Source organism: Astyanax mexicanus, chromosome 15 (assembly GCF_023375975.1).
Source record: "Astyanax mexicanus isolate ESR-SI-001 chromosome 15, AstMex3_surface, whole genome shotgun sequence".
Taxonomy (NCBI): domain Eukaryota; kingdom Metazoa; phylum Chordata; class Actinopteri; order Characiformes; family Acestrorhamphidae; genus Astyanax; species Astyanax mexicanus.
In genome coordinates this window covers 31,813,168-31,935,063 of record NC_064422.1, presented here as the reverse complement: position 1 = coordinate 31,935,063, position 121,896 = coordinate 31,813,168, and the positions used below count along the sequence as shown (strand labels likewise).

The 121,896-nt window shown below is 40.6% G+C and overlaps 1 protein-coding gene across 32 annotated transcripts; it reads left to right on the top strand.

The window, feature by feature from the left end:
- Positions 1-962: 962 nt before the first annotated feature.
- tcf7l2 (transcription factor 7 like 2) lies at positions 963-105,752 on the top strand. 32 transcript variants are annotated; one of them, XM_049464336.1, is made up of 16 exons: positions 965-1,774; positions 2,055-2,121; positions 2,325-2,449; positions 38,873-38,974; positions 47,394-47,453; positions 85,613-85,745; positions 88,902-89,004; positions 89,951-90,037; positions 94,470-94,610; positions 94,785-94,944; positions 95,299-95,407; positions 96,849-96,911; positions 97,733-97,783; positions 99,099-99,171; positions 100,957-100,981; positions 103,399-103,488. In XM_049464336.1, the coding sequence occupies exons 1-15, from the start codon at positions 1,586-1,588 to the stop codon at positions 100,961-100,963; spliced, it is 1,470 nt and encodes a 489-aa protein (XP_049320293.1). In that variant the 5' UTR covers positions 965-1,585; the 3' UTR covers positions 100,964-100,981; positions 103,399-103,488. The 32 variants fall into 32 exon arrangements, with proteins under 32 accessions (XP_049320295.1, XP_049320292.1, XP_049320293.1 ...); XM_049464334.1 differs by having other exon boundaries at positions 100,921-100,981; XM_049464338.1 differs by lacking the exon at positions 97,733-97,783 and having other exon boundaries at positions 963-1,774.
- The last annotated feature ends 16,144 nt before the right edge of the window (positions 105,753-121,896 follow it).

The window sequence follows — 121,896 nt, the reverse complement described above, 5'->3', positions numbered from 1 at the left end:
AAGCAAATGTTTATGTACTATGATTCCATGTAGCAGCTTATATATTTTAAGATGTACAATTTCCATTATCCTTTTTTGAAAATCACATTAATACAGTAATTCAATTAATCAAATTTGTTAGATATTCTATGGATATAGACATTCTATAGACATTCTATGGATATTTTCTACAGTATGTAACAGAGACAAATAAAGAAAAAAACAGAACAACTGCATTTATATATGATTTATATTTACATACTTTTTAAAACACATTTTTGGCAAGAAAAAAAGCAATTTTGCTGGGCACAGAGAATCCAGACCCTTATTCTTTTATTCATCCTGAATGCAGGTAGCCCTCATTAGTCTATCTGGACACTGCCGGCCCCTTCTCTTTCCACACGCTCAGTATAGAACAGGAGCACACACGCACTAGCCTCTATGCCTTTACCTGCATCACCCCTTCAGAAACCTGCTGTTTTTATACTTATAAAAAAAACATTTACATATAACAAAATAGGAATTCAATTTGAATGATCTAAATTAAAACGATTTTGTGGATATAAATTGTTAGAAACTAAAACTGTTTATTGAATCCTTTAATTGATTGAGCTTGATTTTGTTTTTTTGGTATTTTGTTTCATATATAAAAAAAATAAAAATATATTAGCTATAATGGTATCGTTTTAATTAAATAAATGAATATAACCGTGTGCAAATTCATTTCATTGTTTTGCATTATTAAAATCAGGAGTTCCCAGTTTTTTTTTTATTCCTAAAACGGAATAATAAAAAAACAAGGAAGCGAATTTAATTTAATTCCTTTGTATGAGGAGTCCGCCCGTGTGTGTGTGTGTGAGAGTAAGTAAGTGCGTGTGTGTGTGTTTTAGAAACTGGCTGAGTGTGTATTTATTATCTATCAGTCTTTTTCTTTCTCTCTCGCTCTCTCTTTTTCTGTGCAGCTTCCGCCTGCTCCGCCATTCCAGCACTAAAGCAAACAGGGCGACTCTCCTAAACTCTGCTGCTCTTCACCAAAGCTGCCTTTTCCTTCCCTGCTTTTCAAACTAAAGCCTCTCTCTCTTTCTCGCTCTCTCTCTCTCGACTGCTCGTTTCCTCAAGCCCTTTTTTTCTCTCTCGCTCTCTCCCTCTCTCTCCCACACTCTCTCTCTCTCTCTCTCTCTCTCTCCCTCCAATACTTTCCTGCCCCTCTCTATTTATGAAAACGTCACTTCAAGTCCCTCCCTGTTTGAATCTCATTAGTTTCTTGTGTGTTTCTCCCTGTCAATAATCCCGAATCCAGACTCTCTCTATTTCCATCCCTCTCTATCTGTCAATCAGCGCCGCCTTTGAACTGAAAACCACTCCGACCAACTTCAACTCACTCAATCCGAGCGCCTCGGCTCCATCTCCGGCTTCTTTTCCTGCCAAGATCCCCCCTCTTCTTCTTCTTTTTTTGAGTTTTTCTACTAGCCGCCAGAGCTCGGGAAACGCCAGGGCAGACCCCCTGAAAACTACTCCTTAAAAAAAGAGACTCTGGGATTCGGGATCGCGGAGATCAAGGCTTTAAAAACTTTGCGTTTTTCGCCCCCCAAAATTGCTCGGGAAAATGCCGCAGCTGAACGGCGGTGGAGGGGACGATCTGGGCGCGAACGATGAAATGATTTCGTTCAAAGACGAAGGAGAGCAGGAGGAAAAGATCTCGGAGAACTCTTCTGCAGAAAGGGATTTAGCAGACGTCAAGTCTTCTCTTGTGAACGAGTCGGAGACGAACCAGAACAGCTCCTCGGACTCGGAGGTAAGCGGGTAAAAAGTGGAGTAGTGGAGGATCCGAGCGGAGCTCCATATTTTTACTATTATTCCTCCACACACTTCTGCTAGTTCTGCTGCTAATGTTGTTGTTAATGTTAACTTAACTGTTAACCTAGCAACCGTTGTTGTGTGTGTTTTTGGTGGCGGCTAGCTAGTTAAAGCTAAGCCGCGTAGGTAACGTTAGTTAGCTAACTTTACTAACTAATAAAGTCGCTTTTCCCAGCGTGTTTCTAAAGCGCTGTCCCTGTGTTTGGTTGCATTTGAAGGCGGAAAGACGGCCTCCGCCTAGGTCGGAAACTTTCAGAGACAAAACACGAGAAAGTTTAGAGGAGGGTGAGTGAGTCTGCTCTTTTCTCCGCTCTAACTACACAAATAATACACCACACTTCTTTACTCTCTTTTAGCCTCTGTGTTTCATAACACGAGAACCTATCTCGTAGCCTTACTGTGAAAAGTACAAACACACAAAGAGAGACGGAAAGTTTATTTGAAGGTGCCTAAAAGAAAGTTTTCTTCTTTTCCCCCCGCCATGTTAGCTGCGAAAAGGCAAGATGGAGGGCTGTTCAAGAGCCCCCCGTACCCGGGCTATCCATTTATAATGATCCCCGATCTAACGAGCCCCTACCTCCCCAACGGATCACTCTCTCCGACGGCACGCACAGTAAGTGGCTTTATTTCTGTACCCCGTTTCTGTACACACACGTGGACACTCGCAGTCACAGTCACACACACTCGCTCCCACCCCGCACTACTGACACGCCGCGGGCCCGCGGTAAGGCGAGCCGGGCTGCTGGAGCTCAGAGCGGGAGGAGCGAGCCGGGCTGCTGGAGCAGCACAAGTTTGGGAAGTTGTCGCTGAGGTTAGCGGTGCTGCTCCCGCTGTAGGGCATGGCGCTGTACACACTCACTCACTCATCATACACACTCTTATACACACACACACACCGCCTGCTCCACAAACTACAAATAAAAATACAACAATCAGAAACACACACTTTTATTCCTGAACCGCTGCCCGACACGCTAAACACGCACGATGTAAATAATAATAATAAAAATAATAATAATAATAATAATAATAAAACAGAAATACTAGAAATAATAATAATAATAATAATAATAAAAATAATAAACAATAATATACAAATCGGTCACATTTAAATGTGATCATAATGTTGCTGATATTTAAATGATTGTTTTTTTACATTCTAAATTATTATTGTTTATATAAATGCAAAATAATAATTTGTATACATTCTTGCTACTTTTTTTTAAACAAAATGATTTATATGAAAAAAACACAAACATTTTTTTGTATGCATCTATATACAAATATATACATATACATAATGGCAACATGATGGTCAGCATGAGATGAGCACATTGAGCTGTTAAATGGTAATTAGGAGCCTTCAGCTCAGTGAATCTGAGACTGCATTACATTATATCCCCCAAACCGTAACATGTGAAATATTCAGTAGCACTTTTAAGGAACCGTTTACATATTTTTAAGCAAGTAAATATTTGCATAAAATATGCACGCCTCATAAAACATTAATGTTTGTATTGACAGCAATTTTGCAAGACATGATTGACCTTTTTATGATCAAAGAAACCTACTAATACACATGCATATTTAGAATGTGGCATACGTCTGCAAAAATGCACCTGTTTTATTTATTGATAATGTAACTATTTACTTATTTAGTTTATTTTACTTTGTTTTTGCTTTTTTATTTTTTTTTAAATATTAGCATCGTTAATATAATTATGCATGTCTACACTTTTTCCCAGTGCATTCCCCTGTTCCCAGAGGATATTAGTGGTGCTTTAACGGGGTAATTTTCTTAATACACTGCTGATATTTTTATTAATCACTTTAATGCCAAAGCAATGCTGTAAGACCTGTTCGTCTCTTGTTTCAAGCTTTAGACAAATTGCAGACGAAACAAAACTGGCTATATGCCTCATCACTGCACAGGAATATTTAATATCAAATAAAATTTTTAAACTGCATGCAGATATAATAATTAAAATAATTGCATAATTTACATGGGACTAAAAAAGTGTGTTGCTAGAATGTAGGTTAAAAACAGTGTAAATGCATGTTTGCATGTGTGGCAATTTAAAAGCAGTCTGTTGTGCGTAATAGTGAGACACAGGATCATTGATTCACTGCTGTGTGACTGCGCTGAATGTCTATCAGTGCATGGCCATTGCCAGCCTGCTTCTCCAAAAAAGATGCTTCTTTGTTAAATTCGACTTTCACATTACGCTGTACTCTAGCCACCATTCTTTGCTTTCTCTTACGCACGAAAGTCTTCTGGAGTGTAATACCACAACAATTACAGTAATACCCAGTCAATTGCAGATGACCGGGGCATACATACACTGTGGTGTATATAAATAAACACATGCATACACACACACCCTAATGATCGTAATGAATTTGCGCAGTCATTTAAAACCCAAAAATGTGTGTTATTGTATTTATCTGTGTTATCTGTTGCTGGTGTTTTTAGAGGCAGTGGTTAAATAGCTCTAGTTCAGAAAGTGAGGGATGTGGTTGAAGAGCGTGATCTAAAGGTTGCTCTCAGTTCACTGCTGAGCCTCAGCCTTTTTTTGCTTCAGCTAAACGGCTGGAAGTCTATTGAATATGGAATTTATTTATATGTATTCCACTCCCCATAGATAACATAAGGTTATTATGTAGTGTCATGATATTATCCATGTATAATCAGATCTGTTGTGTTGACATAGCCTCTCACCTAAATGTTTATTATAATACATGTCTCAGAGAGTCAGTTGTTTTATTGCTTGTTCTGTATAATTGTAAAATCTTGAGGTATTGGCTAATGACTTTATCCAGGCCCAAGTATTGTTATTACAGTACTGTATATTCAGTATATGAGCTTTCTCTCTCTCTCTCTCTCTCTCTCTCTCTCTCTCTCTCTCTCTCTCTCTCTCGCTCTCTCTCTTTTTTCTCTCTGTCTCTCTTTCTCTCTCTCTCTCTCTCTCTCTCTCTCTCTCTCTCTCTCTCTCTCTCTTTGTCTTGTTCTCCCTCTCTCCATGAGCTACCTGTGTGTTGCCTGGGCATCCTACCCACACGGCTTTGAAGTTGAAAGCCGTTGTATTCATAAACGCATTACTTAAGTCCAGTATAAATAATTCACCTGAGCATCGATTAGCTGTCTTTCTTTTTAACAAACGCACCAGGCTGGACCCTCGCTGCTGCTGGTGCTGATGCAGTTAAACCTTTATTACCCAACATTTTCCTCAGCGGTGCCGGTGCAGACATCGGCCGCATGTGTGTGTCTGCAGCACCCTCGTTTTTACACACACCTTCTCACACAATTTATTTTATTTTATTTCCCCATCGAATTACAATCTACAGGAATAGCAGCGTTTTGTTTACACTGAGACAAATTGGGCTGTTTATTGCACCTCTGCTTTAAGTTAAGTCGAGTCTCCAGATGCCGGAGGATGATGTAAAGTGTCTGCGAGAGCGAGCCGTGTGGTAGGCAGTGGCGTGGAGGTTGATGTCTGCAATGTGACAAAAATCTTTTGAATTTTCATAAGCCTTGTGTCAGCTGAATCCGTTCCTGAAACCCACTCGTGCAATAGTGATGAAATAAATGCCTGTGCCTGGGCCGGAGGCTGGAGGCTGAAGTGTGTGCCAGTGGGAAGGGGGGGTGGCGGGGTGGGATGGTGTTTGGTTGGGAGGAGGAGGACTGGAATTAGTCTGACCTCTGAGGGCCATAATAACGGGAAGTTTATTTTTCCAAGTAGCTCAGCCTTAAAAGGTTTATGACAATTTGGTGGCGTTCAGCAATTTGACATGAAGCTGCACGCAGCCGAAGCCGGTTCCCCCTTCTTTTCTCCTTGGCGGCCGGCCCCCTTCTCGCTCTCTGCACACAACAATAGCTGGCCAGCCCTCTTGGCTGGAGTGGGTCGGCGGCAGGAAGCGAGAGCGTGTGAGCGTGCGGCTGCGGCCGTGGACGGCCAGCGTGCATGGATGCGATGCGTGCAGTGTGTCACAAAGGCGTGTTGCGGACAGGAAAACTGGTTAAGCGGCTGGTTAAGGGGGCTGCTGGGGGAGACCCTCACACCTCAACAGGTCTAAGGCGGAGGCAGCGCGCAGGGCTGGCTGGCAGTGCACAGGCAGGGGGCTTTGTGGCTGTAAATCCTCCGGGTTTATTTACTACCTCTCCGACTTATGAATGTTAAGATATTTGACGCCACCCCTGGCCCCATAATTCCTCAGGCCTGCAGACTTTTGGCAGGGGTTTCAAGTTTCAATGTGTAATTATGCGGAGTTTTAAAAATAAGGAATAAAAAAGGAAGAAGAAAAAAAGCTGCAACATCGAGCAAGTGTCCCCTGCTCTGTTTTAGAGGAATGGGAAAGATGTTCCCTGAAATCTGTGGCAATTCCACAGCAAGCCTGGCATGCTGGATTTTGCTGTTGCACAATTGCTTTTTTTCTCTTTATTTTTTCCCCCCTGTTCCTTTCTTTTTTTTTGTCTTCTTTGTTTTAGTTTCTTTATGTAGAATTGTAATGTTCTGCTCCTGGTGACTTTTCTAAATATTAAAAACTATTTATGCATGTAGATTTTCTTTTTTCATTTTTGCATGTAGATTTTCTTTTGTCTTTTATTATGAGCTGTAAGCTGTTATAAATGAATTTATTCATTATGTTCAGAATGCGTGTGCGTGCACGCTTCTTTTTCTTTGCTTTTGTCCAGATCGGGATGAACATATTTTAATAGACCGCGGCAGTATCTTGCTAGCCATTTTGACTAATACCTAGACAACAATGGCATATCATATGGATTATGTGTGTTCTGGCGCTGCGCTGAATAGCTTGTCGCGCGAGGTGCAAAAGATAGTTTAATGCGGATTTAGGGGGATAGACTCATACCTTATCAAATTGGCTTTACATGTTAATGGCTCCTAATTGCTATCCACAGGGGGTTCACTGAGCTACGCGGCCATGTTTTCTGCTACTCTCCACAAAATACACTCCCAGTTTATTTAGAAGGTTGCCGTCCTTTTGTTTTGCAAATCACTTTTGTTGACAAAGATTGGCGGAAGTCTCTCTCTCTCTTTCTCTCTCTGCTCTCTTCTCTTTCTTTTTCTTGCCTTCTTCTTCTCTTCCTCCTCCTGGTCTCTCTTTCTCTCTCTCTCTCCCTCCCTCTCTCTCTCATCCCACGCAAGAAAAGAGAAACAGTCTCTATTTTGCTTAAGCTTGATAAACAGCCGTTTAAAAAAAAAACGAAAGAAAGAAGGAAAAAAAGAATAAGTGCAATCTGTTTTGGATTTGAGCGAGTTAAGTTGTGGAGCAAAGTTTGGCACCATTAAACTGAAATTGGGGCCTGCGAGACATTAGCGGCACACAGCACATTCTCAGGGCTTAATTAGTCCGAACTGTAATTGTTCATGGTCTGCCAATAGGAGTAATGCTCAGGAAAAGTGGAGTTGCACTAAATCGGCCCACGGTTTTTAAAACAATAAATCACTCGCATATTTGTGCCGTGATTCAGATGGAGTCTCGACCTCTCCCATCTCGACATGTGGTAAATTGTAAAGTCAATGAATCGCAGATGTAGGAGCAGAGAGAGAGAGAGAGTGAGTGTGTGTGTGTGTGTGTGTGTGTATATGTCAGGGACAGAGAGGGAGAGAGAGAGTACAGTAAGGTTTTGTTAGCGCCTGGTGAATGAATGGAAAAGATTTACGCTGTAAATATTTACTGAGATTTTTTTCTTTGCGTGCTGGCTTTAATTATCTTATGATGATGATGGTAATAATGAAGATAATGATGGCAAGCTTCATCCTTTAAAACTGTTTAGAATTCTTATTATTTTGTAAAATTATTATTATTTAAATATTTATAAATGTGCGCTAATCACATATTGACATGGATCTAATCTGTTTGAAGTATTTTATAATCCATTCCATTATAGACATATAATAGAAAGAAAAAAAATAACGTTTCACATGCATTCATTTTGATCTGAACAATGACAATGTTTTGTTTTATTGTGATAAATTGTCTTTTGTCGACATTATGCTTTTTTAAACACATAGAGAATATCGTCAGTGCTTTACAAACACTGACCCAACTGTACGTTTAATTATAGGCAGTATATTAGTGATGATTGGATATTTGGCTGATGTGCAGCAAGTTTTTTGTTAATCACTCTTTTATTTGAATAGCAGTTTTAAGATTAATTTTGTGTTTAAATATTGTGATATATTTATACCATGTTGCCCAGCTCTACATGAATTACCAGTCCAGTCTTTTCTTATAGAATTCAGACAGAAATATCAAATTTTGTCCTGCAAATTATGCGCCATATATAATCTCTTCCTTTCTGTGTCCAAAGTGTGTGTTTGTAGTTGTAGTGCGGAGTGAATGTGGTGCTGTCCCCTGGCTGATAAATGGAAGCTGTAAATTGTAGGTCTCTCTGAGCAGTGTTGGCTCAGCAGCTGTGTGCTAGTCACCCCACACCCCCCTTAACTCTTCATATAGCCCCCCCCCCACCACCCCCCCCCCCCCCCCACCACCCCCCCCCCCCAATTAATTTCCATAAAGTTCAACACAAAGATTGCACTGTACATCTGGAATGCAACTTTTGTCCTCTGGTAAATATAGTGCTGCTGGCCCACACTGAGGCTGCAAGAGGCTCCCAAAAACATGGAAATCATATTACAGGCTTGGTGTCCCACGTGTGTGCATGTGGACGGTCTTGTTCACACACTGTTCATGTGTTCATGTACTAAGGTGCTAGCTGTGTGTAACTGTGTGTGTTAAACCTTCTGTGGAACAATGGTAAATCATGTATTTATTGGATTCTTTCCCTAGACAAGAAAACACTTGTATAGTTATATAAATGTATAATAATGTAATAATAATAATAATAATAATAATAATAAATACTATTATATAAAAGAGTGTATTTGTATATATCTGAACAATTCCAATACCAGTATACCTAATAATTAAAAGTCAATGGCCCTTCAAAAGGGTTTAATTGTGTTTTTATGCTATTATATTGTTAATATATCTGTGGCAAAATGTGGTCTTAAAAAAGACCAATAACTTTCTTTATAACAATTATTTCTGGGACAATATATTATCTTAAAGAAAGTTTTTATTGTCACAGGCCTAATTATAAGGATATAAAATGTAGAATTATATTGATTTAAATAGTATACAGTGGTGGAAATCATGCTTAAGATTCGTTATAATTTACAACAGAATTGGAACAAGAATTAAATTACATCCATTTATAAAATTATTAGATATCCACCGATTTAGAATTTCAGGGCTAAAACCTATATCTGACATATTTTAATGCTGCCATAAATATTGAGGTAAATTAATTAGTATAAAATGTAGAAGTCTATGTTGATTTGTCTTACAGAGATTACATTTAACCTTTGATACAAATTAACTAAAATTAATAAAATATTGATATTGTAATCACAGTAAATCAGCTTCACATATGCATTTAACAGGGAACTATAGCAAAAAATATCAGTGTAAAAAGTGTTGCTTTTATTAAAATGAAGCATAGTTTGTATTTAAACAAGATTGTCCTTAAAATTTCTAATTGAAACAGTTCTATTTTCAGTCATGTTTAATATGTCTCCTTGCTGTAAGGTTACATAGGAGTGGAGGAATGTTGAGTTTTTGGCAGTTGTGAATTGTAGTTTTAGTAGTAGAAGGCAGTTGGCCGGTCTGGAGGGGGGCAGGGAGGTTAAGAAAAGCGGGAAAGGCAGGGGCCGGTGTGCCCGCTGTGGTGGGGCGGGGGGTAGGACACAGGGTGGATGGTAGGGAGGGAGGTGCACAAAGGGCGCCTGAATAGGGTGCATAATTGCTGCTAATGCTGGGGCAATGAGAGCGGCCACAGTTCCTGGTTAGATGTCCAAACAATAGAGCCCCAAGGCCTTGCATTTATCTTCTCCAAAAAAGAGAGGAAAAAAAACACAGCAGGGCCGAGAAAAGACAAGGGGGGAGGCGACAAGTTTATAGCTTCGCTTGATGGACAAGCCATGTGTGTGGCTTTTCTCCTCTTTTAATGAATCGGGCCGGTTCCTTAACTCATTAGCTCCTCCCGATTGACGCCACGTCACCAGAACGTCCCGGGGAGAAGCCCGGCCGCCGCTGGAATCCGGCTGCTGTGCTGAGCTTTTGTTTGGATTGGAACGTGCTTGGCTTGGGCCAAAGTGCACACACACTGACATGCTTTCTGTTGGGGAAGGAGTTGCCCCTTTAACCTTTTTATGACAAATGAGAGTAGGAGTGTTTGTACTTGAGTTTGTACTTTGCACGTGTGTGTGTGTGTGTGTGTTTGTGTGTGTGTGTATATATATATATATATATACGTACGTACGTACGTACATACATGAACACTGTCTTTGTAAATGTGTTTTATCAGACTATGGCAATTAATGCCTATGCAGTGTACAGAGTCCACCCTTAGGACAGGGAGTTTAAGTGTATGTGTGTGTGGGTGTGTGTGTGTGTCACTGCCAACAAAACAACAATATTTCAGTTTCAAAAATAGCATAAAAAATGACACTGCCACACACCATCGAAAGACAAAAAAAAGTAATATGGCCGTTTTCTACTTTCTATTTTCATAGCAATTTCTCTCTGTCCAACCAACGACAAATAAAGACCCATCAGTGTCTATTTTAACATGAAAAAAGGAGGAAGTTGCATATATTAAGCTCTTGTCATTATGTTATTAAGGACTGTATAAAAATATGCTTGTGTTTTTGTTGATTATTTAGGGCTGTAATTATTATTATTCCCAACTCTTCTGTGAAATGTTCCCCTTTGATAAGAAAGAGCTAATTTGAGACCACCCAGATGAGGCTGTGTGTTCAGAAGCTGATTGCAAATTGAGATTGCAGGACGTTTTATTGTGTAAGGTGAAATCCTGTTTACCCTGATAATCTGTATTTAATTTCTGTAGATCCTTCGGAAACATTGCATTGCATTTGGGAAAATAATAGGTGATAAAACTTGGCCCATGTATTTTTAATCTTCTAATTAAACTTTTAACTGCTGGCGGAAAGCTCAGAGCAAAGAATCTGTGTGTATTTGTTTGTGAACATGGGTTGTGTGTTGTGTGTGTGTGTGTGTGTATATATATGCATTTATATGGAAATGTGGTGGGTTTGTGTAGTTATGAGCTGTGATTATCTAGTTAAGAAACTAGATTTGTAATTGAGTGAAATCTTCTTTTTCGGGTGAAAAAAAAGACTTCATCAGTTAAATTCAGAATTAGAATCTGATAAGAAAATGTTATATAAGTATAAATATTTTATATTTTGTCATTTCCAAAAAGAAATGCACCAAAATCTGTTTACATTGACTTCCATTGAAAGTAGGGGTGGGTGATGTGGTAAAATGTTATACCACAATATTTAAAGACATTTTTTTTACAATATGCAATATTTAGTGTAATATTTTTTGAAACAAAGAACAATCTGCTATTTGAGTGCTCACCTATACCTATTACATTCGTTTTAATTCAAAGTTTGCACTAAATGAGCACTTACAATATGCTCATAAAACTCTTATTACAATATATTATTATTACAAATATAATATAATAATATTGTCCTACAACTCTAAATTAACATTACGAATGTTTTTTTCCTGCTCTCTGAAGTGTGTTAAAAACAAACAGACCTGTTTTTTGAAACATTTGGCCATTCCTAATCTAGAATCTGCTTTCACAGATAAAGCCATTTAGAAGTCCAGGTATTCGGGCCTGAATCGTAGGCATGAAATGGTGGCTAACCTGGAGGTTTGTAGATAGTGTCAGCACATCCAGGTAATTCCATCCTATTCCATCCTGGGCAGAATGACAGTCATAACAATGTAGATAACATTTTATGTGATTAGCACTTTTGTGGTCAGATGACTGCTGGCCACATTAGTGCTCGGTTTAAAATCTAAAACCGCAGACTCAGATCAATATAGCTCCCATTCAGAGAGTGAGGTGTTAACAGTGTTTGGTAAGCACATGCTGTAGGTAGGGAAGTGCAATGTGTGGCTGTCTGCATTCTCTGCCACTGATAAGCCAGGATCAACTGTCGCTCACTACATCTCATTAGAGAGCGGTGTGAAAAACCCAGCGCAGTCGATTCCAAAACGCAGGGAATTGACTTCCCATGCTGAGTGAATTGTCAATTACATACCAAGAGGGGGGTAAATTGAATGGAAGTGTATCTGTGGCTGACTGGCCCAGGGGTGAGCGGAATGTGGCTGACATTAGGTAGCGGCCAGTGATGTGGAGCCAGATTGTAATGATGTGCACTCATCTCAAGGGTGCGAGGCTCAGCACAATGACACAGGAGGTGTGTAATCCAGCGGCTCTTCGTGTTTAATGGAGATGATGAGCGCCTGTCACTGATAGTAAATAGTAATCTGTCTGTACTGGCTATCTGACAGAGGCAAAAGAGGGAGTGATGAGTTGGGAGTGATTTATAAGGAAAGAGGGCCTAATCCTGACCCGAGGCTGTTGGCTTTGGACAGCAGACAGTTTTAGCCACGCCACGCGCAGTCACATGACCGTGACAGTGTTCAGTCTGCCAGGGTGCCCTTTAGAACATACTTTTTCCTTTATCTTCAGCTTTACTGCTCGTCTATCTTTATGAGCCGTCCGCACTTTGCATTTTCCAAATATCGATGAAGATTAATTCCCTGCTTGGTCATAACAGGTAGCTCTGAATGGTGGAGTCGCAGGTCAGGGGCCAAATGTTCTTGGTTGTTTAAGCTGTTTGCTAAAAGTATTTTTAAGAAATGTTATTTCTGCCCCTTTTTTTCTTACCCCAATTTGTCTTCAGTGTACTGTATCCCGCCTCTGTTCTGAGCTCAGCCAGGTTTAGTACCACAGAGAGCAGATGTTTGGTAGTGAGCATGCTGTGGATTTCAGAGCTGTTTAAACAGTGGGCTGTCTCAGCACTGGCCTGAAGGACTGTAGGGAAGGAAGTCCTCAGTGTTTACATAGCCCAATTGTCCTGCGGGCCCGCAGTGTCTAATTCACTACTGTTCAAACACTCAAGTATGTAGCGATGACCCCTACTGCAGCCTTTACCACAAGCCCCGAGATGGTCCAATTGTGTATGTGTGTACGTCTGTTTGTTTGTGTACTGTTGCTTGTAGATATATATGTGTGTTGAAAGTTGTGGAGTCAGGATCCTTAGTTGCAGGCCCCATTTACTCCTTTGGGTGAGGGATATTGAAGTGTGGCTAAGCTCAATTCATCTCAGTAAGCAGGGCAATGGAGAGAGTGGGGAAAAAAAGACTGAGCAAGATGGAGAGAGTAGAGAAAAAGCGATAGAAATCCCCTTGCTCCACCAAGACTGTTTGTGCAAAATAGAGACATTGACATACGGTGAAATCAACTAATTGTTGTTTGAATTACCTGTTGTGATCCAATGACAAATTTTCCCCACTCCTGCCACTGAAGCGGAAACTGTAGCCCGGATTGGCATGATGTTAGCAAGTGTGTAAACCGCGCTTCAACAAGATGGATAAACGCAATTATTGGGCAGACCTGGAAAGGGAAAATCCATTTAAAGCCTGTAACGCTAAGCAGGGGCCGTGGTTAATTCATTTGGCCAATTTGCGGGTGATGTACGAGTGTCTGGGCACATTAGTCAAGGGCAGCGTGTATGTGTGTGCATGACCATGGATTGTGGGGGTGTCTGTTTGTTTGTGTCTAGCAGGGGGGAGTGTGTTTGGGTTGCTGGAGATAGCACTGTCTCTGATGGACCAGCTCCTACCCCCTTACACACCTCCTTGACTGGCTTATTCTGCCTTCATCCCTCCTCCTGCCATTTCAGTGGGATAATACAAATGGACTCAGAGCTCCAAAATGACAAAAAGATACACTGAGTGCAGGAGAGCGGCATAGTCGTGCAAATGAGGCAGGGAGAGCGGTGTGGCCCACTGAGCAGCCTCGGCAGCAGCAGCAGCATGTACGCCTCCAGAGTCTTCCATCAGCACCAGTCCGCTGCCTAAACCTTCACGCGCATGCTCATGCTGTGTGCACTCACCTTTGTGGACATCAGGAGCTCACTGTACTTGAAGGAGAGGCTGAGGAGGCTGGAGAAAGCAGTTGCAGCTTTTTTTTGTGGTCCACGCTGACCCAGTTTATCTCTTACACTTAGAGTGAACTCTCCACAGTTAACAATTAAATTACCATTACTGCATGGATGCTGTTATTTACTGCAGACACTCAAGCCTTAGGTTGTGGTCATGTGCAGCTTTGCAGAGACCAAAGGCACGAGCATTCTCTCCAGCTCCTCATGATTCTTTAACAAGGTCTTACAGCATAGCATAAGAAATTGAAACCATGTTTTTCTCACAGTGTTTGACTGAGTTCTTCGTTGTGGTGTAAACTATGAGATCTCACTCTTTTGTTATGGCCTATGTGTCCCCTCTTGTGCACACCAGTTTATCTATTGATTTGGAGTGGGTGAATTGAGCCTGTTCTGAGCCTTTAATGTCTTGTGGGTGAAAAACCACTTGACAGTTACGCAAGACGAGCAGTATGCAAACGAAGTGGTCACAGCGTGGGGAGAGTGAGGAGGAAAGAGGCGTCGGTTTACAGCTCACAGCCGCAGATTGAACCACGGATTTTTCAGATAGCACTATTGTGGCGCTGGTGGGAGGATAGTGGGGGGGAAGTTGGGTTTTGTTATCAACCAACACCACGACTAAAGCAGGTAAGTAAAAGAAGAGCTTTTGCTTTGTCCCACGGCCTGTATACCCAGGCAGATTATTCTTCATTGTCTATGAAGAGTTTGTCTCTGGTCACCTGATTGTGTGCCTCCCTGGTACTGAGGTCAGGAAACAAGAGCTGGCTCAGGCAGCTGGCCAAACGGCCTCCTCACAGCTGCTGTGTGGCCCGTGGCCTCGAACGCTCGCCTCTGGGGCCAGAGTCCAACAGGACAGGGAGATCAACACACTTTACGCTTGAGGGGAGCCACACGTGTTGCTCTTTGTGATTGATACTTCTTTACTGTGTATAGACCTGATACAAAAGACTTCTAAGTGCACATTCCTTATGGCTCTCCTGACAATAAAATAAGACTCTCCTAGAGACTTCCCTACAAACAGAAACTAAGCTCCTCAAAGATCATGGATCCCGTACTATTTTCAGAAACCTCTCATTCCAGTAGTCTGATGGATATGTGGGCAATTTCCGGTTTCCTCCCTGTGCTGTGCTATGCACAGGAAGTTGTCTTTTAATCCCAAGTGCATACACTAGGAACTTGCTCCTTTTACCCGGCCTCTCGAACCATTTTCCAGATCTACATCTTGAACTCTTCAGAACCATACCCATTCTTTCTCTAGACGGCCTGTATTTAGAGAGACATCCCTCCCTTCTATCTTCCATCTCTCACACACCCTGACACAAGAACAACTGCAGGCCACAGCCCGTAGGGCGATGGAATTCCTTGCCCAAAACACAGCTTGGACTTCTCTATATGCTCCTCAGATCGTTTTACATTGATAGATGTGGCTCCTGACGCAAGTGTTCCCATTCTGGGGGAGGCCAGCTAATCTTATTAGGACCAAGGGAGGGGACAAATGTTTTGACCAGCCATTTTATATGGATTCAAACATGAGACAGTCTTTAAATAATTTGACTTGTGGAGAAAGGGCAAAGCTATAGTCCCTGTGACCCCTTGCCCTCTATCCACTAGGGGACAATAACCTTGACTTGGGTCTGAAGAAACAAAGGCAGGACACGTCTTTTGCCTTGTTGTGTTTTTCTAAAAGGGAAAATGTTAGTGTAGTGCCGCATTGTGACATGTCCTCCAATGGTTAGAGCAGATTTATTGCGCTGGTGTGGAACTAAGGAGCTGCGCCCCTCAACGGCATGAAGCGCTTCCTCGCTGCATGGAACTCGATACCCAGGGGCCCAGCCAGGACATGCACCAATCAGAGATCCATTAACACCAAGCACCACGACAGGTGACCAATCAGACCCAGTTGTATGCCAGAGTAGACAGACTCCAAATATTTTTATTGGTGTTATTATTGGTGATGGCATTGGGCTTAGTGTCGACGTGTAACGATGCTGGATAAATGGTAGAGTCGCTGCTTTCGTCTCCAGTGAAAGCATTGTTTCAGTGCTGGCATCGGTGGTCCTTTCTCAGACGATGTCACTGACTATAATTTATGCTGAGGGCTTGATGGGGAGGTTGCATAGTTTAACGCTCGGGGAGCTGTGGTCTAAGACGCTGGAAGAAACGACCACTAATTGTTGACAGAAGCCAGTGGTGGAGTGAGTGGAGGAGGATGAATGGAGCTCTGGCAGCAAGGCCATGCACTGAAGCTCGCTGCTGGGTTTTCAGGAAAGAGTGGATTCCTGGGATGCTCCCCAAAGACAAACCGCGGTGCCGAGTAAAGCTCGTAAACCAAACTCGTTCCCTCTTTTAAGAAAAGAACACTTTCGTCACTTCTCAATTGCGCTTGTTATGTGGTTTACCACACTCAGTTGTTTCGAAAAGCCCAGTCCGACACAGGCTTGTGTGTGTTTTTTGTTTTGGGATAATAAAGGGTCTGCATTTGTTTTCACTGATTGTGTTATTAAAATGGAGCCAGTCCTCTTCTTCTGTTTCTTCACGCCTTCTTGATCACCGTCACAGATGCTGAGCAAAAGGCTGCATCTGCTTTCACTAGTCGGTCAAGCAAATCCTTCTCAGTGGAGTTGTTGTTGGCTGTAATTTGGCAAATAACATCAGTAATGATTCAATTGGGCATACTGTCATTGGGAGACGTGCCTGTTTGCCATCTGTCTGGTGGGATTACTGTTTCTGCGTAATTAAAAGTGTGACCCCGGGTGGAGATCTGACCAGGCACAAGGCTGAGTGCTGCGCTCTCTTCGAACCTGGGGGAGGAGGGAGGTAAGGGGTGAAAGGAAGTGCTTCGGTGCGGAGCTAAAGATAGCATGTGTAACGAAGTGAGACAGAAGTGGCAGGCTCCTTTACATGGATCTGTGTGTGCATCTGTGTGTGTTTAAAACTCACCAGCCTAGCTTATTTGGCATGGGGTTAGTTGGGCAGAGCAGACACCCAAAGTCCGAGTGATCCCTGTGTGCAGCCGGTGTGTCCAGGAGGGTGCATGTGGAGAGGATGAGGTGCTCCTGCTTTCTCTCTGATTTCACGTGCGCTCTTGTTTTGACTCCTGAGCCTCGGCTTCCCCTGGACACTTTCCAGAGACGACAAGCCTGTTTTTTTTCAGGGCTCCTTCTGAACCAAAGTGAAGGGCCCTGGTCAGGGCCTGGAATTGGATTTCAGATTTGATCTTGTTGCATGTAGTAAACAGAACATAAAAAAACAAGAGCATGGGGCCTAATGAGCAAGTGCGCCTGTGTGTGTTTGCAAGCGTTTTGTTTGAGTTATACACGCCTCCTTCACCCATGGCCGTTATACATGCCTCCCTCCAGCCTCTATCTCTATGTATTTTCTACTCCTGCTTTCTTTCTTTCTCTCTCTCTCTCTCTCTCTCTCTCTCTCTTACACACACACATATATATATATATACACAAACAGGATGTGGGCCTGAAAAAGACATTAGAATTGTAACCAGTAATGGTTGGATGGCGTTAACCGACACTTCCGCCCAGAGGAAAAGTGAGGGGAAAAAAACACAAACAAAAATAACTGTTTTAATTAGCATGGCTGACTGTGGTGTGGCCTTTGTGGTTGCCCGGGCATGACCGAGGTGGCACTATCCACGGGCACAGGGCCAAGCTCCTGGGAAATTACAGGCTGCCCAGGCAAGAAATAGAGCCCAAGGTCCCCACTTCCTCCCTTGTTCCTTTTCTGAGTCCTTCCCTTCTCTCCAAATCTCCATTATAGCTTTTAGCCTACCCTGCTCGACCCCAGGGCAGGAGCTATAGCCCCCCTCCAGGTCTTTCCCATACCAGCTCTTGTTTAAGACCCTGTCTTGCACCTACCCTCCCTCTCTCCCTCCATCTCTCTCTCTCACCCACACCAGGCTCCCTGATTACCTCTCCAAACTGGCAATAAGTTGATTGCTTTACAGAGATGATGTAAGCCCCTGCCCTAGGGTACATCAGGTTGGATTTCTTCTGCTTTATCTTGTAAAGCCTAAATTAACAGCTGGTTTGGTTTGAGTTCTTCTGGATCTGACTAAAGGATTAGGCTTCGTTCTCATGTGAGTCAATCTGGTTTGATTTATTGCAGGTCTATCAAAAAAGATCAATGGAGGCCCTTTTGAAAGTAAATCCTTAATCGGTCTTTGCACTTACATGTCATCATTGTGATTTTTTTTCCTACCGCTCACTCCCTCGTTCTCATTCTCTCCCTCCCCTCACTTTCTTTTTCTTCTCTCTCTTCTCCTCCCCCCTGTCTCATCTTGGCAACGCGGGGAGTTAGCGATCAGCGGTGTCAGTGGTATTTTGCTGTTGTACTGGATGGATTTTTCTTTCTCATTAGCTATCCATCACTACAGCTCAAATTGAAGCCCAGATTTAGCAGCGCAGTCCTGTCGACAGCTCAGTGCTTATTTTTATTTCAGGCCAAATCTACCTGTACGTGCTCTTGCTCCTCAAATTCACCTCTTTTATTCTTGGCTAACGGTCAATGAGCTGAACATGGGAATGGATGCTCAGTTCTGTGCTTAGATCACATTTGAAAAGTAAAAAAAAATATTATATAGTAAAAAGTTTTTATAGCTTTTCTTATGTTTGGTTGCTGCCATTTGTATGTACACACTACTGAGGTCTGGGTTGAGATAAATACAGTGCCACACCATATGGGCTCTTACTAGAGGATACCACTATGTGTTCAAATACCAGCTATTTTAGGTTGTTTTCCTTACAAGCATTGCTGACAGAGATGTACAGATGCACTCAGACCACCAGTCTAGTCCCTGTAGCAAGGAACTGCAAATATAATAGAACTAATTGAAGCCAATAAACATAAACCTATCGGCTCTGTGCCTCATGGCACAGGACATCGGCTAAAAGTGTATAAAGCCCTGAAATGTGGACAGTGGAGCTGTGTGTGTATGGAATGATGATGATCGATCCAATACTTGTGGGATGAGTTAGGAAATTGGGGACCAGGTAGGGTTCCTGGTGATCGTCAAACATCCTAAACTCACTAAAGCTCTTGTCATGATGTATGCCGGTGCAGTCCTCCTAACAAAAATGCTTCAAACTATGAAGCCTTACATGTAGAGAATGGTGTGGAACAGTGGTTTATTTTGTGCTGTGTTTAAACTTTGCCCACGAGAGATGTTGATCTCACATTTAACACTAAATACTTTTGGAGTTAACAGTAGATAACAGTGTTAATCTCAGAACGAATAATTGATAAATAATAGTGAATAAAAATATTGTTCTCCTAAAGTAGCTTTTTGTAAAAATCTCACAAAATATCTGTATAGTGATGTGTATCGGTCATTGCCAAAAGAGAGCCCTAGTATAAAGTCAGCCAGAACACACAAGGCTATTACCTCTGTGTCAGGAGAACAGTGTTGGTTGTGATTTCTTTCTAACTGACCCGGCGGAGTAATATGCAAACATGCCGAGTGGGACCGTGAGCCAGCAGCCCAGGATGGGCCTGGCAGGCAGGCTGAAATCGGATCCAGTCATGTTTTATATTCCTCCCCACTCATTCCCACTCTCTTTCTCTGGTTCTCGCTCTCCTCCGTCCCTCCAACAACAGGCCCATTATGTGTGCCCAGGTTTTTGCCTCCTCCCTCACGAGGCCGTGACTCTTGAAGAATCTGGCCCAGCAGCGCACACACCGGCACAGCCGGGCCGCCTGACCCACAGCCACACACACGCTGACCCACTAATGCCGCTAATAGCTGTGGCTAATGGACAGGACGTGTGGGGTGCGTACGTTGCGGCGAGACAGAGCGTGTTGGTGGGCCTTGTGGATATATCTGTTATGATGACAGATTTGATAATTAAGGTACACTGTGTGGACAACAGCATTGGGGCACCTGCTCATTCATTGTTTCTGTTCAAATCCAGGGTATATATGTATTGTCCTTGAAAGGCCTTCTACTAGATTTGCTGTGCAAAGTATTGCTGCAAGGATTTAATTGCATTCAGCCAAGACTTAATAAGAGTATTATTGAGATTTGAATATATGACCATCACCTTGAACACTCACCCCAGCCTCACCGCCCAACTCCCTGCTCTTCTCCACTTCTAGTCTGTGGTGCCTGGCATCTATTCTTTGTCATCTAGACCTGACATCTAGTCCTATTCTTTTGGGAGCACTCTCTCTCTCTCTCTCTCTGTCTCTTTGACAGACTTTCGCTTTGTCCTCCTCTCACACACGTGAATAGTGCAGCGTGTGATTTTCTTTTTGTGTGTGTGTATGTGAGGGAGCGAGAGGGAGAAGGGAAAAACCAGGACAGATCGATGTCAGGTTCAGGTGTGTGTCCTCCTAGCTGGCTGGCTGGCAGAGCAGGGCCGAGGGGCTGGGGTGGGGAGAGGCATCGGCAGGATACGTGGGAAGGAAGGGCTTGCTGTCAGCCAGCTGGACCACTTAATCCTATAGCCCTGGGGGAAAGGGTGTGTGTGTGTGTGTGTGTGTGTGTAAAAGAAAGAGTGTGTTTTTTTTTTTCTATGCGTGTGTGTATGTGTGCTTGTGCTGCATTTGTGTGTATGTCTTATGTCCATGCATGTGTTCCTAAATGTGTGTGTGCGCGTGTGCGTCAGAGCAGAACAGCACAGGTTGGTTTGTCAGTATGAGGAGTACACCTCTGCTCCCGTTGTGCCCACCATGAATGTTTTTTTGTTTGTGTGTGCATATGTGTTTGTTGTGTCTGAGTCAGTGTTTGAGTGAGTATGTTTATATACAGTGTGTGTGTGTGTGTGTGTGTGTGTTGTGTCTGTGTGTGTGACTCAGTGTCTGAGTGTATCAATGACTGTGTGTATGCTGTTAGTAAAGGACAGTGTGTGTTTCATCTGAAGTGTGTGTTTACTGTGGTCTGCACTTTAACAGCACACTATATATTTATGTGGCTATGAGTTGCCTCAGCTCTCATTGATGTTGGATGAGAGCAGGGGGTGGAGAGAGTAAGTAGTGTAGTGGTGCAGCAGGTGGGCGGAGTATTAGTATGAGGATAACACACACACACACACACACACACAAACACATAGTGTGTGCGCTCCTACAACCCCACTATAAAACATCAACATCAGTCGTGGTTGCATTGTTTTCAGTGGTCTACTGTAAAATATGCTGAAAGGAGTGATTGCATCACCCCTGGACTTCATTAGGGGTAAAGCACACTATTTAGCCACATTCCATGCAAGCTTTCTCTCTCTCCCTCTCTCTCTCTTTTTCTCTCTCTCTCTCTCTCTGGCGTAGACTTTTGCATATATCACGGGCTGGCAGGCTAAGAGCCTGGGACTTCCCCACGCCACACTCCAAGCCTTTGATCCTTTGCTTTGGAGGTAACATCAAAAGGAAAGGCATAGAAAGGCAGCTACTACTGTGAAGTTCAATGTTCAACTTGATGGCTTGGCTGAGGGCTTTTTTTCCCCTCCTCGCTGCTGTACTGCTTCCCTCTGCTGACAAAAACACACAGTTTGTAGCCAGGGCTCTTTTTTTGGAACATGTTAACCTTTATAGAACCCATCTGTAAAAAGAGAAATAAATAAACAAATAAACAAATATCCCCCACAACTCTTTATATAAATCAATATCTTGGCCATTCAAGGTTGGAAGTGGTGCCACATGTATGATGAATTTGGAATGGATGTGCTGAATGAGCTGGAGCTTTGTTAATAATAATGCTGCGACGGGTGACATGCAGCTGCTGTATTGCCCTGCATTGCATCAATGCTGCAACTCCTCTTTTAAATGGAGGTTTGAAGAAGGAAAAAGCACGCTAGTGAGATGTGGACAGAGGCTACATGCATGTTCAGATGCATTCAGCTGCCTTCTCTTCCCATCTAATGCCGAGCTGTCAGAACCTGTTATGGGCAAGAAAAAAAAAATATTCCACATCCAGCTAGTGTGGAGATCTAAGCAATGTGGTGTTGGCTGGTTGATTATTAGCACAAAAATGGTATTTTGGTCTGAGGAAACTGATTTAATCATGTGTTGTACGCATGTGAAAATCCTGACCAGTCACATAATCAATATATAAATTAATTTAGTAGAACACAATGCTAGGCTGTTCTTCTATGTCACATTATTGATCTGTTGATGTGGTTTAATACACTGAAAGTCCATTAGTATCATAGTATAAATGTAGTATGTATAGGAACTGCAACTTGCTCTGTGCCACTGGGTCTAATTCCAGAAAGAGGAGAGGGGAGTAGAGGGGCATAAAGCCCCCCAGGAGCGGAGGATATCCGTCCTCTTGAATGATGGTGCTCCATCTTACTTATCTTTTTTTTTGTAAGATAAGTTGAGTTGAAGATGAGGTTGGGTGGTGATCATCCAGCATCCTGACATCACCAGCGCTCTTGTCATTAATCCTCACATCATTGCTCCAAAGTCTAATAAGAAAGTCTTCACTGGACAGTAAAGACAGTTCAACTTCATTAAAACAAGGTCAACTCATTTTAATACCTATGATTTTAAGGGAAACAAAAATGAGTAGATGTATCAATCTTGTGTATGCATATAGGTTATATAGTTGTCTTGAGTTCAGTGGTGTTTATTAGATGGTCAAAAATTGTGATCTCAAACTATGATGATCGTAACCTACAATGATTTTTATTAGAAACATATCTATGAAAATCTGTAAGTATATCTATAAGCATATGAATATGTATCCCTTATGTTTGTTTTTTGAGTCAGTTCAAGCTGAGATGTGGCGATCAATGGGAAATCATCTTCAAATTAAACACATTAAACACAGTTCAAATTGTATTGCATTTCTTAGTGTAGAAATCCCACCCTAGGAATACAATGACCAGAAAATGTATTTCTTTTGGACTTCCCAGTGTTTTTTTCACTCATTTAGTTTTTTTTTATACACTAGGCCTGTGGGAGATTGCCCTGTGGTGGTGTGTGAGTCTCTGTTTGTGTATATTTGTGTGTGTGTGTGTGTGTGTGAGGGAGTGAGAGCGAGAGAGTGAATTGGAGAAAGGAGGCATTAAAGATTCAGTAGTAATTGGCTTGTGTGATGGTGTCTGTCACTGCTGTTTGTGGACGGAGGCTGGCGGTAATTAACAGAGAGTGGGTGGAGAGCTGGCCTGGGTGACCAGGAGGGACGCGAGGGGCCACAGGGCCAGGTCATTACCGCAGTTTATTTGGAGGTGAGGAGTACTCTTCGTGGGGTGCACGCCGGAAGAGAACGGGGTCACCCCAACAACCACACCACCACTCTGCCCACAGCGGCCACTCTGTGACCTTCCCTGCGTCTTGTTTTCGGCCACGCTTGCTCCATTCTAATGAGCTCTATTAACTCACGCAGTGTTATTATGAGTGTATGTATTCATTTATTTATTTCACAAAGCCAGCAAGAAAGACTCCATCTGATGGGCTGAAGTTTTAGGGATGTTGTGACATCATGATGGTGGTAGACAGTAGCTAGTAAGAACGTACATAGCGCATTAACAATTTATGTTGAGAATGTTGATTGGGAGTGTGTCCTATAGAGTGAGTGTGTTTAGGCTGTACAGACCAGCTGTGATAAAGTATGGTATGTACATGGTGTGCGTGGACGGTTTTGATCTCGCGCATGCCCTGAAAGTTGTTGGGATTTCTTTTGTGAGCTCGTTGCTGTAGGGTGTTCTGCGCAAACGCGTCCGCACTCTTGTCCTGAAACCATTTAGAATTTTGACTGAGATTCCTGATAATGGGCTTCTGTTGCACTCAGGGGTCAAACCTTATGAATATGGAGTTTGAACTGCTTCAAGGTGTGTGTGTGTGTGTGTGTGTGTGTGTATTTCTGTACCCTTGTGTGTGTGTGTGTGTGCTTCTGTGCATGCGTGTGTTTGATGCTTGTTTGAAGGCTGCTGTTGCTGCTGGAGGTGGGAACAGTCTTCATTTTGAACTTGGTAGTGTGTGCACTAGTGTGGTAATTACCCCTCACAGTGGCCAGGGGTGACCCCCCTCCTCACCGCCATTAGAATTGCAGTTTTTAGGCTGAGTTTGTGTGTGTGTGTACAAAGTCCACATACACACATACAAACTCCACAGCTAGCTCTTCTTAGGCACACCTAGTGCTGAGCTGCTGTAGTCAGGCCCAAGCGCACGTAGTTGTTAAGTAGGTCAGTGTGTGTGAGTTTCTACAGTGCAGGAATGAGGGCCCTCTCAGGCTGGATAGCCTGGACTCTGCTTAGGTGTGTGTGTGTGTGTGTGTTTGTGTGTGTGTGTGTGTGTGTGTGTGTGTGTGTGTGTGTGTGTTGATACTGTAGAGTTCAGATGCCTGTGTGTACCCCTGCTGTGGCAAACACTGGCACTAAAGACTTAGCTAGACTCGAAGGTCTATTTATAGAGGCTCTACGGATGCCATAATCACCCAGAGAGAGAGAGAGATAGAGATAAACAAAGGGAGAGACCCAGATAACAAAAATCATTTGGGCCATTTCTGGCACAAAGACCGCACCAAGAACCTGACCCTGACTCTGGTTTAAATCTAAGCCCAATTATGGCCCAGATGCCTGCTTCACGTTCTGGACCAATTCCTAAGAAAGGCCAGCACCCTGGTTGCCAAGTATATTATGGCGCTTGACCCGAGCCATATGTACTAAATCCCTAGTTACTGAGTATAATACGGCAGTCTGGCAATCAATCCGAGAAGAATGTACCAACAACACTGTTACTGATTTAGCAATCAGCACAAGACACATGCTTCAACATTCTGGTTATCGAGTAGAATATGAGAAGTGCTGCCATAAGTCAGCCAAACCCCGACTGATTCACGCTATCTGGGGAGCTATAAAGTTTATTAAGGTCTATAGGAGACTACTAGCAGCAACAGGGTGATGCTATCCCACCACAGACTGTTTATCTTAGCCTGAGAGCCAGTGTGGCAGTCTTTGTGGACTTTGACAGAGCTCTGCCTTATTGACCGTCTCCAGGAGAACCAGTGTGTTTGTGTGTTTTACAGCCTCGTCAGATGACGGCCTGTCTCTGTTAGCTTAGCTACGCTGCTACCAACTTCCCCCTCCATTCAGAGCGCAGGTCGAAAGTGTTGCCCAACTCTTGCTACAGCTTTCTGCAGGTGACTCAGTGGCTGTTTGACTAACGCCTGAGCCCACACCTGCTAGACAAACAGAGCATGGCGAGGACACACACACACACACACACACACACACACACCACACACACACACTTCATGGCCCAGTGTTTGGGAATGTAGTTCAGCATGCAGAAAGCCCTCAATAAGATAAGTATAGCCACAAACTATGGATAAGTGTAAAATAGGCTTTACTTTAAACTGACATGCCAAAAGTCATGCAGTATGGTAGCATTTATGTAAACTGATCATAAAGTGTTACCTGAGGTGATCACACTTGCATAAACTGTGAGGTGTTACCTTGTGAGTGAAGCAGAACACTGGCCAGCATGGTTGATAATGATCGTGACCAGTAGCTTCTGGCTAGAATTGTCCATGTGAACGAACATGTGACTGTTCTTTTTACTACCTTTTCTGTCTCTCAATTATGCTGTTACAGTTTCTTCTTCTCATTCCTTCTCTCATCCCTTTTATTAGGGTTCAAGCACCGAAGGTGCGTAGAACCCTATTGTTTTTGCTAAGATTTTTCTTCTTCTTCTTCTTATTATTAGGGTTCAAGCACCGAAGGTGCGTAGAACCCTATTGTTTTTGCTAAGATTTTTCTTCTTATTATTATTATTATTATTAGGGTTCAAGCACCGAAGGTGCGTAGAACCCTATTGTTTTTGCTAAGATTTTTCTTCTTATTATTATTATTATTATTATTATTATTATTCTTTTTCTCCTGTAAAAACAGTTGTGCAGCCTAAACCGTAAGTCATAGAGAAATGAAACTTGGTAGGTAGATGTAGGATCAGTGCATCTCGGTGGACAACAAAAATGGCACCGATTGGTCAAGTGGTGGCGCTATAAACAAGGAAATTCATTTTTCACAATTTTCTCAATAACTCAAAAACCATAAGACCTACATTCAAAATTCTTTTTTTGCTGGATTCCTTGGGTCAATACCAACAACTTTCCAATTTGGACCATGCACTTCCGTCTATATAGATTTTGTGCTAATTTGCATAATATGCAAAACCTACTTTTGCAAACTAGTCCTAGGATTTTTGACCAATCCTGGCATGTTTGGTATCAAAACACTCGTGAGAGCATGCGCTTCAATATTCATTAAGAAAAAGTTGAAATATGTAAACAATATGGCCGCCATATGCAAATTAGTCCTTCCGGATATATGCCCCATTCACTTCAAGAGGTAAATTTGGAGCACTGTTTCTCAGCAACCGTGCAACCTAGCAAGTTGAAACTTTGCATGCAGAATCTAACATACAGCCTCTAAAGGATGTTCAAAGGGCAACTTAATCAATCAACATGGCTGAACACCATCAGCCAATCAGCATTCAGCAGACATTTTGGCAGGCTGAACGTTGCCCAATCTGGATGATATTTGGCAGTTATGTTCAGGTGGAGACACTGTAGTGACCTGCAAAGTGCTGAAACAATCCGCCCACTGGGGGGCGCTGTTCCAAAAAAACGAGTATATGTCAATCATGCTGTACTATTTTGACATCTAATTGTTTTTGCCATATTTAGTACAGTGGCTCTGACAAATTTCTCAATACAACTATGTTTAAAAAGTGCTTTGTTCATTCATAATTGCTAATTGTTTGAAAATAGCTATATTGAAACTACTCTCTGGATATTTGGCCTATCACCTCCATTTCAGTCTTGCTGCACACTGTAGAGTCTCTAGGTAAATGTTCATTAAAAACATTTGTGAAAATTTCACATACAATACTCTCCAGGCATCAAGCAATCTGTGCGTCCTTGGAATTTCTAACCTAAATTGCTGTAACTCTGCAGTATTTGCTGTAATCTCACAATGTTAAAGACCTCTGTACAATATCACTCTGATGAAGCGCCATTTAATACAGAACTAGATTAAGAATAACTTGACATTACATGTCATATCAGAACATTCACTCCTTTGTGCCTCTTCTCAACATTAATAACAGGTGAAAGACTTTTGATCATTTCTAAATGTGACAGAATGTCTCCAATTGTGTTAGACCTTCTTACACATCACCATCCTATGCTCTAGTAGGCACCATTGTGCTAGTTGGTGCTTGATGAAGCGCCATTTAATTCAGAACTAGATTTATAATAACTTCGTAATTACATGTCATATCAGAACATTCACTCCTTTGTGTTAATTTAAACTTGTTTGGTCAAACATTTCAGCTTGTTCTGCAAAGGTTCAAAGGTCAATCTGAATACCACTTTGTGAACATTCTGGTTGAAGCCACCTGATCAATACCAATAACATGTAGACACCTTTTGACTAGTTCTAACTCACTTAATGAATATCCTACAAAGTTCACTAGATTTACATGTGAATTTAAGCACTGATCAGGTTGAAAGGCCTCTGCTCAACATTAATAACAGGTGAAAAACTTGATAATTTCTAAATGTGACAGGGCATCTCCAATCATATTAGACCTTCTTACACATCACCATTCAATGCTCCAGTAGGCACCATTGTGCAAGTTGGTGCTTGAACCCGATGATTGCCGCTTGCGGCTATATTTATTATTATTCTTTTTCTCCTGTAAAAACAGTTGTGCAGCCTAAACCGTAAGTCATAGAGAAATGAAACTTGGTAGGTAGATGTAGGATCAGTGCATCTCGGTGGACAACAAAAATGGCACCGATTGGTCAGGTGGTGGCGCTATAAACAAGGAAATTCATTTTTCACAATTTTCTCAATAACTCAAAAACCATAAGACCTACATTCAAAATTCTTTTTTTGATGGATTCCTTGGGTCAATACCAACAACTTTCCAATTTGGACCATGCACTTCCGTCTATATAGATTTGCTAATTTGCTAATTTGCATAATATGCAAAACCTACTTTTGCAAACTAGTCCTAGGAATTTTGACCAATCCTGGCATGTTTGGTATCAAAACACTCGTGAGAGCATGCGCTTCAATATTCATTAAGAAAAAGTTGAAATATGTAAACAATATGGCCGCCATATGCAAATTAGTCCTTCCGGATATATGCCCCATTCACTTCAAGAGGTAAATTTGGAGCACTGTTTCTCAGCAACCGTGCAACCTAGCAAGTTGAAACTTTGCATGCAGAATCTATCATACAGCCTCTAAAGGATGTTCAAAGGGCAACTTAATCAATCAACATGGCTGAACACCATCAGCCAATCAGCATTCAGCAGACATTTTGGCAGGCTGAATGTTGCCCAATCTGGATGATATTTGGCAGTTATGTTCAGGTGGAGACACTGTAGTGACCTGCAGAGTGCTGAAACAATCCGCCCACTGGGGGGCGCTGTTCCAAAAAAACGAGTATATGTCAATCATGCTGTACTATTTTGACATCTAATTGTTTTTGCCATATTTAGTACAGTGGCTCTGACAAATTTCTCAATACAACTATGTTTAAAAAGTGCTTTGTTCATTCATAATTGCTAATTGTTTGACAATAGCTATATTGAAACTACTCTCTGGATATTTGGCCTATCACCTCCATTTCAGTCTTGCTGCACACTGTAGAGTCTCTAGGTAAATGTTCATTAAAAACATTTGTGAAAATTTCACATACAATACTCTCCAGGCATCAAGCAATCTGTGCGTCCTTGGAATTTCTAACCTAAATTGCTGTAACTCTGCAGTATTTGCTGTAATCTCACAATGTTAAAGACCTCTGTACAATATCACTCTGATGAAGCGCCATTTAATACAGAACTAGATTAAGAATAACTTGACATTACATGTCATATCAGAACATTCACTCCTTTGTGCCTCTTCTCAACATTAATAACAGGTGAAAGACTTTTGATCATTTCTAAATGTGACAGAATGTCTCCAATTGTGTTAGACCTTCTTACACATCACCATCCTATGCTCTAGTAGGCACCATTGTGCTAGTTGGTGCTTGATGAAGCGCCATTTAATTCAGAACTAGATTTATAATAACTTCGTAATTACATGTCATATCAGAACATTCACTCCTTTGTGTTAATTTAAACTTGTTTGGTCAAACATTTCAGCTTGTTCTGCAAAGGTTCAAAGGTCAATCTGAATACCACTTTGTGAACATTCTGGTTGAAGCCACCTGATCAATACCAATAACATGTAGACACCTTTTGACTAGTTCTAACTCACTTAATGAATATCCTACAAAGTTCACTAGATTTACATGTGAATTTAAGCACTGATCAGGTTGAAAGGCCTCTGCTCAACATTAATAACAGGTGAAAAACTTGATAATTTCTAAATGTGACAGGGCATCTCCAATCATATTAGACCTTCTTACACATCACCATTCAATGCTCCAGTAGGCACCATTGTGCAAGTTGGTGCTTGAACCCGATGATTGCCGCTTGCGGCTATATTTCTCTTTAAATTTGTAATTTTTACTCTCTCTTCCACTCTCTTTTTTGCCATCTCTATATCTGTCACTCACTTCTCTCTTAATCTGATCTATCTATTTGTCTTTCTCTTTCTCTTTCACTTTTTTATCTTTCTTTTTGCTGTCTCTAAATATTTCTTTCTCTTCCTCTCTCGCACTCAGTATAATCTCTATTGCTGATTTTGCTCTTTTTGTCTTTTCTCTTATCCTCTCACATTTATTGCTCTCATTATTTCTATTATTTCTCTCTTTCTATCTCTCTCTCTCTCTCACACACTTTATTTCTGTGTCTCTTTCACTTTCTTACAAGTACATGGTTAAACACTACAGCGAGTTGTAAAAGGGGGCTGTCTCTCATATAGTTTAGAGGATTCGTTTGGAGGAAGAGTGGAGTAAACGAGAGGGAGGGAGGGAGAGGCGGAGTGAAAAAGAAAGTGTCAGAGGGAGTTTGAGTGAAAGGAGAGGAGGGAAGGTGAGAGGTGAGCGGATGGATGGGGTCTGCGGCCCCTGGCTGTCAGAGGGGCTGAGGAGCCCCTAGCGGCTCAGGCTTTGGAGTAAATGCACAGGCCCTGCGGACCCTCTCCTGCCCCGGGGCACACAAACCCCACGCCTGCCCACATTCCAGCTTTATTTTCCTGGTTGCAAACTGCCTCGGGCGATCTGAGCTGGTGGGGCGTACTTTTTCTCTTTTTTTCTTCGTCTTCTTCTTCTTCTTTATTTACTCATAAAATGTGTATTAGAAGAACTAAGCAAGTGTGAAGAAGCCCTCGTGTAGACTAACTTTTAGTTTCATCTAGTGTTGGGGCAACTCCTCCTCTTTCCTTTACCTGTTCTCTTTTCCTCTGCTCCCGTCTCCCATCATCCCTTCTGTTCATCTGAAATCAAGGGCATTTGAATGTCTGCCACACACACACACACACACTATCTTCCTCGCTCACTCCCTCTCCCTTAGCTCTCACATCTCACACACTGCCCTGTGTCTCTCAGAGAGCTGGAAAGATGGAGATGGGGTCGTACAGCTGAGGGAGTTTTCTCTCCCTTGGATCAGCGATTTTCAAAGAGGCCTGGCTAGATAATCATTTTGTCCTCTTCACAATCACACGAAATTGCTTCTTTTGTGTAAGTGAGTTTGTACTCGAGTGCAGTGAAATGCGTGTGCATTTACAAGTTCCTTTGCTGCTCTGCACCTGCAAACAAGACAATGAGGTGCAAAGGGCCTGAGAAATACAGACAGTGCTGTAACTATAGAGCTTCAAGAGTGTTGGAGTTTTTACCCTGTGTTTACACTGACTGGGGACAAGACTCTCACTGAGGCCACGTGTGTTGCCTCTTTTGGTGTCTTTCAGTGTGTGTGATACAGTTTGATAGTAAACAATATCTAAAGTCTAGAAATATAAAAGTTTTTGGTGTAGGTCCCGTTATCAGCCCAGTTCTTGTAACGTCTGGCCTTTGCAGGCAGGATCAAAGAGTCTCTGGGTGGAACTTTCAGTGGGCTTTCATTTTAGAAAGTGGAAGCTGGGACGTCTGCATCTAGAATTGATCTGCAATGTTGCTTTTTTTTCTTGTCACTTGTGGCTAAATCATGGTTACAAATCGCATGCTCTCATAGGAACTGACTAGTCGATTTTTTCTATGTTGCCTGCTAATTTGAACGCAGGGCTATTGGATCCTATTAAAGGTCTGCCTAACTCTAGATCTTTGCATTTAAACTTCACAGTGTCTGCCCCAGCCTCCGACAGCCACCCCTGTCTAATTCAGAGGTCTCAGGGTTTTTTAAATCAGCAGCTTCCGCACTTGTGCTTATAGCTTGGAAATTTCTCCTCCTACTCCAAATAAAGTTCTTTATTTCCTTTTCTGCCTTTTTATCGCTTCAAATCTGCAATCTGTCATCCCAATCCCAGCATCCTCTCCCTCTCTCCCTGCAGGGCAGGCGTGGACATGCCCATGGCTAGGTCAGTGGGTTGTGTGTGTCTGTGGAAGTGTGTGTGTGGTAGCTTTGTATGTGCCTGACCCCTGGGCACAGATGGGCTGGGATGTTTGGGGCCTGGCACAGCGTCCCTAGTGGAAGGCTGACTGGTCGGCCGTATGCTGAGTATGTAGCCTCCAGATCATGTCTCTCCCTCTCTCTATATCGCTCTTTCACACACTCTCTCTCTCCCTCCATTTGTATTGTTTACGTGGTTGGAATGCTTTCTGACAGAGCAGTTCATCCCTTGCCGGACCGTTGGGAATAGCTGCACGTTCCGAAGCCTCGCTGGCACATTAGGCGTCTGATTTGTCTGATTACAGCAAATGTCTCTGCTCTTAATCCAAACAAAATGGGCAAGCCGTTTATAGTACGACTCGCCTTTCATTTGATAATCACATCAGATGTGTTTGTGCCGATTTAGTTACTGTGCCGGATGCTCCCTGTAAAGCAGTGGCATTCAGCACCCTACGCAAGATCAGCCTCAGGCAGTTAATGATCTCAAGTGCTCTTTTTAGGTGGATATGAAGCATCTATATTCATGATGACTTTGTGGTTCTTCAAGAAGCGTTCATATCTTTAGATTCTTTAGATCTACAGGAGCAGGTTTAAAATTGTTCTGGTGTTTTTTTAGGACCTGAAAACTCAGGTAAAATTGTACACTGTCCTGTCAAGTCATGGGACAGGAACTAGTATGGTGTCCCATGACTTTTGTCCTGGAAAAGTTAAAGAATGCTGCACTAACCTGCAGGATATTAGTGTAAGGCCTACTGTACGAGTTTCTTGTCTCTTCGCATGGGCAATTCTATTCAGATGCCTCCAATTACAATAATTTCTACCTACTGTGCTGTCCACTGTTTTTGGTAATGCCTTATATAATGAAATCCTGGTACACACTTGGCACAGTGCATCTACTATTGGAACAAATTGCATTGTACTTTAGAGTACACTAGGCAATGTGTTCAACCTCACTCACAAAAGTTCAAAGTCAATGTAAAAAGACTTTATTCCTGGTCATTTTGGATCACATCTGTCTGTCAATTCGTAGTGAAATGGGTGCATTACCTGAGGTCATTAACTGCACAATGTGATGTTCTGGATGCTACAATAACATACAGCCTTTTATGTAAAAGGAATAACAGCAGACCTGTTGCTCTGATCTTACCAGAAAACTATTTTTAGCCTTAGTGTAGCCTACGTGTGGTTCATGTGTGGCTAAATATGGACAAATGGGCTAAATGTGAGCACATAATTATATTTAAACAAAAGCAGTACTGTTAAAAATAATTATAGTGATGTTCTTGACTACACTATTTTAAAAGTTTGCAAATACACACACAGCTTGTCTAGTCTCTGCGTCTCTGTGGATAAGTACTGCCAAAAGAAGCAGATAAACTTGAACCTCCTGGCACCAAGCCACCCAGTATTGAACTGTGGAGTAGTGGATATCTGTGGTCTGAAATCTTCTAGAAAGCCTAGCCTGGACAGTAGAGAAAGTTATTGCAACAAAAGCTAGGTTAAACTTTTTTAGTACCCTTGTTTTTGAAATAAACAATCAATGGACAAATGCCCTATTTTTTTATATATATAGTCCATATAGTGTGTTCCCCAACTTATAGTTAGCAATGTGGGGTGTATTTGTCTGCCTCTCTCTCTCTCTCTTTGGAAACTATGGAGAGAAAGAGAGCGAGAGTTCATCCCTCTGGGAGGATTTAGAGGACTCCCTTGTCTTTCACTTCATCAGAGAGACAATTGAATCATTCAGGCCCATTGTGGCTGTAGGGAGGCAGGAACGAGGAGGCGAGGCAAGCTCGGAGGGCTGCTAGAGGGTGGGGGACTGGCGGGGTAGCCAAAAAAGTGCAGACTGCTGGTGGAACTCACTCCTCCAGCAGCAGGGGGAAGGGTGCAGAGTTATCCTGGAACTCCAGAGCAATTTGTCACATTGGAACGGCACTTGAGTTACATGGGGGGGCCTCCTGTCAGGAGGGGAGTGTGGGGGAGGAGGAGCAGGCAGCAGGCGGAGGTCAGGGGCCGCGGCCTATTGCAGCCCAGCCGCTGCGTCCATCAACGGGCCAGAGAGCGACGGGGCGGTGCTGGGGAGAGGGGGCTGATGGAGCTTTGGCACCGACGAGGGCTCCGCTTTCCTTGGCATGCTTGTTAAACCTGCGGGAGGGATTAAGCCAAGGGAACATTTGCAGTAGTGGTCTAAATGGATACGCCTGTCAGAGCATGTGCACTCTTCTCTCAGCAACCACATTCATCCAAGGTGTCTCCTTTCATTCCCTAAAAACAAACCCTGAATCTCCACATCCCGGGACATCACCTGGCCTGCACCTACCCTTTGCAAGTTTACAGAAAACAAGGTGTTAAGAGAGACATTCATTAAACACCTCTGTTGCAAAGACAATCAGTGATGCAGTGTTCAAACACTGGAAAGTGTAGCAATCTTCTTTCTCAGGGGTTAAGTGGTTACGAGTTCTGGTCTTCAAGTACCCCTGCTTTGGAAATTGTTTTTTTTTCTATCATCTCCTGAGTTGCAGTAAGTGTAAGCAAGAAAAACCCTAAAAGGTACAGGACAAAAGTGCTCTTGGGCCAAGGTTGGTAAAAAAAAAAAAAAATAGTTCCACTAATGTGCCAACATTTAACTAGGCAATGCAGGGTTTTGGACATAGAGGGAAATGGTTCTGGTGGCTTTTCCACATTGTTCAGCACAGACCCTTACACGTTCTCATCACAGTTAACTTACCCTACTTGGGGCCTCAGAACTGTTTGGTGGGATGGATTAATAATGTAGGGATCTGTGGGTTGGCTTTACAGTTACATCAGTCTTTATATTTACAGTACAGAAAGTGTTGGAGACTATATCTTGGAAGTGCTAACGCTGTGGTAGCAATGTTGGACAAGGCCAGTAAAGATGTGGGATGAAGCCCATAGCTGACATGATAACACTGTGGTAAATATGTTGAAGGAGGCTGGTAGCCAGCGTAAAATCTCGTTTTTACTATTTAAGATTGCTTATTCTGTCAGAATGTAAATGTAAGACCGGACACACTATACCACAGCAACTTTCATATATCTATTACAGGACACTTTACACCTCATGGTCACAATTTAGTTACACCAAAAGTAAGAGGAAACAGTAACTGGTCTAATAGGTCCACAACCAGGAATGGTACAGCGCAGCCTTAGTAGCCACTTGATCCAGCATTAGAAAAGCAGCCAAAAGAACGAACATCAGTGTTTCTTCTGTGGTATCAGACTGAATACCCTTCTGGATACTATATTTTTGTATTAAAGTAAAGTATATCCTACTTCAAAATCTTTTCCTAGGATCTGGAATTTAGGTGCCATTTTTTCAAATGTGTTATTACTGCTGAGGTAGTAAAGCCCCACTCCAAAGTAAACAGTCAAATGCATAAACTAACAGAGAGGCAGTGGTAGGCAGTGGGAGTGTGGAGAGAGGGGAACAGTGGAGCTGAGGCCAGGCTGGGAGTCAATAAGTCCCTCCAGCACCAAGCACAGGACTGCACCCTGCAGTGATCCCACCCCTAATTACCACTGAAATCACACCAATTTCTTAGAGAGGGTCCCGGTGCAAACATACCCACACACACACAGTACTGATGCACACACACACACACATACACACAACCCATTTTTTTGTACAAGAACTGTAGAAGTCTATGTGCAGATAGATACCCACAGGCAATAACAGCCAACTCAAACCTGGGCTTTCTTCTCCTGTGCTGCTGCTCACTCCTTTGCCTTTATGAAAGCTGAGTTGTGAATGTCCTCATACAGCTCGTGAAATCTCAGAAGAGTCCTGGCAAGGTCATGCAGACGGAGAGTGATAGGCTGATTTCAAGAGAACCATGAAGCTCTCAGATTGGGTAGAGGAGGACAAAGAGAAGGAGCAGCAGGGAAGCCTGTGATTGGTTGGATCTGGCCAGAGACGAGGATGGAATGATAACATTTTCACTCTCTGCCTGGCCAAGTTTTTGGCTCGCCTCCGAGCCCACTGGTTGATGTCCCGTTGGCATAGCAGGCCAACCTACAAGGCCGACCAACTTGTCAGATGTTTCCTTCAGGGATCTGCTTTAGTATAGCGCTGGGCTTCATTTTTATGTTGATTTTACTCCAAATCCATTTTTCATGTTTTAACCTTTACCAAGGTTAAGAAATAGGCATGTAGCTCATGGGTCTGGCCGGCTTAACTCACCTTTACCCCGTACACACACTCTTTCTCTCGCTTCTCTCTTTTAGTCCTTCTCTCTGAACTTTTATTTCTTTATCTTCTTGTTGCCGTTCATGTCTGTGTTTTGGCTCTTTTTTGTAGCTGTTTTGCCTCAGTTGGGTTTAACCTCATTAGATGATCAAGCTCTGGATAAGCTTGCATGCAAATCTGCTGAACTCTCCTTTTAGTTCCATAGATTGTTTGAATACTTATTTGAATTTACTCTCGGGCAATGTACGAAACAGCTGTTTTAAAAGGTCACCCCCTCCCAGCACTACCCCTCCATTATCTGTGTTGCTGTTCAGGTCTCATGTAATAACAGCAATCAGGACCCTGTTAACCCCTGACCTGGCTAATTAGGATAATGCAGTGGGCACGTGTAGTATTGGAGACTGATGTAATGACCATGAAGTTGATTAATCTGACATCTCGAGAGCACACTCTTAAAAAATGAGATAAGTGGTACTTTAAATGATAGAAAAATTACTTTTAGTTCTAAAGAGAACCATGTTTGTATACAGTTTTAAGGGCAAAAGAAACATCACTTGTGGTATGATACATATCCTAGTCTAACATGGAGATTTAACAAATGAGCAGTTTATGCTGGATGTCTCTATAAGGGCTGGATATTGTTTTACATTTTACACCCAAACAATACTTTTTTTTAATGCTTTTCTAAATTGTAACCTAAAAAAACAAAAAGCCAACATGAGTAATCTAATTCTATCTCATACTATCACATTGAGAGGCTCTATCTTTTTGGATCTTGTTGGAACAAACAAACAGTGAGCATGTTTGTAGCGCTTTATTAAGAACAAAAACAACAGCATTATTGTGCCTTAATATTTTAAGAAATATCAGCTTTAGATTGGCAATTAGATTTTTAATGTTGGTAGTTCCCTGCATGTTTGAGAGGGGGGCAGTAATAATAGTGGTGTGTGGTTTAGGTCTGGCAGACTAGATCCATTTTACTGTTTATAATATCTCAGAGCAAAGAGGGGGGACGGGGAGGGACAGCATGAGTGATCAAGAGACAGCACGAGTGAGAGCGGGCGAGAGAGAGACAGCGCAAGTGTCTGAGAGATTTCAGCGTAGTGGCATTGTGTTGACAATTTGAATGATTCGCGTTTCTGTCTGTGCTCTCCGCTTGTGTGCGTCAGGGTGCCCCTTCCGGTACTAGGTAGTACAGAGACATTTTTTACAGTAACTCTATCAATCTCTCAAACATGATTCTACTTTTGCACCTCTCAGTAAACTGCAGGTCAGATAAAGCCACGGGTTGTTCTTCAGTATTGTGCTTTGCTATGTAGGTGTAGGTCAGAAGTTCACAGGTCAAGTCCACTGGCTGGGGGATTGATGATTGACTTTTCCAGGATACAGAATCACGCTATCACATTTATTGGTTTGAGGTACGGCTAATTAAAAGCATAGTTTTTTCTTGTTTAAAAATGGTCCTTACATGGACTCCTGCTTGGCCAGGAGGGTGGAAAGTGAGAGTTGGTCAGTATGCAGATCTACTGATATGTGAGTGTAGAGCTGAGCACATACTCACCCACACACACACCACACATGTAGCCTCTCAACCTGCTTCCATCAACTCGTCCCAGCATCACCACAGGGAAAATTGGAGGATGAGGCAAGAGGAAGGAGAGGACAGGAGGGATGAAGCACTCTTTTCCTGTGGTTGAGTGAGGCGGATAAGGCAGGGTTCAGAACTTCACCTACTGCCCCATAGTGGTGCACTTTTATTGTGGAGTAGGTCATAGTAGTGTCAAAACCAGTCAAAATCAGTAAGGATGCATTAATCCCAAATTTTCCATTGATTTCAATACTTGAGCACAAGGTAATGGATAGACTGTGTTCTTTTTTTTTATTGTTGCTGCTATTGTTAAAACGTTACCCTCACTGTACTGTTTAAAGTAATTATTTAAAACAATACATATTGTAGAAATATACTGAATAGTATGTGTAATTTGTTTCAGTTGTTAATGACATAAAACACTGACAGAAGTACTAGGCTTCTTCAGTATAAAGGATATAGTACTGAATCAAAACAAAAACACAAGTTAAAAGTGACCACGGCCCGAACCTCGGCCTGGTGAATTTTTCTCTAACTGGACCGTACTGAATTCTAATAAATACCACTGCACTACAACTAAATGTATCTTCAGACTATGAAGAGTAAATAAAGATTATAATGAAGTGTTGCCTCAGGGGACTGCTTGAAATTGCCCACACCTGTGTAAGTTTTGAGGTGTTATCTTGTGAGTGCTGATGGATAGGACTTTACTTTTCAGACGTTTTGCAGATATTTTAACATTTCCAAATCCACAGTGTCGCATATGTACCTGGATTATGTATTATGAAAAGCGATACCACCCACAGTGGGCAGTGTGTTTAGTGTGAAATAATGATTGTAACCAGGTAGAGTTGTTTCATGTGTACAGACAAGCGACTCACATCAGTAAAATCACATCCACATTCACCGCAGGAGACCTCACATACATGTACCCCAGGTCCAGGTGTGTGTGTGTGATTATATATGTGTATTAGCACTAAACAAAGTAAAGGTATGGGTCAATCATTCACTGGTGCTGTCGCTGAATTGACTCAAGTCCACACCCTTTTACAAGTACACGGAAAGGCAATAAAAATGCACCTGGCATTCCAGGGAACGTCTTAGAAAGAAAAAATGCATTTCATGATCATTACTGAAGCTATCTGTTGACCTGTCTCAATAACTTTTTTGGGGGTGATATATTTGTAATTTTAACAATATTATTGTCATTTTAAGAATATTTTATGCCACTGATATGAATAATAATAAATATGGACCACTTGTTTAGAGCACAATAAACTTTAATTATTAAGAATATCCTAAATAACTTAAACATAGTTAAAATAAAGCCACAAAGTTGTTGTAGTGATAATGAGGTCAGCGAAAATGATGGCGGTCATGTTTATATATTGTATGAAATATCGATGACATAATTGATGTAACAAGCCTAGCTGTAAGTAAATAATAGTAAAACAAAATGACAAAAACAGAGTGTTCTTTAACATTTATCTCCATGACACATATGGCCTATTCCCTTCCATGCATCATTCAACCCAGGATCTGTTTCAGCACACTGTTTATTTGCTTTTGCCCTTTTCCTTTTTGTTTTCTGAATCATATGGTCATTTTTAGGCTATTTTTACTCTTCTGTTTCTTCCTCCCTTTGCTTTCTGCATTGTTTAACATGTTTTTGTTTCTCCATTTTGTTTCTTTCTACCATTCAGTATCTACAGATGAAATGGCCACTGCTAGATGTTCAAGCAGGAAGTCTTCAAAGTAGACAAGCACTTAAAGATGCCAGGTCCCCTTCTCCGGCACACATCGTTGTAAGTAACACCCATTAGTCATTCCATTTACAGAGCTCTTTGTTTTTTACGACACAGAAAAAGGAAAGAAAAGCATCTCTTCCTGTACCCTGTATTGTCCACCTCTTTGGGACCTCACACTTCTGTCCTAAAACAAACTTGTTGAGTGAGTGCAAGTGACTAACGACTGCTTTTTATATTTACGTGACGTATGTGGCGGCTGTAATGTGTTGTAGGAATAAGAAGGTAGTAGGTTGAGGTTGAGGTGTTTCTGTAGAACAGGTGATAAGAGCTTTGTTCAGTTTAGCTATTAAATTGCTTTTCAGCCAATGAATACCTTTTATATTGTTTGATAGACTAGACATTTGTGTCTCTGATTACATAACATACATAAAAGATTATGTTAAAGCTGTAGTACCTAAGAATGTTTCTTTTAAATTGAAAGCATTCATTTTCCAGAGTTGGGAGTGCACAAAATATTCTAATTATTGGTGTCATTTTCTTGGCAAGACCATACCTGCAATGTCTAATATATAATAATTAAAAATACTGAGTGATTTGGTAGGTTTGTCAGATGTAATTGCTCTTATGACAGACTTTTCCTAAAGGAACAGATTAAACAAAATGATATTCACAAAAAAACTAAATTTTACACACACAAATTGATTTTCATTAACCTGCATTAAAAGTCCACATGTTCTGTTCAATAACATATTCTCACCAGAGTGGGCGCTAAATCCCCAAGTCCCCAAAACCTACAGACTGTCGCTTTAATGATCATAAATGAGGATTCAAAGAACTACTTCACAATCTTTCATGGCCCAAAGCAAAATAAACTCTGTGGCAAAAGCAGATAATTAGTGGTCAGACCACTGAGTGTAGAGGATAAATAAAGCACAATACGTGGAGTCGAGCTAAGTCAAGCCCTGCAGGATTATTTATTTATTGTCCAGCTTGTAAGAGAAGATACGTGGGTAGTTTTACATCCACACAGTTAACCCCAAACAAACGCATTCAACATCCACATACAGCAATACAATCATCCAACATCAAGGTTAGACATATCAGTGGACTGATGTAATATTGTAATCATAGAGCTTCATCATTGTCTTACCAGGAAAACTGTTGTGGTTGCTCTGCTGAATTTCAAGCCTTTAGTTGTGATTGCCCTTGCTGTAGTTCTCAGGTCAGTTGTAGGTGAGAAATCAAGAGGAACAGTCAATAAAACTAATGAATTTGAAGAAAAACTAGCATTAGTAAGTAAACACGCTGCCCTCGGCAGTTGGCGGTGCACTAGTAGTCGACCCTACATTTATTGTCTTTACTTTTTAATTGGTGTCAGGGGACCTGACTTTTACTTTCACTTAAAGTGCACTTTTGAGCTATTTTTTGAGTTTTCTTTTAAAAAGAAAGGAACAAAAAAACCCTTCCTGACACACAGGCCTCTCAGTTTGTTTGGGTGACTCAGGTGTATTACAAGAAAACTTCCATTACTTCCCAAAATCAGCTGCGGTTGCGAACAGCACATATACAGTAAAAACTCCCAGACTTCAGCCCATCTCGTCAGCGCAGAGTTAAGAATAGCTCCCTGTGCCACCCTGTGTTTATTTGAAACAGACCTGTCAAAAGTTAAGTTTAGCACCAAAGAGTTGGCGATGGCAGCGTTTTGATGAACTGAGGAGCCAGTGAGATCTTCACACTGTAAAGGTAGCTGAATATTTTTAGCACAAGATAGGCAGGTTTATAAGACAGTTTCTGCTTATTTTTGGATAGGGGAAATGGACACCCCTCTTTCTCAATCATCAAAATCAGTGATTCTCAAACTGTTGAATTCTAGAAAACGTATTGCATGCACAGAAATATTAAGGATTGGAATCTATAAAGTTTTAATATGCAATTTTCATTTTAGATGTGCTTGTGTTTAGTGCTTAACCCAAAAGACATTGTAAGTAAGCAGACATAGTTTTTTCTCTCACAATTACAGTCAACACACAGTTTCTGTATTATGTTTAATAGCAGAATAAATAACATGGATTTAATCGGATGCTGTGTAAATGCACTAGTTCACTACATTTTCTTGCACGTTCATTATTTTCCTCATCCTCTCGCTTACTAGGAGGCATACTCCATTAATTAGAAACAAGCTATAATTTGCCACTGATCTAAATCTGTAATCTTTTAGGAGGCGTTAAGGCTAGTTTCAGGTGAATATTGCGTTTAACTGAAATCTCTTTACTTATCAACACACTACATATCCACAGTGTTGTGTGTTTTATCAGAGTATTGCTTTAAAGACCTCACCTTGCCTCGCCTGAGAACAGGCCTTTCCTCTGCACATCCTGCCACTTTAATCACGGCCTATATTTGTTTGTTGCGATTGGTGTTGCGTTTTTGTGATCCGTTTGATCAAGACCCAGGTTAGTGAGTTCAGGCATGCATCGGCACAGGTCGTACCAGAGCAAATCAGATGAGCAGATGTATTACCTCGTATTGCCCGCTCTCTTCCCTCGTTTCTGTCCTTCTTTCTCTTCCTCTTCTCTGATGTGTGTGTTTAATTTGCTGTTTCCTTCGTTTGCATCATGCTGGTGGGGAAACCTTTAGTCACACTACCTGCAGTTGTCTGATACACACACACACACACACACGTAAAGTTAGTTGAACATTCCATGTCAAAATAAATACACTTAATGAAAATAATGTTTCAATCATTATTGTGACATTGTTGGCCATGTTAATTTTCCTGAATAATTCAATAGTGCAAGGAGCAGTCACTAACAGCTTTTGTATTGTATACTCTGGACATGTTAATTTATTATATATATTCACACATCAGCTATAAAACATCAATAGATAAATAAATAAGTTATATGATAATCCCATTTAACACAATATAAAACATCTGTCATATATTTATCATATCACACTTTTGACATTTGATTTGTGAGTAAAAACTCAATAAAACTCTGTGTATGTGTGTGTGTGTATAGCCACCATGCTTCAGCATGTGATTCTCTTATCTGTTTCTATAACCCATAAACAGTACAGAGTAGTTTCTTTCTGCTGTCAAATCGAAATAACACCTGCCCCCTTTGACCCGTGGCAGCCAGGTTGGGCTGTCTGCTGTGGGCCGATAAGAGGATGCTGATGGGTGGGAGATAAAGTAGCAGGAGCAAAAGTTCAAGAGACCCTCCAATCAGCTGGAGAGAGGCACAGGCACACACCGATACATGGACCTGGTAGAGGGGAAATAAGGGGTAGCGAGAGGTGGGGGGGAAAGGGCCAAGGAGGAGAGCAGTGCTCAGTGCATTGATTCAGAGTGTTAAACAGGTGTCCAATAGAAGAGAAATACATAATAGTGAGAAAAATTAAAAATCTTTTTTTTTTATTTTTTATTATTTTTTTTTTTATAGACTGACAGGTTAGGTTAGGTTAATTCTACTGAATGGCATGGTGACTTAATCAAGTTTGACCTACTGCACAACCAGTATGGCTTCTATAAGGCCTAATATCAACACAGCACATCACAGAGAACATCAGGCTACAGATGCATCTTTAATCTTAAATGTAAAAAATAGTTGATATTTAAGTGGTTCTTCAAATTCTAAAAAAGATGGTTATTTAAAATGCACTTGTAATGTAAGTTGGAATAACGCTTATAGAAAAAAAAAGAACTGACCTATAAAATGGCTAAATCTGCCATAGTTGGGCTAGCGTTAGGGATGTCCCAATCACATTTTTTACCCGAGTAATTTGCACATCCAATTTTTATTGCAAAATAAACACACGCTACATAGCCATATAAATGATTTTCATTTAAATTAACACCTTTTCTTAATTACACAAAAAAAAGTCACAAGTAGATTTATTGAGTGGGAAATAAAGAGAAGTTCTACCTCAGTCTCAAACCTGTCTAATTTTCCACCCGCTTGTGCTGCCTAAACAGTACACCACTCATAGAAGCCTTGTCGCTACTCGTTCACACTGAATATACGCCATATATTTAGTCATAGATTAGTGCTAGTCTTTTTATTTTTGTGCGGTCACACTCCACTTCTTTCAAATGTGTAGTGTTTACTGCATGGACGTATAGACAACTTAACATGAAACTATTGATAAATCAGTAATCCGAATCTTTTCCATCCAATCCAATCCATCCGATCCTTTTGTAAAATATGTGATCAGACCTGATTTCTGATCACATGATCGGAAGGTGTATTTGTGTGTAATTGTAATTCTAAGAACAAATTTATGTGTGAAGTGAAGTGAACTTACCCCAAAACATGCTTCCTTCAGATGCCAAACAAATCTCACACGTGGAATTTCCTCAAGATTGTGGAAAGAGTGTCCCTGGTGGATCTTCATTAAGCAGTTTAAGAGAATTCCACTTTCTGCATTCATAACTGTTCTGAAATGAGTATTATAAGCTCTGTAATTCTGATCAAAATCTGTCTAGTACTCATTTAATTATAAATATTTATGATTCAGCATTAGATTGCATCAGCAGATAATTTTTTTTTTTAATAAGACGTACTGTTATTTACAGAATACAGCAGTTGATGCACATACACACAGTAATAAGTAAAGTGTTGAATGTGCACTTTTAATGCACGTGTGCACACAAACACACACACTTGGACACATAACATTAGTGCTGTAGTTGGAGCTGTAAGGGGAAGCTGTTGGAAGAAGTTGGAGATGTGATATTTCTCCACAGCTGTGACAGATTGAGCATTCGTTCCAGGCTCAGTTTCCTGTGTCCTGTCTGCCTGTGTGCACAGCTGTCCACTGCTGCTCCAGCAGACGCAATTGTGTGCCACCAGCACATGACTGAGGCCTTTACGTTCATAACACAGGACGGAGCATAAAGAAGCCAGACTTATGACTGACCAGTCAGATACACATTTGAATGGATATACAGTGATGTGCATGCAGGTACCCTAGTGTGGGAATGACAATCGTAATTCTTTAGATTCCGCTTAGTTTTAAAACTCTTGTAATGTCTGAATATTTTGTATTGCTACTTTGTAGCTTTCCACCAGGAGCAAATTAGACCAAAACTTTTAGACCAAAGGCTTCTCAAGTACTAGGGCACAATATGTACCATTAGCTATTGAGCAAAGTCATTCAGTGGTTAGATATAAAATGCAATGTTACATATTATGTTTACCTGGTAAATTGTATGTTAATATTTCAGTTGTCCATCTAAACCGAGGGAAAAGTAAAAAAATATATATTATAAAGGTAATTTAGTTCCAAGGCTCCAAGGTTCTATTTTAGGGCCTAAGAAAAAGTAATGGATTTTCTAATAGTAGTGAACTGTAAGCCTGCCTACTGGGTTTAACAGGTTTAAGGGTTTAATAATTTTTGGGGGGGATTTTTTTGTTTTAGTTTCCGGTTAGGTCAGGATTAGGGCCTGATAGCTTATGGCTTTTTGATATTTCATATTTTAAAAAATAAAGAATTTGCTGAGAATTGCAAAAGTGATACAAATATTCACATAGACACACACGCAGCCTCCCTCTCTCTCTCTCTCTCTCACTCACACTCACACACACACGCACACGCACACTGCACACTGTCCCTTCACTCCTAGTCCTGTCGAGGCCGGACAATGTCTCCATTGTTTTCTGTGCTTTCACTGGCAGCAGGGGATGGCTGGAGTGTTAACTGTTTCTCCACCAGGCTCCACTGTAGTAAATACACAGAAGGTGTATGAGTGTGGTGCGTATATGAGTGAGTGTGTGTGTTGTGTGAGTGTGTGTATGAGGTTGTGTGTGTGAAACGCGGGAACCGGCAGGGAGCAGAGAAAGGGGAGAGGGAGTGAGGGGGTTGGAAGAGTTGTGTTTTGTGCCTGCTCCGAGTGTATGGTAATTAGTATTGAGGAAGTAATGGAATGTGAGCAGTTCATACAGCGCTAGACCTCCCACCTGAAGCCCCCCGCACTGGGAGCCAGTCAATGCTACGTGTTCTTAACACCAGTTCAACCAGAACTAACATCACCATGGCGACAGATCAAGATAGAATTACAGGTTTTCTTTAAGAGCGGCCATAAATATTGAATCATATAGGGTAGAATATTTCAAGAAAAAAAATCTCACATATTCCCAGCCTCCCACCGAGTGTGGGAGACGGAGCTGGCCGTGGCGGGCTGGTGTGGGGCCAGGAGTTTTGCCTGGTAATTTGCTCTTTTTTTCAACTGTGTGAATAGTGGTGCACCTGGACTGGCCGGACAATAGCACGGAGGGCCAGAGGCCTGCTGGGAAATCCCAGCCCCCTTGCTGATAATGAGCACCCCAGTGTCACAGCCTTCAGACTCAACTCCAATACACATACACTCTCTCACCTTCTGTATGTCTCTCTATCTTTCTCCCTCTCTCTTATGCTCTCTCTTGTGCTGTGTTCAATCTTCCTCTCTTCACGAAGTCTTGATTAGTCTTCTGTTCCAAGGCCTCTGCTGTCATTCACTGAATGGGATGTTTACCACTTAGTAATGGCAGTCCAGCAACAGTTAGAAGTGTGTCATGGTCACTGAAGTTAGGCCTACAGCTAGCTTTTATTTCTACAATTGACTGTTTATCCTGTATTAACTGTTTTTATTAATTGGATATTTAAAGCATTGTATGTTTTGGAGTGTTCTGTGATGGACAGGCACCTTTAACGTAACAATAATGTTAATAATGTTAAGAAATTAATAATTCCAGATATTCTCTGGACCAATCTTAATGAGGAAGTATCAGATAACTAGATGGATGGAGGCTTGATTAGTCCATTCACTCACAAAGTTAATCTGACAACAGAGACTATACTGGTGCATCAAAAGAAAATAGAACATCATTAAAAAGTTACTTTACTTCAGTTATTCAGTTCAAAATATTACACTCATATAGAGATGTGGATTTCTTTTTCCAGCAGGACTTGGCACACTGCCAAAAATAACAATTGGTCTTATGTAACACATTTTCTGAGACACTGAAATATTAAACTAAAGTAACTTTCAATGATATTAAATGTTTTTAAGATGCACTAGTATATATTTATATTGTATTTTACCCTCTAAAATATGAAGTCCTGTATGTGAATTTCTTACTTAAGTTCCTCTTCCTCAAACCACACACCTTACTTATTTTGTTTTATTATTTTCATTGCAACTAAAATAATGTAAATGTTTATATGGTACAATATGTAGTTACTAAATAATAAAGCTTAAAATAAGCCTAGAGGTCAAGGGGCTTAAAATGCTGATGAATGTAAATGGCCTCCGTTTCTGATTGTCTGCTCTGTATTGTGCCTTATTTAAAAGAACAGCAGGATTAAATAACTCCTGTATGTTAAATAGGCAGATATGTGTAAATGATTTTGTTTTGATTCACAAAACAGCCAAATCAACACTGTTTCTTTTTTGCAGCTTTTTTTATTTGTTTCATATACTGCAAGTTTTAAACTCGTATCACTCTCTTTTATTTTACAAAAATCATGTGGAGAGTTCAGTTTTTACTGATTCAGGTCTTTTATGGTGTACTGCAGCAATAAAAGCCATATTACTCCTAATACTTCCTGCACTTCCCCAATACTTCCTTTTTTCCATAATCCACTTTTACAAGACCTATTTTTTTCGACTCCACTCCATGTGAGCAAGACTTGATGCTCGGTACTCCACCCACCACTCTAAGGGTTTCTCTCCCAAACACAAGATGTAAACACACTCTTTTCTGAAAGTAAATACTGACAAGGTCATCAACCCATGTGATCCTAGGTTAGTTACTTAACTATGAACACCCAGGCCACCCACAACACTGTAAGAGGAACATGATGTAAATGCGTGTATTTATGTATGCATGTGTGTATATGTGCATTTGTGTCAATTACAAGATCAGCTAAAGGATTCTTCCCTATGGCACCCTATTAGAGTGTGCCTGCCTAGGGAAAGTTTGTGTATATATGTATGTATGTATGCATGTGTGTGTGCTAAGATTAGCATCACTCACTTTAATGAGGTGACGTGAATTTTTTATGTCCTTCCTTCTTTCTCTTCCTTTTCCTCCTCTTTCTTTACCAGCTTTCATGATAGGACAGGGAGCCCAGCTGAACTCCGCTGAAGGAAGGTGTTAGCATAGCTAAGCTAGCATGCAGATAGCGTATCCCTTTAGTTTACACTTCGTCACTGTCCAGAGACGTCCCCCAGACGTTAAGTTTACAACCTTACACTCAGGAAATGGCGTGGTATGTGTGTGTTTAGTGTAGTGTATGAGTAAAGTGATTGGGCACGCACCCAAGTGTGGCCTCAGATGCAGGAAACAGCTTGTAAATGGAAGCTAGCTGTGTAGAGGAAGGAGGCAGTGAAAGTGGGTGCTAGTGCTCTGTCTAAATTCATTCCCTTGTGTGAAAAGAGTGTGCCATGCAACAATTGTGTGACTCCGGCACGTCCGTCTTTGCCTTTCAGGGGCCCTTCTGCTTGGAATTCCCCGGACAGGCCGATCTGAGCCTTCACCAATTTCAGTTGGTGAGAATTTTGAATTCCAAGTATTTTGTAGCTGCTTTGTAAAGAGCTGTGTAAAAATTCTGAATGTAGCCATTTTAAAATAAATAATGTTAAATGTCATCATTAACCTTTAACCTGAAATGCTGTCTAAATGATCTGCTGTGTTCCTGCTCTGTACAGTGAGCCTGCATTTGGTAACAATTGTCACAGATCCACACTTACTCAGTGCTGTAGATGGAGTCCTGTCCAGAATGCTCTGGTGTGCTGCTGAAGAGTAGAGGTGCAGTGTGGGCCATCTTTCCGATATGACTGATTGCTGATTGACATGATTGACTATGTATTTATCACAGTACAAAAATGTAACATTACCCAGATATGGAGGTGTGATTATCAGCACCATTTAATTAACTGTGTCAGCTAATGTGTGTGTTAACATGTTAATAGTGAGCAAACTCCCAACTTATCCCACGCCAGCATGTTGGTATAGTGCCACACTCCCAATTTAACCATCCCCAGCATATTTGCATAGAGTTAACTACCAATTTAACCCACTCCAGCATGTTCTAATAGTCACACACTCAACTCAGACCAACACAGTTACAACAAAGTTAACCCACTCCAGCATTTTCCTGTTGTGCTTTATTCACAATTCAAGCCATTTAAATTTGTTCTGATAGTGTCATGCTCCCAATTTAACCCATTCTAGCATTCTGTGCCTGTAGTGTTGCATGCCCAGCATAACCCGTCAGGCATGTCCTTATAAGATCACATCGCCAATTTGACAAACCCCAGCATAATCTGCCACATTCACACTGTATCACATTACAACACGTTTTGCAGCCCCACATTTACAATTGGCCAATTTCATCATGTTCTTAAAGTGCCACATTCACAATTTCACCCACTCTGGCACATTCATATTGTGTCAGGCTTTCAATTTAACTTATTAATGCTATTAATAATTATACTAGCACCGCATTCTAACACTGGCTTGTTTTTTAGAGTGTCACACTTCCATTTTAACCCCTTCTGCTCTCACTCAATCACACTCCAAACTTAACCCCTCCAGCAAATACACATAGTGTCTTAGTTCCAATTAAACTACAGCATGTATTTTATTGCATCACACTCACAAACATTTATTATAATGTGATACTCCTAATTTAACCCCTCCTGGTCTTTAATATTGGTGCACACTCCCGACTTAACTTGCTGAAGCCTCACCTGTATGTTCCATTATTCTGTTTCTGCATTGCACTCAAATTATGAGCTGAGGCTGTAACAGTACAGCACTGGTGCCAGCACTGGTGCCAGCACTGGTGTCCTGCTTGATGTGTGTGTGTGTGTGTGTGTGTGTGCGTTAGCTTGCAGGGTTGTGGTGTTGGTCTGAAACATTTTGGTCCCTCAGGGCGCGTTCCTCGCGGCCCCAGCGCCTCCCTGAGCTTTACCTTTGTGAGTGCTCCACACTCGTGAGCCGCGTTCGTGTCGTGGTAATTATTTTTCTCTCATCTTCCGGAATGGCGCCAATTATTTCTTACTTTCTTTTTTTTTTCATTTTCTTTCTCCTGAAGCAGCTGGCATGAAGAGGGTGCTTTTCAGTTCTGGCATCTGGGGTTGAACGTATGCCAGCGAGGAGTTAGGAGGTGGAGTGGAGTGGGTTGTGTTTGCTCGCATGCGTGTGCAGTGGCATGTCATGCGGGTCGAGGTTAAGGATGTTTGTACGAGACAAGGCCGCAGTCTTGCTGTCTTAATTGTCCTCTTGTCCACTGGCACAGAAACGATCTATTAAGAGGAAGGCAGTGTATGTGGAGAATGAGAGAATGAGAAAGAGAGATAGAGGGAGACTTGTGTGGCGGTGTTGGCTGGGCACGGCGTGGCATGACGCTGAGGCCGCCGAGTGTTTCATTCACGCCTCGGCCCTCCTTGATGGACGCAAATAGTTGGGAGAGCTCAAAAGAGGGGCTCACAATGGGGTAGCCTTGGTCTGCCAGACGCGCTGCGGGCGCAGGGATCAGCGGGCTGAGAGATTGTTTAGCTCATCCTCATGCATTTAGCTCTGTGAAGGGAGCCGTGGCATTGTGGGAAGAGCGTGTCATGGAGACGGCAGGAGGATAACTCATTTTTTGGTCTCCTTTTGTTGTTCCTCTTTTGCACTTTGAATCGCTTGATCAATTGCTTATTGATTGGCACGTTTTGCACGGATGTAGACCATAATAAACACAGCACTTAACGAGATCTCAGCTTTATACTGTTATCATCTCATACAACACAATAATCACAGCCTTTAATTCACCCTCTCTCTTTCTTTCTTGCTCTCTTTCTCTCTCACTCTCCCACCTTCAATCAATCTTCTTGCTCCCTGTATTTTCCCTCCTCCTTTTGTCTCTCTTTTTTTCTCTTTTTATCTATCCCATTTTTACCCCTTCCTATAATATCTTGTTCTTTCTTTTCCCCCTCCCTCCTTCTCTTTCATTCTTCTCCCTCATTTTCCCCTTTTCTTCCTCTCTTTTCTCTATTTCTCTCTCTCCATCTCTCTCTTCCTCTCTCTTTTTTATCTCTATCTTACTTTCTCTTTCTTTCCCTTTCTTCATCTCTCCTCTCTTTCTCTCTCTCTCTCTCTCTCTCTCTCTCTTTCTCTCTATTTTCTTACTCTTTCTGAGGTTTCACAAAATGTTGCTGCCAGAACTTGTTTTACCAGGTGAGGGAGGAGCTCCTCAAGGTGTGTGTGTGTGTGTGTTCTACTGTCTATACTTTAGTTGCATGTTTGGGTACATGCTGTGTATACATGCTATGTGTGAGTTTGTGTAGGAGTGTGTGTATACTGTATATACACATGTTCAGCTGAATGGTGAGCTAAACTGGGTCCTGTACAGTAAGGCTGGGTCAGTTTTCCCTTTCGCTCTGTAATGATGTAGTCGTCGTAGCTGCAAGGCTCTGGGATTTGGGCTGAGGGGAGGTGGTGGGGGGACGGTTGAGTGGGGGGTAATTGAGGACTGTGAGTTCTGCTGAAAATGTTTGGGATTTTTGTAGGAAAAAAAACTTCCCCAAAGGACTTCCTGTGAGCCAGAAGAAAAGATAGCCCTCCCCTTCCCCCCCAACACACTCGCACTGTAGACTTCATCCTGATAGGAGAAGAGGTTTAACCCTTTAAAGGACCTGTATTGTACAAAAAAGTTTAATATCACTAATTTATTACAATAAAGTTTCACTTCACAGTCGACAGAGTCTATAGAAACTTGTAGACCACAAAAACCTTGTATCTCCAAACGGCAGTTTTACAAAATATAGAGATAAAAGATAGAAAATGTTATGTCAATGTAGTCGAATAACATTCTAAAACTGCAAAAAAAAAAACTATTTATGTATAAGGAACATATACACTATATGGACAAAAGTATTGGAACACTTACTCATTACCTGCAGGAGCTTTAAAATATCACAATTTAAATCCACCTGCATTTATATAGTTAATATATCAAGCTTGTAATTAATCTATTATTGTGTAAAGTCGTATTTATTAGCAACTACTAGAAATGTGTAAGTTATGTAGTTGTAAGCATCAGAACTTAAAGTGTGATCTCTTTAGAAGGCAAAGGGGATAACTTTTATGTCACTGCAAAGCCATTCACCGCTGGATTCAGCACTCTAATACCTCATGACTGAGACATGTCGTTCTAGCACATACAGACCTGAACCTACACACACACACACACACACACACACACACACACACACACCTTGTGCTGGTGTTGAAAGACACGGACTTAGCCAGTACAGTATTAGCACTTGAGGCTGTTTCACAGAGAAACTTGTTTTGACAGAACTCCAGGTGTCTCATTGTTGGCCTGCTATGGTTCAACAGATTTACCAATTAGTGTCGGGCTGTGGGCAGGCGAAGGGAGGGGGGGTGGAGCTGTTGGGCGGTGTTATGGAAGAACTGAATGGAGGAGAGAGGAAAGGAGGAGGAGGGCAAAACGGAGTGATGGAATGACATTGGGCTGAGTAGACTGGTGTGTGGGGGGGTGGTAGTTGGAGGAGTGGAGTGGGGGGGGGGGGGGGGTCATGTGGTTGGAAAGGGCCGTTCAGTAAGCTGATACGTGACCTCCTTTCACAGCCCTGTAATAGAGTAGCTTGGGAAAGTAGCTCTCAGCAGAAAGAGAGAGAGAAAGAACGAGAGAAGATGAGGAAGAGGAAGGGACATGATAAGGATGAGGGAAATGCCTGCCCCTCGTGCCCACAGTTTAGTGTTAGCTCACTGGATTGTGTAAGGTACACACTGATTTTACACCAATACTATATTGTATTGGCACTGATACACACAGTCACCCATATTTATCAAACTTCTCAGAGTAAGAATGCTGATCCAGGAACAGTTAAGGTTTACTAAATTCTATTAGACAGCTGACCGATCAGTACCTTTACTCTGAGGTGCTTGACCATTGAGGCCCAGTATCAGGTAGAGCAAGACAGATTGAGGTAGCATGAGGTAAATGAAGGCAAAGTGAGGTGAAGTGAGGTAGAGCAAGGCAAAGCGATGTAGAGTGAGGTACAGCAAGGTAGTGAACACACACCAAACTGCCTCCCAGCCTGCAGCCAATGCAAGATACAAAAAAAACCCATTTGAGCTGAAACTAATTAAGGATCTGTACTCCTAATGTTTTACGTCGAAATTGGGATATCACAAAGTCTAAATGCCTATCGCACTTTTTTGTCCATATCAAGTAGTAAAACCAGTGTTGGTATCGTATCAGAGTCAAGTAATGTCAGAAAGTTGTATTAGTGCATTGCTACCTATACTCAGTATTTAGCAGTGTTGAGTTGAGTTTTTACTACACTACAGCATCTGTAAAATCCGCAGGCTCTGGCAGGATCATCAGTAATGCTGCAGTGTTTTATAGCATTGGGAAATAAATATTTATCTTAGCTGTGTTATGATCACTATTATTACTTTTATTATTATTATTATTTTTATTATGAAGCACGTTGAGCGATTGCATTATATGTAAATGTAACACACAGAGGACATCCTGACTTCACTGACATGCTGAGCGTTTATTTTTGTTGCTGAGGCTCGGCCTGGCCTGCCGTTTTTTTCTTGCTTTTTGTGCTTTACATAATTGCTGTTGCTTTTTCTACTTAACTCTTTTTATTTGTGTTCGAGCATGGCCTGCTCTGGTTCCATGAAGTTTTAGATGAACTTTTGTGAGTGGAGGAGGGAAGGGGGGCTGGTGTAGCGGAGGGAGGGAGCGAGCTAGAAGTGATTTAGTCTGCTTCCCCCGGGTGGCCTGTAGAATGTGGAGCTGTTTTTGGCCCAGCTCCGGCTGTTTTAGTAAGCCTCTCGCTCGCCACCCTCCGTCACCTAAAGTCAGATATATTTAGGCCGTAATTTAATTGCTGGGAAATTTAATGGAGCTTTCTACCAAATCAGTGGTTGTGAGGTTTCATGTTAGAATGTTCATGTTAGGGAGTTAAAGGGGCAACTGCTTTATAGATGTATAGGTCAACACTCAAATGCCATGTCTGTATGCGTCTTAAGGCTGAGTGTGTGGAAGCAAGAAAGTACACGAGTGTGTTTGAGAAGAGTGAGAGGGGGTTGGAAGGGAGGGAGCTGAAGCTGACAATCGCAAAAGAACAATTTATTGTTGTAACTGAATGTGCTGTGACAGTTAAAGTTTAACACCTCCCTGCCTTCACCCCTCTTTTGCTCTTTTTATGTGTGTGTGTGTGTGTGTGTGTTGGCTGACGGAATGCTGCCTGCTTCCAGGGAGCACTTAAGCCAACCCGAATCAGGTTTACTTTGCGAGGCCTCTCGGCGAGAGCGCGAGAGGGATTATTTTGGAACACTTGGTATCTGATTTCGAAGAAGTTTAGCATTGTCCTTTCACATTCTCCCTCTTTAGATTGTTTTCACACGAGTGTGTGTAAGAGTGTGTGCATGCGTTTGTGTGTCAGCTCACCCTTTTCGAGTCTAACGCCCAATTTATTTGATTTTGTTCCTCTCAGCAGTTTCTGGTGCAGACATCTCTTTGCTTTGTATTTGTTTCTCTCTGGGTTTTTTTTTTTTTTTTTTGATGTTTGCTCCACTCCACAGTGCAGTGCGCTCAGGCAGTAGTATCTGAGTGCCGAGTCCTTCGTCTCCATTATATCTTAAAAAGAGAAAAGTGACGTGGGACTCTTTTCTTTTAGTCAGATCTCAGTCTTTGTATTTGATGTTTTTTGTTTATTTATTTGTTGTTTTTTTGCTCGTTTTTTGTTTGTATTTTAGTTTGAGTATTTTTTTTCTGAATGAAACGAAGGTAAACCATCATCACGCTTGCACTCACTCATGCTGCTGCAGGTGCGGGTGGGCTACCTTTGTCATTTGTTTAGCGTAAGAAAGCGCAACGCTTCTGTAGTGCAGTAGAGAGAGGAGAGAGTGCTGGAAACAGAAGCTCTATTCACTGTATTCACTGTAATTTGACAGTCAAGTATCGGGGGCCACTTCTTGCTGGTCTTGCGTGGCTCTTTTCCAAAATGGACAATAGAGTCTGTAGACAAAAGAAGCATATATAAATAATAATAAAAAAAAAACTCACCTCCTCATTTGAGCAGCAATAAGTAGGAGGGAGGGTGTGTGGGGGGGCTGTAGCTTCGTAAAGCCAGAGCTGCTTTATCTTTTTTTTTGCAGCAGCAGCAGCTGGATAGCTGTCAGCACGCTAGTTACTTTTCATGCATTATTAACGTTAACTAAACATGTTTATTTGCGCATTTATTCATTCATTTGTCTTGTTAACAGCCGTTCGGGAGCGGTAAACAGAGCGGGCTGTGCCTGCAAGGAGCTCTGACAGTGCAAGCGCGTGGATTTGAATAAGATGGCGGGGCCGTGATTGGAGCGAGACAGGCGTGGTGTCCGCCCGAGCCGGGGCTTTATGGGGAGGCTCATTAAGGACAGCGCGCCACGTTGGAGTAGAAGCCAGCCAGTCAGCCGGCGCTTCACTGGCCCTGCGTCTCTTTGAACACTGTCCCGCTCTCATCTGCGACATGCTCTGTTCCTCCGTAACAAGACGTTTTTCCTCACACGGCTGTTTTTTTTTTTCTTCCCTCTCTCCACTCTGCCCCCCCACCAAATGTGTGAGGGTGGAAAAAGAAACTGAATGGATGAGATGCCACACGCCACAATCTTTTGGATATCAAGATGATCCACATTTTTTTAACCTTTATTTTTCCTTCACACTTTTGGATAGGCCAGTGATTTTTTTGTCATAATTGTTTATTTGGCTTGTTGTTTTTATGAAACACTGTAAATATAGATATATAGCTAGACACTTTAATTGGAACTTTTGCCACTGTCTCCATCTTGTGTTGAAGTGGCACATAAGTGATAGCCGAGTTCGGAAGACTCCTGACAGGCCTTTATAACGCCATCACATGAAGGAACGCACGGTTTTCTGTGTGCTTGTTTATTCACACAAACAATGTCCTTTTCCAATTAATACAAAAATATGCCACTGTATCCACATTCAGCCACTGCTGTTTGGATTATTATGAGATGAGCTGATTTTGCGTACTTTTTTAACTTCAGTTTTTGTACTCTAACAAGACAGACCACTGTACTTCCATTAAAGCATCCACCACTAAGAAAGAAAGACTACTGACAGTATGAGGTTCCCTATTCAGCATGTGAAACTAAGATTTACTGCGTATGAATTTTGGTGGAGTAGTAGTAGATGTAGTGCTGTGTGTTATCCCAGGAGCTAGCTGAACCAAGCATAGAGCTCCTGGTGGATACATGCGATTTATTTGGTCTAATTTGTCGGTACTTGTTAACGATGTCAGGCCGAGAGTCATTTTGGACAGAATGTGCCTGAGCTTGTCCCTGTCTGGGTCTGGAGGGGAATGTGTTGAGCAGTCTTAAAGCCATCGTTCCTTTTACTGTCGGTGGTGTAATTATCTGGAGGTTTGCCATTAAAAGCCACTGGAGCAGCGAAAGGAATCATGCTGCACCTTGCATAACACCAGGGGTGTGACTTAGCCCTCAGCTGTGAGATACACACCAAAACACAGGCCTACTCACATAGATATCAGATCTGGATTAAACAGTGGGCTTTGTACATTGGGCAGTTGATCAAACCACCCTCCCAAACCCACCTATTTTTCATAAATTGTTCATTTCATTGCAGGTATAAAACTTCTAGGGACACAGAGTTTACATGCACTTTATAATCTGATTATTGTGGTACACAGAGTTTGTCAGTAATACAGTCAATATATGTTCATGAATGTGGGTAATCAGATATTGTAAAAATTGAAAGGTTGCATAAACCAGAAAATAATTGGATTTTTGCTTGGCAACGAGCCAATACACTCATCATTAACACATAAAGATGTGATATGAACATACAGCTAGAAGATGATGATCCAGGTCTGTTTTCATGCATTTACAGACTGAGAAATAGGAAAGTACTCTGGTTGAGAGTATACATGGACTGAAAAATCTGATTACTGAGAAAAATCCATCACTCATCATCTGATTTCTATATCTAACTCTGATCTAAGAAATCTGAGTATGCTATTTATATGAACATTGCACATGGATAGATAAATAATCAGAGAACCGTAGTAATCTGAATATGAACGGGTTATTGAGTGCATATAAACTTACTTACTGTAAAATAATAATTCAGGCATATACTGTCATTTTGACCTTCAACCCACCACAAAGTTTCTTACATGTCCTGTGATGACTTCCCCAGTCTAAAGATTTTAATCCTAATGTCATTTATGACTCAAACCATCCACACCCTCTATTATCCCATTTAAATCTTTTCCACTGTTGACGCTGGAGTTTTGGGCTCCCTCCTCTTTGTGCTCTTCTAATGGTCCTAATGCATCTCGAGTGGCTAGCAGGGCTCTTCTCTAACTCCTCGGCGATTAGCCTCCGTGTCTGCTGCAGGACCTCCTGTATGCTAATGCCAGCCCCGCACGAGCCGCCTGTCTGCCTGCTTCTTTTTCTTTTAATTGTTATATCTCCACACCATTAATATGAGCAAAAAGGGAGGCTTCTGCTGCGCCCGGCACTTCAAAGGCTACCTCCCCTAGTCTTACAAGTTGGCCGTCTCTTTGGAGGAGAGGCTCTGGAGATGTGTGCAGATTCCCGGCTGGAATGAGTTTGATGGTCTAATTGTAGCCCCCAGTGGACAGCGCAGCACATCACAGAGATCCCAAGCTTGCGCTCATCACACCATCACACACAGCGTACACTGCTGGAGCGCACAACTGGACTCGCTGTGGCGCTGTGGTCTGATACTGTACATGCTTTTATGTAGGAATGTCCCAATCTAATTGTAAAGATATATATATATATATATATATATATATATATATATATATATATATATATATATATATAATTGTATTGACTATTCATCTTATACAAATATAAAGCTTTACTTTTGTCAATATGGATCTAGAGATGGAATGTTAAAAATATTATATTGTTATGTTTAAAGACATTTTCATTATGCACAATATATTTTTTAAATATGTTGAAACATTTAATTACTATTTCATGCTTAGTACAATATTTGCACCGCACAAGGCAAAACTGCAATTTACATTGTTTATAATAAAAAGTGCAGTTGGTCAGTGTTCCTAAGTTCTTGTGATACCTACAATATCTTAACAGAAGGTTATTGTTTACAATTATTACAGTGTTGTCATATTGCCCACTTCTATGCAAATGTAACTTTTTAAATAAATAAACCAATAGAAATGCTTTAATATGACTATATTGGGAATGACTGGTAAATACTGGCAAGTATTATAGTCTTACTTTTCCTCAATATAGTCTGTATTTCTAATTTTAGAGTCCTGCAAAGGTATTGTAGGGCTATTCAGCATATTTCTAAATTATTTAAACAGAATTTTACATCACTATGTAGTAGAAATATATACAACAATTCTAAAATTAGAAATATTAAAAGGATGCGCTGTTTCCTCCATAAATATAAATATTAAATCAATGCTATCAACAAATACTAACTATAAAAGCACTCTGAGTTAGATCAGTAGTAAATAAAGGAAAAAGGCTGGATCAAGACATCCCTGCTGCTAAGCATCCATACTCTACCCCACTCTTTCTTCTGTCCATTTGCCATCAGGCCTTCACTTTTTCTCCTCCCACGTATGTAGACTTGCTTGGATCTTGCCTTTATTTCTCTCTCATTCTCTCTCTCACTCTCACTCTCTCTCTCTCCATCTCTCTCTCTATCTTTATCTCTGTCTCTCTGGTGTTTCTTTGCATGACCATAAGCGCTTACTCATGTCTGCAGCGCGGCGCAGACATACAGTAGGTGAATGTATTCCCTTTGTGCGCGGGCACTGTTGCACCATGGGAATGGACAGCTCTGCATTTGTGGGTGATTACCCCTCAGCATGTGTTAATGTCGTGGCGCATTAAAGCCGCCACTGACCACACGGCTGCAGCGGCGGCGCTCAGAACCAGACCGCGGCCAGAACAAAGGGATGCGCGCAAACGCTCTCTCTGTCTAGCAGCGCCGCTTCCATGACTACTACCACCACCGCTACTGTAGTGGTGATCAAAAAAGACCTTCTCAGCTTTGAACTCCGGCCCGTTTTTTTCGGCTATGCATCAAAAAGAAATCAATAGGCGAAACTTTGGAGCGCATGTATCAGTTTTTCTCTTTCTTTCTTCCCCTCCGCCTTCGCCGTTTGTACATTCCGCCACTGGAGTAAAAGTCAGTTAAAAGAGGACTGGCGGTAAAAGATGACACTGTTGCGGAAGCGGGTCCGCGTAGGGAAAGGCCTTGGCTGGGAGAAATCGATGGGGGGAGGGGAAGCGCCGCGCCCTCGCGGAGGAGGGGGGCCAGATACTGTTTTTAGAGCGAAATGATAGATAGGTTTGGCGTACCTAGAGACAACGCAATCCATTTGAGGATGCAGAGAAGAAAGGGAGTTCTTTGGTCAGGCATAGTTGCGCTGTTAGGATTTGTTTTATCCAACTGTGCGGAAGGGTGTGTAGCTGTCTCTCCCAGCTCTTTGAGTCAGGGAGCAAAAAGCACTTCTCCTGGCGTGTTGAGGCTCCTGGATGGCTTTGGCTTTCCTGAGACATGGAGAGGTTTGGGTCAGAGGGCTCTCCGATGACGCCTGTCAGTGGAAAGCGGACAAAGTTACACACTCCACTTTCTGATGCATCCCTGCCTTAAGCGATGCAGACTGAGCGCGAGAGCAGCCGTGCACGCCGCTTTGATGGGCAGCGAATATTACGTGGCTGCTGAGATTCGCAAGATGATGTCTTGGCACAACAGTTGGAGTGAAGGAAAAGATTATGTTAAAACAAGTATCACCATATGTTTTTTTTTTTCCCAATACTGTAGTGATTCTCGGACAAAGTAGGGATTTTTTTATTAATAGTATATGTTAAAATTGGTATCAGACAATGGTTCATTTTTTGTTGTATATAAACCTCTGACCACTAGAGAGCAGTGTTGTACTTTTGTCTTACCACTATTCTGAATGTATAAAAAGTTCTTTTACCATAATTTATACACTTTGTGAGTGTTTGGGCATGTGCGTTTTTTTTTTTTTTTATGTATATATGTCATATCACCAGGTTCTTGCCAATATACAGTCTTGTACAAGTTTGGGCCAGATTGTTAAAGTTGTTGTAATTTAGCCATGAAAAAATTGGCTTTCACTTTCAAGGACGTCACATGGCTTTTAGCTTAGTTTCTGTAAAAATGTACGTGTAATCTGTGATGGAGGTTCAGTGTGTGTGTGTGTGTGTGTGTGTGTGCGTGTGTGTGTGTTCGTATGATTGTGTGGATGGTGTGTTTATGCCAGAAACTGAGAAAAAAGAGAGAGGGAGAGACATGTGCTCTAAAATGAGAGGATGTCTTCTGTGAGCATTTTCACTTTTTACTTGTGCGATTGTTGTGCTTCCTGTTTTGAAAGCCATTAAGGAGTGGGATTCCTAACAGAAAAGACGAAGGGAAAAATGATGGGGAGAAAAAAAAGGAAAGATGCCTGCCTTTTTGAAACGTGTCCAAGCACAGTGTTGAGACGTCGGGGGGGGATAGCATGATGGCAATCAGTAAACAGCCCAATAACAGGAACACAAAGGAGGAAAGCGCTTCCCTCGTTGTGCGAGCGGCTGATTGATTTGGGGATGATTTGGTGATGCCTTGATGAATGCAGTAGGATGTGCTCCTGTTTTGTTCCGTCACAGCTGTAGCGCACTTTCACAATCCCAAGTATCCCCAGCAAGGGGTCACATGACGGAACCCCCCCCCCCCTTCAAAAAATGCTTTGTGACATCTGCCCCTGCCATTTTCATCAAAAGGCCGGGCCAGGCTTTTGATATTTTTGGGTGTTTTTCCTTCGGTTTCTTTTTCCTTCCCCTCCGTACAAATAACAGTGAAGTGCTATTGAACTGTCAGTCATGTGAGATCTTTGTTTTAAACACATCAGCACGGGCTGCTCGGTATCTGCTCCGCTCTGTTCACTCAGTGGCCCGTAGTGGCAGCCAGAGGGGGATTTCTGTACCGCTGGACAGAGAGTCAGTCGGGTAAAGTTCACTGTGCTGTGGCCTCTCTCACTCTCTAGCTCTTTCTCTCTCTCTCTCTATCTTTTTTTTTAATGTGCATCTGTCTCTCTTTCTCATTTTCCCCCACATTTGCTCTCACTCTCTTTTGGTTTTCCTGATTGTGATATCATTGGAGGTCACCTCAATACATGTTATATTTGGCTCTATAAAAGTGAGTGGATGCAAGTTTTTTTTTTTTTAGAACATTTTTTTTATATAAAATATGCACACTACAGAGAAAAAAGACATTTATGCTGAATTAAGTTTTTTGTGATATGTATTGCAATATAAAAACATTTTCACTAGTTTTCATCAGAAATGTATCATGATCCAACACGTCATTAAACTAGTAATATACTCTTTGTATCTAAGATTGGAGTAAATTAGATCATATTGGTCAGATATTTAGAACACTGCAAACTTTCTTTTACATCAAAAAGCAGCAAAATAATATATATTATTCTTAAATTAAATTTGCCTTCATGATATTGCATGTCCTGCATTTTAACTGTGCTGCCGAAAAGATATATAGTGCAGCCCTAATCTTCACTACACTGATGATGGATCCTTCTGTATGGAACCCAATGTGAATCTCCCATAGTATTTCTCCAAAAAAAAAAAAAAAAAAACTTTTTAAAACACCTTTATTTGTAAGTGTATGATATCTGTGATATAATATGAAATTTTGCAAATGTAGTGTAATATAGTTTGCATTATTGCATTATTATTGCAATAATTGCATTAATATAATACAATTTAATTTCGGGATGTCTTGTGTAAGTTTTATTATTTGATGAAGTGAGAATTTTAAATGCTTTTTTTTTGTCACACACACACACACACACACACACAGTCATACACAGTCACACACTGCTCACTGGCCCTGCAGCCTGGCCAGCTTGTAGCTCTTAATAAAAACCACAGCCTGTAATTGGACTTAATTGCACCCTTCGGGCGTCGTCAACTCAAGTGTTACTAAACAAACTGCAGGGTCTGGAGCCTAGCAAGCTGCGTCTGCCACTTTGTTCGGCCATCTTACTGTGTGTGTGTGTGTGTGTGTGTGTGTGTGTGTGTGTGTGTGTGTGTGTGTGTGTGTGTGGAGAGAGAGTGAGAGGGCAGAGAGCTGTATGAGTTGGGGCTTGCAGTGTGTGAGTACTGCAGGAACACTAGGCACACATTCCACTCTCACAGAGCGCCAGAACAACAAGAGAGCACAGGTCCCAGTGCTGCGTTCACTTACACTGCTCCCCTCAGCCAGCCCTCCTACTGAACACAGCCAACACTCAGCCTGCATCACATCAGGCCTGCCCAGCTGACTCTCACCATACTCCACTGTCTACACTACAACACTGTATAATGTTAGTGTATAGTAGTGCACTGGTGAATATTGTGTGCATTATAAAGCAGTAGGTATTTATTAGATCAGGAAAATATTGATATTAGAATAAATATAAATAAGAACTTACTGCCGGTTTAATGTACTGCAAAAACTGTGTATCTACTTTTTAGCTGACTTAATGTGACATAATGTGAATGTAGTTTCTCTTTGCGTTGTGTCAAATTTTGCAATAAATGGACCAATAGAAATGCTCCAGTATGGTTTGGAATTGTATATATTTACATTGACAATATTTTTTATTTATATTTTTTATATAAAAAGCATTTTATTTTTTTGTGTCACAGCTAGTATTATGCTCAGTATTTGAATCGGGGTATCACTGGCCAAAATCACTGTAAATATAATGCTATATGATTTATTATTTTACACAATCACATAAATACTAGAACCCTAGAATCCAAGCCTACATGGCTTCAGTTCCACATGCCATATGATACACACATCATAAGAGACAGCAGTGAGTGAGCTTGTTTAAAGAACAAAGCTGGTGTTTTGGTTCACATTTTTCTTGGAAATTTCTAACCAGCATGTGGATGTGTTCAATTCACCTGCTCAACTTATTTAACTTCTTTAACACTGATTTGCCAAACCAGGTGTTAATATGATTAACTATAAATAATATTAATACTATAAATAAGACTGAGAAGAGCTCTGCAGATGTGATGAAAATCTTTCTTTATATTAGATGTTTTTATTTATTCAAAAAAGTGTAAAATACTCAGAAGATAAACGCATACTTTCTTTTTTTTTTTTTTTTTTTTTTTTTTTTTTTTTTTAAACTTGCGCAGTGGTGTTCATACCACAGTGATTGTTCTCATAGTAACATGTGAGGCCTGACATCAGTATTGAATGTGTGTTCTGTGGCAGCTGTTGAAATAACTAATGCAGTTTATACAAGTGTATAGTCTCTTATTGCATAGATTTAGCAAGCATGACTTATTGTGAAGTGTGAATGTGCATATGAGTGTGTGTGTGTGTGTTTTGTGTGTGTTTGTGAGTCTGGTTATTATTTGTGTGTGTGTTGTCTTCCTGAGTGGTGCCAGCTGCCGGCCCCCTGGCGCGTGTGCTGGTGAGATGTGTGCAGACGCTCTTGGTGAGTGAGATGATGCTGGGTGTTCTTGCGGGGGGCTCTCAAGGGTCAGCGCACACAATCGATTGAGAGATCCAGACAAAATTCAATCATTGAAATGGCAAGGCCAGCCTCGATTCTGAAGCACCACTGACCCTGAAACCCGGAGCCAGAGGAGAGGAGAGGAGAGGGGAGGAGAGAGGGGCCGGAGGAGTCGGAGGAATAATCGCGGTACTGCGGCGAGCGCCTCTCCTCAACTGCTGCCGCACTCCGTTTAGCTGTGCGCCCACCCGCGCCGCTCCAGGCCTTCAGCAGTGGGCCTCTGCCGAAGGTTTAGCGCCTTTCTGCACACACAAAGGCCCCATCTGCCTCACCCAAGTGCACACTCACCTCACCAGTTTGAGATAATTAGAATTTGGGTATGCCAGTACAGTGGATACTGCCTGCCCTTCTGCAGCCGTGGCGGGGCAGAGCCAGGGCACGCTAGCGGTTAGTGCCGGCTGCTGGGTTCGGAGGAGTCTTGGCTTAAAGCGGATTTCTCCATGCCCTGATTGAGGTGTGTAATCTTTGACGCTGTCGGCAGATGCAGACCATGAAGTCTGCAAGGCCCTCATTTGCAGAGGCCTAGCGCAGCCTCACTGTAGAGGAAAAAACAGAACACATAATTAAGATATATGGCCCGGCTGGGTCTTTATATAGACACAGACTTAAAATATAGAGAAGCAGACGAGTCTCCGTTAATCAGCGGCCTGTGGTTAGCATTGGACAGAAGCATATACGGGAGTTCTCTCAGCACTTACGTGTCTCTCTATGTCTGTGTGTGTGTGTGTGTGTGTGTGTCTGTGTCTCCCCTCCATCTCTCAACAGTCTTAGCAGCATGCTGTAAAAGGGTGTTGGGCAGCAGTGTAGCCTCTCTGTGTGCAGGGGTCACGCTAAGCCAAGTGCTGTGCGCATTTATGAGTGTGTGTTGTGTATGTGTGTGTGTGCATGCTCTTTCCCCCCAGGCAGCACCTTGGTCAGTGACCCAGAACTCTGCCTCTGTTCTGTGTCTCAGTCCAGCTCCTGCGGTAATGTATGTGCAGGACAGCACTGTGTGTGTGTGTGTGTGTGTGTGTGTGTGTGTGTGTGTGTGTGTGTGTGCTTGCGCGGTGGCATCCTCTGGTGGCCTAGCATTAGCTTTGGGAATTATCACATTTCCCCCTCCATGCTTGACTTTGTCATCCACTAATGATAACTATCCATCAATCAGAGGGGGCGGGTCCAGGGAAATGAAGATAGATTGAATGAGTTTTTACTGAAATGCTCGGCCAATTGCACGAACCCGTAATTACTCTGTCAGGAGAAGTGAACCATCCCGCCGGAACACATTCACACTGCTGTTAATTACAAGGTCCCTTATACGGGCAGATTCACCTCATGTAGTTCCTAATCACAAGTAAATGTGTGGTCATTTAGTGGACTGGCTGTGGTAGGGAGCAGGTTTATAGGTGTTTTACAGGGGATTTTTTTATATACATTACTTATTTTTTGGTATGCAGTACTGGGCAGAAGTTTTAGGCACTTTTGAAAATTAGAGTAAAAAAAAAGTGTGAATGACTAAAATTAAAATAAATAAACAATAATAACAGAGTAACAGATATAATAAATAATTGAATTATTATTATTTTTTTATTTATCTAGTACATCTAATTAATAAAATGTTGAATACTTATAAGTAATAACTAATAAGATTTCCAGAGCTGGGTCTAAAAATGAGATTTTTTTTTTCTACAAATGTGCTCATCAATGTAATTATTTATACTGTTATACTGCTGTATTAATACTTAGTAATTATAAAATTCCTCCTTTTTTACCACAAGAACCTGCTTCTTTTATTATCTATGATGTAAGAAAAATTAGGTGTTTTTATGTCAGAAATAATTAAAATAATTTTTTGTTCACTATAAACAAATACAAGCTTCCAGTCCTAGTTTACTGCACTGTGGGAAATGAAAATTGGACTGAAGTGTTTTTAATTAAATGAGTCAGGGAAACTCCAGGAAATGGCTTAATTTCATATTGAGACACATGACTTTGGGATCTTAGCAAACCAATTAACCTCAGCTTAGCTCATTAAAAAGCTGCTTTCATGGCCAGGAGCAGACTTATCTGCCAACATAGGACATGAAAGAGCAAATTTGTAAATCCCAAACTCTAAAAGTAATTGGAAAGGTAGATGTGGAGGGGAGTGATAAAGTGACATGGCTGAACTAAAATTGACTGAAAATAATAATAATAAAAAGTGATTAGAAAAATAATGGCATACGCATTGATAGCTGTGTTAAGAACGGGATAGGTAAGGGCGTGATTTATGACTCATTAAATGAGGATAAGATGTTTGCACATTAAAGTGGGAATTAGACAGTTATAAAATGCATAACTTTTAATTGCTTTATTAGACTGAATTGATATTCTTTGTGTTGTAAATTGGAATACATTTGGCAATTTGGCTGCTAAACTGAGGTCTAAACTTATAAACATATTGGTTCATTTTACTGGTATGGTTTTCACAGTGTATTGTCTGTTGGTGTGAGTCTTAAGAATGGCCAGTGTGAGGGTCATCGCCCTGAGAGAGCCTGAGTCGTGTCCTCTGGAGTGACTGACTGAAACCTCATACAGGAGGAGCAGTGAAAGGCATTCCCCGATCGCCCAGGACCCCTCCTAGTTTCCCTACCTCATTGAAAGTCCATTAGTGTCGGGCTGGAGGACATTACTGTCACCATTTTGTTTATTTAGAGATAGGGTAATAATTGCTGGAGCTCAGACCTGGAGTTTGACCTAAATCAGACTGATGTTTCTGGCCCAACACACTTCTGCGGCTTTTATTAAAATCATTTAATGGGTTAATGGCATTTAGAGATATTAGAATGTGTGTGTGTGTGTGCTCCATGTTTTTCATCTCCAAGGTAGACAGTCTGTGTCAACTGCATCAAAATAATTACAGGGAGATAAACACAGCCATTTGACAATGTTCACAGTGATCTAATCTGAAGGACTCGGAGAGTGAATGCTGAGGATGATCAAATCTGGAAGTAATGGAAATGATCAGTGTTGGGTCTGTTCAGTTTTCATCTGCCTCCGGCATTATGAATGCATCTCTTCACGTTTCGTTCTGCTGCGTTTTTACCATCAGCGTGCTTCTTTCAGAGATCTGTTCTCGCACTTAGAAGATACTCTAGATGTTTAGCTCTAATTCGTCCCCATTGGTGATCAGTCATTTGATAAATCTAACCTTCTTATAGGAGCGAGTCCGGGGGGCACGGCAGACGGTGGACGTGGACGGGACGCGGGAAGTGTATTGGTTACATCGCTGCTGCTCCACGCCACCCGGCTCCCCTCCACTAGAAGGCAAATGGCATCCGAAATCTGATTAGCCCCCATTATAAAGAGTGATATTTTCATCCCGCCAATTCTCGGCACTGTGTCAGTGCTCTTCGCTGCTCCAGTGCCGGGAAGAACCCGCTCCTTTGACAGATAGTAGATATCCCGACCGTCGCTTGTTTGGACATGGCTGTCGTCCGTGACGTGGAAAAAACAGACAGCTGAGAAAATAAAAAGCAACTAAATAATGTCAAAAGATCAGAAATCAATAAGCCGGAGGAACGTGATCCGCGCCCCCCTCTCACATTTACTCCACCGCAGTGTCTTTCTATGGGCACTAAAGTTGCTTTTGTTCACTCCCGTGGAGATGTAACATAAGCACTAGGAAGCTGTGTTACAACGGTAGGCTATCAGCAAAAAATAGCCTTTTTACTTAAAGGTTACTATCAGAGCTTTACTGAGTTACATACAGGTCATTGCTCCAGGAAAGAAAAAGGCTGAAGCAGAGCGCAGCACCTTGACCTGATGCATTTTATATTTTAACATTTGTTTTCCACTGAAAAAAAAGGCACATAATTAGATAAACTTTTGCTTTAATATTACCATATTGCAATGATTTAAAAAGGAAAGCAAATTTCTGGAATATGTGTGTGTGTTTGTGTTTGATTTATCGGCTTGATTTAACATAATGAGAAAACTCATTAATCAATATGGCACATTTGAGTTTTCGGTCACAGTCCATTTTTTTATTTTTATTTACACTGATATTTCCCCCCAAAACATTTACACTATATTGTGCTCCTCCTGGTGCTGGGGATTGAGTGGGAAGCCGCAAGGTTGGCGTTGGAGGTTTCGACGTCTGCTGGAATTACGATCTGTTATTAAAACTACGGTAAAATGCGGCACCACTGTGCTTTTGTGTTTGCCCGCTGAGGCCGAGAGATAGACACAGGATTTAAAAAAGAGTGAAAGAAAGAATGAAGAAAAAAAGAAACAGTTTCTGGACATTTCTAGAAGATAAATTTAATTTCTTTGCTATTTGGAGGTCTTCTTTGAAACGGCAATTGTAATGAACACATTCAAAAACTGGAGAATAGATTTACCCTCAGCTTCAAATAAGTCAGCGTTATCGGACTCTGTCATTCGCTCCTTCCTATTTTCGAGCTGCTAATTGATGTTTTTGATGTTGGCAAGAAAATTGAAGAAAATGTCATGTGTGAACCAGCGCGGAAGTTAATAAGATTGGCTACGTTGACGGAATTTACAATGAGCGGAAGGAGAGGCGTATAATAAGGACTGCTGAAAATTCGCCCGTCCGTCTTCGGAGGGGATGAAATCGACACCCAGCATGCTATTGGTCCAAAATGCTTTATGCAAACCCCCCCAGAACATTGTGGATGGACCCCCTCCTTTATTGTGCTTATTTATTTTTTGTTTTGTGGAGCTTCTGATTGGTGCACAGAAGCAGCTGTGTATCCAGAGGGCTCCTGCTCGGGACCAGGCCTGACAATTCGAAGAAAAACCTCTCCCAGGGCCACCCTCCCGCTCCAGACAATGCTCGTTCTTAATGCTGTTTTGAGTCTGAAAAGCCGTTGAGCTTTAAAAAGGTTAGATTAAGATATGTCTAAGAGATGCACTGATATCAGTTAGGGTCATTGCATATGTTTGGGCGATGTGGAGCAGGGCTGAAGCTCAAATCCCCTTGAATAAAAGGATTGAAGCACCACCATGGTAGCTCCATCTTTAGCCATTTATCGAACGCTGGCCTAAATCCAAGACAGATCTGTGGTTCCCCGATATCACTCCCTATATTTAGGCGAAATCTTTTTAGTTTCGCTTTTTTCTTCGGCTCTTGTTTGTGGAACGGTTACGTTTTGCTGTTATTACACTGCATTCAATGGTGTATTTACTTTCGTAGAAAATACGTATTCGTCGATCGACAATATGGCTAGGTGTAATGGGGTTCTGTGTTTTTAATTAGGCCGCGGATTAGCCGAGTTCGGTTCAGTGCTTCTGATTATTTTTTCTCGGCCTTTAGGGGAATGAGCTAAAACCCTAATACGGCCAGTACCCCCAAGCGGTCTTCTTTTTGAAGACATCGAAAAAAGTGGACTCTGCTGGCGCTCGGCCCTCCGAGAATCCAGAGTAAGGGACATTATTCTCGGAATAGCCAATTAATTCCACTGGCAATGATCGGTTAGCGCTTCTTCTCCCCCCAAACACACCCCCCGTCCTCCGCTCGCCATTTGAAATGCTAACACAATGAAATATTTTTCTATTGGTTGGTGTCCCTCGGCTAAGCCACCGCCGCGGGCGGAGAATTTCATCGACTGATGAGACCAGAGGCAGGCCCGATAAAAAGGTTACCTGTACGTGACATGCACTGCTAATGGCTAGCGCTACCTTGAACTCGAAAGTTCTTTAACTTTTATTTGACTTCTAATCGTTTGTGCTGCAGCACTGTGGCTGTTGAGACTCGCAATGAAGGACATATGTACACACACGTCTGAGAAAAGAAATACGTGGAATTTTACGTGGATTTTGTGTAAACCGCTTTACTACCATTACACTTTGCGTTATTGTAAACATGTTCAGCACAGAAATTATTATGGGATGGGATGTGCTGAATTATTTGTAGCTAATGAACAGATATTCTTGATATATTTTTAACGCCATGGTTTAGTACAGGCTTAACAACAGTATTAGCTAGCTTTCTTCATTGTTCTAATCGCAGCACGTTTTCTTTGCAACTTAACTTAAAAAAAAAGAAACCTTTGTACAACATTTATTTTAGTCATCCACTTCTAATATTTCTGTCGATCTGTCTTTGATGTGAATTTGTTGGCAGGGAATTTGCTTTATTCAGAGGACTGTAGTATCGTGCACCTGTCACACATCAGCACCTGAGGGCTGAGGGAAAGGGGTGGCTCAGACTGGTGGGGAGGAGAAAAGGAAGCCTCGCCTCAAATTGTTAGTTAAAGATAGGGCACAGTGCATCCACAGTGCAGTACCCCCAAGTGCCCCATAACAGACCAGCCACATAAATATATACCTGCCTGCCTGCACCCCCACAATATACACTTACACATACGCTTTCCTCACTCTTACACACACACACACTCACACTCGCACATATTTTGCTGTCTACAAGGAACGAGGCAGGTGGCTCCCCATGGCTGCGGCTCCATGACAACATGCCATTAGAAATAGCAGGCCTGTTGATCAATCCAGCCGACATGACAGCTTCGCCGCAAGGCCTGGCTCTTTGAGCGCCGGCGCCGCGGCAGCTCCCTCTCCCGTTTCTCCTCACTAATTGGTGAAAGTTCTCTTATATATGCTTGTGGCACAGGCCTCTTCCACCCCCCCCCCCCCTCTTTTTTTCTTCTTATTCTTCTTCACCTTCTTTAGCTCTTGGTTCTTCTTCTTCTGCCATCAGCACACCTTATGGTGCGCTGATGTTTTTTTTTTATTTATTTCTTTCTCCCCCCTCCACATTGTCACAATGAAAGTGATAACTTTTAGTTAGATATTGCAAGTGGGTTAAATATGACGTGTGTGCCGTAGGCGCTGTTCGTACTGTGTGTCGCTTTCTCTCCCTCTCTTTCTCTCTCTCTCTCTTTCTCTATATCCTCTTTTACAGAAGGATATCTAAAAGTGTAATGTCAGGGACTGTTATTGATTCCTAGCAGGAGTGTGCTCATTTTACTGTGTGTGTTCAAATACAATTCATTACAACTAGCACTGGGAGGTTAATCAAATTAAGTTTAATTAGATTTTCAAAATAGGATAATCGAGATTGTTCATCTTCTCGTATAGAAGCTGTAAAACTGTCAGAATTTCAGTAGATAGGCTTGTGTTTCTGTCAGAAACCTGTAAAGAATTTTTTTTTTAATGTAGCAGTTATTTTAATATTTTTCACTGTTTCTTGAAAATGAAATATAAGGAGGCTATGTGTGCACCTTGTTCGATATAAAATGTACTAGTTGCCAGGTTGAAGGGAGCTTAGCTTAGTTGCTCGCTATAGTTAAATACATAGCACTATTTCACTAGTTTTTATGTTTGTTTCATACAAATCTTTTTTCACCTACATAAAAATAAATGAAGAAGAAATATTAGTTTGCATGTTTAATAGCTCTAAATTGTGATGTTGTCACTATTTTGGCACATCTGTCTATAAAAAGGTAAACATTAAAAAATCGAGAATCACTCTTATTTTTGAAGAAAATTTTAGTTTTTTAAAGTATTGTCCAGCCATAATTACAACTATATTAAGATCATTCTTCTGTTTATTTTTAATACTAGCCAATTAAAATATAATACAATGCATATTTTATACTAATAAGATAGTAGCATTTTTAAAACTCCTTCCTGTATTTAATGCATGCTTACCGAACGCATTTTGTGCACATTTCTGCATTTATCTGTCTCAGCATCGTATATTAGGAAAAAAAAAATAAAAGGTTGAACTGCAAGACGTGTCAAAACAATTGTCAGCATTTCCATTCTGCTGTATGCAGGCTGTCATGTTGCAGAGCCGTGTTTAAACACACTCTCGTCTCTCGTCTAAGTGCTTAACACCCCCCTCTTTGATTCCTCTCATAACTAAATAAATTAGTGTGAAGGAGGGAAGGAGAGAAACGCACAGTAAATGTTTAACTGTCTCCTGTTTGTCATCTGTTTAGGCTTCTTAATTACACAGACGCAGCTTTAGCGCTAACACCCGCTGCCAGTGCACACTCCTCTTGAGATTTGGAGCCCGAGCGTGGGCAGTGTCCTGCCAGTGATTTATTTAGCCGTTAATATTTAATATTTATTTTAGGAAGCCCCTGAAGGCTTGGTGAGGGTTTGTTTGTAAACCTGAGCTTTTTTACCTCTTCTGTTTACTAAAGTGCTTGTGAAAATCCATTTAGTATTAGGCATTGTGGAGAGGGGAGAGAGATGGCCAGACTAGAAATAGAAATAGTTGTTAAAATGGCGTTTTGTTTGTTTGTTTCTTCATGACATTTTTGTGGCTTTACTATAATATGTGAAATTTGAATTTGTGAAAGCTTTTGTTATATTAAAATCACAGGATATAAATTGTTGTTGTTATTGTCATTGTGGGCTTAAAAGTGTGTTTATTATATATTTTTATTAGCAGAATATTTTATATTATTAGAAATGTGTCTCCACCCAGTGGCACGGAGGAGTGTTAATGCAGATTGCAGATTGTGCAGTGATGGGGAGGTATAAAGGCTTTGCCCAGAGGAGGATATTTTATCCTAAATTTACTGTAACTTAGTTATGAATATAATTTTTCATTCTCTTCATGTTATTTTAATAGTTTGTGCATTTAGTTTTAATAGTTTTATAGGTTTTTGTGTGTATCTCACAAACAATATTTAAGCACAGAGATCCTTATCACATTTAATGTAGTTTTAATGCTGACATCTTCAGACTCGAGTGGATGATGTGCTATGAGCTGCATGTGTAATTTTTGGTGCTGCGCTGGAGCTGCGCGTACGGCAGAGCGTCTGTGATGCCGCGTCGCTGTGCTGTGTGTCTGCTTCAATTCCAGCAGGTGTAATTATACAGCTGGATGTCTTGCGGTTTTGGTGTAGGTTGTTCTGGCGGTTCTGGAGGTGCAGGAGGAGAAAAGCTAAAGACCGGGTCTGGTCGGGCTGAGAGAGCGCGAGCAAGCGAGCGACTGAATGAACGAAAAAGCAAAGGGAGAAATTGGGGGGGTTCTGGTGAAGCTCCCTCTCCAGCTCCAAAGTAAGGGGGGGATCAAAGCGGCTTGTTTTATGTGGCTTGTGTGAGACTTTGAAGTCGCCGAGTCACCTACAGCACTCACTTCATCAAGTTCACTAGTGTCTTAATAGCAGATCAATAAGTTTCAAAGTCGGAGAGTTAATTTGATACTAGTGCTGATGTGATCACGCTGGGCCGGCAGACGCTTACTCGCCGCTCTCTTTCTTTCTCTCTGTGATTCGACTCGCTCTTCTTCCCCGCGCACTCTCACACACACACACACACACTGCATATTTCTCCCTCTCTCAGTGCACATTAACACGCGACGCCTTTTCATCTCAGCTCGCACTTCCTCACTTGACATTGATTCATGCAAACACTGAATTTCCAAAGCTGTGTTTTTCAGCTGTAGCAGTGTCTTGCATATTCCAAATTTATATTTTATGTATCTCACATCTTTCAGCCACTGTATGAACCCGTGTAGCTTCCTCCTGGTGTTTTTAGTTTTTCTGCTCTTGTTGATTTATGATCTGTAGCAGGTTTGCTACAAACCAATTTGTTTAATGATTATGATTGAAATTACTTTATAAATATTTTAATGTATAAATAGTGGCAAAAATTCATAATTAACATTAATTAATATTTTTATATTGGCACATTTTAAGTTTAATATATATATATATATATATATATATATGTATATATATGTATATATATGTATGTGTATATATGTATATGTGTATATATATATATATATATATATATTTTTTTTTTACTGAATTTCTTTAGAATACTGCAAATATTATATTTAACATGTAAATTCTCTAACCGTAAATTAGATTTTCATTTTTTTCACACAAATTGCAGAAGTGTACATAGAAACAATTGCATTTTAGAAAAAATATATAAAAAAAAGAAATAAAACTGCCTGTGTTTTTTGTGTGAATGTAAAATAAAACGGCAAAGAAAAACTGAAAGCGAAAACTGAAAACTCTTAAGCGGCTTTTCTTATTTCGGTTCAGAGACGGTGGCCGTGCTGGTCACCTCGGGCCGGAGGGGTCGGATCGGCACCTCCAGAACAAAAGCCCAATTTAGAATGTTCATCTAAGGGTTGCTAATGGTATTAGGGGACCGGCAGGGTGGTCAGCAGGAGCCCGCCGCTCCAAGGTGAAGCCACAGCTTGACCCGGACCCGCACCGATTCACGGCTGAGACAGTATTAGGGGCTTCGCATCTGTCATTTCTCTGCCCCCCGTCAGCGCCTTTTTATTCCACTGTTTATTCCACTGTTTTTAGACTAAAGGACAAAAAGAAATGAGCCAAACTTTAGAAACAGCTCAGCCGCTGACGGCTCTTCTGATGATGTGTGCGAAAGCCGACCAGAGTCCCGGCCCAGCGGTGGTAGTCAGGAAAGATTCTTCCGCTGCTAGATTTCATTCGCTGATCTTAAATTTACTCAATCTCTGATGGTGGAATTGCAGTGTTTTTTTTTTAAATATTAGTGCATAGTTGTGAGTGTGTGTGTGTATTTTGGGCTGTATGGGATTTGATTGCAATGGACCGCATAGTGACAAGTGAGCTGGATTAAATGGCACATTACTCGGCCAATTTATGTAACAAACCCTAAAAGGTAAGATTCTTTGTAATGAAGCTGCTTTATTGTGGAGTGTTTAAAATTGTATTTATTTGATTATATATCTTGGGTTTTAAGTATTGAAATGTTTATATTGTGTTCTTTGCTGTAGTATTATCTTTAGCGGTATATCCGGCAGTTTGTGGTCAGAATTTGGGCTTGTGATTTACGACGGCATGTGTGTGTTTTTGGGTTTAACGCTGTGTGTGTGGTCCGGGATGAGCGCTTTGTGCCGACTCTGCCAGAAATGTGAAAAAGGAGTGTTGGAAGATGCTGTTTGAGATGAATGCTTCTCTTCAGATTTCTGTTGTAATTATTTATCAGGCGGTTCATAGTCTTGGGTTTCTTCCTTTTTCTAAGCAATTTCATTGCTATTTTTTTCTCTGTGGAATAATGAATAATGTCTAAAATTGTACTGGCTGTGAAATTAAATGGAAGACCTCTAGAGACAGGAATAAAGGTTACAATCAAAATCTGAACCTAGAAATTTGTTCAAATTGTGTTTTTGACCCTCTTATCAAAAACTGCTCAAAACGATAGGTCGGAATGATTTCTGTATTCTTTTTTTTTTCTTCCTTCCTATTATTCTTCTTCACACGCACAACGAAATCTTGCTTCATTAAAAGTGTATTAATCTGGATTTTTGTCTCCTGGGAGGCACCTTAAGATGATGTTGTGTCTTTTTCTTTAAATTGTTGAAAAAAAAATCTTGCAGATTTAGTCCCTGTCAGTCAGAAATAATTGTGTGCTTAATCTTGTCCCTGATGGATGACTCGGAGTTCAGCAACGGGCCAGCTCCAATGACAAATACAATATTAATATTCATTAACTGCTTTGACAATGCTAATTTTGATGCAGTAGTAAAGGGCCTTCCAAAGTTAGCGGCCAAAGCATCAGAGCTGCGCAAGGTGGCAAGATAATTTGTGCTGCTTTACTGAGCTGAAAGCTTTTAAAGTCTTAAGCGGGGGAAAAAAACAGAGAGAGGCTAGGTACCACAAACAAAATAAAAGAGAAAGGGAAAAAGTTCAGACGCATTGGAAGCCAGGGCTGCGGAAGTAATACGATCAAGAGACGGCTACAAAATCTGACACCTCCGATGCTGCATCTTTGAGCAAATATTTTTCCTTTTTTCCGAAACAAAAAGTTTCCACAAAAAAAGGATCGGAACATGGTAAGTCAGCACATTCTTGGTTTTGTTTAATCGTTTTGATCTTTTCAATTATCGCCATTTGAAGATCAATAGTGATTTTTTTTTTGCTATGGTTAAAAGGCTCACAGCGGTGGCATGGTGTACGGTCGGATCACGGCTTTAAGAGTGGGCTTCCTCACTTCAAGCCATCAGTTGGCCATGCTTAATTTTCCAATTGCTGGTCCTCCAGAAAGCGGAGCAGCTTGTTTTTAGTTTACAGTTCTTTATTATTTATGGCTGTTGATTTAGGCTCGTTTTTGACTGATTGACTTCAGAGTGTGGGTGCGTTTTCTTTTTTTTGTTGTTTTTTTTTCCTGGTGTCTTTAAAGATAACTGGGATTGTCTTGAAAGTTGGAAAAGCGTTAGTGTGCTTGCATGTGCAGAAGTCTTTTGTTGATAGAAATGTCAGTTTGTCTTTTTTATCCGTTTGCGATCGCCTCTGTCGCCACATCAAAATTGTGCGGCAAGTGGTGCGCGGGACCGCGGGGTGTTTGTGGCGAGGTGTCCGCAGCCAGGCTCGCTCCGGGTCGGATCGGATTACTCACTCTGAATTCCTGCACTTTCTTTCTTTCTTTTTTTTCTTCTATTTTGGTGTTTTATTTTTCCGGACGCTGTGAATGGAGCGTGGCGTTGCGGATTAATGACATGACGAGGGACACCCTGCTGCTCAAGTTTAGCCAAGTTAGGGCAACTCCTATAGAAGGGGCTCAAGTACCTTTATGCTTGGCAAGGCGCGGAAAGGAGAAGGAAAGCCCCTCTCGCTCTCTCCTACTTTTTTGTTGTTCTTTCAACTTTATAAAAGAAAGAGATGGACACAAAAGGATTTATAAAAGGGGATATGAAGATGAGCAACGGGGAGAGGGAGAGAGAGAAAGAAAGAAAAAGAAAGAAAGAAGAGGGAGAGTGCTCCTGTTCTCTCCCGCTAAGCGAGGGAGCGGGCTGAGTGCAGTGAATGAATGGGTGATTGAGGGGGAGCAGTGAGGCTGGGGCTCGGGCTGTTTGCGGCTGAAGCTGAGGCAGGCGGTCAGCGGCGGCCGTCTGAACGCTCTCCGGGCTCTGGGCTCCGGCGAGCGGCTCGGCTGCTGAGTCTGGGTGTCGTGTGTTATCGGCTGAAGCGATCAGGGCTGCAGGGCTGCTGTAGATGAGGTGCTGCCCTCCAGTGGATTAGTGGATGACATCGTGATGTGCATCTTGTTGTAGTCTAAGCACTACTGCGAGTGTCAGCATGCTTGTTTTAACCAGGAACCGAGCAGCATCAGGACCCCATCCCATATAGAGCTCTTTTAAATGGTAAGATCTGATGTTTTTATACTGTATTGCTGTGCTTATTTTGTGTGGTTTTGTTCATTTTGTCAGGTTTAGTTTGTGGGTTGCCAGGTATTTTTCTTATTTTTTCTGTGATTGATATTTAACAGTTTATACCACTTAAGTAGTTAAGTGACAGCTTGGCATGATTTGATAATGAAAGGCAGCTCTGTTTGATTGCATTGTCTGGCAGCTTCACAGCAGCGGCTTAAAAAGCCAAGAAATAGAGTGAAATATTTGAAGACATAATATCACTTTTATTCACAAAAATATTTTTTAACAATTTATTTCAGCATTAATTTGGAAGTAATAAATATTTTTTTCTATTGTAATACATGTATTTTTTTCTTAGTTATATAGATTAATTTTACCTTTTTGCATTTTTTTATTGTTAAAATATAATTCAATATTTCGTTTTTAATAATTATTTATAGTTTATAAATCAAATCATAATTTATTTAGAATGTACTGAAATGTGCATATATAGTTCAAACCTATTTAAGATTTATTTTAGTAGAAAAAGAAAATTATATGGCATCAAAATAATAGTAATAATAACCTTAAAGTAATAGTTATAATAGTATAGTTATTTATAGTTATTTTTAACTTATAAATAATAATATAATACTTAATATAATAATTAACTTATTAATAATATTTTGTATTAATACTGGTAGTAGTAATTATGCTATTATATACCATTGGGAATTTCTGTATTTGATTCTTAATTACACACATTAAATCAACAGATTTGTTATTTTTATTTGTATCTATTTCTACTGTAATCTTCTGTTTTTTTATATATATAATTTACAGATAGTGTTTAGTGTTTGTAAATGTGTGTGTAAGTGAGAAAGTTACTGCATTTGTGTGTGTATTGTGGGATGTTGTACTGTGTGCTGCCGGTCAGGAGCAGTTTACTGCAGAAGTTGCGCCCGGGCACGAGTGTGTGTGTGTAAGAGAGACAAAGGGGTTAGTGGTGGAGCGTGGCTGAATGGAGGGAAGGCAATTAGCTGCCGTGCTGCTGCCGCTCTTTTACTTGTCACGCTGCAGCCGGCTGCTTTTGTGCGAGCGGTGTAGAAGACAGTCGCAGGATTTAGTTTTGCCGTGAAGGGCCTCGGGCGTCTGCCAAAGGCTGGAGAAGAGCAGCAGACACACACTTTACTGCAGTGCTGAAACGTAAAAATGCTCCTAAATTATAGTGTATAAACGTTGTACTCTTTATACATTACTGTAAACTGTCATATATTTAGATTTTTTAAATTTTGTGTAAGAGAAATAATTTTAGCCAGGGGAAAAAAAAAAAGCGCAATGATTTTTGTGATAAAAATGACAAAGCCGATTAAAATATTTACAGCAACTGAGAGGGGGTGGTTGTTTTGACAATCTATAATTTAATTTAATAAAAAATATGAATATCTTTTTCAGCTATTCTTTAAAAACTGTTATTGTAAGCATATTTTTTAATCTAGTTCTTTTTTTGTTTAATTATATAATAATATTGCTGTCACAAAACATACTCATCTCCATTATGGTAACTTTACAATAAATTAAAAAAACTCCTTCATTTGTAATAGAAATCAATGTAAAATGCTCCATTTTAAACAACTATTCATAATGAAATGTTCATAATATATAATGTGTATGTCCAAAGTATAAGCAGGAAAAAGGAAAAAAATATCTCCGCTTTGAATTTGAATTTTTATAATATTCAATGTTTTGTTTCTAGAATTATGCTGTAAAAGCAGCAGATCCAATGAAAAAAATATATATTTACAATGAAAGTCAGTGTAAAAACATTTTATTACAAGTAAATTTTAAGCATTTATATTTATTTATTCAATGTTTAATTCTGATTACCATTTAGATTTTACTATAAGCCTAGAAAAAACGGTATTAAAATATTTAATTCTTAGTTATTTCTGAAGAATTTATGTATAGTAATACACGCCTACATAATCTTGTATAACCAAAACATTAGCCTTTCAGGAGCAATAAAATTTTTTGGACCATGTATCATTCATCATAAAATGTAAATAATAATAATAATAAATAAATAATAATAATATAACTTATTATTATTATTATTATTATTATTATTATTATTATTATTATTAAAATTGGGCTATATAATTTCTGTTGGATTATTAATCATTAATTTTTTAAAGAATGTAAAAAAAAAATGTAATTAATTCAAATTAAAATGTAGATACAAGATGTGACATAGTGGTGAACACACTGTCTCTTTCTTTTTTTTCTTCCCACTGATCAAGCAGCCCGATATGGAGGCAAATCGCACCACAGTTTTGGCATATTTAGAGGAATTTTGTGGAGCAAAGTGAAGTGTGTGTGTGTGTGTGTGTGTGGGGGGGGGGGGGGGTGGGCATTAAGTGAGAAAGTGTGGTAGGTGCAGTGCAGGCCAAGGCCTTGTGCAGTCAGCTTTTTGGCTGGGAAGGGTCTGCAGGTGTTAAGCACAAGCTCTCCTGTATTTACTGCTACTTCTCTGTTTTCTTCTTCTCTATAAAAAGAGTGCAAAAAAGACCATGTCCATGTCAAAGTGAAGACAAATACCCCCCCCCGGAACACCAGCTCCGAGTGGTGACTGTCAGAATGGCACTGTTAAGTGACTGCATGCCGCACTTTGCTGATCTTGCCCTCTCTTTGTGGATGCTGTTGTTGTGTCTTGTTCTTTTTTTTTCTCTCTCTCTCTCCCTCTCTCTGTTTCTCTCTTTGTCTCCTTCACTTGGATTGCTCGCTTTACCTTGTAGCCGAGGTTTTTCAAGCTGCTAGTTCTTCTTTGGGCATCCTGGAGGCACGGCAGAGCCCACACACACACACACACACACACACACACAATCACACTCCTACAAGCTCAGTTTTTCCTTTCTTGTTTTTCCTTACATTTTTTTTGTTTCTTGGTAAGTAGGAAGATTTGTCTGCAGTGGTGTGAAAGCCATCAGGCAGCCCGTTTCTTCTTGCTCTCACATTTCTATCTTTTTCCTTTTAAATTGTTTTTATCTTTACTTCACTCGTGGTTTAAAATTGCTGGTCAGCCACTGGATGGGACAGGGCTGAGGTCTGGGCTGAGGAGTGTGAGTGAAGATGGACAGCCTTGTGTGATCTCAGGGCGTGAGGTGCTGAGGAGGGAGAATGGCCCTGGCCGGACGTCCCGCGACAGCCCATCTGGCCTAGCACTGCTCAAGTTTAGCAAGTGTGTGAGGGACATATGTTCTCACTCCGACACAAAAGCAGCAAGAAAAAAGACAAGAAAGGAGGCGCTGCGTTAAATTCGGCGGCAGTAGTGAGGGAAGCGGAGTAACGGAGGAGAAGAGAGGGGAGGGGTTGGGGGTCATGTACCCACGGGACTGCCTGCTGCCGGAGCTGGACGACAAGTCAGGGAAAGGGGCAGCTCTGGCCTCCAGCCTCTCTCTGATACAACAGGTCAGCTGCTGGCCATTTACTCTCAATGCCTGGGTAAGTACTGGGCATTTGTAGGGCCACACACACATATCTATATTTTATTTTGCCCTTTGCTCTCAGTATTTTTAACATTATTTTTGTGATTGTGGAGTTTACAGTACATCACAGATCATGTTTGCTCATATTAAGCTTTCTCTTTGTGCCCCTGTGTCTCTGTCGCTCTCTTCTTGCATGAGAGGGAACTATGTGAGTGGACGTTTTATATATGAAGTTGTTTTGAAGCTGTGTGTGTGTTGAGGTCTGTGTAGGATTGCATTACTAGAGCCAAATATAAGGTCAGCACAAGCCATCATAATGCATTTATATACATAATTTATTAATATCTCCATTAACAAACTGTCTCATCAGCAATGATTATTAAAGCTGTAATGTGTTACATACATAGTACGTACTTATCTAGCTTGCATTCACAGCAGGTAGTAATTACTTATACATGATCTAATCCGTAATATTTACAACTGATTTAGTTAAATTAAATAATTAAATAAATAAATTTAGTTAAATTAAATAATTTCAGTTGCAGATTAAACACTCCTACAGGTCACATGGCATTTGCGACTAAAATGTAGTTGGAAAGAAAATTATCCTTTATTTACAAAAGTTTCCTATTTTATAAATCTAGACTTCTTCTGCACAAACTAAACTGCAAAAATTGTACATAAAAGTGTATGGAGATATTGAAAATGACATTCAGAAGTCTGTTTTAATTCTTGATAACATTTTAAATTAAATGACATGAAATAAAATTATTTGCTTTTCGTGAATAATTACCTTCTTTCCAAAAAATCTTATCAATATATAATTGGCTTTTGTATGATTTGTAAATAATATACAAGAATATACTGTAGTCTACAGATGAGTGTGTGAACCTAGCAGCTGCTCATAGTTTTACAGTAATAGTGGTATCAGCTCAGCGTGAGCATATTTCCCCATTTCTCTCCCTCACATAGGTCAGAATGTCCAGGCCTGCTCCTCAAACACATACATCTAGTACGTGTGCGTGAGTGTGTTTTCTACATTGTGTCCCAGTGTGTGCTTGGATGCGAGCCACTGGCACGTTCAGTGCTGGAGTTCAGGTCCCTGGCAGCTTTTCCTGCTAGCTCTGGAATTCGTAGGCCTGAGAGTGCACCTATCCATCACTGCGCTGTCAGATCACACCCCCCCCCTCCCCCAAACACACACACACACATAAAACCCCTCCCACCCCCAAACCCCAACTGCAACCTCACCACAGCTCATTAAGGCCCGCAGGCCGTACTGACAACTCATCATATCATGACATAAAACAGGAAGAAGCTCTCAGGCCCCTGGGGCCCACAAGGTCACCACCTTTACATTTAGGCCTTAAATTGCAAGGTGCCACTGAGCGGAAACGCAAGGCCAACAGCTTTTCTCAGCTATTCGGCTTTGTCCGAGTCTCTGTCTGTCCCTCTAAAATCTCAGTGGCAGTCCAATCAAACCCCTCTCCCACATACACCCCCCCCAGTACTTCCAACCACCTTAGACCTCCAGGCTGTGTCTAATCTGCCTCTGCTCAGCCAAGCCTTTCTTTAGCTTTAGCTGGATGTTGATATTGTGTTTTTTTGAGGGTACCAAAAAATTTAATATCCAAATTTTACAGGTCAGTTATTTGTTTACTTTGTCTTTTCTTTTCATAATAGATCTCTCTCCATTTTATGGCTGTAAGGGTTTGCACGCGAGAGAGTGAGGGACAGGGCTTGACAGATGCAGCAGTGAAGCCAGTGTGACAAACAGGCCTCTCCACACACACTCCATTATAGCAGCCAGGCCTTTTGTAAGACCACCACTAGGGGTCATGACCCCAAGCATAAACTGTCAATCGCATTGGTTTGGCAAGGCTCAGCAGAAAGGGGTCCAAGCACTCTCGCACATTCTTACACAAGTGTCAGATATGATTATTGACACACACATAGTAAAAAGTCAGTCTGGATTTTTTTTTCCTCTTTAAAAAAAATAGCTTTTTCTCACAGTTTTTTTTTTTGCATTTTTGTGCAATTTCTTCTTAATTTAAGATGTTTGTTACATATATAAATGGCTAAATGAATGTATGCCAGGATTTTTATTTTGAATTGCTTGATGCTAACTGTCAAAAACAGTTGTCTCATTTTGCTTGTATCTATTTAGTATGAACAGTAGGAGACATAATAGACACCTATGTATTTCCTTTCTTTTGTTATTTTGTGCATTGTGTCTATGTGTGAATGGCCCTGGTTGTGTGTGTGTGTTGCTGGATCTCTACAATGCCAGTGTGTTGTTTAGAAATAGGATTGTAGGAAGGCTGTGTTGTTTGTGTCCAGCAGTAGCCAGTGCTGCATGTGTAGGTGGTCTTCCTTACTCCCCCCTAACTCTAGAGACAATTAGCCATGTCTTGTGGAGCAGTCTGAAGCCATCATACAATGGCTAAGGGGTCAATAGTGGCATGTTTAAAGTGGGGATTTTCTGAAGACTCAGGCTTAATGGAGTTGAAAAGCACTTTGAGAAGAGAATGTTTAGAGGAAGTGATTGTATATTATGAGAGAAGCGATTATCCATTTGCTAAGTTATTTCTGTTTGTGTGAAAATGTTGAGAACAGATGCTGAATAAAACAAAAGAATTAGCACTGAAATAAACACTTGAATATTTACAATTTGATATATTTGTTTTAGGTTTATTTTTAGCTAAATTTCAAGCATATCCAAAGATAATGTAAATTAACCAATTAACCATAACCAATACTTTACATACAAGCTATATTCTGAATGAAACATTGATACACTTACACAACTGTAACTCTACTTAGGCCTCACCCAGAGTTTTCTTTTAAGTAAATGTAAGTGTAATTCCACCCCTTTTCCAGTTACTTCCATTCTGCTCATCTTTTCAGCATCTTGCTAATCTGTCCGGCACTGTCGAAGCGAGCGCTACTGTAGCGAGCGGTGCTCACATGCCGCGCTGCCCAGAAGGCAGATAAACGGAATGGCTGCTTATTATTTGCGCGGCTGTGGGGTGTTTGAAAGAGGGCCTGTTAGGCCCACAGTGACTGTGATGTAAATCATTTGGCTTGTCTCTGGGTGAATGTGGCCGCAGTGGACGGCCATTTGGAACTGTCCCTCAATGGAGAGGCTCTGGACAAAAGAACTCATTTAAATGGCTACTAAAGCCTTTCAGCGCAGAGAGAATTGACAACATTCTTTCACATCATTACGGAAGGGGGAGGTTATGGGGGCTAGCGTGTGGTACGGAGGGGGGGGTGGGGGGTGAGGGGGGGGGGGGGACTAAGGGTGGCTGGCGGGCGAACGGGGACATTGCTGCTGCCGCTGCCTCAATGGCAAACTCGTCAACTGTGTTTGGCAGCTGTCATCACCCCATCCCTTTTCCTGATTAGATTTTTTTCTTAACTAGCCCCCTTCCCCAATTCCAGCTTTAACGAGTTGCCTCTCCGTTCCCTGACTCTTTCTCTCTGGTTCTCTTTCTTCAACCTCTGCTTCACTTTTTCTTTCAACCACACCACCCCTTGTCCCGTCTCTCGTGCTAACTCTCTCTCCAGCCGTGGTTGTGTTCAGGGGCCCTGAATGAGTCCCCAGAGCCCTTTTCTTTCTCCCAGCAGCTCTGCTCAGTTCATTAATCTTTCATTGGGAATATGGCGGAGAGGAACCCCCCTGTGGCCCCTTTTTCTCTTGCGCTCACTCTCTCTCTCTCTCTTTCTGCACCCCCCATTCTTTTGCTCTCTCTTTCTGGCTGAGGGGTCCTGGGTGAATGCTTTAACCGCCCAGACCGAACCAGGCAGCAGTCAACCTTGGACATGCAGGGGCTCGTCTCTTCCACTTTAAACGTAGGGGGAGTGACTCAGATAGATTAGCCCTGACAAAAGGATGGCTTGTGTCTGCTTTCACAAAGCCTGTACAAATGTTCACCATCATTGTTTCGTGTGTGTGTTTTTTTTTTTTCCAAAGTACTTTGTGACAGCCCACTGTACCAGGCTTTACTATGTGTGTCATTGCGGCCTGCTTGATTGGGCATGTTGTAAAAAGAGAAACTGGCGGGTCTCTACTGGCTCTGGCAGTCTCCTTGAACCCTCTACAGCAGACACACTGCTGTCAATCAAACTTTTGAATGCCAAGAGTGACTAAGGGCAGGTCAGCAGAAGCGTACTTAGTGAATGTCCAAGTGTGTGCCAGCTTTTTAGACATGTAAAAGAACAGTGTGAAAGATCCTAATCACACTCTAAAAGCACTATTTTATCAAGCTTGAATTCTTCAGCTGTTAGCAGATTTGTTAATTCAGGGCGCAAACTAAAAGAACATGTTAAATATCTCACAGCTGTCTGTACTATATTTCAGCTAAATATACCCTTTAATTTTGCTTTGCTTTATGTGGGACATCTCTCTTTGGATATGTGTCTAAATGATTAAAAAAAATTACTGACTATCCTGTTTGCTACAAGTAAAAAGGTAATCACTCAAATTCAAGAGTGGTATGATGTTCATGATTTTTTTCTTAAACTTATTCATTAAGAATTCAAATTGATACATTTGATCCGGTCGGATCTGGTCTAAATGGCTAGTTTATATGAGACCCCAATGACCAGATTTCTTGTCTGACCTGGAGCTTTCCTCTTCTTCTCTTTGTATTGAAGACGTTTCTCTGCTTCTAATGTAAATAGTGTTTTTGCCTTTAAATAAGTAAGTAAACAGATAACCATAAAAAAGTTATGCTTTACATTTAGGAGAAGTCAGAAATTAGACTGTAATTTTATAAAGGGAATAAGAACCTAATTTGTTCTTTTGTTTTTGGGTAAAAACTACTTTAAAAACTCCTTAAACAGAAATCAGCTGCATGTTTACATGAATCTTTTGAATCAAGCATAATTTAATGGCCTCTGTTCCACTTTAAGGCTAAACAGTTTTGAGCAAGGAGAGTAATCATTCCAGTTGCTTTTCCACATGGATATGGTTTGACACAGAACACTAAGCTCAGTTTTCTTAGCATGTTTAGCTAACAATAGCATTATTTTTTTAATTCCACATTTGCATCATTTTTGTATTGCAAGGTCCGAGGTCTTTGAAACAATGGTGGAGAAAGTATTTTTAGAAGACAATGTGGCTCTTTTTGCTGTCTTGCTTCACATGCTAACTCTAATTATTATGAGACAAGTGTGGTCCTAACGTAGCAACACAGCAAACAGAAAAATAAACTGTGACCGGTGTAACAGGTACCTGAGGTGCACTTGAGAGAAACACAATGGCCATTTAGGCCTGTAATGGAAAAGAGGACAATATTTTATTGCTGGTGTACTAGCAGCATCCTAATGGTCCTCCTTGAATTCCACTAACACAGTTGGAAAAGTTGTAAATTGGCTGATTTCAGCCAATGGACGATTCATATCTTGGGGAATTCCAATCACGCATTCATACTTAAAACTGGGAAGGCAGACATTCTTAACAACTGTTTAACTAAATACAGAAATATATCACTTAACTGTGGACTAAACCAGAACACTGAATACCCCATACTGCCATACTGCTGCTGCAGGCATTCTCCTACTAGTCAGCTAGGCTTAGCTCCACCACACGTTATCTAAGGCATTCTGAATAAAAGGATTGTTGGTGAAATGGAGGCAGACTGTAATCCACGACCGGGGGCCACTGTGGGGCCTGTTCTAATCTACAGCAGGGCCATAATCTGGTTAGGTAGCGTGTGCTGGGAATCCACTAATGCCAGGCTATGCTTCAGCACCCCTCCGCTCAGCTGTAATCTTGGGTAATTGAAAACGGGGCCTGTGCCACTTAGGAGCACAAAGAGCAGATTACATAGCTAAAACCAATTTGGCCATGACGCAGAAATAGATTTTCTCAACCTCCCCTCCCCTGGTTTTATAATGCAAACCCACCCCAAAAACCAGGCCCAGGAGCAAGAGGAGAGGGTGTAAGGCATATAGGGAGGGTGAGAGGGAGGGAGAAAAGGGGGCAGAGAGATACACAGAAAAAGAGAAAGACTGAGAGGCAGGAGGCTGTGGGTTGCTGCTGCTGAAGTGTTTTTGGATTGCCTGCCATTTTGTTTATTAGGTGGTTTCTGTGATTGTGCTTGTGATGATAGCTTTGGGCCCAGTCAGGGGGTAAGAGGGGTGTATAGTGTAACCCGCAGCCGTGAGGGCTGTTCCTAGTATCAGATGACAGTTTCGATCTCTGTCCTGTGGCACGGCACCTCGGCGCAAGTGTTTTTAATTACAAACCACATCGTTCTGAGAGCAGGTCTGCGGTTGGAGGCGAAGAGTTTGATAATTTGATAGCACAGCGTTTTGTGGGATCTTGACAAATGTGTGGTTTAAGTGTAGGCACCTGGTGTCTGTTTCTTAACTATAATTAATATAGTTAATATATTAACTATATATTTTTTTCTTTCTCTCCTCTCTCACCCTCTCTCTGTCTCCAGTCTAATAAGGTCCCCGTGGTACAGCACCCTCACCATGTGCACCCGCTTACGCCTCTGATCACCTACAGCAATGAACACTTCACGCCTGGGAACCCCCCTCCACACCTACAGACAGACGTGGACCCCAAAACAGGTAGGAGACCCATCACAGCACTGTCCTGTGGGGTGTGTTGTGTATTAAAGTGGATGTAATTCTGCCAGTTGCTCAAACTCCAATAATTCAGATCACCTTGCCATTTGCATGTTGGCCAGTGTTCATCCTCAGGTGTGGTCATTCACAAGCCATCCCCTTAGGTAACACTTCATGATCAAATTATATACAGCTATCTCGTGATTCTTGCACTGATGTATTCATACATACTAACACTGTATGTAGGGTGGACAGAAAAAGTGGGCACACTTTACTCACACCTGTGCATTTTTAAGCTAATTCTGAATATAAATTAAAAGGTACAACAAATCTGTCGATTTGATCACATGGCTTTCACAAAAAAGCAATACAAGCCAACCATTTGTGTTCACAGTATGCTGGAGTTCATCACACACACACAGTTTATGCTGTTCTTCTTTCAGACTACAAAATATTATGTGGTGAGATCATTCGCTCCAAGTGCTCCAGCAGACTAAGGTGCTGCTACTATGATCAGGAGATCGGTTAACAAACAGCTAAGCTAAATCCAGAAATATATCACAATATATCACAGATTTGGTCAGCACAAGACATCTGTGAGCTGATGTATCGCTGTGCTTTCCTCCAAGCACATTAGTAGTGATAGGGGGAGTACAGCTGAGCAGGTGAGCTGGTGGGATAATCGGCATAGCTAAATTAGGAAAAAAAAATTGTTTGGGGCTGTTTTCCTGCCTCAGGGCTTGAACAACTTGCTGTAATAGATGAAACCAGGAATTTTGCTGTTTACCAGACAATCCTAAAGGAGAATGTCTGGCCATCTGTTCGTGACCTCAAGCTCAGCTGTACTTGGGTTCTGTAGCAGAACAATGATCCAATGCACACAAACAAGTCCACCTCTAAATGGCTTAAAAGAAAACCACAATGAATGTTTTGAAGTGACCTAGTCAAAGTCTGATTAAGATGCTGTGTCATGATTTAAGCAGGAAGTTCATGCTCAAAAACCCTTCAATGTGGCTGAATTACAACAATTCTGTAAAGAAGAGTGGAATAAAATTCCTACACAGAGATGTGAAAGCCTCATTAGCAGTTATCGGTAAAGCTTGATTGCAGTTGTTGCCGCCAAGGGTGGCACAACCAAGTTATACAGGGCTAGATTGGTTTGAATATTTTTTTTTGCTTTAATAAATAAAATTACCATTTAAAAGGTGTTATCTTTGTCAATATCAAATATCAGTATAACAAAAAAGCAAAAAAAGAAAATAAATCGTTTTTATGCCACTGTATGTACGCATTAAATCTCCAGCACAAAACGCTAACAGCATTTATTTCTGTTATGTGCTGCTGCACAAAGCTCAGTGTTTATGGAGCCGAACACAACTCTTTCCGCTATGTTTGGGATAACATTGCTCTTATGATGATCATCACAAAGGGCCAATAAGGATTCAGAGACTGCTTAATGTGGTGCTTAATGGGGCTGCTTAATTGAGTTTAGAATGTAATTAATTAATGAGCTATATTAAGACCTCTGCTTGTAGTGGCTGCGCTGTAGTGCTTCTGAAGTTTTTTCTCACTGCTTCGATTTAAAGCATGCACAAATCTGAGTGTTACTGATTTTAGGCTCAGATTTAAGAGATTTAACAGGTGAATTTAGGAGACATTTGTTATTTATTTATTTATTTATTATGAAAATTCAGCTTTTAGATCTTATCATAGGCCCTTCTGAAAGCTGAGTGGATTTCTTTTAAAGTAATGGAATTTTGGTGGGTTTATTGTCTATGTCAGGCAGAAGTTTGTGGTGCATGTCATAATTTTGTTATGAGATAGAAATAGGCCTTTGCAGGTTGGATTCACTCTGTGGTCACTTAGCTCAATAAGCAGGATGACTTTCTCCAGAAAGTAACATATATTTTAATTGATTTTGTATCATTTGGAAGTACTTGAGACGTTATGCAGTGAAAATAATGATTATCGTTATTTTAACACACTCCTAGCTGATGTGCAGCTAGACAGGTTTAACTAGAGGAAGTTAGCTGTTGTTCCAGCTGTTGTTCTGTGTGAAGGAAACATATGGCAGTGTACAACACTTGGGCCACATGTGTTGTTTAGGCTTACTATACATACACATGTAAATAACATGTTATTAGAAGGTATGGGCATCAGACAGATGCTTAGATTTGTAGAGTTTATATACATTGATCAGCCATACCATTAACACAACCTGCATAATACCGATCTTATCATTTGAGGCATAGTCCACTCAAGGCCTCTAAACTCATTCTATGGTATATGAAATAAAGACCAACACTGACCTTAAGATTAAGTTTTGAGGTAGGACCTCAATAATTCACCTCAATGAATCTCTGTCACAAGTAGTTCATTTCTTAGACCACTTTTGCTGCATACCATAAAACCTTCTCATGGCGTGCCCATCATAATTTGGCCCTTGTCAATGTCACTCAAATTCTTATGCTGTTCAATTGCTGCCAAATACTGTAAATCCCACCCACTGACAAATGCCACTGTAGATGAAGAAAATAAGTGTTTTTCATTGCATCTGTCAGTGGTCTTAATGTTATGGCTGATCGGTGTATGCATGAGCATGCTGCATTACTTATCGTAACTCTGAGTGTTTTGGAACATGGGGTGAACTTGCTGCTGTTTAAGGAGGATAACCTGAATTCATGGCCCAGTGACTAAAAACTCTTGAGCCCTGTCCAGCCTTTGGCCTGAATTCCAGTGCTAATCTTTAAGCGTCTCTCTCGCAGTACAGTGGAGAAGGTGGTGTTCATTTCTAAACCTCAATTATCACACAATTAACCCTGTGATTCAGCAGACGAATGTGACAGGGTACCGTTATCCCCCTCTTCCTCATCTGTGTGTGCTACTTTGTGGCTGGCTTCACAAGCTTTGATCAAAACGTGTTCTATAGCAGGCTACATGCGAGCACAGTCCGCCCCCCCGCCCCCCTCTCTCTTTCTCTCTGCCTACCTCTCTGTGATGTTGACTCTCCATTCAGTCGTACCTTGCACAAAGCAGGCTTTCAGCAGTCAAACTTCATAATGGGATTTTCTACTGGCAGGACAGAAGTGGACGAATTGTGTACGTTTTTTCCTTTACAAATGACCCTCTCTTTTTCTTTGAAATTCTCTGTGGTTGCAGGAATCCCGAGGCCTCCACATCCTCCAGATATATCTCCCTACTACCCTCTATCGCCTGGCACTGTTGGCCAGATCCCCCATCCGCTAGGATGGTTAGTACCACAGTAAGCACAACCATTTTTTCCTTCTTCTTTTGTCTTGTGTACATGTCTTATTAAATTGAATGTTTTTATTCGAAACAGCAGTATTGTAATATATTAGTAACATAAGACTTGGATATTACCTTGTTTTTTTCATAGTCAGAATATACAGTATATAAAGCTTTACAAACAATGAAAAGCTATTTCATAAATCAATATTTTTGTTGGTTAGGCTTGTTCTTGGCCACTGTAATCTAAAAAGCCAAGCTGTGCCACACTATGTAGTTTATACATTCAAGTAATGCACCTCTGGGGCCCACAGCAATGCACTGTGGCTTTTCTTCCTCCCCTAAACCCTAAGTTGCTTCTTTGTGGCAAATGCTATTTTGCATGTCTCTGTATTGTCCAATTAGAGTAATGAACTGTGATTGCCAGTATTTTACCCACAATTCCACATGGGGGCTCTCCCCTGGTAACTCTTGTCAACACTTGTTAATATGACAAAAGGCTACAAATTAAGCTCTGTTAATTTAATGTTTTCTCACCGCGATCTAAATACCGAGAGAGGCCCCGAGCACAGCCGCGGCCCTTTGATTCCCTGCACTTTATTTTGGTATAAATTTACATTCATTATTGTTTGTCTTTGGATGTGTAGACCTCAATTAGCGTGATGGCTCCATTAAAGGGCCCGGCGCTTCTTCTTTAATTATCACAACAAAACACCTAGTTCCAGCTCAGGGAGAGGGGGCTCCATCGACACCAAGCACGGGGTTATGAAATTTAATTAGCCATTCCTATCAGATTTGTGGCATTCAAATTGTTCGGAGTTTGCTTCCCTTTGATCGCCGCTCTGCAATCCCCTAGATTTTTGTTCTGATCAAATGAGAATAAAGCCGCCTGCATGGAGAGTGAGAGGTGCGTGTTTTATTTCATCCCTTCCTTTACCTCCATCCCTTTCTTCTTTTCCCAGGCAAGGTCAACCAGTTTACCCAATCACAACGGGAGGTTTTAGACACCCCTACCCGACTGCCCTCACTGTCAACGCATCCATGTCAAGGTGAGTTGCGCCTTGGGACAGTGCACATGGGGAGAATACTAGTGTGAGTAAGGGGGCACGTCAAAAACAGATACGGCACCATAAACTTTCCCTTAAGGAGAGACCGCTCATGCCTCAGCGTTCAAAAAGGCCGTCCCCAGTGCTCAGCTCTCTATTCAAATATTAATTATTGTTATCATTTTATAATGAGGCCCCTGATGAGCATTTACCACTGCTGAATGGGTGGAGTAGGATGAGATAGGACTGTACAGTGTCTTCTATTTTTTTTTAATATATATATATATTAAATATATATATATATATATATATATATATATATATATATATATATATATATATATATATATATATATATAATTTTTTTTGCTTTTTTGATAGTGCTGCACAATAAATAAGTAAATGAATCCATTGCTGAGCACTAAAGGCTGTGGGGCTGGTGTTTTTTTTTTGGACCCTGAGTGAGCTTTGTGGAGGCCTTTAGAGTCCAGCTAAAGTGGAGATCTGGACACAAATGCACCCAAGAGAGCATTTGTAGGACTATGTGTACATCTGTCTGAAACAGAGCGAAAGAAAAAGAGCATGTTTGTTTTTCCTGTCGCTGTGAATGCTCCCTGGGGGTTCGTAGCTGCTTGTGTTGTGTGAAGCAGGAGGGGTTAACTGTGGATGACAAATCTCCTTATGGTTTGTTGTTTTTAATGTCTTTCAAAAACAAAAGAGTTGCTGGAAAACGCAAAACATTCCATGTGGCGGCTCCCGCCACCCACTCCTCAGTCCTGCAGCATCTCACCCTCAGCTTAGCTCAGTGGTAGTGGTGGTGAAAAGAGAAATTTAAAAGCAGAGGGAGAAAGAGTCAGGCCTGGCCTTTAGTTTATAGAAGCACCACTCTAGACAGCCACAAACTTCTATTTAATTGCAATGTGATTGGAAAGGCAACTTAGGAGGGCTGGTCCTGCAGAGCCACAGGATATTAATGGATAAGTACGAGCAAGGGAGCAAAAGAAAGGAGTAGAGCGGGTCTATGTGTGATTGTGTTTAAAACTCACATAAAGCCTGACCCAAGGTTGCTGTGTATAAAATAACTATACTGAAATATCTTCCAACAGCTGACCAAAAACCCATTACCAGCTTTAACAGTACTGTCTTCCATGTTCTGCAACCTCTTTTTTTTGGCTACATACAGTGTGGGACGCAATAAAAAAATATAGATCCCACATGGGCAAGATAAAGTTGATTTAAAGATTCTGATTATGGGTTTTGATTAATTATCAAAAAGTCCCAGATCATCCTACCCCAAGTCTTAACCCAAATCCTAATCCAAACCCGAACTACAAATACAACTACAAAGCCTAGAGCCTAACCTTATGCTTAACTCAGAATCTAGAGCCTAACTTTAACTTAAAGCCTCAATCTTAACTTTAACCTCAACTAAAAGGTGAAAATATAATACTGACCTTATTGCTAACCATCGTACTAAACATTAGCCTAAATCTAAAGTTTAGGAGAAGGAAATCAGTGCTGCCATGTAAAAACCTTGTATATCTATTTTTGCTGTTTTGGCATAATTGGAATATGGCAATAGAAATGCTTTAAAATAACATAACAGCACTGAAATAGCAATACAGCATAACACTACAAAATATTACATAAAACAAAAACTGTGATGCCAGTACAGCTGCCCCTTACCAGTGGTACTCCACCTGGCATGTGTTACGTGTAGCAGCAGCAGGCGCATGGCTCCAGAGGCCTGCTGGGGCTGGCTAAGCTCTGCTAGCTCCACACCCAGGTGTCTGCTTGGGCCTGCAGACGCTGCTGCTGCTGCTTCTGCACCAGCCTCCAGTGGACCTGGGCTTAAGTGACAGCTAATTCCCCCCTAATGAGCCCTTTATATTGTGATCATCCTATTTCCAGTCCTGCCTAATTGAATCTGTTGAATGGGGGCTAGGGGGATTGGAGCTGGGCTGGAGAAAAGCTAATGTGTTTTGATAATCTGTAATTGAATTAGCATAGATTAATAGGTGGTGGTCTCCTGTCTGCATGCAGGGAAGGTGCTTTAGCATGTTTGTGTCAAAAACTGTAGCGTGTACGCACGCACACACATACACGCATCAGACCGCTGCACTGTCACCTGCCTCTTGGAAAAATAATGAACACTGGGAGAAGTCTTCATTAATTGTGTTTTTTTTTCCTCTGTGTCAGAAGGTTAGGAGAGAAAACGAGAGAAGGGGGAAGGAGAGAAAAGAGAGAGAAGGGGAAGGAAAACAGAAAAGCAATTAGAGAAAAAAGAAAGAAAAGGGACAGAGAAATTTAAAACGAAACGAAAGAAAAATACAATAGAGAATAGAGCTAGGGAAAGAAGGGCAAAAGAAAAATAAAAGAGAAAAAAGGAAGAAAGAAAAAACGAGACAGAAATGAAAGACAGAGTGCGTATTTATGATCTCTGTGTTCAGAATTAGCTCTTACCTCCTGGACGGTAGCCATCCAGCCGTTTGTGCCTGGGCTCCCCTGCCGTAAGCCGTAAGAACTGCATGTAAGCTGGGCTGTAGAGTTTAGTATGCAGGGCCTTAGCACGCAGGGCTCATGTAACACCCCTCTCTGCACCCAGACTCCAACCAGCGCACCACCTGAAATATACATTGGAGGAGGAGAGCAGAGTGGACTTGGATCCAGCAAATGAGCTACATTATTTTGATAATGGGGTGAAAGACGAGCGAGTCCATCACCCGTCCCGAGTGGCAAAGGAAAGAAGTGTAGGGCCCCTGCCCCCCTACCCGTGCCCGCCCTTTGATATGTTCCTCCATCTGCACCTACACTCCGAAGCCCTCTTTTTCTTAGGGGGGGGGGGGGGGGGACATGGTGGTGGGAGTAACACCAGCAGGGTCATTATACATTAAACAGGCATGGGGGCCACAGTTCCAATCGGCAATTAAATGGCACTCGCTGACACACGGCTGGTGCGGTAGAAGATTGAGACGTCTGCGCCTGCAGGGGCTCTCTCTCTCTCTAGGGCTAAATTGGTGGCAGTCTCTGTTCAGTGCTGATGAGCTGGATGATGCCCATTGCTTCAAAGAGATGGCCGTCTTGTTTAAACCATAACCTGGGCCTCGCTATGGTAGCGGCACAGGGAGGAAGAGAGGATGGGGGTTTAGTGGAGGGGGGTGGGGAGTGTAGGATCAGGGGCTGCTGGGACAGTCAGGAAGAGAGCGAGAGGGGGGAAAATTGGACAGTGGAACAGAGGAAAATTTAACAAGTATGCAAGGAAGGAGGGGTTTGGGGGGTAAAGGCAGGAAAGAGGGGGGGGGGGCTGCAGAGCTGGAGCTATTGCACAGGTCCCTTCAGTAGAGGCGGGTGGGCACATGACATGGCGCAAACACAAATGTGTCAGGGATGAAGGGAGGAGAGAGGAGTGGAGAGGAGAGACTGGGGGAAAAACACAGTCCCCAGAGAGTGCCTGCAACAGAAACTAGTTGTTCCTTGTGAGTTTATGCTCATCATTATATTCTGGCTCCAAGCCATGCAGCCAGACTCAGCAGGATAATGAGCTGTTTTTTTCCTCCTCTTTCTTTCTCTTTCTTTTTTTTGTTATATTCCTTCTCTTTTTTTCATCATGTTCCACTCCTATTTCTAGCTATGTGTATGCGAAAACACACATACGTGCGCACACAAATATTCAGCTGCATGCCACCCTATCAGAAATTTATCCAGGCTTTCTTCAGGCTAATTACTTTGTGTTGGGAGACAGTGTGATGTGTCTTTAAGATCTTATTAAAGATAATCTTCTCAATCAGTATAGCCATGGGAAATTGGTTTTATTAATTCAGTATGTAGCAGGAGATGGAGAGTAAGGAGAATGCCCACACCAGCTCTGAACCAAACATTATTCTGAATCAACAAGCAAAGAAATGGTAAATATCAGAGAAATGTAAAGTGATATTCAGAATGTCTGTTTCAAAATGGGAACGTTTGTCATCCACAGAGCCCTTTTTTCAAGTCAACTTGAAAATTTCTGCATAACCAACTAATGAAATGTTACCACAGTCTGCAAAAGCAGTTTGATGTAAAATGCTTCACTCTATAGAAATGTATTGTGCAGAATTGTTGATGTTAATTGTAATGGAAATCAGACTTCCAGACAAAAAAAATGATTGTTTATTTACTCTAATGACTACACTGTTGATAATGATATTTTTGCTTGAAATTGTTACAAGCATGCTGCAGTTTATGATAGTTGTAAAAAAAATAATCCTGTCACCCACCTTTCCAAAATGACATCCTAGATTTTAGAACACAGCTTAAATTATTTCACTTAAATTTTAAATTGTTCAGATTACTGGTGACATTTAATGTACCCTTAAAAATGTATTGTATTTTTGCGTGTATGTGTGATATGTTTCCACCCCCATTTCACCCGTGTCCACTCTGACGATTTACACAGTCTTCTCTCCTCCAGATTCCCTCCCCACATGGTGCCCCCTCACCACAGTTTGCACACCACGGGGATCCCTCACCCTGCCATCGTCACACCCAATGTCAAGCAGGAGTCCTCTCACAGTGACATTAGCACGCTCAACAGCTCGTGAGTCCATAGCTTTACTTTCTCTCTCTCTCTCTCTCTCTCTCTCTCTCTCTCTCTCTCTCTCTCTCTCTCTCTCTCTCTCTCACACACACACACACCTCAAACTGACTTGTTTCTCAGTCCAAGATGCGCTCACTTCAGTGACATGCTTCAATCTCCATTCCTCCCTAACAGAAAACATCAGGACCAGAAAAAGGAGGATGAGAAGAAGAAGCCACACATAAAGAAGCCCCTCAATGCATTCATGCTGTATATGAAAGAGATGAGGGCCAAAGTGGTGGCAGAATGCACGCTGAAAGAGAGCGCAGCTATCAATCAAATCCTAGGCCGAAGGGTGAGGTGCCGCGGGTTGCACAAACACATGCACATGCACACAAAGACTTAGCTATGTCTGAGACATGTTTAAATTAAAAACACAGCATGTGATATAGTGAAGTACTGAGAATTTACCATAGCTTAATTTTAGATCATAGCTCCCATAGAAATTCCTCCTTATATAATGCTCAGATGTAATGCTGCTCAGTGATGCCATCATGTGTAAGTGAGATGTCATTAAACTGGTAGTGAAAACAGCCTGTACTAAAAGCACTGAAGTCTTTGATAAATATACATAAACCCACTGTATTCATTTATTAACTGTACTTCTTTTTCCTTTTTTCCTGTTTGTATTGTGTGGTTTTTGATCCAGTGGCATGCATTGTCTCGAGAGGAGCAGGCTAAATACTACGAGCTGGCCAGGAAAGAACGACAGCTACACATGCAGCTCTACCCTGGCTGGTCAGCACGTGACAACTATGTAAGTTTTTAAGTTTTCAACATGTAACGCTCATTTCTCTCCTCAGGTTATCCTGCTGACTTTTCAGACAGATGTGTAAATGCACACACAGCTTGTCCACTTCCTGCTGTTGCCAATAGAATAGAAGAATATAGAGGGCTATAAAGCCCCCATCATTGACTTTTGTAGAAGTGGAACTGTGTTCTTTGGAATGTTGTTGCTCCATTTGGTACTTGTGGGATGAGCTAGAGAGTTGGAAGCTTGAGATGCGATGTTGGGTGACAAAAAAAAAAAAAGTAAATGAGCATGTGTCTTCTATTTCGTTCCTTTAGTGCATTGTTTTACATTTGCTTTGGCAATGTAGACTAAAGATGGCATGATACAAAGTTTTGTTTTATATATACGCTAATACTAAAGCTTTTTAAATCTAAGTAATAATCTAAAAACTACCCAGATTTGGGTAGATTCTGGTAGATTCGAAACCCACATTTACCTACTTCCCCACCCCCTTTTCAAAACACAGATTCACCTTCTCTTACAGCGAAGATGTAGGGCAGTGTGAGGGCAGGTGCTGGTGAGCGTCTCTCCGCAGCAGCAGTGTTTGGTCTGATCTGCTATCTATCTATACTCAGCCTTGTTCTGCAGTGAGGTTCTGAGCTGCTTTCATTAGTATTCCACTGCTTCACCTAAAAAAAGAAAGACAAGCTCAGATCAGAGTAATTAAATAACCGCAGGGCCTAAACGCCCCACAGCTCTGATGAAAGAGAACGTCTCTCTCCACCGCTGAGACACCCCCAATGGAGAATGACCACACCGTTTTGTGGCCTAGACAGATCCTCAAGCTCGCCCCGAACGCCATACAAATCGCCCTCCGCCCCAAACTGTCATTCCTACTGCTGTCTGCTGACTTCCAAGGCGAAAAGGAAAGACCAGTGAAAAAGAGCAGTTTTAGGTCAATTAATTTCAGCCTCAGAAGGATAATTCTATAATACATGTTCAGGAAGAGCAGCTTGACCTAGTCAGAGGTCATTAGTGTGTCCAGTAACAGAACTCAAGCCATAAGGAAAGCGATATGTAATACATTTATATATATATATATTCCTCGAGATACAAGACATGCTGAGAAGCAAGCATCCGAGAGTAGCATGCTCATCCTTTCTCAACTCTCCCTGCAGTAATCACACTCTTTCAAAGAAACCTCAAGAGCCTTAAATTGTTTCACAACAGAGGGGAAAACTAAGGAGCAGCTCGAAACAAAGGAATAAACAGAAAAACAGAGAGAAGAATAGCAAGAGAGAGAGAAAAGGGAAAGTTGAGCTCTGGCCTGCAGTGGCAGTTCAATCCTTCAGGCTCCAGCATGAATAAATAAATGAGTGAAAAACACGGGTCTCTCTTGTTCATTTCATGTCTCAGCCCTTTTCTGCAATATAATAACTAAGGTTCCTGTCTTTCTTTTTTTTTGGCGGCTAACCAACAGGGGAAAAAGAAGAAGAGAAAAAGGGAAAAGCAGCAAGCAGAGGGCAATGGTAAGTGAGCTGCAATTATGTCTCATATTAGAGCAGATCCATCATCTGTCACAAGGGTGACATCTCAAAGATAAAAGTCTGTCTTTTTTTTTCTCCTCTTCATCCCTTTTTTGTGCCTGCCTCATTTTGTATATAGTTATGCTACCCAATGCAATATTTACACGTTAGACTGCTTGTTATCCCCCACCCCAGCCCTATGTCGAGCACTAATAACATTGAATATGCATGACCTACCTCCTCCCTGCCCCTCCCAAATATCCCCAACACCCCAGCCGCTCCCCTCCCTCCTAGTCCCTCATGGTCCCTTCCGGGCCAGTACCCCCACAAACCTACCCCATCCCTCCAGCATTTAGCATACTGTGAGATGTGTGTTTTGAGAATGTGTGCGAGTTAATCATGCTGCTGACCGTGTTGCCATTGCCTGTGTCATGCCAGTGGAGTGTTTGTCTTGCTGTGTGGTGTTGTAACTTTGGGCTGTGCCTGCTGCATGCTTTTAGAATTAGATATCATTCCAACAACAAAAAAAAACTAATACTTAAAAAAAAAAACTAATACTTAAAAAAACCAAAAAAAAAAAACAATAATGATTGTTTGCAAATCACCCACATCTTCAAATTAAGGAGGTTTGCAGGTTCTTTTATTTCATGCATTTTGACATTCTTCTTTACACTGATCTTTACATAATATTCTATATATTATGAGTCTATCTATATTGTGAGATATTGTGAAGGAGAAATGCGCAGTAATGATTGTATTTACGATCTTTTTCCATCATGGAATCGCTTTTGAAGGCCTCTCTATCTGTTCTTTTTTTGTTTCAGAACACAGAGAATATTTTCCAAATCCTTGCCTTTCACTCCCTCCGATTACAGGTGCTAATGTCATTTTAAGTCTTAAATTACTAACTTGCTTTTTTCTTCCCCCTCTTTTTAGTTTATGCCACATTGATTTCCACATGTTTGTGCAGTACACAGTATACATGTAACATTTATTTCATCCATATATATTTATAATGCTATTTATAAGTTTTTTTTCTTATGTTAGTCTTTAATTTCACCTATATTAATTTGGCCTTTTTTCACAACAAAATTTTTAAGCATAATTATGATTTGCTCCTACTTTCACTTTATTTTGCTCCTAAAAGGAATGTGTATTCAGTTATTGTTATGTTTATTTTGGTTATTATTATATCATATCATATATATTGTGAAAGTTCTCTTAAAGATGCATTAAAGTGAAGAGTCCTATATTGGTAAAGCTCTCCCATTTGGCAAACACTAGTTTAGAATATTTGCAGAATATTTATAGCAAAGACTGTTCCAAAGTAAATCTTTGAAAAGTAAAAAAAATAAACCAGAGATGTTATCAGGGTAAACCTCCTTAATCTACTGGCTTCAGTAGCTGCTCACTCCCCAGCATGGGACCAGACTTAAAGCTTCGGGCCTGCCTTCAGCCCCCACTCACGACCTCTGCCACCAACCTCCCTGCCCCTTGACCTTCTCATGGACTGGCGTGAGAGGTGGATGAACGCAGGCCTAAGCAGATAAGTTTAACGCAGTCTCTGGCTTTATAACCATCTTTGTAATTATTTCACTAGCTGCAACTAATCAAGCACTTGCTTCTAAATCTGCTTTTGCTGCTTCCATTCCTCCCCTCCTGTAATGTAGAACTGCTACAAGAGCTAATGGCAGGCCTTATGCAGATAGCAGACTTGTAACTATATCTGCTGCTCTGCCTTTTAACAAGCAAGCATTCACTTTTATGCTTATTGTCCCTTATGTTTGCCTTGATTCTCAGATGTCTTTTACAATTACTTATTTTTGAATTTCTGCAAGACTTATTCAGAATTTTCTGCCTGTATGCGTGCTCTTCTTTTGGTTTGATTTCAATTCTACACCTGTTTGCTTGTGGTTTGGCCTTTTCTTTATTAGTATTAGTATTATTTATCTCTATTATTAATAATATTTTGGTGATAGTTTTTTTAACTAACAGTAAATGGCAGCCCTTACTGTAAAGCAATACTGCACAATTAAATGATGTAATTTGAGCCTGTCTGTGGGGGAAACAATTATGAAATGGCCTAATTCTGAGTGATGTTTAGATTCACTGGTTTCCTCTCTCTACACCTTTTTTTCTTCCCGTTTCTCTCCTTCCTTCCGCTGGCTTCCTCCTACTTCACCGGGTCAGACCTGAGTGCCCCTAAGAAGTGTCGTGCACGCTTTGGGCTCGATCAGCAGAATAACTGGTGTGGCCCGTGCAGGTGTGTATCTGGTGTGTGCTGGCAGGTACGCTAGAGCAGGTGACAGCTGGGGAACTTTTTACACTGGCACTTCCTCCCTTTGCTCTCTTCTTGCTCTTTCAACCTCTCTCTCCCCATGCCACCCCTTCCTCTACCAATCAGCTGCTTCTGCCACATAAGGAATGAATGCTTCATACAGCTGCAAGCAGATGTGCTGCAGTATGAGTGCGCTTTGTGTGTGTACGTCTGTCTGAGTGGGGAGAGTGCATGCAGTCAGTCGCAGGCATGACTCAGGAACGAATCTGAGACTGTATCAGGTTTTTCACAGACCAGACTGGATCTGGCCACAATCAGTTGTGTCACAGTGTGTGTGCGTGTGCACGTATGTGTGTGTGTTTCTCATGTTGGTATCTCTCAGTACGAAAAAAAAAAGTATTCAATTTGAAGGGGAAGTGGCTGAGAGAGGGTTGGGATTGGCATCCGCCGGTAAGTGTCAGGGAGGTAATGCCAGTGTCCACAGCTGTAACGGTCGCTCTAGTTACATGCCTTGTTTGTCCAAATGACATGTCCATTTTTGTCTTTCTCTTTTGTTTTCCTTTCCCTTCTTGTGTTTGTGTATCTACCTTTTTTGGCTAACAGATGCAAATACCCCTAAGAAGTGTCGTGCCTTGTTCGGGCTTGACCAACTGGTTTTATGGTGCAAACCCTGCAGGTATATTCCCAGTGCCACTCTTGGGAGGATATAGATCATAAACTAATTGGTTCAGTGAAGACGAAGATTAATTTCTTCCTCTTCTTGGCACTTTCACCACCAAATGTGTTTCCTTCTTTCAATCACATGAGCCTTTTTTAATTTACGTTTTTTTTTTTTTTACTTCACCTTGCCTGTCTGTTAAAAATGGTTGATTCCGTATCTTATCTGTCTTTCACTTACTGAAATATCTCATGCTGCAATAGAGAAGCAGTCTTAGGGCAGAAAATGGTTTAGTTACTGATTTACTGTGATTTTGATGAGGCCACTGATATCTGTGTATCTAGGCTGGAATTTGCAGCCTGTTCACTTAGTTTCTGACAAATTTTTCCCAGACTAAAAGCTTAGTTGCACATACGAATTGAGGGTGTGTTTATACTGGTTAGTTTTGTTTAGATTAAATATTGCTTTTAGCTTCATTAGAGTTAGTGTAAACACTGTCTTTTAAACTCATGTGGCACAAAACAAGTGGACCGAGGCCACCTGAACTCATGATGTGGTTTCTTTGCAATATGAACATAACAGTCCAAATGCATCTAAATAAATCAGTTGCTGGATGTAAGGTAATAAGATGGTTGCGCATAAAACAACTTCTGCCTGATGCTTTAGTTTAGCAGGGCTGTGTCTCAAACAAACCACCACACTACAGTGTCTCAAAACTCAAGCCCCTACAGGCAGCCTTCTATCTTTTGCTTTATACATAAACTTTTCCCCCTCATTTCGGTTCTATTGAAAATATGTCAGTATTAACATAAAACAAACCAGGACTAAAAAGTAAAATTGTATAGTTTTCCTGCTAGGTCTTGACCAAGTATACTACAAGTATAAACACACCCTAAATCTACTGTTTCAGTTACGTCCATTGACTTTCCTTAAATCATCCATTTTCTGCCCTTCAGTAAATATCTACTGTCAAACCAGTCTTGATTGGGCTTCTATGTGAACTTTGCTGAAATGTAGGCTCTTGCACTCACTTCTCACTTCCCCTCCCCCTCCCTTTCTGATAACCCTTTATTCAGCCCCAACCTCTTGTCTTTCTGTTCTAACACAAGCAGTCTTTGAATTGGGAATATGTTGATGGTAGGTATTTGTTTCTGCTAAGTAATACCCTTCTCTGTGTCACGCTTGTCAATCTCTCCACCTCCCTACCCTCATCACAGATGCCAAACATTGTCTTGTCCTGTTATGTTACACTTCTGTATGCTATGTCTAGCCCATTTCCCTTTCTTTAAAACCCACCTTGCTTACAATCCATTGGTTCAGAAGACACAAACCAGAGTCACTATCTGACTATGCTCTGCAATAAGCTGGATAGCCTAGACTGAATGTGTCCTTGCACAGTGCTCAATGAAGCTACACGGAAAATAGGAACAACCTGCATGTTTTCGGATGCACCAGGGAGAAGCAGTGGTAATTGTGCCCTTATTTAGGGAGCTGAGAGGTTAAAAGACCCCACTCGGCTCTGTTTCCTGAAAGATGCATCTGGTGTAATTCCCCTGGAGACACAAAAATCAATAAAGAACACGGGAAGATACTTAGAATCAATAGGGATCTTAAAACATGGATATTACCTTATTTGCTGCCTTTTGACAGGCAGTTAGCGCAGCACTAGCCAGAGATGTTCTATGGTGTGTGTGGGCTATGCACAGAGTGCTTCAGACCGCTACATAGTGGACCGGTTTTTTAATTGATTGAAAAACTCTTCAAAGCTCCACTACTACTATTGCTACTGTTGAGCTCCGCTATTGCCATATCCTGTATGTCCTTTTCTTTTGACTTGTCAGTTCATCCACATTTGATTATCATTGTTCTTCTTCACAACTCTGTAGCGCTTCATGAATGTCTTCAGTTCTGCATGCCCTTTGCCTACACAGGGTCTGTAGATGTGTTTTGACTAAGATGTCTGCCTCGTTCTTCAGCTCTGTCCATTTCTCTCTTACTCTTTCACCCCTGTGCCTGTTAAATGTCCCCCCCCTCCCCCCCACCTTCTCCAGACAGTCTCTGTATCTCTGTCCTTGTCCCTCTGCCTCTCTCTCTCTCTTGCACTTTTGTCTCAAACCTATATCTGCATAAGACCAGGCAGGGGTATAACTTAGGAAACAATCCTTACCTGGATTTGAATAGGATTTATTTTTGATCAAACCTTTCTTTTAAAAAAGGCTTACAGTTTTTTCCACTGAACTCCATCATTGCATCGCTCTATTTCCTCTTGTCTTTCGTCTTCCTCCTCTCTCTCTTATCAACTGTTTGTTTTTCCTCTAGCTGCTGAGTCCTGAATAGCTTAACTTAGCCTTTAGGCAAGATAGAGAGATTTTTTTTTTGTAATTTTATTTTATTTATTTATTTAGGGTGAATGGGTGTGTGTTTGGGGGGGGGGGGTGGTCAGGTCAGGCTAGGGCAAGGTACACTGAGGCTTTCGGTCTTCCCCCCCCCCATCCCTCTCTTTCTTTTTCTCCCCTCCCAATTCCAAACAGGGTATGTATCCAGTCACCTTGGAGACAGGAAAATCTCTCACTTTCTACTTCTCTCTGGCTCTCTCACTCTTTCACACTCACTCAATATCTCACTCTCCGTCTTGCGCTCCCTCTCCCGCCCCTCTCGGCGTACTGGCTTGGCGCTTGGTGAGCTTTTGCCCGTGTGGCTGGCTGGGATGGCTGGCCGTAGGCGTAGCAGACGAGGGAGGGTCCTGACCCGAGCAGAAATGCAAACATGGCGCGGCGACCTCTGTGCACAGCGCTCACACACATGTCTTAGGGGCAGGCTGAGAGTAGCGCATCTCCTCTAACCTCTTACCTCTCCATCTGAACTCCCCCCCAAGGAACATGCAGAAAAAAGCAAGGAAAGAGACATGAAAAAGGGAAGCAAAAGAGAGGAGTGTAATAATTCAAGCTGATGTGTAAACCGGATGGGTTCCCTTGCGGTTTGCCGCACCGAGGTGGAGTTCTTTTGTTTCGAGCTCGTTCTGTGTTCTCGCTAAGAGAAAACAAAAGGCAGATGTAGTGCTCACCTCTTTGGTTGTGTCCCTCTGAGCCTCAGAGGCGGTTCCCCTCACTCCCCTCTCGTCATTACTTTTCTCCTCATCTTCCTCTCGTAGTCTCCTCGTCTGGCATCTGTGTGTCTGTTCATCTCTCTGTCTCTCCGAATTGTCCTCCCCTTTCTCCTGTGCATGTACTGTAATGGAATGGAAGGTGAGAGGGAGTCAGTGGCAGCGAGCGAAAAGTGCTCAGGTGCTCTTGTATTGGCGTTCTCCGAAAGCAATAGCATCCAATTAGATGCACTAGCCTACCCAAGGTTACAAATCGATGTGTGTAAATGTTCAATTTTACACCCTGAATATTGCCAGTGGACACATACATATATGCAGAACTTGTGGTGGTGCTGGAAACGTGCATTTAAATGGGTGCTAAGGCTCTGGCAGAACAAGCCTAGCGGCAAGTTAGAAAACACACTGCTGAGATTATGTAGGAGTTTAAAACAAGGCTGCTCTCTGTTCGCAGGAGAAAAAAGAAGTGCATTCGCTACATTCAAGGTGAAGGCAGCTGTGCCAGTCCTCCTTCTTCAGATGGAAGCTTACTAGAGTCCCCCCCATCCTCCCCCTCCATGGTCTCCACCTCTCCGCCCTTGAAAGAGTCCAAACTACAGACTGAACAAATGCAACCTCTATCACTGACTATGAAACCGGCCCCCCTGGTCTCGTCCTCACACCACCCACACCAACACCTCACCATGCCGGTGCCCTTAGCTCAGCTGGACAACTCAGGGGCAGGCAAAACGCCCGGCTCCGCCCACAATGGCTCCTTGGACCCTTCAGACGTGTCGTCGTCATCTCGCCCCTCAGGCTCCGCCTCTTCTCGGCCTGCATCAGCGTGTCATTCCCATTCTCTGCTGCCCAGCTCTGCCCCCACACAACCACTTTCGCTCGTAACCAAGTCAATAGACTAGGCTAGACTAGCTTTGCTTTACCAGCTTTCAACTCCTCTTGTCTGTCTGCTGCCTTTGTATTTTGTTTTTTTTTTTTTTGGTTCTCTTTTTCCTATTTCTGTTTCTGTGCCATATGGCTTTGGAAATTAGTTAATTCTTTTATCAAAGTTCATTGGTCAATATTTGACCTGTCATTATCTAAAATTAAAGAAATTATTATAATTATAATATTGATAAAGTACAATGAGTTGTAGAGTATGGCTTTGTGAATCTGCCAAAATTTTTAAGATTTGTTTTTGTTGCTTTTTTATTTTAGTGTTCAACTGTACAACAGATAAATCCATAATTGTTTTGTAGTTCAACATAGACGTGTTAAAAAGACAGATATAAAAGTAGGTTAAGTGAGGATTCAGTGAGCCCTTTTCTTAAAAAGAGTTGGTTCTACTTCATTATTTGTATTAAATACGAGCTTGCGAACCAATCATTTTACACCTGTTCAAAACGGAGGGCACGAAGACCGTGGAGACACTTCTCCAACCGAGGAACAACTTTAATTGTGATGTTACTTGTTCTTGTTTAAATGTACAGAAATATTGGGGGGGGGGGGGTTACTGTGTTAATATGCATTGTTCCATTGCGTTGTCTATTTTATTTTTTATTTTTGTCGTTGTTTACCTTGGGAGTGGGGTTGAGGTGGGTTGGGTTGGCTAGACTCACTTGGAGGAACTGTTTTGAGATGGGGTGGGGGTCTGGGATTGGGGTATTCAATACAAAATGTCACAACGCTAGGACCAGTAGTATTTATTGCTTTAGAGATTGCTTGTTGTATCCTGTATGTCGTCCCTTTTTAAAATATTTTCTTTGTCTTAATACATTGTACAAATCTTTTTTTTATGTAAGCAACTTATATAAATATATATATAAATGATCCATTTTTACAAGGAGGTTTTGAAGTTAAAAATTGTTTTTTTTTTGTTTTCACATACGTTTGTTTTGCTAAAGACCAGAATTCCACCAAAACAGTGTAGATTCTCCAAAACAGATGTATGCACAACTTCATTTCTAGAAACATATCTATAAGCCATTTTACAATAGAAGAAAAGAAAACTTGAAACGGGGACAGTGGGTACCATGTCTTTAGTAGTTGGATCTCGTCTAAAGCCCGTCTTTTTTATTGCACAGTCTCATCTCCACCGGACTGTAGAATTGTGTACAGATTTTCCGTGCCAAAATTTGTGATAATTTTCACTCCCCCTCTTATTACGCTGTAGGTTTTTGTTGTCAATTGTTTGTTTTTTCTTTTTCAAACATACTTTGCTGTGACGTTACATAGATTGCTATGTATGTAGTATAAATGTTGCTATAACAAATGTGTTTGGTAGCAGATTGTCAAATATTAAAATTTAAACTTAATAAAAAGACGGACGTCATACTGTATAAACCCTCAAGGGCCAAATTATGTATATTAGGAGGTTCATAAAAAAAACTATTAAATAACAAAAAAATACACAAACTGCCACTTTTAAGTACACTACTACATATAGGTAGATAGAAAAAATAGGCATGTTGATGTTGCAAGAAGCTGTAAAAAAGCTACAAGAGAATCATCCATTCGGTGCCATTGTAGTTGACATGACGCGACTGTAAGCCGTCGATTTCTTCTCTGGTTTATTAAGATGCTAATGATGAATAGTTTGAATGTTTCCTTAACGGCTGTGATGTTCCTGTTCTGTTTTACGCTCTTAGATTTTTTTTTTTTTTTTTTTTTTTTTTTTTGCTTAATTTTATTTTATTTTTGCTTTATTTTTTTGTTTGTTTTCCATTATTTGAAATGGTTCCCAAACCATGTTTTTGTAATGAATAAATGTTTATGCTGTACAGTCTCTGTAGCATGCAGTTCTGTATTAATAAAAGCGACTTAGTATGTGCAGATTGGCTTGTGGTCTGGCTTTCTGTAGTGACCTGTATTTCCCTGTTTGGGGAAACTAAGTTTTACAGGCAGACACTCTACAGGTGCTTAGCTGTGTGTATGTCTACTCTTCCTCTGACTAACGTGTTAAACGTAAATAATGATGATTAATGATTCAGAAACTAGGTCAAATCCACCTGAAAACGGTTAGGCCCCTCTGGTGGAGTGACATAAATCTCCTCTCAGAGTGCTATCTGCATCTGGTTCCACTCGAGTGGGACTCGGCAGGAAATTCTCTTGGTAATATCTGCAGGGAACTCTCTTATTTGTTCACTGTATCACTCGGCCAGTTAAATCAACATAGTCTTTCTGATTCTTATATGGACATCTATTTTACAAAATATATTTTAATACTGACCTAGGCTGACTTTTAATGATCTTATGTGAGGCTATAGCTTGTGTATCAGCAAACAGTCTCTTGTGTGCCTTAAAATGACCTGAGCAGAATTGTTGGTTCATGTTGTCCATAACAAAATTCTACCTACTTTTTCAGTTGATTCTTACTCGAGGAATAAAGTACAATAATTCACTTCTGAATTTTGTCATTAGAAAATAACTATTGTACAGGTGCTTCTGCCACATAATTATATGGTAAGGAAACAGGAAAGTTCAGACGTTCAGTATGCTACAACTCTAGAGTTTGCTGATAGCATTTTGTTGGCTTGTGAACAATCCAATATATTCTATAGGCACAATAGTTGGCTGGACCTTCTTGAAGGCATTTTAAAACTTTTTAGTGTTCCTATATATTCTATAAGCACGATAGTTTGCTGGACCTTCCTAAAGGCATTAAGTAGACTTTTTAGCTATCCAATATATTCTACAGGCACAAATGTTAATCTGATTGCGTAGACGCAACTCATTAATTACATACTGTATTTTAAACACATTTGTTTTTCTTTTTATTCTTTTCCTATAAAGTTTCAAAATAAATAGGAAAAAGACCTGTGCAAAAGGTTGGGCACCCTGCATTGTCAGTCTTTGTTAAAACACCTCATTATAGTTTTTTTGTAGCTAAATTGAGTCATTCGGTTTTTGTTTTTGTATCCCTTGCAAAAAGTTCTACGAGTATATTGAACTGTCTTGCCTGAACCGCTTTGTAGGAGTTAATTCACAGATGTTCAGTGATTGTCAGTTTGGGGTCCATTAAGGATTTTGAGGCATGTTTATCACTAATAATAACTTTTTAATGCAGGCTAGTTGCACAATAGAAATGTGCACTACTAATTCAAAGTTTGCTAGATCCTCCTGAAGGATTTTTTTGCAATAGAATGAGCAACAGGCCCCTGTGAAAGCTTTTTTGTCTTCTAGAGCTCAACTTTACTACCATTGTTGGGACAATATTTGAGGATTCAGAATATTTGAAGTATTAGTTTTCCATGTCAGTCATCATCAATATCCGATTACATCACTCTATTGTCCGGAACTCATCACAACTACTGGAATATTTGTTGAATTGAAAACTTTCTACTAATCAATCAATGTCAAATACAGGAAGATGCAGCCCATGTAAGTGATAATGATAGCACATAGAAAACGTCTTTAGTCTGCTCACTGAACTGCCGTGTGAAACCAAAACTAACTGGACCGAATGTATACAATGTAACAAAACGCATGAACCTTGGTTAGGACTATAGGCCAGACTTTTTAGTGTAAAAACATTCTTGAGTGGTCTATTCAATTTCATTGCTTTTCTACGGAGATTACACAGAATCTGTATGTATAACCTTCTGTGCTCCCAAAGTCCCCAACAGTGTGTAAACTCCTTTAGATTAATTACACGGATACTTATATGGACCTATAAATTAAATAGTAATACTACACTTATACAGACAAATATTTTATAGGTGATTTACAGCTACACACTGACCTGTTTGAGTCACTGTTCAGATGTTTTCCTTGTGAGTGCTGAACTGCTACTGCCTCACAGGAACAAATCAATAAGGACACAGCTGTCTGTGAGTCCTGCTGCTGTCTTCTTTCTGAATAGAGGAGACAAATAAGTAAACAAACATCATGAATCAATTGATCCAGAGCATCACTGTTTTATAGTCTCAACGAAGCTTTCCCTTGGGGGAAAAACATTTTATTCACATCAAAAAAAAAAAAATCCTAAAGGTCTGCACATCAGTCTTAGTCTCTTTAAGCTGGCAGATGTGATGTGGCATGCTACAGGAATAAAGAGCGAGCGTGCAGGGGTAAAGAAGGAATCAGTGAGAGTGAGGCAACATTTCCCTGCATTTGAACACGCTAACGATGCACACAAATAAAGAAGACTTTTGTACAACGAGTGCAACATCCTAAATTCTGAAACTGTCAATAGCTCCTGTGCTGTGGAGGGTCAGGGACTTGACTCGATACTATGTGAAGGGCTCGTCCTGCTCTCTTTCACTGTGGGAACAAAGCTTTCTGTTTGGGCCTTCACCCTTCAAAAGCTTCTAATATGTGAAGTGAGACTTGTTCCTTTTTCTACTTTTGTCTCTTTTCCATGCTTCCATGTTTATATTTGTTTGCTCTTCGTAAATTTCCTCAACATGTATGATTGTTATGAATATGCTTGTTTTTAGACACCAAGATATTCTTTATCTTTGGAGTAAACAAAACAGATCAATCAAAAGCATTTGAGTTTCAGGCAATCAATTTTACATCCATTCAAATCTTCATTTCAGTGCTCTTATTTATTTTTGTAACACCCACACTTCCTTCTAGTTCATGAACAGTCAATAAATGCTCTCCACGGCAGATAAAGGTGAGCTTTGGAACATGTGCACGGGGTAGGTGTCTTTAAATTGTATTCATTTACTAAGGGGGATGTGCAGGGGGAGGGGGTGAAAGGGGGTGTCTATCTACCTATAAAGTAATTACAATCTCTTCTATATAACAACACCCAAACAAAACTTATTGTGCTCAATGGCTCTCCTTTCACTGAACCGCACAAACGATTAAGGTTCTCTCTTGACCTTGAGTGGACCATCAATTTCCTTTTTAATTTTATTATCATTTCAACAATCTCCTTTCATGGCTCTGTTCATCCTTATGGAGTGGTCTGCATCTACAGCAGCTTTTATTTAGGAATAAAAGCAGGCTTGCAGATCTGTAGAGCAGGATGTTAAGTCAGGGGAGCACAGAGCTGAGCAATGGTTTGTATCCCACGTTAAGCTTGCAGTTTTAGTGACTAGTTTATATATCATTTAATCATATTGATGATGGAGATAAGTTTTAAATCATTGTAGCTTAAAGATATAGATAGGCTATATAAGTATAAGCAGAGCTTCAGACAGTATGTTTTTATTTGAATTATTCGTTATACAACAAAAATATGTTTATGTTTTAGCCTTTGATCCCACCCACTGCAAATTCCCTTGTAAAATTAGCTAACCTTAGTTGTCACAACCACTGGTATGAATTGACATTTTAAGTCATTTTATCATTTGAGTGCATTCATAGGGGTCCAAACATTATATACAATATAATGGCAGCATTTGACCGCATTATTAGAACCATTTCCTAATGTTAAACGTGGAAATAATATACTATGCATTGAAACAGTGTGTAAAAAAGGCAAAAGTATATGGAAGAACTTCTGAAATAATCAAAAACGTACCTCAAATTCCACCATGAACACATGGCTTCAAAGCAGTAGATGAACTCCTAAAACAAAAACAGAAGAAACATCAGTCTAATGACCAAGCAAAAAAAAAAAAAAAAAATGCATACCAAATTTATGAGACATTTAATAAGTCATACTTTTTTCCTGAATATGTTAAACCAAAAGGAATGTGTACATATGTGACTAAAAGACAATTTTTAAGTGTATTTGTTATTTTACCCTCATGCACATATACAAATAAGTAACCCACAGAAATCAAACGATCTGAACAGAGAATGCTTCAACCCAAGCAATGTAATTTTATTACCTATACTTAACCTTCACTTCTTCTTAAACAAAAGCCCCAATATAAAGACTTATAAGCTTAAACTATGCACCGATATGGGAATTCTGGGCTGATGCAGACATATGATATTACACATGTAAATATCTGCCCATGCCATTTCATATTTATAACTTAAAAAGAGACTATATACCCTGTATAACTTTAGAAACAACTATAACATTTGCCCAACTGTATGGAAACAATAAAATTAAGGTTCTCTGAGCAATTGGTTTTTACATTGTTTTGGTTTTAAATTTATTAACTAACTGGTCCTTACATAGATTTGTCACAGCTACAAATCCTCTTAAAATATACATTTTATATAAATGCTTAAATGGATAGGTTTGAAAGTAGCCAGGCCAGCACTGTGTGGTCCTTTTTCAGCATACAATAAATATGTCAGCAAGTATCAATTTAACACCTCTAGATCTCGGCAAATTTTAGACAAAAAACACCTAATCTGCTAATACTGATATATTTGTGATTTCATCGTGCATCCCTACCCAACACTACATATAACCTACACGTCAAAATAACCCCAACCTAAAATTTAACTACATCAAACCCTGAACATAATCTAGTAAACCTCAACCTAAACTTGAGCACCCATCTAAACTTAACCTACACCTACAAATTAAATTTAAACTTGCACATGTATTGCACATGTGCACATGTAATTTTATGACTGGTTAAAATTCATCTTGCTGTAAATAGGTAGGAGAGTGAAAGGTTATTTAATCTCTAAAGGCAACTTCACAGGAAAAGAAAAAAACTTTAATCTGGAGCAATGCTGTTGGTTCATTCATCATTTTAACATCACTGCATCAAAAAGTGAAATGCTGCAAATTGGAGATACAAGGTTTTGTGTGAGCTATAGACATTTATTCTAATAATACAGCTTTTTTTACAGTTCAAAATACACACTGACAAAATACATGCTTTTATAAAGTTTGCTTTCGCAGGGTACTGTATATATCCAGCAAACAACGGACGCTATTGGGACCTGTTTTTATGAGCTGGGTATGTATTTTAAACACATTATTTACAAGACCTTTTTCTTTGGTAAGATGATGATCCAATTGGCACCCAGCGTTATAAACATGAATGGTCTGATAATGTGATGACAGAGAGGCATAGCCTTCAATGTAAACATTTTCAAAAGCTTTAGAAATCACAGTTTTATTGCCTCTTACATTTCAAGTAGCCTACTGTATGGATTCTGAATGGAAAGTAGTAATATGGATTGAGGAGGGATCTGCACACACATATATGGCCTTGCTCTTTGCACATTGCCTTTTTCACATGCTATGCATTATCCAACGCTTTGTGTTTCTAGTCAGAACATGGAGTGAGACCTACTGAGCATGTCTGAGCTGATGTGCTGCTGAGAGTGACACACGCTATTTGAGATAAAAGGTTAAAGTCTGTAGTTCACATTTGAACTAATACTGGTCATTACACTGTATAACTTTTTACACATCACATAAAACACAGCTTTTAAAAAAGTCCCAGCAACCTCCAGTTTGTCTAAAGGGCACACTGTGAGCATGCTGTTGTGTGAGTTTCTAAGGAAATATGTGATTTCCTTTGTAAAACCTAGTAGTTGCAGCCACTGGTTTAGTTTCGTGGGACTGGAAAAAAGGGGGAACCCAGTATAATGTTCAAAATAAACAGTGGTTTGTGTGTAATAAAAAATGAGACATAACAGCAAAATAAAACATGCAGTTTTTTTGTGATTTTTAACTGGGCAACTTCGAATGATCTAAATATGTATCTAAAAATGTTAAAGCTCTAAAGTTCTCACATATATGTCTGTTGTCCATGTTAACTTCCAAACTCTTCAGCAATAGCTGAAAGGAAAATACCATCACAGCTGCTGATGGGGGCTTGGGTAAGTTTTTAGGTAGTTTTGGGTTTATTTTCTGTGTACTATAAAAAAAATTTAACACATTTGAGCCTAAAAATATCGTGCCCCTAATTATCACTTCAAGGTACTATTTATTTATTCTTTTTTTTTTTTTTTTTTTTTTTACAGTTTTTAGCAAAAGAAAAATTCACACTGTTCTCATTTTCCATTTTATATCTACTAGAGACAAATTATATCTGTCCAGTATCATTTATTTTACTTTAATCTTGGATATATGGAGACATTTGAAATGCACTATTATTATCATGACATTCTGGATCATTGACTTCTATTACAAATCTGATCAAATTCTTGTATTTTTTTATATCTCAGGTAGTGGTGTGACATAAATTGAATGCAATAATAAAATAAAATTTTCATTTTGTTGCAGTAGTGTATTCTTGAAAAAGAAATCATTAATTTATATCGCCAAGAGTATCGTTATCGTGAAAATACCATTAAATAGCGTGATATTATTTTAGCGCCATATCGCCCACCCCAAGTATCAGTTTATTTTGTCACTTTAAAAACTGTTAAGAGACACAAGCTGTAGGGCTAGGATAGTAACATTTTATGTTTACAAAACACATCTGCATGTGCCAATGTGCAGAACCCACACCAGTGTGCAACAGGCTTTACATTACATTGCGAATGCTCCTTTTTACACTTCTAACTTAAGCTATTTTAATCTACCATTACTTCTTCTTTATTTTCCGCATCTTGTTTATTTCTCACTTTTGTTGTACTTTATGTACCGGTAACCCTCCTTTTAAATGACAAGTTTTATAAAGAAAAATTATATTTAAAAATTATATTATGCCGCTGCAAAATATATCGCAGAATCACTGCAATTTAGATTTATGCCTAACAAATACATTTTAATCTTGAAATGTATTAACTTTAATCATAAATACCACTGGTGACAGGAAAATATAGATATTAAACTCCAACATTTGTAGGCCTCAAGTGAAAGAAAGACAGAGAACTAGTTCATGCCTCCAATTTACATAACTGTCTTTCAGCATGAGCGGAGAGGCATTACCGTGGCATCAAAAAACAGGGCTCAAGTTGTGGTGTGGTCTGCAGCTATCAACTGTGGCAGGTATGACACTGGTGTAGCAGTTAATAAATCATGACCTGGTCAAGGGGGAAGTAGATCAAGAAGAGGAGGGAGTGAGGAAGAAAGGAAAAAGGGAAAAAAAGGGGAGAAGGAGAGAAAGAAGCCGGGGTGATCATAATGAGTGGCTTCCTACTGTCACTTCATCCAGTTATTGCCTCAAGCTGTCAGTACTTCCTGGGAGACTCAACACTTTTTAAGCTTTAAAAAAAAAGTTTATAGAGTCTACATGTGTATTTGAGAGCGGAGGCAGAGACAGGGCAGGAATTCCACAGAGACTCTGTGTACTTTGGTAATGAGATGAGTGATATTGTCGCTGGTGGCCCAAACCTCGTGCATGACAGGATGACTTTGAGTGGAGGAACAGATGAGAAATGGTCTGACAGCAGAATGGTAATTTTAAGCTGATGGCTTCTAATAGAGCTTCAGCTATTTCAGTGCTTATGGGGTCATAATTCATACTGCAGGTGCAGGTGATTGCACTACTCTTACAGTATTATTAGACTAATGAGAGTGATCCAACCTTTCACTGCTGAAAAAAAACCCTGCATTTCCCAAATTGCAGTATTTGAGCTTGCTAACCTTTTAATGTACATGAATGTAAGAAGAACTTATTAGAACCCAACTCTGACATTTTTAAACAATGGAATGGACAGCTAGTATTTTAAATGAAAAAAGGGAGATTAATTTTTCTTACAGTGACATTTCATTCATCATTTGTATAATAATCATAAATAAATAAAACATTTTATTTATTGAGATTATTATGCACTAAAACAATATCCTACATTCATCTTTCTTAAAGATTTGTGAGCATGAAAATCCTTTGGTGTAAAGTGTTTTTTATTTATTTAAAGGGGTCTATGTATGGCCTCACAAAAATAAACAGTTTGAACCAATTTTTATGACTAGGAATGTAACCCTGGCCATATTTATGGCCATATGTTCTATTATTCTGTCGTATCCTTCTTCAAAGAGGCAAATGTATTGCAACCTTGTAAACACAATAAAGCCGATGTGGATTTCTTTGATTACATTTTGAAAGATGTGCCTTTACCCAATCCCCACCCATCCAAAAATATAGTATTCCATCTAGACATTTTCAGTAGTAAAGTACATAATTTAACTACAGGAAAGGTTAAAAATGGTTTATAACCATTAAAAATAATACATGGCACTCCACGTTTAGCAGATGATATATCTTACTTGAAGGACAGCAATCAAAACTGATTTACTTAAAGAAATGAAACTGGGTGAAGTATGGAGATATTAGAAATTATTTTAAGCCATAACACCTTGACACATATATGAGACTAAATGGCTAAGTGAATGAATGAATGAGAGAGCAAAGTGAATGGAAGGGGATGTAGTGCTGGGGGAGGTGGAGGTTTCTCAGTTGCCTCCGAGGGTGTGTGACTGCAGTGTCCCATCCACAGCCCTAATGATGGCAGTGTGTTGTGAGCTAACTACCCTCACTGTGCTGAGAGCCCTCAGGCTAATGCCACATCTCTCCGTCAAGGCCTGCCTTCATCGCGATTTACTCAACCTTTCCAAAGACACACCGCAATGAGAAACTACAACACTGACAGGTCAGAAAGAGCCCTGAAGAAAACATGGATGTATAAATCAGCAACATATTCACAAGTTCTGATTGCAGGAAGTAGTTTAAAATGATTGATATATTGCTAAAAAAAAAAGCTGGGCATGTGGGATTGGAGGAGCTTTGATTAGACTCTGATTTTTAAATGGCCTTTACAGTATATTTATAGGTTCATGATGATTTAACTAAATCATATCCATTTTCACAGGTTAAATTAATGCTGCAGTCTATGCCTAATATTACTGCTAGGCAGTATTACAAGGTCACAATTTTTTTATGTCCAACAAATTGATTTGCATATTCTGTTCCACACAGCAATCAGATTTTAGTATACACAACTGAAGTTACATTTGACTACCAGGTGAAAATGCACAATCCGGAGCACAGTAAATTGTTTATGTTTTTGTTATTGTACATCTACAGCACATTTGAAATAAAATATTCATAAATACAAATGTAAAATTTACACTGACACATCATGACATGTCTAGGGGTGGCACAATACAGCTTTTTTCATATTTGGTACCAATATCAATACTGCAATACTAATAAGATACAATGTTTTTCCTCTTTTAAACTAAGTTGCCTATAATACATTTATTTGAGTGGACTAAATATTAATTAAAAATCAGCTCAAATTGTGTAACCCTTTTTACGTCTCTATGATGCCAAGAATACTGGCATGTACGCTTAAATACATGTGGGTATGGGTTTTCATGTCATGTTAAGCATTTATGTGGAAATGTAAATGGATAATAGTTATTCCAGCAAGATTATTATTCTTTTTCAGATGATTCTGCATTTGGCCAGTATCAGATCAGTGTCTCTTATTGTGCCTCATGACTTTTGTCATGTCCCATGTGGCTAAAGAACTACTTGTGGGATTTGTTTGTGGGGCCTCCTGCATTAAATTTGGATTTGATATCTGCTACAATCGCTTGTCTGATCTGGCCATGCGTCACTGCTCACGATCATTACCACCCACTGCATGGTCAACTGTGAACTTGGCGATCCCAGGCCGTCCCCTGAGGTAACACTTCATAATTAATTTACATACTAAAGTCCCGTGAATTGTGTTATTTCAGTGTATTTTGGGGGGATATGAATTCCTCTTAGTGGTTACTTTGCAAAGCTAAGTTAGAACTGCTAAAACTAACCACACTGAGGCTGTATTTTAGCCTGGCTACAGTAAGTCACTAGCTACAGTTTATATGATTAAAAATCAGTTCTTTATGGCACTTGTACTATTCATAGCATGTATGTCTGACACCAGGATTTACTGCTATATTTAAAAACAAAAAAAATAATATATATGAGATGAACATGCATGCATTACGGTGTACTTGATATGACTATGATGTGAGACAAAGACCTACGGCCAGATGTCATTCTGAGGTAATCTTTATTGTCTTAGGAATTAAGGTGAATTAAATTAAAACAATGATCTCAAAAGGGTGTATATAAGATCTATATTATTCATGCTAAGAATGTGCCAAGTTTAATGAGCTTGGTGACAATGGTTTACTTTACAATGTTAACAAAGCATTAGTACTGGCAAGTTCAAAGAAATCTACATGACTTTTTATTATGCTGAAGTATTGATTACATCTCTAACTGTAGCTCTCTCTCACCCACATGCACGGGTACACTCACAGTCAAATATCAGTATTTACATTTGAACCTCAGAATATTGCTGTAATTAATACAATTATTTTAAAGCCACCACTAATTACATTTTACCAATTACATGCAATATTTTATTTACATTTAAAAAGACGCACTATTAAAAGCTACATTTTAAGAAGAAAATGTTTAATTAATCGCAATTAATCACTGAATACTGTTGTGATTAATCTGACCAAACATTTAAATGACTGACACTACCTGTTATAAATAATATGCATCTTATGCAGTAGAATTTAACATTCTAAAGCCCATCATCCATCTACTGTAGCTTCTTTAAATCTTCAGCACTAAATTATCCAAGATTACTCTTCCATGTTTTAGCACACAAACGCAGATCCACAGCTAATACAAAGCGTGCCCCCTGCTCGCTGTCTGGGGAAAAGATTTGTTTGCCATAATGAAGACGCCGTCACGCTGGAATCTGGACGCACATATTGAGTTTGATCTCTCACTTAGTCCAGATTGATTTTTCTTTAGCGCCACGCTCCAGCTCCCCGCTTCAGACAGAGAGGCAAAAATGAGCCTCTTTGATTTTATCTGCAAAATTAAAGAAGATTGAAGTGAGGGGTAGCGATGTTGCAGGTGGAGGCAGAGGAGGAACGCTTGCGTTTGAAGTCGTGCTTATTCATGTGCGTGTCAACAAAGAGTGAAATGGAGGACTCGTAACAGTTTGGAGAGTGGCAATCACACACTTCAAACCTGCTCGGCTCAGAGCAAGCCCACCAGGCATGTGGCTAGGTGCTTTCTGTCCTGCGGGCAAGACAAGGGATTTTACAGCTAGTTTGACTTTTTCAGGGCATAGAGACTAAAAAGAAGAAAAGTTAGGGGGTTATTTGGTTTGTTTATTTATTTTGTGGGGATTTAAGTGGATATCTTTACACTCCAAACTGAGGTGAGCTATACTAACAATATATCTTTGTTATTGTGATTAAAATTAGGCTTTTATAAGTACAATATATTATGGAATTTATCCCATAACGTCAGTATTCTTAGAACACCGGAAAGGATCATAAACAGATAAATAGCCTGTAAACAACAAAGCCCAATGCATAGTGGCAAGAAAGTAATGGTTAATCAGGCCCCAGTGCTGCAATGGTTAATTAGTATGTAAGTTCCTGCATTTATATTTAAATCTCATATTTAAATTAAATGTGTATTTTTTTAGCTACTTTAAAATGCTGACATTTAATAATTCCGTAATTGGTTTACTCTTTTTTTATTTTAATCCATTAATTTCCTCTTAATTCATTTTCAAAAAGAACACTGTAAATAACATTCTTTTCATAATGTGACACTGCTGTTTGTCAGTGCCAATGCCTTGTTTATGTTTGCAAACCTATACTTTTTTTTTAAATCTATATCATGTATTATGCTTTATTACCAGCTGTGCATGATGTCCGATACTCACTTTTTCATTATGAGCTGCAGTGTAAGCTGATATTACTATGTCAAATGTTCAACAAAAGCTATAGATATCTGAAGAAAAAGAGATGGATAAAGAGTGGCATGAGGTTTAGCATTTTTTGCCAATTTCCGTGATTTAGTGCTTTTTAAGCCCCTAAAACATTCACTGACACATGCAAATTGATCATGAAGTGATACAGAGGGTGGCTTAGGTACGTCTATACCTGTATAAGTTATGAGGAGTTATTTTGCGATTAATGCTAAATAATGCACATCCTGCAGGTCTGTGCAGGGTTTTTTTTTTGTTTTCAAGGTAAAACATGGCAAAAGTTATGGGACACAATACTAGTTCCCATGTAACATGCAACTGACTCTTTGAGGTTGTGAATAAATTAATTCATTAAAAAAAAAAAACTTTAAAGTTTGTGTTTCCTGACAAATATCAGCAAACGGTACCGATTCCTGGGAATGACTCATTTACAACACGGCTCTCTATTGACAAAAACTGGGCAATAAAACATGTTTTATAATGCATAAACTATTGCGATAGTCTTAATCAAATTTTAGGGAAAAATCTTTCATGGAATAAAAGCACATATTTATACTTAAGGAAAGAAAAGTTTATCCAATTTTTATCTTTCCATCCACTGTGACAAGTGCAATCTAACAAGTACAACACTGCTTTCTCATGGGCAGAGTTTAAACACAACACTAACTAAATCACTATCTGACACCAAAGTTTACATGTATACTAATAGTTTAAAATCAATACTGTGTTTTTTAAAAATCAATACAGCATTGCAAAACAATATTGAGATACAATATGATAGCAATATTTGCTACAGATATTCAGAGACAGAAAAAAAAACATTTTTAAAGTGGCCCCATATGCATAAGAAATGTATATAGGCTGGGCCTGACTTCAGCACAAGCAGTCCCTGGCAGGTCTTTATCTGATACCGTATGATAGCGAGGTCTCACACTTATGATTGTCTCAGAGATGCAAGTTTGGGGATCAGCCAAAGGTCTCCAGGGTTTGAAAATGATATGATGGGTATAACCTCTCTCAGTAATGTGTTTTCAAGCCAAAGCTATTTTTTGCCTCCCATTTATTATTTGGCAGTAATTTCCACCTGGTTGAATGCAAAGCTATGTTGTTTTCAGTTAGCTAGTGCAATCAATAAATCTTTTAAAAATGAGGCTAAGCTGAGTGGAAGAATGGGTCAGACCTGCTGTTTGGAAAACGACTTACGAAACCCCAGCCCAGTAGTGGTAACAATTCAGATCTCTGCCTGAAGGAAGGAATTTGTTCTCTTGTTTTCTGCACATATTTTATTTGCGAGGCTAACTTTGGAGCTGCTGGCTTGTTTTAACAGTTTGTGCTGTTCCACCCACCTCAGTACAATGCTGAAACAAGCTGAAAGCGGACACAATTAGAATATTCACCGTGCTGTGAATGCTGGAGCAGACAAGATCAGCGCTGTAAAGAGATTAGTGCTGATGGCTCCTGTGTAGCTTTGTGAACGTGATCACACCCTGTTACACTGTGTAGGAGGACTTTTGTCACCAGGATGAATCAAAGGAGGGAACGGAACACAGCACAGGGTGGCAAGAGTCACTCCAACTAGATCAAACGGCAGCTAATGAGCGAGTGTAAAATGGGACTTTTTCAGATTGATAAAGCTTAGACAGGCCTGCAAACAGCAATTACTGGAGTCCAATTTATTGCCAACAAGAACAAGAACTACAGCAGACTCAATACACAAGTGTAAGTATACACAAGTAGACAGCTCATACTGACTGGATTTCAGAGTGTTTGCCCGATGTATAATTACACATAATTCCATGCTTCAGATCAGTACTGGTGATGCACTGATCTGCAGATGGAAATTCAACTGCAGATTGTGGATTATTAGTAGGTTATAGAATTAAGCAAAATGTTTCATAAAGCAAGCATTTATTTTTGACTAAGAATAAGAACTAAAGGGTAGCTTTCACATTTATTGTTTGTAGTCCATTAGTCTTCTGGTCCATTAGTCAGGCTGCAGGTACTGTGTGTAGATCACTCAGCTCCAAGGACGTGAGTTTGAGAGTTCATTCTTAATGACATTCTTGGTCTGTGAGGAGTTTTGGTGTTTTTTTTCTTAGGGTACTTAGTTTCCTCAAGAGCCTAAACATTTTTTTATTCCATTTTAATTTTCATTTCATTTCATTTCATTTCATTTTTACTTCATGTGGGACACCTGTTCATCTATGGAAAGCTTTCTACTGGAGCTGTACTGTGAGGGTCTGATTGCATTCCGTCTGATATTTAGTGAGTTTACCTCGCTACCCTCCTTTGATTATGACCATAAGAATAAGAGAATCTGAATAAACCTAACCTAAGATTTAATACAGAACACAAGGCTTGTTATTGGAAACAATAGCAAACCTGATACTGCTGTGAGCTGCAAGAGAATGGCAATTCAGTAAATAACTACAGACATAATTCATTGACTTGAGTTCCCATCTCTTGCTGCATATTTGCCACGGGTGTCTCTGACAGTCTGAAAGGCCATAAACACAAACAGCAGGCTAGATTTTTTTAAACAGAATTCCATGTTATAGAGAGAGAGCTAATGTTTTAACTCAAACATTTAGGTAACAGAAGGTCTGAAGCTATTTAGGTAATAGCTGTGCAATCACCATTTACATTCACATCTCATGTTCAGACAGAACTGGAGTCAAAAACTATGATTTAACAAGAGCTTGAGTCAAGACAGAGTCTTAAGGAAGACAAAACCCAGTCAAGACTGAGACTAAAAGGACGTCAAGAACAAGTCTGAGTTTAAATGTGATCAAGATTAAGCAAAGGTCTATATCAAAATGAAAACTGAGAATAAAGAGATCAATAGCCGTCGAAAGCAGGCTGTACGTAAACATTCACGCTATATTGTGGTATGGACTAAGTCAGGACCAGAGCTTAAATTCAGTTCAACTAACTAGGACCATGACACTCTGTGTCTGAATCCAGAAGTCAAATAAGAGCAAGATATTATTGTAGCTCTGACTTTGAATAAATGTATTTATTATTTTTACAAATATCAGAACTGTAAAGCCATATATACAAAAAAATTGCTCTTAATTCTTCTGATTTGAATTTCTTTGTTTATAGATGCTGTAGTCAAAATTAGTACTTTCAATGTGAATAACTGCACACTGGGGAGCAGCATGCCCTCTTTATTTAATCTTCGCATCACAGTATGGTGTAGAAGATCCTATTTTAAAATAATAAAAGGAATGTCTTTGTCCTAACAAGCACATTGACACTGAGCCTATTTTTACCTAAAATCAACATGTCTTTTATATCTGGACAGTATCTGGATATACTTTAGCTGGATTATGTTTACACTTCTCACCAAAATGCGTACTTAGTGAGACCAGATGGAATAACATTTTATTTTCCCATGTACATAATCTTCATTCTACTTTCTATTCCCTTGTTCAATAAGACAGCACACACAGAGTCTGAAATGATGGGGGTTCCAAAACAGAATGGAACAATAAAGGCTTCTTATACTCCTGTAATAGCTTCGTCAAAAATTGCAAACAACTACTTACACGTTCTCTGTAATACTGCCAGCTGTGGTCGATCACGGTAAATAAGCACATTATAAACTGCATCTTAAATTCGTATTAAATACATCTCCTCCTATTTATACAGAGTCAAAGTTCAAAATTCTAATCAGTAATAGAGACTGCAGTGCAGGATTAGTGTCAGAGCTGCAGTGTATGCAGCGAGCTCAGGGCCGGGCACTGGCATTATTTTGAGGTTGAGATATAGAGAGCCCAGGGTTAACCACACACCCTCTGTGATAATAACGTAGAGTCACTGTTGAACTGAAGAGGGCTTTTGAAAATTAATTTGGCCGTTCAACAGCTTCTTTCCCATGACTGTGGGTCAATAACATATTCCCTGGAGTCATGTAGCTTTATTTTACATCTGTCAGTCATGTGTAGAGGCTGAAGAGGGGTGGGCATTATTGACCACTTATAGGGCTTAATGGGCCCCCCAGGCCAAGCCTGTTTTTCCTATCCTCCTCTTTTTCCCTTTCTCTCTCTCAATCTCTGATGAGTCCTTTAATAACCAATGAGAGGACGAGGAGATAAGAGGATCTCTGAATGAAGTACACATGTTAACATAACAGCTCTTATATTTGTTAATGTTATTCAAAGAGAAACACACTCAGTATTGCCAGGTTGGCCATTTGTTCTAGGTTGTGGTGTCTGTAGTACCGGTAATCATTTTGTTACAGGTTAGATTTATGATATTAAAGGGTCCTTGAACAAAAAGATTTGTATTAATTGTTATGAAAGGTTTCAGCTATCGGAGGCTATGACCACAATAACATTTCACGTTAAAGCAGCATTTTAAAACAAATGCAATATTAAGTCCAGGCGAGTGTTTTAGCATTGTA

Excerpts from the sequence above, each read along its gene's own strand:
- tcf7l2 (XM_049464328.1), top strand. The coding sequence starts at position 1,586 with ATGCCGCAGCTGAACGGCGGTGGAGGGGACGATCTGGGCGCGAACGAT. Across the intron at positions 38,975-47,393 it reads CTTCTCCGGCACACATCGTT|GGGCCCTTCTGCTTGGAATT; the intron begins GTAAGTAACACC and ends TTTGCCTTTCAG. Across the intron at positions 96,912-97,732 it reads GCAGCAAGCAGAGGGCAATG|AACACAGAGAATATTTTCCA; the intron begins GTAAGTGAGCTG and ends TTTTTGTTTCAG.